At 50.7% G+C, this 143,857-nt stretch overlaps 3 protein-coding genes across 3 annotated transcripts in view; all 3 read right to left on the bottom strand.

The window, feature by feature from the left end:
• Positions 1–16,349, bottom strand: part of gatad2b (GATA zinc finger domain containing 2B) — a 111,511-nt gene extending 95,162 nt beyond the window's left edge. Inside the window, exon 1 of the mRNA XM_078535572.1 lies at positions 16,278–16,349. The gene's annotated coding sequence lies outside the window, so the exon portion shown is untranslated. The remainder of the gene's footprint in view (positions 1–16,277) is intronic.
• Positions 1–16,806, bottom strand: part of LOC144673997 (uncharacterized) — a 131,907-nt gene extending 115,101 nt beyond the window's left edge. The window contains exons 1-2 of the mRNA XM_078535568.1: positions 16,714–16,806; positions 9,525–10,282 (exon numbers count right to left, since the gene is read on the bottom strand). Of these exons, the coding sequence (XP_078391694.1) occupies positions 9,525–10,282; positions 16,714–16,806 (851 nt within the window). The remainder of the gene's footprint in view (positions 1–9,524; positions 10,283–16,713) is intronic.
• A 30,595-nt stretch (positions 16,807–47,401) lies between these two features.
• LOC144674000 (ras GTPase-activating-like protein IQGAP1) lies at positions 47,402–143,419 on the bottom strand (the record flags this gene model as incomplete). The annotated part of the gene is made up of 33 exons (XM_078535574.1): positions 47,402–47,828; positions 49,478–49,586; positions 56,760–56,885; positions 58,225–58,391; positions 61,059–61,271; positions 61,888–61,975; positions 66,693–66,840; positions 69,581–69,683; positions 71,643–71,775; positions 75,563–75,795; positions 76,296–76,380; positions 84,333–84,473; positions 89,304–89,528; positions 90,826–90,989; positions 92,429–92,581; positions 97,713–97,921; positions 98,801–98,870; positions 105,752–105,823; positions 108,243–108,326; positions 113,333–113,503; positions 114,550–114,692; positions 119,004–119,171; positions 119,819–119,909; positions 120,024–120,187; positions 120,825–120,949; positions 123,759–123,919; positions 127,575–127,738; positions 129,620–129,707; positions 134,263–134,426; positions 135,835–135,922; positions 136,842–137,029; positions 141,641–141,754; positions 143,352–143,419. Coding segments are annotated over 33 exons (4,534 nt in total), but the record flags the coding sequence as incomplete, so codon positions are not given.
• Positions 143,420–143,857: the final 438 nt, after the last annotated feature.

Raw genomic sequence — 143,857 nt, 5'->3', positions numbered from 1 at the left:
GAGCACCGCACTGTCGGAGGGTCAGCACTGAGGGAGCACCGCACTGTCGGAGGGTCAGTACTGAGGGAGTGCCGCACTGTCGGAGGGTCAGTACTGAGGGCATGCCGCAATGTCAGAGGTTCAGTACTGAGGGAGCACCGCACTGTCGGAGGGTCAGTGCTGAGGGAGAGCCACACTGTCGGAGGGTCAGTACTGAGGGAGTGCCGTACTGTCGGAGGGTCAGTACTGAGGGCATGCCGCACTGTCAGAGGGTCAGTACTGAGGGAGCGCCACACTGTCGAAGGGTCAGTACTGAGGGAGCGCCGCACTGTCGGAGGGTCAGTACTGAGGGAGCGCCGCACTGTCGGAGGGTCAGTACTGAGGGAGCGCCACACTGTCGGAGGGTCAGTACTGAGGGAGCGCCGCACTGTCGGAGGGTCAGTACTGAGGGAGTGCCGCACTGTCGGAGGGTCAGTACTGAGGGAGTGCCGCACTGTCAGGAGGATTAGTACTGAGGGAGCGCAGCACTGTCGGAGGGTCAGTACTGAGGGTGTGCCGCACTGTTGGAGGGTCAGTGCAGAGGGAGCACCGCACTGTCGGAGGGACAGTACTGAGGGAGCACCGCACTGTCGGAGGGTCAGCACTGAGGGAGCACCGCACTGTCGGAGGGTCAGTACTGAGGGAGTGCCGCACTGTCGGAGGGTCAGTACTGAGGGCATGCCGCAATGTCAGAGGTTCAGTACTGAGGGAGCACCGCACTGTCGGAGGGTCAGTGCTGAGGGAGAGCCACACTGTCGGAGGGTCAGTACTGAGGGAGTGCCGTACTGTCGGAGGGTCAGTACTGAGGATGTGCCGCACTGTCGGAGGGTCAGTACTGAGGGTGTACCGCACTGTCAGAGGGTCAGTAGTGAGGGAGTGCTGCACTGTCGGAGGGTCAGTACTGAGGGTGTGCCACACTGTCGGAGGGTCAGTACTGAGGGTGTACCACACTGTCGGAGGGTCAGTACTGAGGGTGTACCGCACTGTCGGAGGGTCAGTACTGAGGGTGTGCCGCACTGTCGGAGGGTCAGTACTGAGGGAGCGCGGCACTGTCGGAGGGTCAGTACGGAGGGAGTGCCGCACTGTCGGACGGTCAGTACTGAGGGAGCGCCGCACTGTCGGAGGGTCAGTACTGAGGGAGTGCCGCACTGTCGGAGGGTCAGTAGTGAGGGAGCGCCGCACTGTCGGAGGGTCAGTACTGAGGGTGTGCCGCACTGTTTGAGGGTCAGTACTGAGGGAGTGCCGCACTGTCGGAGGGTCAGTACTGAGGGAGTGCCGCACTGTTGGAGGGTCAGTACTGAGGGAGTGCCGCACTGTCGGAGGGTCAGTACTGAGGGAGTGCCGCACTGTTGGAGGGTCAGTACTGAGGGAGCGCCGCACTGTCGGAGGGTCAGTACTGAGGGAGCGCCGCACTGTCGGAGGGTCAGTACTGAGGGAGTGCCGCACTGTTGGAGGGTCAGTACTGAGGGAGTGCTGGACTGTCGGAGGGTCAGTACTGAGGGAGTGCTGGACTGTCAGATGAGTTAAGCTGAGACCCTGTCTGCCCTCTCGGATGGATACAAACGTTTCCACATTCACCACAGGAAGAGTGGGAGTGTTGGCCGGTGGAGTGGGGGGAAGGGTGAGGAGAGTTCTCCTCGGTATCCTGGGGGTCAATATTTATCCCTCAACTAACATCTTGTACAGATGATAGTGAAATATTTCATTTGTGGGATCTTTTTGTGCCCAGTTTGGACACTGTGTTACTCACTTGACAGCAGTTATTACACTTCAAGAAAAATGCCTTGATCAAATGTAAAGAAGGCACAAAGACTTGCATTTATATATCACCTTTCTCAACCCAAGCCCTGATGCTTTGGGACATTCTGAGGTTGTGAAAGGAGCTTTATAAATTCAAACCCTTTCATTTCTTCCTGGTCAAGAGCATTGGACAACAACCGAGAATGTGCACGCCAGGTAATTTTCAAATCGCTAGCAAAGGGCACTGTAGATTCCTCAGTTTCTGTTCTGGCAATACCTCCATTTGTCATCCACTGTTTTCAAATCCCTCCCTATCTCTGTAACCTCCTCCAGCCCCTACAACCCTCTCTATCTCTGTAACCTCCTCCAGCCCCTACAACCCTCCCTATCTCTGTAACCTCCTCCAGTCCCTACACCCCTCCCTATCTCTGTAACCTCCTCCAGCCCCTACACCCCTCCCTATCTCTGTAACCTCCTCTAGCTCCTAAAACCCTCCGAGATCTCTGCGCTCCTCCAATTCCGGCCCCTTGAGCATCCCCCGATTCCCATCGCTCCACCATTGGCGGCCGTGCCTTCAGCTGCCTGGGGGCCCTGAGCTCTGGAAGTGCCTCCCTAAACCTCTCGCTCCCCCCCCTCCTTTAAGATGCTCCTTAAAACAACCCCTTTCCTGTCGTAAAAGCTCCTTGGGCGGCTTGATGTCAAATTCTGTTTGACTTATGCTCCCCTGATGCTCCCTGGGTGGTTTTACCCCACGAAGGTGCTACATGAATGCAGGCTTGCTGTTGAAACTAGCACGTTCCAGGTTACACATGAGTGAGTGGCCCGACTGGGTTCTGGAGCCTGACGGTGTGAGGTGGGGAGAGCTGAATGAACACACACAGCTGCTGCTAACTCATCCCTGGGGAGGTGTACCTCCCTCAACGACAATCCAGCCTCCTCACACTCGGGCTCACCAATTCCCCTCAGCCAGATGAGGTCACAACAAGCCATCAACATCGAAAATAAACAGCGCACAAAAATGCTAATTATAACATTCGGCGGCTGTTTTTCAACAAGGTTCTCATGGTGACACCTTTTAGTCAAGTAACACGTCTGGTGGTGTGATATGTGCGAACCAGGAGATCCCAAGTTGAGTTCATCATCCTGGGTTAAGACCAATTCCAACCAGGCAATGAGGGGCAAAACCAGGCAAAGAATGGTCAATGCAAGATCATAAGAGGAGGAGGCCATTCAGCCCCTCGAGCCTGCTCCACTCAATAGGATCATGGCTGATCAGATGGTGGCCTTAACTCCACTTTCCTCCCTGTCCCCTCCATAACCCTTGACCCCTTCATTGATTAAAAACCTGTCTAACTCAGCCTCAAATGTATTCAATGATGGAGCATTCACAACCCACTGGGATAGAGAATTCCAAAGATTCACAACCCACTGGGATAGAGAATTCCAAAGATTCACAACCCACTGGGATAAAGTTCCAAAGATTCACAACCCACTGGGGTAGAGAATTCCAAAGATTCACAACCCACTGGGGTAGAGAATTCCAAAGATTCACAACCCACTGGGATAGAGAATTCCAAAGATTCACAACCCACTGGGGTAGAGAATTCCAAAGATTCACAACCCACTGGGATAGAGAATTCCAAAGATTCACAACCCACTGGGATAGAGAATTCCAAAGATTCACCACCTACTGGGATAGAGAATTCCAAAGATTCACAACCCACTGGGATAGAGAATTCCAAAGATTCACAACCCACTGGGGTAGAGAATTCCAAAGATTCACAACCCTCTGGGATAGAGAATTCCAAAGATTCACAACCCGCTGGGGCAGAGAATTCCAAAGATTCACAACCCACTGGGATAGAGAATTCCAAAGACTCACAACCCGCTGGGATAGAGAATTCCAAAGACTCACAACCCGCTGGGATAGAGAATTCCAAAGACTCACAACCCACTGGGGTAGAGAATTCCAAAGATTCACAACCCACTGGGATAGAGAATTCCAAAGATTCACAACCCGCTGGGATAGAGAATTCCAAAGATTCACAACCCACTGGGGTAGAGAATTCCAAAGATTCACAACCCACTGGGGTAGAGAATTCCAAAGATTCACAACCCACTGGGGTAGAGAATTCCAAAGATTCACAACCCTCTGGGATAGAGAATTCCAAAGATTCACAACCCACTGGGGTAGAGAATTCCAAAGACTCTCAACCCGCTGGGATAGAGAATTCCAAAGATTCAAAACCCACTGGGGTAGAGAATTCCAAAGATTCACAACCCACTGGGGTAGAGAATTCCAAAGATTCACAACCCGCTGGGATAGAGAATTCCAAAGATTCACTACCCGCTGGGGCAGAGAATTCCAAAGATTCACAACCCACTGGGATAGAGAATTCCAAAGACTCACAACCCACTGGGATAGAGAATTCCAAAGACTCACAACCCACTGGGATAGAGAATTCCAAAGACTCACAACCCACTGGGATAGAGAATTCCAAAGATTCACAACCCACTGGGATAGAGAATTCCAAAGATTCACAACCCGCTGGGATAGAGAATTCCAAAGACTCACAACCCACTGGGGTAGAGAATTCCAAAGACTCACAACCCACTGGGTTAGAGAATTCCAAAGATTCACAACCCACTGGGATAGAGAATTCCAAAGATTCACAACCCACTGGGGTAGAGAATTCCAAAGACTCACAACCCGCTGGGATAGAGAATTCCAAAGACTCACAAGCCTTTAAGGGGAGACATTTCTCCCCATCTCAGAAATTGATTTGAGGACGCACAGGGTTGGAGAGGCACTGCTGTCATTCTCCTCACCTCAGGTAAGATACACTTACCTGAGAGGGAGTGCGACTGAGGTCCGCTATACTGCATCCGGGGACGAGGGGATGGTCTTCGGCGGAGGGATTGAGTAAGACTGGGCCTTTATTCCCGGGAGTTTAGAAGAATGAGAGGTGATCTCATTGGAAAAATAAAGGGGTTTGACAGCGTAGATGCTGAGAGGCAGAGTTCCACCACCACCCCCGGTTGGGAACACAGGGGTCACAGCCTCAGGATAAGCAGATGGTCATTTAGGGCTGAGGTGAGGAGAAATTTCTTCACTCAGAGGATAGCACCTCTTTAGAATTCTCTACCCCGGAGAGTTGTGGGTGCTCCATTGTTCAGTAGATTCAAGACTGAGGTTGAGAGATTTTTGGACACTGAGGGAATTATGGGATGGGGCAGGAAATAGAGTTGAGGTAAAGGGCTGAATGGCCTCCTTCTGTGCTGTAACTGTTCTATGATTCTATCAGCCACATTCGCAGTGATGGTCAGGCTCAATGGGCCAAATGGTCTTCCCCAGCTCCTATTTCTCAAATCCTGCTTGATGATCAATCCAAAAGCAAATGCACACTCCACCAGACACTCACTGAACCAGGTGTCAGCCAAGGTTCAGTGTGGAGCACTCTCGCCACACTGGGCCCCACAGCCTAGGCTGACACTCCCAGCGCTGGTACTGAGGGTTGGCACTGAGGAAGCGCCGCACTATCGGGGGGTCGGCACTGAGGGTGTGCCGCACTGTCAGGGGGTCGGCACTGAGGGAGTGCCGCACTGTCGGAGGGTCAGTGCTGAGGGAGCGCCGCACTGTCGGAGGGTCAGTACTGAGGGAGTGCCGCACTGTCAGGGGGTCAGTACTGAGGGAGCGTCGCACTGTCGGAGGGTCAGTGCTGAGGGATCGCCGCACTGTCGGAGGGTCAGTACTGAGGGAGTGCCGCACTGTCGGAGGGTCAGTACTGAGGAAGCGCCGCACTGACGGAGGGTCAATACTGAGGGAACGCCGCACTGTCGGAGGGTCAGTGCTGAGGGAGCGCCGCACTGTCGGAGGGACAGTACTGAGGGAGCGCCGCATTGTCGGAGGGTCAGTACTGAGGGAGTGCCGCACTGTCGGAGGGTCAGGCCTGAGGGAGCGCCGCACTGTCGGAGGGTCAGGCCTGAGGGAGCGCCGCACTGTCGGAGGGTCAGGCCTGAGGGAGCGCCGCACTGTCGGAGCGCTGGACTGTCGGAGGGTCAGTGCTGAGGGAGTGCCGCACTGTCGGAGGGTCAGTACTGAGGGAGTGCCGCACTGTCAGGGGGTCAGTACTGAGGGAGTGCCGCACTGTCAGAGGGTCAGTACTGAGGGAGCACCACAGTGTCGGAGGGTCAGTACTGGGGGAGCGCCGCACTGTCGGAGGGTCAGTACTGAGGGAGTGCCGCACTGACGGAGGGTCAATACTGAGGGAACGCCGCACTGTCGGAGGGTCAGTGCTGAGGGAGCGCCGCACTGTCGGAGGGACAGTACTGAGGGAGCGCCGCATTGTCGGAGGGTCAGTACTGAGGGAGTGCCGCACTGTCGGAGGGTCAGGCCTGAGGGAGCGCCGCACTGTCGGAGGGTCAGGCCTGAGGGAGCGCCGCACTGTCGGAGGGTCAGGCCTGAGGGAGCGCCGCACTGTCGGAGCGCTGGACTGTCGGAGGGTCAGTGCTGAGGGAGTGCCGCACTGTCGGAGGGTCAGTACTGAGGGAGTGCCGCACTGTCAGGGGGTCAGTACTGAGGGAGTGCCGCACTGTCAGAGGGTCAGTACTGAGGGAGCACCACAGTGTCGGAGGGTCAGTACTGAGGGAGCGCCGCACTGTCGGAGGGTCAGTACTGAGGGAGTGCCGCACTGTCGGAGGGTCAGTACTGAGGGAGCGCCGCATTGTCAGAGGGTCAGTACTGAGGGAGCGCCGCACTGTCGGAGGGTCAGTACTGAGGGAGTGCCACACTGTCAGAGGGTCAGTACTGAGGGAGTGCCGCACTGTCGGAGGGTCGGTACCGAGGGAATGCCGCACTGTCGGAGGGTCAGTACCGAGGGAACGCCGCACTGTCGGAGGGTCAGTACTGAGGGAGTGCCGCACTGTCGGAGGGTCAGGCCTGAGGGAGCGCCGCACTGTCGGAGGGTCAGGCCTGAGGGAGCGCCGCACTGTCGGAGGGTCAGGCCTGAGGGAGCGCCGCACTGTCGGAGCGCTGCACTGTCGGAGGGTCAGTGCTGAGGGAGTGCCGCACTGTCGGAGGGTCAGTACTGAGGGAGTGCCGCACAGTCGGAGGGTCAGTACTGAGGGAGTGCCGCACTGTCAGGGGGTCAGTGCTGAGGGAGTGCCGCACTGTCAGAGGGTCAGTACTGAGGGAGCGCCACAGTGTCGGAGGGTCAGTACTGAGGGAGCGCCGCACTGTCGGAGGGTCAGTACTGAAGGAGTGTCGCACTGTCGGAGGGTCAGTACTGAGGGAGCGCCGCACTGTCGGAGGGTCAGTACTGAGGGAGTGCCGCACTGTCGGAGGGTCAGTACTGAGGGAGCGTCGCACTGTCGGAGGTTCAGTACTGAGGGAGTGCCGCACTGTCGGAGGGTCAGTACTGAGGGAGCGCCGCACTGTCGGAGGGTCAGTACTGAGGGAGCACCGCACTGTCGGAGGGTCAGTACTGAAGGAGCGCCGCACTGTCGGAGGGTCAGTACTGAGGGAGTGCTGCACTGTCAGGGGGTCAGGGCTGAGGGAGTGCCGCACTGTCGGAGGGTCAGTACTGAGGGAGCGCCGCACTATCAGGGGGTCAGTGCTGAGGGAGTGCCGCACTGTCAGAGGGTCAGTACTGAGGGAGCGCCGCACTGTCGGAGGGTCAGTACTGAGGGAGCGCCACAGTGTCGGAGGGTCAGTACTGAGGGAGCACCGCACTGTCGGAGGGTCAGTACTGAAGGAGTGCCGCACTGTCGGAGGGTCAGTACTGAGGGAGTGCCGCACTGTTGGAGGGTCAGTACTGAGGCAGCGCCGCACTGTCGGAGGGTCAGTACTGAGGGAGCGCCGCACTGTCGGAGGGTCAGTACTGAGGCAGCGCCGCACTGTCGGAGGGTCAGTACTGAGGGAGCGCTGCACTGTCGGAGGGTCAGTACTGAGGGAGCGCCGCACTGTCGGAGGTTCAGTACTGAGGGAGCGCCGCACTGTCGGAGGGTCAGTACTGAGGGAGTGCCACACTGTCGGAGGGTCAGTACTGAGGGAGCGCCGCACTGTCAGGGGATACGTTGTTCAGTGGGAGATGTTAAACCATGGGTGGATGTCAAAGATCAGACAAAGGAGGCTGCCACCCGGGTCAGATCTCACACAGGGCAGGGGCAGGGAAGGGTGGGGTTAGAGACTGCATCTTGAAAAGCACTTGCAGCAACCACCATCCTCTTTAATTAATATCCTCCAGCATTGTAATTATCAAATTTCCAACCGATTCAATGCTTCACAGATCTGCCCAGCCTGCTGCAACATGCAACATGGGTGCAAATTCACCCAGGACAGTAAGGCAAAAAAAAAACAGCTTTGTCAGATGAATCTCACACACTGTAAAAAAAACACAGGAAAATTTACTGCCCCCCTCCCATCCCATCACCCTCCCCTTGCCCCCGGATACTGTCGGTGCTTCCCGCGAGTCTAGGCCATGAGGGGGTGAGGGGGGCCACCCAAACCAGCTCAGGGGTCTTCCTAGGTGGCACCAGTCAAGGAGAGCACCCTCAGCCACCGCTTTCAATGCGCATAGCTTGGCCGCAGCTTCTGGAACGTACCAGCCCCTTCCTCTCGGCAAGACTACGTTCGCGTGCCAAAGGGGTGCCGGGCAGCGAAGGGCACAACGCCCGTCGGCGGCCTGTCCCCATTCTGGCAGGGGATACCTCACAGGCAAGAGGACAAAGAATCCCCGATTCATAACTAAAGGGCAACAGTCATAGAGGGGGTCATAGAGAAGGCCTTAAAACATCAGCTCCCATAAGACCATGAGACACAGGAGCAGAAATTAGGCCATTCGGCCCATCAAGTCTGCTCCGCCATTCAATCATGGCTGATAAGTTTCTCAACCCCATTCTCCCCGTAACCTTTGATCCCCTTACCAATCAAGAACCTATCTATCTCGGTCTTTAATACACTCAATGACCTGCCCTCCACAGCCTTCTGTGGCAATGAATTCCATAGATTCACCACTCTCTCTGGCTAAAGAAGTTTCTCCTTACAAAATTGTGAGGGGTATAGACAGAGTAAATGCGAGTAGGCTCTTTCCACTTAGATTAGGAGAGATAAACACGAGAGGACATGGCTTTAGGGTGAAAGGGGAAAGGTTTAGGGGGAACATTAGGGGGAACTTCTTCACTCAGAGAGCGGTGAGAGTGTGGAACGAGCTACCATCTGACGTGGTAAATGTGGGCTCACTCTTAAGTTTTAAGAATAAATTGGATAGATACAAGGATGGGAGAGGTCTGGAGGGTTATGGACTAGGTGCAGGTCAATGGGACTAGCGGAATAATACTTCTGCACAGACTAGAAGGGCCAAATGGCCTGTTTTCTGTGCTGTAGTGTTCTATGGTTCCTCATCTTTGTTCTAAAAGGTCTTCCCTTTACTCTGAGGCTGTGCCCTCGGGTCCTAGTCTCTCCTATTAATGGAAACATCTTCCCCACGTCCACTCTATCCCCACATTCGCTGAAACAGTCCCGCTTTCAAAAACCAAAGATAAATCTCACAATGAACAAGATCTACAAATTGGTAAAACATAGAGCACAGAAACAGGCCATTCGGCCCCTCTGCTCCGTGCTGGTGTTTCTGCCCCACACAAGCCTCCTCCCACCCCCCTCTCCTTCTCACCCCCATCGACGTATCCTTCTATTCCTCTCTCCCTCCTGTGTTTATCCAGCTTCACCCCCCGCCCTTCAATCCATCTCTGTGATTCACCTCGACCACTCCCCGTGGGAGCGAGTCCCACATTCTCCCCGCTCCCCGCGGGAGCGAGTCCCACATTCTCCCCGCTCCCCGCGGGAGCGAGTCCCACATTCTCCCCGCTCCCCGCGGGAGCGAGTCCCACATTCTCCCCGCTCCCCGCGGGAGCGAGTCCCACATTCTCCCCGCTCCCCGCGGGAGCGAGTCCCACATTCTCCCCGCTCCCCGCGGGAGCGAGTCCCACATTCTCCCCGCTCCCCGCGGGAGCGAGTCCCACATTCTCCCCGCTCCCCGCGGGAGCGAGTCCCACATTCTCCCCGCTCCCCGCGGGAGCGAGTCCCACATTCTCCCCGCTCCCCGCGGGAGCGAGTCCCACATTCTCCCCGCTCCCCGCGGGAGCGAGTCCCACATTCTCCCCGCTCCCCGCGGGAGCGAGTCCCACATTCTCCCCGCTCCCCGCGGGAGCGAGTCCCACATTCTCCCCGCTCCCCGCGGGAGCGAGTCCCACATTCTCCCCGCTCCCCGCGGGAGCGAGTCCCACATTCTCCCCGCTCCCCGCGGGAGCGAGTCCCACATTCTCCCCGCTCCCCGCGGGAGCGAGTCCCACATTCTCCCCGCTCCCCGCGGGAGCGAGTCCCACATTCTCCCCGCTCCCCGCGGGAGCGAGTCCCACATTCTCCCCGCTCCCCGCGGGAGCGAGTCCCACATTCTCCCCGCTCCCCGCGGGAGCGAGTCCCACACTCTCCCCGCTCCCCGTGGGAGCGAGTCCCACATTCTCCCCACTCCCCGTGGGAGCGAGTCCCACATTCTCCATGCTCCCCGTGGGAGCGAGTCCCACATTCTCCCCGCTCTCTGGGTGAAGAAATTTCCCTTGAATTCCCCATCGGATTTATTCCTGACTATCCGAGGTCCTGGTCTCCTGCCTCAAGATAGGAACAGGTGGAGGCCATTTAGCCCCTTGGGCCTGTTCTATCATTCAGTGAGACCATGGCTGATCTGTGACCTAACTCCATCCACCCGCCTTCATCCTGGATCCCTTAATACCCTTTGGATAACAAAAATCTCTCAATCTCAGATTTCAAACGCAGCATCAATTATCATTTGTGGAAGAGAATTCGAAACCTCAACATGAGTTTCTCCTCAATTTCCCGACTGGATTTGTGCGTGACTATCTCACATCGACAGCCCCCAGTTCCGGTCTCTCCCCGCTTCCTCTCTATGCCGACCCTATCAAGCCTCTTGTGCAATCTCCAGGTAACTCCTAGCCTTCTCTTTTCTAGAGAAGAGAGCCCAGTTTGTTTCATATTCCCTCTCGGTTCCGGTGTCATTCTTGGGAATCTCTTTTTTTTTTATAAAACATATACGACAAAGGGCAGAGGCCATTCGGCCCCTCGAGCCTGCTCCGCCATTCAGTAAGATCGTGGCTGATCTCCTCGTGTTTCGATTTCCGCATTCCCATCCTTCCAGCTGAAGAAGGGCCATACGCACTCGAAACGTTAACTCGGTTTCTCTCTCCACAGGTGCTGCCAGAGCTGCTGAGTATTTCCAGCATTTTCTGGTTTTGTTTCAGATTTCCAGCATCCACGGTATTTTGCTTTTATCCTTACTTTTACGTTCAATTCCTCTCGTATTAAAGGATAGCGTTCCATTAGCCTTCTTAACTACCTGCTGTACCTGCATACTAACTTTTTGTGACTCCTGTACTAGGACACCCAGATCCCTCTGCACCTCAGAGTTCAGCAGCTGTTCTCCATTTCAGTCATACTCTGCTTTTTTATTCTTCCTGCCAAAGTGAACAACTTCACATTTTCCCACATTAAACTCCATCTGCCAGATGTTTTCCCCACTCACTCAACCTATCTATATCTGTCTGCTACCTCATGTCTTCTTCACAACATGCTTTCCTACCTGTCTTTGTGTCATCTGCAAATTTAGCCACCATGTCTTCACTCCCCTCATCTAAGCCATTGATATAAGTTGTTAAAAAGTTGAGGCCCCAGCACAGACCCCTGCGGGACTCCATTCATCCCATCCTGCCAATCCGAAAAATGCCCATTTAGTCATAGTCATCGAGGGCTACAGCACAGAAAAAGGCCCTTCGGCCCATCGAGTCTGTGCCGGTCAAACAAGTACCTAACTATTCTAATCCCATTTCCCAGCACTAGGCCCATAGCCTTGTATGCCATGGGCATCGCAAGTGCACATCTAAATACTTCTTAAATATTATGAGGGTTTCTGCCTCTACCACCCTTTCAGGGAATGAGTTCCAGATTCCCACCACCCTCTGGGTGAAAAAATTCTTCCCCACATCCCCTCTAAACCTCCTGCCCCTTACCTTAAATCTATGCCCCCTGGTTATTGATCCCTCCACTAAGGTGAAAAGTTCCTTCCTGTCTACCCTATCTATGCTCCTCATAATTTTATACACCTCAATCACCCCCTCAATCTCCACTGCTCCAGGGAAAATAACCCCAGTCTATCCAATCTCTCCTCATAACTAAAACTCTCCAGTCCAGGCAACATCCTGGTAAATCTCCTCTGCTCTCTCTCTAGTGCAATCACATCCTTCCTATAATGTGGATTCCAGAACTGCACACAATACTCTAGCTGTGTCCTAACCAGCGTTTTATACAGTTCCAGCATAACCTCCCTGCTCTTATATTCTATGCCTCGGCTAATGAAGGCAAGTATCCCATATGCCTTCTTAACCACCTTATCTACCTGTCCCGCTACCTTAAGGGACCGGTGGACATGCACATCAAGGTCCCTCTGATCCTCAGTACTTCCCAGGGTCCTACCATTCATCGTGTATTCCCATGCCTTGTTTGTCCTGCCCAAATGCATCACCTCACACTTATCCAGATTAAATTCCATTTGCCACTGATCAGCCCATCTGACCAGCCCGTCTATATCCTCCTGTAATCTAAGGCTATCCTCCTCACTATTTACTACCCTACCAATTTTCATGTCATCCGCGAACTTACTGATCAACCCTCCTACATTCAAGTCTAAATCGTTTATATATACCGCAAACAGCAAGGGACCCAACACCGATCCCTGTGGAACCCCACTGGACACAGGCATCCAGTCGCAAAATGACCCCTCGACCATTACCCTCTGCTTCCTACCACTCAGCCAATTTGCCAAATTTATGTATACTCTCTGTTTCCTGCCAGCCAGCCAATCCTCTATCCACTCTAATACGTTACCCCCTACAACACGAGCTTTTGTTTTCCACAATAACCTTATCAAATGCCTTCTGGAAATCCAAGTGCAGCACGTCTACAGGTTCCCCTTTATCCACAGCGCAGATTACTCCTTCAAATAACTGCAATAAATTGGTTAAACATGATTTCCCTTTCACAAATTCATACTGACTCTTCCCGGTTACCTTGAGTTTCTCTAAAGTGCCCAGATATGACCTCCTTAATGATCGAATCTAACACCTTTCCCATGACAGACGTCAAGCTAAGTGGTGTATGGTTTCCTGTTTTCTGCCTCCTTGAATAGGGGGGCTATATTTGCTACTTTCCAGTATGATGGAACTTTTTCACAATCTAGGGAACTTTAAAAAATTAACACATCTACTACCTGATTAGCCACCTCTTTTAAGACCCAGGTTCTTCTACATGATGAGGAGATATTTGGTGAATTACACAAGAGAAAATTAAAACTAACTGCAATAGTCAAAGCCACACACGAGTTAAATAATCAGAGACAATATTAATTATCCGTTTACTTAAAAAAAATAATTGTTCATAAGCTGAAGATTAATGTTTAGCGTTGATGTTACCAACCACCATTACAACTTTTAGAAACTGACTGTGCTCCAGTTACAGACTAAGATCATTCATATTTGCCACGAATTCATTTTAAGCATTGCCATAAATACTCAATATTCAGAAAAAAAATAATGCCAACATTTTAAAAGCAGAGATATATTATTATTGGCATGCAATATTTATATTGATAATCTTATTGATGTTTATTTTTAAATATTTCATTAATATCAAACTGGAGATTTTAAATATCTAATAGGTGAAACAGTCAAAGATAAATATACTGCAAATTTTAAAAAATCTAACATTTAGACATTAATTATAGCATACTTGAAAATAATCCATAATACATTAATTTTGAATATTGTTTAAATTTTTATATTTCATATAATTTAAAATTTAACTAATTTAAGATTTGCTGAAAATTCAACTTGTAATTTCATATCAAATACTTGCAACTGAAAATTTAACTAATTTTTGATTAAATATTCAAGTGATTTTTATTATCAAATATTTGCAATATTGAAAATTTAACTAATATTTAGTAAAACACTGAAAATTCAAATGATTGTCAACAGCAAACAATTCAAAGTCTAACTAATTTTTACTAAAACATATTGAAAATTCAAGTGATTTTCAGTGTCAAATATGATCAACATTGAAAAAAATTGCAGTTTTTAATAATATTCCAAAAATTCAATACTGTGGTTTTCCAATTCTATACTCTAGAATCGCAGTATTGAAATTTTGAATATTGAATATAGAATCAGAAATCATAGTATTGAAATTTTGAATATTGAATATAGAATCAGAAATCACAGTCTTGAATTTTTGGAATATTGCGTTAAAATTTTCAACATTGATGTGCTTCTTGTCCAATCATCTCAATATTGAAAATTTAACTGCAATTGTTAATAATATTCCAAAAATGCAATACTGTGGTTTTCCGATTCTATATTCTAGAATCATAGTATTGAATTTTGGAATATTGAATATAGAATCAGGAATCACAGTCTTGATTTTTTGGAATATTGTGTTAAAAATTTTCAACATTGACGTGCTTCTCGTCCAATCATCTCAATATTGAAACTTTAACTGTAATTGTTAATAATATTCCAAAAATTTCATACTGTGGTTTTCCGATTCTATACTCTAGAATCACAATATTGAATTTTGGAATATTGAATCAGGAATCAGTCCTGAATTTTTGGAATATTGAATATAGAATGTGGAATCACAGTCTTGAATTTTCAGAATATTGAATACAGAATCCGGAATCACAGTCTTGAATTTTTTTGGAATATTGAATATAGAATCTGGAATCAGTCTTGAATTTTTTGGAATATTGAATATAGAATCAGGAATCACAGTCTTGAATTTTCGGAATATTGAATTTGGAATCAGGAATCACAGCCTTGAATTTTTGGAATATTGTGTTAAAAATGTTCAACATTGACGTGCTTCTTGTCCAATCATCTCAATATCGAAACTTTAACTGTAATTGTTAATAATATTCCAAAAATTCCATACTGTGGTTTTCCAATTCCATATTCTAGAATCACAAAATTGAATTTTGGAATATTGAATATAGAATCAGGAATCACAGTCTTGAATTTTCGGAATATTGAATATAGAATCTGGAATCACAGTCTAGAATTTTTGGAATATAGAATCTGGAATCAGTCTTGAATTTTTTTGGAATATTGAATATAGAATCAGGAATCACAGACTAGAATTTTTGGAATATAGAATCTGGAATCAGTCTTGAATTTTTGTAATATTGAATATAGAATCAGGAATCACAGCATTGAATTTTGGAATATTCAGAATATAGAATCTGGAATCACAGTCTTGAATTTTTTTTGGAATATTGAATATAGAATCTGGAATCAGTCTTGAATTTTTTTGGAATATTGAATATAGAATCAGGAATCACAGCATTGAATTTTGGAATATTCAGAATATAGAATCTGGAATCACAGTCTTGAATTTTTGGAATATTGAATGTAGAATCTGGAATCACAGTCTTGAATTTTTGGAATATTGAATATAGAATCTGGAATCAGTCTTGAATTTTCAGAATATTGAATTTGGAATCAGGAATCACAGCATTGAATTTTGGAATATTCAGAATATAGAATCTGGAATCACAGTCTTGAATTTTTTTGGAATATTGAATATAGAATCAGGAATCACAGCATTGAATTTTGGAATATTCAGAATATAGAATCTGGAATCACAGTCTTGAATTTTTTTGGAATATTGAATGTAGAATCTGGAATCAGTCTTGAATTTTTTGGAATATTGAATATAGAATCAGGAATCACAGTCTTGAATTTTTGGAATATTGAATGTAGAATCTGGAATCACAGTCTTGAATTTTTGGAATATTGAATATAGAATCTGGAATCAGTCTTGAATTTTCGGAATATTGAATTTGGAATCAGGAATCACATTGAATTTTTTGGAATATTGTGTTAAAAATGTTCAACATTGAGGTGCATCCTGTCCAATCATCTCAATATTGAAAATTTAACTGTAAATGTTTTAATCAGGTAGTTATTGTGGGTTCAGTGCTGTAATTTGTCAATGTAAAATTATGAGCATTTCTGGTTTAATTTTCACGTTTTATCTGTAATTTTTTTTTGTGGTTGGTTTGCATTTATTTATGGGGTGTTTAGAGGTGATGGACGTTAATGCTGGTTTATGGAGGGGGGGTGGTTCTCAGGTGCCAGGCTCGACCCCCCCCCCCCCCCCCCCCCTTCTTCTCACCCGGGTCGCTCTGCTACTCGAGCCCGAGGCTTCGGGCCTGTCCGGGGGTTTAACCCCATCCCCATTTCTTTCCTCGCCTTCACCCCCACCTCCAACCCCCCCCCATCCCAGCCCGGGGGCCTCTGTCTGTCCCCCCACCCCCTCCTCCCAGCGGAGTCTCAGCCTCCCAGCTCCCGCCGGGAGGGGCAGGGAAGGTCCCCCTCCCTCCTTTACTCCTTCCACTCACCCGCCTTATCCTCCGCCTCCTCCTCCGCCGCCGCTGCCGCCGCTCCCCGGGCTCCGCCGCCCGTTTCCAACACAACCGGCGCCGCTCAGCCCCGCCCACCCAAACAACCGCGCCGATTGGCCCCGTCCCGCCCGGCACCAAAGCCTCCCCCCACCTCCGACCCCCTTAGCAGATCTCCATTGGTCCAACCCATCTGATTGACGGCCCCGGGGCCCAGTCAGCTCACGGGCCTCCTGGGGTTGAAAACCCGCCTCTCGCTCGATTCGACGGCAGCAGTGATTGACGTTGCTCGGGACCAATCGGCTCGTCACCTTCGCTTCGGGGCGGAATGGTTCCCGGATCAGTGATTGACGTACCTCTTACCCAATCAGCTAAAACGCCTTCGGCAACAAACCCCGCCTCTCAAGCCATTGGACAGCCATATCGATTGACGTACCGCATGACCAATCATCATCACATATTCCGAGGAGGGCCGGTCTCTCGCCTTATTGGCCTGCACGAATGATGGACGTGCCTGCTGTCCAATCATTTTAGAAATCTCCGGGGAAGAACCTCGCCTCTGAGAGGATTGGTCCGGCGGAACGATTGGCATACCTCCCGTCCAACCATCTTCATACGCTCCGGGGAGGGGGCGGGAGAAAACTCCGCTCTCTGATATTGGGCAATATTAGTGATTGACGTACCTGTCATCCAATCGGTTTAAGAGCTTGTGGGGCGGGGGGAAATTCCGGCTCGCATGATAGGCCCGTACCAATGATTGGCGTGCCTCTACGCCAATAGCATCACGGGTTCTGACACCGAACTCCCACTGAATGGGGCCGTCCGAGGTGATTGGCATCGTGCCAGCCCAATCAACCCACAGAGTGCTACCATCGCCTCTCCTGGTTGGAGAATGGCACCTGATTGGCAGGCGGAGCTCTGGCCTGATTGGTGGAGAGGGAAAAAAAGGGCCTTCTCCCTTTGTCCCCGCCCCCCCACCTTGAGCTTGGCGGGGAAATAGGAGGATGATTGACAGCTGGGAGTTCCTGCTCACTCTGGCGCTAGGCCTCAGGACAATGCCAAAAAATGAGGGCAAGAGGAATGAGCCCAAAAGAACTGAAATTTGAGTGATTTACCCCCATTCAAGTGTTACTCTCCATCTCTATCTTTATATTGGCAGCATCCTGCGCCCGGCCAATCGGCGGCGCCTTGACCGTTGTTATGTCGGCCATCTTGTTTTGACAGTGCCGCCCACTCCCTTGTCCTCACGCCCTGGCTAACTTTCTGTATCGTGGCGGGTCCACTGGGGTCCACCGATCCGTCACATCTCAGCTGCGCGGCTACCCGGACGGCGACCGTGTTTCGTGCGGAGGCAACGGCGGCTGAGCTCTGGTCGCTTCTGGCGGCGGGGGGGGGGGGGGGGGGTGTGGGGGGCGCGCTGAGGTCAACCGCGCCTCCAGTGGCTTCCCGGCCGGCGAGCTGGGTATTGCCGCTTCCTGACGGCCATGTGGAGAAACCTCCTCCTGAAAGGGACACCGCCGGCTGACCGCTGTCGGGAGCGCTTCCACTGGGACCGCAGGAACGCGAGGAATCGGAGTGGGAGTCGGCCACTCAGCCCCTCGATCCTGCTCTGCCATTCAACGGGACCGTGGCTGATCTGGGCTGTGGTCTCGACTCCGTCTTCCTGTCTGTCTCCCATAACCCTTGCCGATCGGAAATCTGTCTAACTCAGCCTTGAATATATTCAATGACCCAGCCTCCACTGCTCTCCGGGGAAGAGAATTCAACAGACGAATGACCCTCTGAGAGAACAAAATTTCTGCTCACCCCCGTCTTCAAAGGGAGACCCCTTAGTCTTAAACTGTGTCCCCACACAGGACCTCAAAAAAACACCCATGGACTCGTCTGAAGTCCCTTGGTCTTCTGCTGGACGCAAGCTACAGGCTGAGGAAAGCCCCGCCCTCTAGATGACGCACCTCCTGGTTGACCGCAACCATCACCAACCGCAACCTGGCAACTGACCCGAGGGGGGGGCGAAGTCCCAAGTTTCACCCTTCCAGGGAAAGTCTAGACAACCCTTACCCGCGTGAGGGCGGGCCAGGGAAGACGTGGCCACTTGCTCCAGACGTCGGACACCAGGAGCAGCTCAGATTGTGACTGCCGCCATCTAAGTCAGACCATTGCTCACGTACTGAACTCCTGGCCCAAGAGGTCCGTTCTTGGTGACATCACAGCCTTTCGCGCTGTGTCAGCTGAAGCCGTTGGTTGGATTGTCAGCCTCCACATCGATCTATAACTGCCCCCCCCGGCCATATCAATGAAAAAAGTGTTAGGTCCCCAATTCAGGTCGCTTAGGAACCCACAACCGTAGGCTTCCTGTAGCTCCTTCACTTCAATCCCTGGGGCAGAATATCGTGGGTAAAAGCCCCCACTGCAGAGACTCAGGCCCATAATCTAGGCTCACACACCGTGCCCCAGTGCCAGTACTGAGGGAATGCTGGACTGTCGGAGGTGCCGTCTTTCACGTGAGATGTTGGCCTCGGCTGGACGCCAAAGATCCTGTGTCCACTATGGAAGAAGAGCAGGTGAGGGAGTTCTCCCCAGTGTCCCGTTCAACATTTACCCCTCAACCCACCTCAGTAAAAACAGATGACCTGGGTCATTTACCTCATTGCTGTTCGTGGGAGCTTGCTGTGCGCGAATTGGCTGCCGCATTTCCGGCATTGACGACGGTGACTACACTTCAAAAAGTGGCCGTGACCGACTCTGGGATGTCCTGAGGTGGCGTAAGGCGCTAGAGAAATGCAGGTCGCAGAGTCATTACCGCACAGGAGGAGGCCATCCATTCAGCCCCCGTCCCCCTGCTCTCTCCCCATCGCCCCTGCGAGTTTACTTCCCTCAAGCACCCGCCCCAACTTCCTTTTAAAATCGTTTGTCGTCTCCACTTCCGCCCTCCCCCTTCGTGGGCAGCGAGTTCCAGGTCATCACCGCTCGCTGCGTAAAAAATTTCTTCCTCACATCCCACCACCCCCCCCCGCCCAAAACCTTAAATCTGTGCCCTCCCCCTCCCATCAGCCAATGGGAACAGCTTCTCTTTCTCTCCCTTATCCAAACCTGTCACCACCTTGTCCACCTCGATCAAATCCCCCCCTCGATCTCCTTCGCTCCAAAGGGGAACAATCCCAGCTTCTCCGACCGAACCCTGTCGCTAAAACCCCCCTCATCCCTGGACCCGTTCTGGTAAACCCCCCTCCGTGCCCTCTCATGGACCCTCCCTAAAGTGCGGTGACCGGAACTGGACGCTGTACCCTGCTCGGGGCCTAACCAGAGCTTTAGAAAGGTTCAGCATAACCTCCCTGCTTTTGTACTCGATGCCTCTATCGATGGAGTCCAAGTTGCACATGCCTTGCTCCTTTCTTCTCTCTCTAATCTCACTAACCCATGCCGGAGAGCCCAGAGGCAAATTGGCGAGGGGCTGACCACACCAAACTGCCTGCGGTTCCCCGGGGTATTTACCAAGTGTGGATGCTCGCTGACTAGAAATCGTTGCTTCCAACCAAACTCAGGGCCAGGGCCCTCGAGAGAGAGAGAGAAGTGACAAGACGCTTCTAACGCACAAAGGGTGCTAGAAGTGAAGGACTGTCTCACTAGGAAAGTTGGAGACACCGGCAGAACACTGATTCGGCCCTAGCTGGGCATCACACTTCAGGAAGGATGTGAAGGCATTGGAGAGAGTGCAGGAAAGATTCACGAGAACGGTCCCAGGGATGAGGAACTTCAGTTACATGGACAGATTGGAGAAGTTGGGACTGTTCTCCTCGGAGAAGAGGAGGCTGAGAGGGGATTCAATCGAGGTGTTCAAAATCACGAGGGGTCGAGGACAGAGTCGACGGGGAGAAACTGTTCCCATTGAGGGGAAGGATCGAGAAGCAGAGGGACCCAGATTTAAGGGGATTGGAGAAAGGAGCGATGGAGACACGAGGGGAAACTCTTTCACGCAGCGAGTAGTTAGGGTCTGGAACGCGCTGCCCAAGAGTGTGGGTGGAGGAGGCAGGTTCAATCGAGGCCTTCGATAGGGAATTGGAGAATTATCGGAAGAGGGAGAATGTGCAGGGTCACGGGGAGAAGGCGGGGGGGTGGAGGGGCACTAGGTGAGTTGCCCCTACAGAGAGCTAGAGCGGACCTGATGGGCTGAATGGCCTCCTTTTGCGCTGCAACGATTCTGTGATTGTAAAATCTCACCTGGAACCAGGGGCCCTCTGTGTGCAATGAGTTGAAACCCGGTCTAAGATTGGAATCTGTGATCCCACACAGGCCTGAGATCACTCTGGAGGTAGATTGGTACAGGAAGCAGAATTCTCGAATATTTTGTGTTACTTTCAGCTCCTCTTCCCTAAACCCTGCACAAAAGGAAGGGACTGGCCACAATCCCTGCTCTGGGACCTAGAATTATAGATTCCTGCAGCATAGGAGGGGACCATTCGGCCCATCCTGCTTGTGCTGTCTCTTTGAAAGATCTATCCAATTAGTCCCACACCCCTCCCACCCCCCTGCTCTTTCCCCCCCCTTACCCCTTCAAAATTTTCCCCTTCAAGTATTTATCCAATTCCCCCACCTTTTGAAAGTTCCTATTGAATCTGCTTCCACCGCCCTTTCAGGCAGCGCCTTCCAGATCACAACAACTCGCTGTGTAAATAAAAAACAAATTCTCCTCATCTCCCCCTCTGGTTCTTTCCCCGATTCTCTTCAATCTGTGTCCCCCTCTGGTTACCGACCCTCCTGCCCAGTGGAAACAGTTTCTCCTTATTTACTCTCTCCCGATCCCCCCTTCCTGATTTTGAACGCCTCGATTCAATCTCCCCCTTAACCTTCTCCGCACTAAGGAGAACAATCCCAGCTTCTCCAGCCTCTCCCACACGAACTGAAGTCCCTCATCCCTGGTCCCATTCGGGGTAAATCTCCCTCCGCACCCTCTCCCTTGACATGCTTCCTAAAGTGCGGAGGCCCGGAATGTTCTGACACCTAACTAACGATTTATTAAGGTTCACAACCAATAACAGCTATTCCATTTCGCTAGTCAAAATAATGACGATTCTTCCGAATAAATTATTTTTCACTTCCACAGCCACAGTTCAAAATGCTGGGAAACAATTTCAAAATAGCGACACATGAAATATTTCTGGGTCAGGTGCTGATTCCACGAAAACTATCCCAATCCAGAAATAAACTGTGCATGTTCAGCCTCCATGAATCCTTCACAAATCTCAGAATCCAGAACTACGAGATGTGCACCCTCGCATGGCTTGGTCTTGTGGGAGAGAGTGGGGCAATGGGACTAGTTTGGGGATTGATACAGGGCTATGGGGAGAGGGGATTAGTTTGGGATTGATAACAGGACTACGGGAAGAGAGTGGGGCAGATGGATTAGTTTGGGATTGATACAGGGCTATGGGGAGAGAGCGGAGCAGTGGGATTAGTTTGGGAATGACACAGGGCTATGGGCAGAGAGCGGGGCAGTAGGATTAGTTTGGGATAGACACAGGGCTATGGGGAAAGAGCGGGAGAGTGGGATTAGTCTGGGATGGATACAGGGCAGTGGGGAGAGAGCAGGGCAGTGTGATTAGTGTGGGATTGATACAGGGCTATGGGAAGGGACCGGGGCAGTGGGATTAGTCTGGGATGGAAACAGCGCTGTGGGGAGAGAGTGGGGCAGTGTGATTAGTTTGGGATTGACACAGGGCTACAGGGAGAGCGCGGGGCAATGGGATTAATTTTGGATTGATACAGGACTATGGGGAGAGAGTGGGGCAGTGGGAATAGTTTGGAATTGATACAGGGCTATGTGGGGAGAGCGGGGCAGTGGGATTAGTTTGGGGATTGATTCATGGCTATGGGGAGAGAGCGGGGCAGTGGGATGAGTTGGGATTGATACAGGGCTATGGGGAGAGAGCGGGGCAGTAGGATTAGTTTGGGATTGATAGAGGCCTATGGAGAGAGAGCGGGGCAGTGGGATTAGTTTGGGGATTGATACAGGGCTATGGGAGAGATCGGGGCAGTGGGATTAGTTTGAGTATTGACACAGGGCCAAGGGGAGAAAGCGGGGCACTGGGATTAGTTTGGGATTGATACAGGGCAATTGGGAGAGAGCGGGACATTGCGATTAGTGTGGGATTGATAAAGGGCTATGGGGAGAGTGTAGGGCAGTGGGATTAATCTGGGATGGATACAGGGCTGTGGGGAGAGAGTGGTGCAGTGTGATTAGTTTGGGATTGACACAGGGCTATGCGGAGAGCGCGGGGCAATGGGATTAATTTTGGGTTGATACAGGACTATGGGGAGAGAGCGGGACAGTGGGACGAGTTGGGATTGATACAGGCCTATGGGGAGAGAGCAGGGCAGTGGGATCAGTTTGGGATTGATACAGGGCAATGGGGAGAGAGCGGGGCACTGGGATTAGTTTGGGATTGATACAGGGCAATGGGGAGAGAGCAGGACATTGTGATTAGTGTGGGATTGATAAGGGCTATGGGATGAGTGTGGGGCAGTGGGATTAGTTTGGGATTGATACAGGGCAATGGGGAGAGAGCAGGACATTGTGATTAGTGTGGGATTGATAAAGGGCTATGGGATGAGTGTGGGGCAGTGGGATTAGTCTGGGATTGATACAGGGCTATGGGAAGGGAGCGGGGCAGTGGGATTAGTCTGGGATGGATACAGGGCTGTGGGGAGAGAGTGGTGCAGTGTTATTAGTTTGGGATTGACACAGGGCTATGCGGAGAGCGCGGGGCAATGGGATTAGTTTTGGATTGATACAGGGTTACGAGGAGAAAGCGGGGCAGTGGGATTAGTCTGGGATGGATACAGGGCTGTGGGGAGAGAGTGGGGCAGTGGGATTAGTTTGGGATTCAGACAGGGCAACGGGGAGAGAGTGAGGCAGTGGGATTAGTTTGGAATTGATTCAGGTCTATGGGTGGAGAGTGGTGCAGTGGGATTAGTTTGGGGATTGATACAGGGCTATGGCGTGAGAGCGGGGCAGTGGGATTAGTTTGGGATTAATACAGGGCTATGGGGAGAGAGCGGTGCAGTGGGATTAGTTTGGGATTGATTTAAGGGCTATGGGGAGAGAGCGGGGCAGTGGGAGTAGTTTGTGGATTGATACAGGGCTATGGGGAGAGAGCGTGGCAGTGGGATTAGTTTGAGTTTGATGCAGGGCTATGGGGGTTGAGAGGGACAGAGGGATTAGTTTGGGATTGAAACAGGGCTATGGGGAGAGAGCGGGGCAGTGGGAATAGTTTGGAATTGATACAGGGCTATGTGGGGAGAGCGGGGCAGTGGGATTAGTTGGGATTGATACAGGACTATGGGGAGAGAATGGGGCAGTGGGATTAGTTTGGGATTGATAGAGGCCTATGAGGAGAGCGCGGGGCAATGGGCTTAGTTTTGGATTGATACTAGGCTATGGGGAGAGAGCGGGGCAGCGGGATTAGTTTGGGTTTGATACAGGGCTATGGGGAAAGCGTGTGGCAGTAGGATTAGTTTGGGATTGATACAGGGCTATGGGGAAAGCGTGTGGCAGTAGGATTAGTTTGGGATTGATACAGGGCTATGGGGAGAGAGCGGTGCAGTGGGATTAGTTTGGGATTGACACAGGGCTATGGGGAGAGAGCGGGGCAGTTGGATTAGTTTGGGATTGATATAGGGCTATGGGGACAGAGCGGGTTAGCGGGATTAGTTTGGGGATTGATACAGGGCTATGGGGAGAGAGCGTGGCAGTGGGATTAGTTTGGGGATTGATACAGGGCTGTGGGGAGAGAGCGGGGCAGTGGGATTAGTTTGTGGATTGATACAGGGCTATGGGGAGAGAGCGGGGCAGTGGGATTCGTTCAGGGATTGATACAGTGCTATTGGGAGAGAGCGGAGCAGGGGGATTAGTTTGGGATTGATATAGGGCTATGGGGACAGAGCGGGTTAGCGGGATTAGTTTGGGGATTGATACAGGGCTATGGGGAGAGAGCGTGGCAGTGGGATTAGTTTGGGGATTGATACAGGGCTGTGGGGAGAGAGCGGGGCAGTGGGATTAGTTTGTGGATTGATACAGGGCTATGGGGAGAGAGCGGGGCAGTGGGATTCGTTCAGGGATTGATACAGTGCTATTGGGAGAGGGCGGAGCAGGGGGATTAGTTTGGGGATTGATACAGTGCTATTGGGAGAGAGCGGGTCAGGGGGATTAGTTTGGGGATTGATACAGTGCTATTGGGAGGGAGCGGGGCAGGGGGATTAGTTTGGGATTGATACAGGGCTATGGGGAGAGAGCAGGTCAGTGGGATTAGTGTGGGATTGATACCGGGCTATGGGGAGAGAGCGGGGCAGTGAGATTAGTTTGGGGATTGACACAGGGCCAAGGGGAGAAAGCGGGGCAGTGGGATTAGTTTGGGATTGAGGCAGGGCTATGGGAAGAGAGCGGGACATTGGGATTAGTCTGGGATGGATCCAGGGCTGTGGGGAGAGAGTTGGGCAGTATGATTAGTTTGGGATTGACACAGGGCTATGCGGATAGCGCGGGGCAATGGGATTAATTTTGGATTAATACAGGACTATGGGGAGAGAGTGAGGCAGTGGGATTGGTTTGAGTTTGATACAGGGCTGTGTGGAGATAGGGGGGCAGTGAGATTAGTTTGAGTTTGGTACAGTGCTCTGGGTGGTGAGCGGGGCAGTGAGATTAGTTTGGGATTGATACAGGGCTATGGGGAGAAAGCATGGCAGTGGGATTAGTTTGGGATTAACACAGGGCTAAGGGGAGAGAGCAGGGCAGTGTGATTAGTCTGGGATTGATACAGGTCTATGGGGTGAGAGCGGGGCAGTAGGATTAGTTTGGGATGGATACAGGGCTATGGGGAAAGAGCGGTGCAGTGGGATTAGTTTGGGATTGACACAGGGCTATGGGCAGAGAGTGGGGCTGTGGGATTCGTCTGGGATTTCTCCAGGGCTATGGGGTGAGAGCGGGAGAGTGGGATTAGTGTGGGATTGATACAGGGCTATGGGGAGAGAGCGGGGCAGTGGGCTGAGTTTGGGATAGATACAGGGCTATGGGGAAAGAGCGGGGCAGTGGGATTAGGTTGTGATTGATATAGGGCTATGTGGAGAGAGCAGGGCAGTGGGATTAGTGTGGGATTGATACAGGGCTATTGGGAGAAATCGGGGCAATGGGATTAGTTTGGGGATTGACACAGGGCTATGGGGAGAGAGCAGGGCACCGGGATTAGTCTGGGATTGGTACAGGGCTATGGGAAGAGAGCGGGGCAGTGGGATTAGTCTGGGATGGATACAGCGCTGTGAGGAGAGAGTGGGGCAGTATGATTAGTTTGGGATTGACACAGGGCTATGCGGAGAGCGCGGGGCAATGCTATTAGTTTTGGATTGATACAGGGCTATGGAGAGAGAGCGGGGCAGTGGGATTAGTTTGGGGATTGATACAGGGCTATGGAGAGAGAGCGGGACAGTGGGATTAGTTTGGGGATTGCTTCAGGGCTATGGGGAAAGCGTAGGGCAGTGGGATTAGTTTGAGGTTGATACAGGGCTAAATTGGTGAGCGGGTCAGTGAGATCAGTTTGTGATTAATACAGGGCTATGGGGAGAGAGCGGGGCAGTGGGATTAGTTTGGGGATTGATACAGGGCTATGGGGAGAGAGCGGGGCAGTGGGATTAGTTTGGGGATTGATACAGGGCTATGGGGAGAGAGTGGGGCAGTGGGATTCATTTGGGATTGATTCATGGCTCTGGGGAGAGAGCGGGGCAGTGGGATTATGTTGAGTTTGATACAGGGCTATGGGTGGAGAGCAGGGCAGTGAGATTAGTTTGGGATTGATACTGGGCTATGGGGAGAGAGTGGAGCAGTGGGATTAGTTTGGGATTGACACAGGGCTATGCGGAGAGCGTGGGGCAATGGGATTAGTTTTGGATTGATACAGGACTATAGGTAGAGAGTGGGGCAGGGGGATTAGTTTGGGGATTGATAAAGGGCTATGGGCACAAAGCGGGGCAGTGGGTTTAGTTTGAGTTTGATACAGGGCTATGGGGAGAGAGCGGGGCCGTGGGATCAGTTTGGGATTGATACAGGGCAATGGGGAGAGAGTGGGGCAGTGCGATTAGTCTGGGATCGATCCAAGGATATAGGGGTTGAGAGGGCCAGTGGGATTAGTTTGGGATTGATACACTGCTATTGAGCAGGGCAGTGGGATTAGTCTGGGATTGATACAGGCCCATGGGAACAGAGCGGGACAGTGGGATTAGTCTGGGATGATACAGGGCTATGGGGAGAGAGTGGGGCACTGTGACTAGTTTGGGACTGACACAGGGCAATGCGGAAAGCGCGGGGCAATGGATTTAGTTTTGGATAGATACAGGAGCATGGGAGAGAGTGCGGCAGTGTGATTAGCCTGGGATTGATACAGGGTTATGGGGAGAGTGTGGGGCAGTGGGATTACTTTGGGAATTGATACAGGACTATGGGGAGAGAGCGGGTCACTTGGAATAGTTTGGGATTGATAAAGGGCTATGAGTGGAGAGCAGGGCAGTGGGATTAGTTTGCGATTGATACAGGGCTCTGAGGAGAGAACGGGGCAGTGGGATAACTTTGGGGATTGATACAAGGCTGTGGGGAGAGTGCCGGGCAGTGGGATTCGTTTGGGACTTGTACAGTGCTCTGGGGAGTGAGCGGGTCAGTGGGATTAGTTTGAGTTTGATACAGGGCTATGGGTGGAGAGCAGGGCACTGAGATTAGTTTGGGATTGATACAGGGCTCAGGGGAGAGAACAGGAACGTGGGATAACTTTGGGGATTGATACAGGCCTGTGGGGAGAGAGCGGGACAATGGGATTAGTTTCAGTTTGATGCAGGGCTATGGGTGGAGAGCGAGGCAGTGAGATTAGTTTTATGGATTGATACAGGGATATGGGGATAGAGCGGGTCAGTGGGACGAGTTTGGGATTGATACAGGGCCAAGGGGAGAAAGCTTGGCAGTGAGATTAGTTTTATGGATTGATACAGGGCTATTGGGAGAGAGTGAGGCAGTGGGATTAGTCTGCGAATGATACAGTGCTATGGCGAGAGAGCGGGGCAGTGTGATTAATTTGGGATGGATACAGGGCTATGGGGAGAGAGCGGGGCAGTGGGATTCGTCTGGGATTGATACAGGGCTCTAGGGAGTGAGCGGGTCAGTGGGATTAGTTTGAGTTTGATACAGGGCTATGGGTGGAGAGGAGGGCACTGAGATTAGTTTGGGATTGATACAGGGCTCAGGGGAGAGAACGGGACCGTGGGATTACGTTGGGGATTGATACAGTGCTATGGGGAGAGAGCAGGGCTGTGGGATTAGTCTGGGATTGATACAGGACTATGGGGAGAGAGGGGCAGTGGGATTAGTTTGGACTTGTTTCAGGACTATGGAATGAAAGCGGCGCAGTGGGATTAGTTTGGGACTGATACAGGTCTATAGTGTGAAGGCAGGGCAGTGGGATTAGTTTGGGATTGATACAGGGCTATGGACAGAGAGCGGGGCTGTGGGATTAGTTTGGGATTGACACAGGGCTACGGGCAGAGAGTGGGGCAGTGGGATTTGTTTGGGATAGACTCAGGGCTACGGGGAGAGAGCGGGGCAGTGAGATTAGTTTGGGGATTGATAAAGGGCTATGGGGAGAGAGTGGGGCAGTGGGATTAGTTTGAGTTTGATACAGGGCTGTGGGACTAGTTTGGGGATGATACAGGGCTATGGGTGGAGAGCAGGGCAGTGAGATTCGTTTGCGATTTATACAGGGTCTGAGGAGTGAACAGTGGGATTACTTTGGGGATTTATACAGGGCTGTGGGGAGAGAGCGGGGCATTGGGATTAGTTTGGGATTGATACAGGGCTATGGGTGGAGAGCGATGCAGTGAGATTAGTTTGAGATTGATACAGGGCTATGGGTGGAGAGCAGGGCACTGAGATTAGTTTGGGATTGATACAGGGCTATGGGTGGAGAGCAGGGCACTGAGATTAGTTTGGGATTGATACAGGGTCTGAGGAGTGAACAGTGGGATTACTTTGGGGATTTATACAGGGCTGTGGTGAGAGAGCAGGGCAGTGGGATTAGTTTGGGATTGATACAGGGCTATGGGGAGAGAGTGGGGCAGTGAGATTAGTCTGGGATTGATACAGGGCCATGGGAAGAGAGCGGGGCAGTGGGATTAGTCTGGGATTGACACAGGGCTATGAGGAGAGCGCGGGGCAATGGAATTAGTTTTGGATTGATACAGGAGTATGGGAGAGAGTGCGGCAGTGGGATTAACCTGGGATTGATACAGGGCTTTGGGGAGAGCATGGGACAGTGGGATTACTTTGGGGATTGATACAGGACTATGGGGAGAGAGCGGTTCTGTTCGAATAGTTTGGGATTGATACAGGGCTATGGGGAGAGAGTGGGGCAGTGGGACTAGTTGGAGTTTGATACAGGGCTGTGGGATTAGTTTGGGGATTGATACAGGGCTCTGGGGAGGGAGCGGGGCAGTGTGATTAGTTTGAGTTTGATACAGGGCTATGGGTGGAGAGCGGTGCAGTGAGATTAGTTTGGGATTGATACAGGGCTCTGTGGAGAGACCGGGGCACTGGGATTAGTTTGGGATTGATACAGTGCTATGGGGAGAGAGTGGGGCAGTGGGATTAGTTTGGGATGGATACACAGGGCTATGGGGCGAGTGCAGGGCAGATGGATATAGTGGGATTGATACAGGGGTATGGGGAGAGAGCGGGGCAGTTCGATTCGTTAGAGATTGATGTAGAGCTATGGGAGAGAGCGGGTTAGCGTGATTAGTTTGAGTTTGATGCAGGGCTATGGGTGGAGAGCGAGGAAGTGGGATTAGTTTGGGGATTGATACAGGGCTACGGGGAGAGAGTGGTGCAGTGGGATTAATCTGGGATTGATACAGGCCCATTGGAAGAGAGCGGGGCAGTGGGATTAGTCTGGGATGGATACAGGGCTATGGGGAGAGAGTGGGGCACTGTGACTAGTTTGGGATTGACAAAGGGAAAAGCGGAGAGCGCGGGGCAATGGAATTAGTTTTGGATTGATACAGGAGTATGGGAGAGAGTGCGGCAGTGGGATTAGCCTGGGATTGATACAGGACTATGGGGAGAGCGTGGGGCAGTGGGATTACTTTGGGGATTGATACAGGACTATGGGGAGAGAGCGGGTCACTTGGAATAGTTTGGGATTGATAAAGGGCTATGAGTGGAGAACAGGGCAGTGGATTAGTTTGAGTTTGATACAGGGCTGTGGGATTAGTTTGGGGATGATACAGGGCTATGGGGAGTGAGCGGGTCAGTGGGATTAGTTTGATACAGGGCTATTGGGAGAGAGTGGGACATTGCCATTAGTGTGGGATTGATACAGTGCTATGGGAAGAGAGCGGGGCAGTGGGATTAGTCTGGGATGGATACAGGGCTATGGGGAGAGAGTGGGGCACTGTGACTACTTTGGGATTGACACAGGGCAATGCGGAGAGCGCGGGGGCAATGGAATTAGTTTTGGATTGTTACAGGACTATGCGAGAGAGTGGGGCAGTGGGATTAGCCTGGGATTGATACAGGGTTATGGGGAGAGCGTGGGGCAGTGGGATTACTTTGGGGATTGATACAGGAGTATGGGGAGAGAGCGGGTCAGTTGGAATAGTTTGGGATTGATACAGGGCTATGAGTAGAGAGCAGGGCAGTGGGATTAGTTTTGGGATTGAGAAAGGGCTTTGGGGAGTGGGGCAGTGGGATTAGTTTGAGTTTGATACAGGGCTATGGGGAGAGAGTGGGGCAGTGGGATTAGTTTGAGTTTGATTCAGGGCTATGGGTGGAGAGCAGGTCACTGAGATTAGTTTGCGATTGATACAGGGCTCTGAGGAGAGAACGGGGCAGTGGGATGTGGGATAACTTTGGGGATTGAGACAGGGCTGTGGGGAGAGAGTGGGGCAGTGGAATTAGTTTGGGATTGATACAGGGCTATGGGTGGAGAGCGGTGCAGTGAGATTAGTTTGGGATTGATACAGTGCTCAGGGGAGAGACCGGGGCACTGGGATTAGTTTGGGATGGATACAGTGATATGGGGATAGAGCAGGGCAGTGTGATTAGTTTGGGGATTGATAAAGGGCTATGACGAGAGAGTGGGGCAGTGGGATTAGTTTGAGTTTGATACAGGGCTATGGGGAGAGAGTGGGGCAGTGGGATTAGTTTGAGTTTGATACAGGGCTATGGGTGGAGAGCAGGTCACTGAGATTAGTTTGCGATTGATACAGGGCTCTGAGGAGAGAACGGGGCAGTGGGATAACTTTGGGGATTGAGACAGGGCTGTGGGGAGAGAGTGGGGCAGTGGGATTAGTTTGGGATTGATACAGGGCTATGGGTGGAGAGCAGGTCACTGAAATTAGTTTGCGATTGATACAGGGTTCTGAGGAGAGAACGGGGCAGTGGGATGTGGGATAACTTTGGGGATTGAGACAGGGCTGTGGGGAGAGAGTGGGGCAGTGGGATTAGTTTGGGATTGATACAGGGCTATGGGTGGAGAGCGGTGCAGTGAGATTAGTTTGGGATTGATACAGTGCTCAGGGGAGAGACCGGGGGACTGGGATTAGTTTGGGATTGATACAGTGATATGGGGATAGAGCAGGGCAGTGTGATTAGTTTGGGGATTGATAAAGGGCTATGACGAGAGAGTGGGGCAGTGGGATTAGTTTGAGTTTGATACAGGGCTAAGGGGAGAGAGCGGGGCAGTGGGATTAGTTTGAGTTTGATACAGGGCTATGGGTGGAGAGCGGTGCAGTGAGATTAGTTTGGGATTGATACAGTGCTCAGGGGAGAGACCGGGGCACTGGGATTAGTTTGGGATTGATACAGTGATATGAGGATAGAGCAGGGCAGTGTGATTAGTTTGGGGATTGATAAAGGGCTATGACGAGAGAGTGGGGCAGTGGGATTAGTTTGAGTTTGATACAGGGCTAAGGGGAGAGAGCGGGGCAGTGGGATTAGTTTGAGTTTGATACAGGGCTATGGGTGGAGAGCAGGGCACTGAGATTAGTTTGAGTTTGATACAGGGCTATGAGGAGAGAGCGGGGCAGTGAGATTAGTTTGGGATTGATACAGGGCTATGGGGAGAGCGCGGGGCAGTGGGATTCGTTTGGGATTTGCACAGGGCTCTGGGGAGTGAGCGGGTCAGTGGGATTAGTTTGAGTTTGATACAGGGCTATGGGGAGAGAGCGGGGCAGTGGGATTAGTTTGGGATTGATACAGTGCTCAGGGGAGAGACCGGGGCACTGGGATTAGTTTGGGATTGATACAGTGATATGGGGATAGAGCAGGGCAGTGTGATTAGTTTGGGGATTGATAAAGGGCTATGACGAGAGAGTGGGGCAGTGGGATTAGTTTGAGTTTGATACAGGGCTAAGGGGAGAGAGCGGGGCAGTGGGATTAGTTTGAGTTTGATACAGGGCTATGGGTGGAGAGCAGGGCACTGAGATTAGTTTGAGTTTGATACAGGGCTATGGGGAGAGAGCGGGGCAGTGAGATTAGTTTGGGATTGATACAGGGCTATGGGGAGAGCGCGGGGCAGTGGGATTCGTTTGGGATTTGCACAGGGCTCTGGGGAGTGAGTGGGTCAGTGGGATTAGTTTGAGTTTGATACAGGGCTATGGGGAGAGAGCGGGGCAGTGGGATTAGTCTGGGATTGATACAGGGCTATGGGGAGAGAGCGGGGCAGTGGGATTAGTTTTGTGATTGATACAGGGCTATGGGGAGAGTTCGGGGCAGTGAGATTAGTTTGGGGATTGACACAGGGCCAAGGGGAGAAAGCGGGGCAGTGGGATTAGTTTGAGATTGATACAGGGCTATTGGGAGAGAGCGGGACCGTGCGATTAGTGTGGAATTGATACAGGGCTATGGGGAGAGAGTGGCGCAGTGGGATTAGTCTGGGATTGATACAGGCCCATTGGAAGAGAGCGGGGCAGTGGGATTAGTCTGGGATGGATACAGGGCTATGGGGAGAGAGTGGGGCACTGTGACTAGTTTGGGATTGACAAAGGGAAAAGCGGAGAGCGCGGGGCAATGGAATTAGTTTTGGATTGATACAGGAGTATGGGAGAGAGTGCGGCAGTGGGATTAGCCTGGGATTGATACAGGGCTATGGGGAGAGCGTGGGGCAGTGGGATTACTTTGGGGATTGATACAGGGCTATGTGGAGAGAGCGGGTCACTTGGAATAGTTTGGGATTGATAAAGGGCTATGAGTGGAGAACAGGGCAGTAGGATTAGTTTGAGTTTGATACAGGGCTGTGGGATTAGTTTGGGGATGATACAGGGCTATGGGGAGTGAGCGGGTCAGTGGGATTAGTTTGATACAGGGCTATTGGGAGAGAGTGGGACATTGCCATTAGTGTGGGATTGATACAGTGCTATGGGAAGAGAGCAGGGCAGTGGGATTAGTCTGGGATGGATACAGGGCTATGGGGAGAGAGTGGGGCACTGTGACTACTTTGGGATTGACACAGGGCAATGCGGAGAGCGCGGGGGCAATGGAATTAGTTTTGGATTGTTACAGGACTATGCGAGAGAGTGGGGCAGTGGGATTAGCCTGGGATTGATACAGGGTTATGGGGAGAGCGTGGGGCAGTGGGATTACTTTGGGGATTGATACAGGAGTATGGGGAGAGAGCGGGTCAGTTGGAATAGTTTGGGATTGATACAGGGCTATGAGTGGAGAGCAGGGCAGTGGGATTAGTTTTGGGATTGAGAAAGGGCTTTGGGGAGTGGGGCAGTGGGATTAGTTTGAGTTTGATACAGGGCTATGGGGAGAGAGTGGGGCAGTGGGATTAGTTTGAGTTTGATTCAGGGCTATGGGTGGAGAGCAGGTCACTGAGATTAGTTTGCGATTGATACAGGGCTCTGAGGAGAGAACGGGGCAGTGGGATAACTTTGGGGATTGAGACAGGGCTGTGGGGAGAGAGTGGGGCAGTGGGATTAGTTTGGGATTGATACAGGGCTATGGGTGGAGAGCGGTGCAGTGAGATTAGTTTGGGATTGATACAGTGCTCAGGGGAGAGACCGGGGCACTGGGATTAGTTTGGGATTGATACAGTGATATGGGGATAGAGCAGGGCAGTGTGATTAGTTTGGGGATTGATAAAGGGCTATGACGAGAGAGTGGGGCAGTGGGATTAGTTTGAGTTTGATACAGGGCTAAGGGGAGAGAGCGGGGCAGTGGGATTAGTTTGAGTTTGATACAGGGCTATGGGTGGAGAGCAGGGCACTGAGATTAGTTTGAGTTTGATACAGGGCTATGGGGAGAGAGCGGGGCAGTGAGATTAGTTTGGGATTGATACAGGGCTATGGGGAGAGCGCGGGGCAGTGGGATTCGTTTGGGATTTGCACAGGGCTCTGGGGAGTGAGCGGGTCAGTGGGATTAGTTTGAGTTTGATACAGGGCTATGGGGAGAGAGCGGGGCAGTGGGATTAGTCTGGGATTGATACAGGGCTATGGGGAGAGAGCGGGGCAGTGGGATTAGTTTTGTGATTGATACAGGGCTATAGGGAGAGAGTGGGGCAGTGGGATTAGTTTGGGATTGATACAGGGCTATGAGAAGAGAGCGGGACAGTGGGATTAGTTTGGGATTGATACAGGGCTATGAGAAGAGAGCGGGACAGTGGGATTAGTTTGGGATTGATACAGGGCTGTGGGGAGCGATTGGTGCTCGGGGGATTAGTTTGGAATTGATTCAGGTCTATGGGGGGAGAGAGCGGGGCAGTGGGATTAGTTTGGGATTGATACAGGGCTATGGGGAGAGAGTGGGGCAGTGGGATTAGTTTGGGGATTGATACAGGGCTATGGGGAGAGAGTGGGGCAGTGGGATTAGTTTGGGATTGATACAGGGCTTTGGGGAGAGCGCGGGGCAGTGGGATTAGTTTGGGATTGACACAGGGCTATGGGGAGAGAGCGGGACAGTGGGATTAGTTTGGGGGTTGATACAGGGCTATGGGGAGAGAGCGGGACAGTGGGATTAGTTTGGGGTTGATACAGACATACGCTGATGTGACTCGTGTTAAATATTTGGCCAGGATTGCGGAGAGAAATCCCACCATTTCTCCGGTTCTTCCATGACTGGTCCTGGGATCTTTCACAACCTCCTGGTATCCTGAGCCTTCGTTAAAATGCACTCTCATAAAACAAACACGTTGCTCTTTGAAGCTGATAATTTGAAGTTTGTGGTGATGCCCAGTGGCTCTTCACTGCTCCCTCTCGCACCTTAAAATCTCTCTGAGGCAGCGTCTGACTGTCATGTCCATACACACTGGTTTTTAAAATGTAATTCCAATTTGTTCTTTGCTTACTTTCTGAGACTCATTAAGATGAAGGAGGTTGATGACGAGGTACCTCAACGGTAACACTCTCTCGTCTTGGAGTGAGGAGGTCGTGGGTTCGAGTCCCCACTCCCGAGATTTGACCCCATTATCCAGGCCGACATGCCCTGTGTGAGGATTGAGGGTGTACTACACTCTCGAAGGTGCCTTCTGTCAGACTAAATGCTAAACATAGGCCCTATCTGCCCTCTCAGGTGCATGGAAAACATCCCACGGACACTATGTGAAGAGGAGGGATGGGGGTCGGAGGGCTCAATTCTCCACGGTGATCTGGGGCACACTTTATCCCTCGATCAACATCACTAAACCAGTTAGATGTTCATTTTTATTTATTCTTTAATGGCTGGGCCCAGCATTCATTGCCCATCCCTAATTGCCCCCTTGAGAAGGTGGTGGGGGTGAGCTGCCTTCTTGAACCACTGCAGTCCCTGTGGTGTAGGTACACCCACTGTGCTGTTAGGGAGTGAGTTCCAGGATTTTAACCCAGCGACAATGAAGGATCGGCCGATATATTTCCAAGTCAGGATGGTGAGTGGCTTGGAGGGGACCTTCCAGGTGGTGGTGTTCCCATGTGTCTGCTGCCCTTGTCCTTCTAGATGGTAGTGGTCGTGGGTTTGGAAGGTGCTGTCTAAGGAGCCTTGGTGAGTTCCTGCAGTGCATCTTGTAGATGGTACACACACTGCTGCTACTGTGCGTTGGTGGTGGAGGGAGTGAATGTTTGTGGATGGGGTGCCAATCAAGCGGGGCTGCTTTGTACTGGACGGTGTCGAGCTTCTTGAGTGTTGTGGGAGCTGCACTCATTCAGGCATTTGGAGATTATTCCATCACACTCCTGACTTGTGCCCTGTAGATGGTGGACAGGCTTTGGGGAGTCAGGAGGTGAGTTACACTCCGCAAAATTCCCAGCCTCTGACCTGCTCTTGTAGCCACAGTATTTATATGGCTGGTCCAGTTCAGTTTCTGGTCAATGGTAACCCCCAGAATGTTGATAGTGGGGGATTCAACGATGGTAATGTCATTGAATGTCAAAGGGAGATTGTTGGATTCTCTGTTGTTGGAGATGGTCATTGCCTGGCACTTGTGTGGCACGAATGTTACTTGCCACTTGTCAGCCCAAGCCTGGATATTGTCCAGGTCTTGCTGCATTTGGACATGGACTGCTTCAGTATCTGAGGAGTCGTGAATGGTGCTGAACATTGTGCAATCATCAGCGAACATCCCCACTTCTGACCTTATGATGGAGGGAAGGTCATTGATGAAGTAGCTGAAGGTGGTTGGGCCGAGGACACTACCCTGAGGAACTCCTGCAGTGATGTCCTGGAGCTGAGATGACTGACCTCCAACAACCACAACCATCTTCCTTTGTGCTAGGTATGACTCCAACCAGCGGAGAGTTTTTCCCCGATTCCCATTGACTCCAGTTTTGCTCGGGCTCCTTGATGCCACACTCGGTCAAATGCTGCCTTGATGTCAAGGGCAGTCACTCTCACCTCACCTCGGGAGTTCAGCTCTTTTGTCCATGTTTGAACCAAGGCTGTAATGAGGTCAGGAGCTGAGTGGCCCTGGCAGAACCCAAACTGGGTGTGGTGAGCAGGTTATTGCTAAGCACGTGCTGCTTGATAGCACTGTTGATGACCCCTTCCATCATTTTACTGATGATCAAAAGTAGACTAACGGGATGGGTAATTGGCCTGGTTGGATTTGTCCTGCTTTGTGTATACATGGGTAATTTTCCACATAGCCGGGTAGATGCAAGTGTTGTAGCTGTACTGGAACAGCTTGGCTAGGGATGCAGCAAGTTCTGGAGCACAAGTCTTCAGTACTATTGCTGGAATATTGTCAGGGCCCAAAGCCTTTGCAGTATCCAGTGCCTTCAGCCATTTCTTGATATCACGTGGAGTGAATCAAATTGGCTGAAGACTGGCATCTGTGATGCTGGGGACCTCCGGAGGAGGCTGAGATGGATCATCCACTTGGCACTTCTGGCTGAAGATTGTAGCAAATGCTTCAGCCTTATATTTTGCACTGATGTGCTGGGCTCCTCCATCATTGAGGATGGGGATATTTGTGGAGCCTCCTCCTCCAGTGAGTTGTTTAATTGTCCACCACCATTCACGACTGGATGTGGCAGGACAGCAGAGTTTAGATCTGATCCATTGGCTGTGGGATTGCTTAGCTCCGCCTATCATTTGCTGCTTATGCTGTTTGACACACAAGTAATCCTGTGTTACAGCTTCACCAGGTTGACACCTCATTTTTAGGTATGCCTGGTGCTGCTCCTGGCATGCCCTCCTGCACTCTTCATTGAACCAGGGTTGATCCCCTGGCTTGATGGTAATGGTAGAGTGGGGGATTTGCATGGCCATGAGGTTACAGATTGCGTTCGAGTACAATTCTGCTGCTGATGGCCCACAGCGCCTCGTGGATGCCCAGTTTTGAATTGCGAGATCTGTTCGAAATCTATCCTATTTTTGGCATGGTGGTTGTGCCACACAACACGATATATATGCTGTCCCACCAAACACTCCAGGACAGGTACAGCCCGGGGTTAGATACAGAGTAAAGCTCCCTCATCACTGTCCCCACCAAACACTCCCAGGACAGGTACAGCACAGGGTTAGATACAGAGTAAAGCTCCCTCTACACTGTCCCCATCAAACACACCCAGGACAGGTACAGCACGGGGTTAGATACAGAGTAAAGCTCCCTCTACTCAGTCCCCATCAAACACTCCCAGGACAGGTACAGCACGGGGTTAGATACAGAGTAAATCTCCCTCTACACTGTCCCCATCAAACACTCCCAGGACAGGTACAGCACGGGGTTAGATACAGAGTAAATCTCCCTCTACACTGTCCCCATCAAACACTCCCAGGGCAGGTCCGATACAGGGTAATGCTCTGCCAGGTTTATAACAGTGGCCCCTTCCTCCTGTAGTTTTACTGGTCCTCATTCCAATGAAGTGAGGTGAGGAGGTAAACGTGAAATCGCTCGTCTTGGTCTGCCCACCTCAAGCCCCGATGTCTCTCTTACCTTTATTGAGTTGTCCAGTCGGCTTACCTCCCCCCGAGCGGTGAGAGCAGTCAGCAGAGAGGCTCACCGGATTCCCCCTGACGAACCCCAGCAAGACTCTAGCTGCCCTACCATCCCTGGCTGCTCTGAGCCTCTCGTGGAGGAGAGGAGCCAGTTCCTACAGAGGCTGGAGAACACCACCCCCACCCCACCCCGAACACCCAAATGCCTCAATTCTGGCACTGACTCCACAAACAGAGCAGCGAAGACAAAGCAAGCTGGTGATTGCTCGGAGCGACCGTTGCCATGGCGATGCAATCCCAGTGATCATCTCTTTTTAAATCTTCCTGAGTTGGGTTTCCACCTGAAGTGGGATATTTTCTTCCTCGCACACCCCACCCCCGATATTCTCACGGGGTTTCGGTGATGGATTCCTCTTCGTGCAGCCCCTGGGTGAGCCAACATGTTTGGCCACAATCTTTTCGCCGTTGTTTGCCAGCCTGGACCTTCCAACTGGACTCCATGAGTGCCCTCTGTCCGTGATTGGCAAAGGAGCCAGAGGCAGAGATAAGGACATATTCAGGGCATCACTAACAAACCTACCCGTTCAGGCTCCTTGCGAGGGTCCTGGTAACCCTCGCCCCGACTACACACTGCCCCGCACACCCCCTCACATCAATAAATCCCTCTCGGCAGCAACACATCAGAAAGATCTCAAATCGCTTATCAATTCCCTCCAAGCAGGTGCATATGGCGAAATCCAACTCCGATTCTCCGACCCCACACTCTGGGAAGAACGTCAAACTCTTCGAGTGGATGCAGAGGGATTTTTCGAATGTTACCTGGGACGTGGAGAGGCTGGAGAAGCTGGGATCGTTCTCCTTAGAGCGGAGAAGGTTAAGGGGGAGATTGAATCGAGGCGTTCAAAATCAGGAAGGGGGTTTGGACAGAGTAAATAAGGAGAAACTGTTTCCACTGGGCAGGAGGGTCGGTAACCAGAGGGGGACACAGATTGAAGAGAATCGGGGAAAAGAACCAGAGGGGGGAGATGAGGAGAATTTGTTTTTTATTTACACAGCGAGTTGTTGTGATCTGGAAGGCGCTGCCTGAAAGGGCGGCGGAAGCAGATTCAATAGGAACTTTCAAAAGGGGGGGAATCGGATAAATACTGGCCGGAATGTGGAGAGAGAGTGGAACTAGCTGGATTGTTCTTTGAAAGAGCCAGTGGAGACTCAGAGGGCTGAATGGCCTTCTCTTGACCTTTACTGGCCTACAATTTATGACCTGGTATCTTCTCGAAAGCTTGGATGCTGGGCGACACTTGGAACTCGCGGCTCACCCGTCGCACAGGTGCTCAGCACGCCGATCGATACCTGTGCAGTTCACCCCGAGGAAGGGGGCAGAACGAAGAGCCTGCGACAGGGGGGTGGGAAACAGAGGAAAGAGGAGAGAGTGGGGCAGGGAACTGCAGACGTTGGCGGACAGAAGGGCTTTGCTCTTTCTGAAAGCGGGCGGAGAGAGAGCATGGCTGAGAGAGGGTAACAGCACAAAGTGATGGAGTCAATGCTGCACAGGAGCAGGCCATTCAGCCCATGCTGGCTCTCTGTACAGCAATCCAGTCAGTCCCATTCCCCACCTCCCCATCGCCTCCCCCTGCTCTATGCCCGTCGGCCTGTGAGTTTATCTCCCGCAAGTGCCCATCTAATTTCCTTTTGAAATCATTCGTTGTCTCTGCTTCCACCCCCCTCGTGGGCAGAGTGTCCCAGGTCATTCCCACTCGCTGTGTAAAAAAGTTCTTCCTCACATCCCACCACCCCCCACCACAAAGCCTAAAGCTTTAAATCTGTGCCCCCACCGCCCCCAGCCTTTGTACCATCAGCCAATGGGAAGTGTTTTTTTAAATCTTATCTTTTGTTGACCTGGGACTTGTACACCTCTTATCAAATCTCCCCTCAATCCCCTTTGCTGCAAGGGGAGCAAAGCCCAGCTTCTCCAACCCAAACCTCATCGATAAAATCCCCCTCATCCCTGGAACTGTTCTGGTAAATCTCCACGCCCGCCCAAGGACCCCCCACATCCTCCCTGAAGTGGCGGTGGCTCATTGTGGCCCAGCCAGAGCACTGTAAAGGTTCAGCGGGGGGAAACTCTCCTCCTTTCGTCCTCTATCGATGAAGCAGCTGAATAAGTAAGTAGATGAGAAGGTGCACGCCAGCCGACAGGAAGGAGATCATCTTAGAGACGAAGGCGGGGAAGCAATGGGAGTGTCCGCCGATGAGGATGTGGGTTGAAGCTTCTGAGGAGTTAAGACAGGGAGATGGTAACTCAGAGACCCTTGAGGGCTCCAGTTAGAGATGGGACGGAAGCATTGGATAAAAGCGGCGACTGTGCTTTGCATTCATTGTGTGGTCTGGTCGCTGAGGCAATTTTATGATTCTTAGGCTGGCATTCTCAAGTTGAGGAGGCTTGTACTCACCGCCTTCATTAAGCTCAAATCCTCCCAGGAACAAGGAAAGATGGGTTTCCCCATTGTGTGTGTGTGTGTGTGGCCAACCAATAACTCTGTCAGCCAACCCATTGCTCTGTTTGGTAAACACAAACTTAAAAACACTCGCGTGAGATGCAGCCCTTTTGATTCAGTGCCCCTGGTCATTCTTATTATCAGTTCGATTGACACACCCAGTGTTTAGGATTAAGTTGTGCCCTCAGGTACGGTGCAATTAAATAGTATGTTAGGTTTGCTGTGAATTTGCTACCCCTCACCTGGTTTTTTTTATTGACAGACCCCCCGGAATGTTCCTTGCCTCTGGAAGACGGTGAAACACAAGTAGGCCATTCAGCCCCCCGAGCCTGTTCTGTCACTGCCGCTCTGTATCTTAACTCCATCTACCTGCCTTGCTTCCGTAACCCTTAATCCCCTTACCTGAGGTAATTACAAAAATGAGATGGATAGATATTGTCAAAGAAATTCAATATTTAATATGGGGGTGGGAGATAATAGAAAAAGTCCTGCAAATGCTATGTAGGCCAGAAACCACCCCACCCCCACCCCCAACATTTCTATCGCGCCTTTCATGATCTCAGGATGTGTCCCAAAACACTTCACAAGCAGTGAAGTGCCTTTATTGAAGTGTGGTCACTGTTGTGATGTAGGAAATGCAGCAGCCGATTTGTGCACAGCAAGCTCCCACAAACAGCGGGGTAGTAAGTGTTGAGGGGCATGTATTGGCTCAAGGACAGCAGTGAGAACTCCCCCTGCTCTTTTTCCAACAGTGGCGGTGGGATCGTTAAGTCCAACTGAGAGGGCAGACCGGGGTCGGGGGGGGGGGGCCTCGGTTTAACGTCTCCGTCGGAGAGACGACACCTCCGGCAGTGCTGCACTCTATCAGCACTGGCACTGGGAGTGTCAGCCTGGCTCATAGGCTCGCGTTTCTGGAGTGGTGACTTGAACCCACAGCTTCCTGACCCAGAGATGAGTGAGCGGCCCACTGAGCCGTACAGTCAGGACAAAGTGGGGGCCCAGAGCTGAAAATATAGCTCGCCTGTCCTCTTCCCAGCTGCTGAGCATTTTCCTGGAGGTGTTCAACTCCCACCACGTTTTACAATCTCACCGCCCTTTCTCCCCATAGCCCTGCAAATGTTTCCCCTTCAAGTATTTGTCCGATTCCCCCCCTTTTGAAAGTCCCTATTGAATCTGCTTCCACCGCCCTTTCAGGCAGCGCCTTCCAGATCACAACAACTCGCCGTGTAAATAAAAAACAAATTCTCCTCATCTCCCCCTCTGGTTCTTTTCCCGATTCTCTTCGATCCATGTCCCTCTTTCGAGAAGGGAACCTGACACTGCTATCCTGTCTGGGCCAACGGGTAACTCTTGTTCCACATGACGAGGGTTGACTCTCTTTCGTGTCTGATGTGCAAGTGATTAGTTAAGAAAGTCCATCACCTTCTTGGGGAATTAGGGACAGGCAGCAAATGGCCAAATTGACTGAAGAATGAATCTTGGTCGCGATGCTCTGCAATATTCCTCTGGCAAAGGGTGCAGCTGTGCACATGAGGGGAAAAAAAAAGGCCCAAGGTGCGACTAAAACAAAATCTCCTCCTGCGCAGGCACGATCAGAACCCACTTACAGGAGCTCGGGTTTGTCAAAACGCTGCTGTGGTTTTTTCCCCCCCCCACCCCTCCCAAATCTCCTCGCCTGACAGCATTGAGACTTTGTGGGTATGAGATAACGTCAGGCTATTCAGCTGCACAGGCATCACAGCTCATCCCAATCCCATCCATCCTGAGGTGTGAGCACCACTGGCTAGGCCAGCATTTATTGTCCATCCCTAATTGCCCCTTGAGAAGGTGGTGGTGAGCTGCCTTCTTGAACCACTGTGGTGTCGGTAAACCCACCGTGCTGTTAGGGAGGGAGTTCCAGGATTTGGACCCAGCGACAGTGCAGGAACGGCCGATATATTTCCAAGTCAGGATGGTGAGTGACTTGGAGGGGAACTTCCAGGTGGTGGTGTTCCCATGTGCCTGCTGCCCTTGTCCTTCTAGATGGTAATGGTCGTGGGTTTGGAAGGTGCTGTCTAAAGAGCCTTGGTGAGTTCCTGCAGTGCATCTTGTAGATGGTACACACACTGCTGCTAGTGTGTCGGTGGTGGAGGGAGTGAATGTTTGTGGATGGGGTGCCAATCAAGCGAGGCTGCTTTGTCCTGGATGGTGTCGAGCTTCTTGAGTGTTGTGGGAGCTGCACTCATCCAGGCAAGTGGGGAGTATTCCATCACACTCCTGACTTGTGCCTTGTAGATGGTGGACAGGCTTTGGGGAGTCCAGAAGTGATTTACTTGCCGAAGAATTCCTGGCCTCTGACCTGCTCTTGTAGCCACAGTATTTATATGGCTGGTCCAGTTCAGTTTCTGGTCAATGGCAACCCCCAGGATGTTGATAGTGGGGGAATTCAGTGATAGTAATGCCATTGAACATCAAGGGGAGATGGATAGGTTCTGTCTTGTTGGAGATGGTCATGGAAATGGCGCAAATGTTTCTTGCCACACACACAGGTACTGACTGCTTGAACATCTGAGGAGTTCCACATTCTCAACAATTTCTGGTGAAAGGTATTTCTCCCGCATTCTTCATTCGTGACTATCTACGGCCCCTAATTTTGGACTCCCAACAAGTGGAAACACCTTCTCTACGTCTATCCTTGTTTTGAAGCAGATGGAATTGTAAGGAAAGCTTTTGGAAAACATACTTAAGGGGACAGGATTGAGCACAAACAAATACAAACAGTAGATTGCGAAAGGTTGGCCTGCAGCGGGCACAGGAGTTCCTCATCGGGGCCGAAGCAGTGTTGATGAATCACTCAGGGTGACCGCTCTTCACCCAGCTCCATGCCCTCTGGCACCAGCTTCCTACCCTTGTGAGCACCAAGGGCCCCAGGAAGTTATTACAAACAGCCAGACCAAGGAGAGCCTCACTACGAGTGTCAGATACGAGAGACAATTCAGGAAACAATTTAAATACTTTATTTGGAAAGCAAATGAAAAAAGAAAGTCAGGATTCGATTTGTTTTTGGCATGATACATTGTTGTAAACGAGGCCCCTCAGGCTGCAGAGCGTCCTTTGATTACAAGCTGCTGATCTACCAGGTTTATGCCAGGGAACCAGTAAACCCCTCGCTCCCACCTCCAAGACCTTCACCTATGGACCTAGACACCATGCGTTTGGCAGCCTGCTAATCACCCACGAGTGAAGTCACAGCTGACAGCATCCAAGAGATGAGCAGATTGGTTACACCCAAGCTGTTCCTGTGACCTCTTGCTCATGCAGTGACTGATCCCAGTGTTAAAGCAAGCAGAGCGCAGGCCTGCACTGACTCAGTCAGGGCTCGATTTTAACCCAAGTGCCCGAGGGGCAAGGAGAGAAACCGGGCAAGACCCGGGGAATTTGCCGAGGCTGTGTCGACCGGCTCCAGAGAACATAGCCCCTCAAGCGCCAGTACGTCAACACTGCTGTTTTTCCTATCCTCCGACACTCCTTCCCCCATTCTCTGGGGGGGAGGGGGGGGGGACCAGTCCACAGGCACTGATGTACTTACCCAGGTGGGCGGGATTCACAGCTGCACCCAGACGGTGAACACGAGCAGGGCATTGAGAGAATGTACATCACAGCTCTCGCTGGGCGCTATGGAGCACCACATTCTGCCAGCTGTACCCACCACCCCACCCCACCCCACCCCCCATGGCCTCTGCTGGTCTGTTTTGTAGCCGTTCCCTCTGCATTTTGTACTGAGGCTGTGCACTTTCCCTGTAAGGAATTGAGGCTAAACTCCTCTCTTCTGCAATTGGGTTTATGGGATGTAAACAACAATCGACAGGGAGAGAGGCTATTGGGGCACCAGGGCTGCTGTACAATCTTCAGTGATTTACCCAGTCACCATGGCAACCGATCTTTCGATTCTCTAACCAGAAAGCAATGATGATTTACAGAAGACACACGTTTCCTTATCCCCCCACCCCCGCCAACTGAGGCAAAAGCACGGACTTCAGAACATTCTCCTCCAGCAGGACTCCGCCTTGCATACACCTCACTCCTCCCCCTTGCAGTTACTCGCCTCCTCCCCCATCTCTCGGGTGGACTCACGGTGCTGCTTTCTCACCCTGATATTCTGGGTGCAATTCGACGTAGCTGAGAGTCAGATCACACCAGGCGTGCCCTCTCTAGAAAGCAGCAGTGGACAGCAATCTCCAGCAGGGGCCTCAACTCTTGCCCACCTGCCTCAGCTGCAAAGCGCGCGTGAAGAACCCAGGGTCAGCTATTTCCACACAGGACCAGAGAGGAAATCTCCCTCCTCTCTACAGTCTACATCAACAACTACACTATCAAACACTCCCAGGACAGGTACAGCACGGGGTTAGATACAGAGTAAAGCTCCCTCTACACTGTCCCCATCAAACACTCCCAGGACAGGTACAGCACGGGGTTAGATACAGAGTAAAGCTCCCTCTACACTGTCCCCATCAAACACTCCCAGGACAGGTACAGCATGGGGTTAGATACAGAGTAAAGCTCCCTCTACACTGTCCCCATCAAACACTCCCAGGACAGGTACAGCACGGGGTTAGATACAGAGTAAAGCTCCCTCTACACTGTCGCCATCAAACACTCCCAGGACAGGTACAGCATGGGGTTAGATACAGAGTAAAGCTCCCTCTACACTGTCCCCATCAAACACTCCCAGGACAGGTACAGCACGGGGTTAGATACAGAGTAAAGCTCCCTCTACACTGTCCCCATCAAACACTCCCAGGACAGGTACAGCACGGGGTCAGATACAGAATATTTGTGTCCTAGTTTCAAGAAATACTGTGGAGACAGAAGGTTTCTGTTTTTCACACCTGCCGTCCTCTTGGCTTCTCAGAGTGAGACTGAATGTGTTGAAACTGGTGTTAACAGATGGATAATTCCGCACCAAAACTCCGGTCCACCAGTTGAGAGGCTCAGTGTGAGCCTTCACGGCAGCAACAGGGGAGATTCTCATCCTGATGATGTGGTTTGGATTGCATCTCACATCCCAGGTACGCACGAACCAACTCGCACTCCCCCTTTCCCCCCGCCCGCCCCCCCCAACCTCACTCACCACCCAATCAGCAGGCTGCCTTCATTGCTCGGGAGCCTCTGGTTGACTGACAGCCATTCAGGTAGCTCGTCTGAAAGCTGCGAAGCGAGGCTTGTAATCCAAATGCACTCTGCAGCCCCTCAGTGCCTGCGTGTGGAAATTAGACTGCAGCACACAGGCAGTGGGCAAGACAGGCTCAGAAACAGAAAAGGAGGTAAGATGAGGATCACAGAGAAATATTTACAGGAGTGCAGTGTTTCCAGCAAGTGTCTAGACGACGGAGAATTCAGTCACACTGAAACCGTTTTGATTTCTGTACCGTTTTTAAAAAAAAAATCATTTCTTTGTCTCTGCAATTTGTTTCTCGTGCAGTGATTGGCAGCAAGTTATCTGGCTGTAGGGGTGCATCGCTACCAGTCACCTACACAAGGGCAGTGCCCAACGGTGGGCACTGTCTAAAGACCCGAGATTGCTCCTCCTGACTGATGATATAAAGACGAGTCCCTGGCTCATTCTCTCCCACTCCGCGTCTCAGGACAACGCTCACACTCCAGTTGGTTTCCTGTCGAAGCTCGGCAAGAGTCGCTCTGGAATCGGGTCCCCTGGTCTCACTCTGTCGGCTGGTGCCTATGCCCAGCCGAGCTACGGGGAGATGGTTGCCTATTATTATCATCAGATTGCCCCCGAGAGGGTGGCTCTGACAATCCGCCTGCCCTGGCTCTCGGACGGACGCTGTGTTTGGCGAGCGACGGCAGAGACGAGCTCGTTCCTGACAGTCCGCCTGACACCAGGAGCCCTCTGCCTTTCACTAGCACCGACGACAAAAGGGGGAAAAACGCAGGAACGGGTCAGGCAGCATCTGCTAGTGAAAGACACTAGAACGTTTCAGGCCCAGCAGAGCAGCGACATTCATCAGAATAAAGACCCTGCCCCCAACTTTGGCCCCACTTTGTGAACTTGGTGCTTAAGAACTAAGCCATTAAATGTAGTGTTTATCTTACTTGAAATTTGGTATCACTGGCCTGGACCGTAAGCTCTGCATCTGTTCTGGGATCCTGCAAACAGCACTTGTTTAAAATTTTGGGATATTTTAAATCGCTGGCATTAACTCAATCACTGCTGCAACTTTCTGCACAGCAGCAATTTACTGCCCCTTAGCACTGAGCTTTCCCCAGGGTCTGTGGGACCTCCTGTGTCAGGCGGCAGGTGTAGAAGCTTACAGGGGGGGAGTCACAATAATCTCTTGCCCTCCTCGTTAAAGAGATCGAGGGAGCTCCCTGTGAAATAGAGAGGCTCGATACAAGGGCCCTTACATAATAAACCAGGTTCTGTGGGGAATGACCTGCCATGTGCAAGGTGTTGAGCCACTGACTTCAAAAAACACTTTGCTGGGCACAAGGTCCTTTGGAAGGGGCGGGGGGGGGAAATCGGTTAAACAGAGATAGACGGCAAAAAAAATAATTAAAAATCGACGCAATTTACTCTTTAAAAATAAAACTCTCATTTAAAACTTAGGACTGCTGGTGAGGGTCTGGGGACAGCTGCCCTGGGGTGTCACACCCAGGCTCACTGAGGTTTGATTACACATCGCAAAGGAAGATCGCTGTAGTGTTTCCAGGAGAGCGGCTGGGGGTGTGGAGGGGGGGGGGGGAAACTCTCCGAATTCTGGCCACACAGAGGCAGGTACCACGGAGTATCAAGATGACAGCTAAAGTTCTTGACCACAGGCCGCCGCTATCAACAGCTCCGGGCGTTCTGGCTAGGATTCGTCCGCAAACAGGTTTTTTTTTTAAAAAACCCAGCAAACGAGAAACAAGTGCAAATGGAACAGAGCTGCCTGGGCTGGATTACCATAGCTCAGGGGGTCTGGGAGCCATCTTTCACTCTGCAAACCTCCCCCCCCACCCCCCCGCAAGCCCAGTTTAGATAGACCCCAGGAGAAGCCCGGAGTACAGACTGGGAGGCCCTCGCCTGGGGTGGAGGAGGGGGGGGACAGGGAGTCCCTGGTCCTGCGCAGGCGCTCTCTGTCGGAGCCCTTGCCCACACCAGACCCCGCGGCCTCACGGAGATGTCCCCGGGTAACTCCACGCAGTCCACTGGGCACCGAATGACCAGATCCAACACGGAACCTTCTGTAAAAGAGCCTGATTATGGGGAAATTAAGTGTCAGCGAGGAGTGAGATTCCTAAGTAATCCAGTCTCAGGGTTGATCTGAAGCATAAAACGTATATAAATAAATGCACTCACACACTTGCCGCAGGTACTCTACTCTACTACCTCTTCGTGTCGGTGGCTGATTGTGTCTGCACAGCAGAAGCACAAGTTTCAAACTTGCAAGGAAAAAGCAGCATTCCACTATGGCCGGGGTGGGGGACACAGAGAGAGAGAGAGAGAGAGAGAGAGGGATCCTTCCTCTGTCATTTCTTGAAGAACTTTTTGTTGAGCAGGAAGATCAGGAGATTGACATTGACCTTGGCTTTGTCGAACATTTTCATCACAGCCACACCTTCGTACTGCAACTGGAGTAGATCCTGCCAGGGACGAAGAGAAGAGAAATCCCACATCGACGTTACTTGCATTTACACAGGGGGTGGGGGGTGGTTTAAACACAGTGAAACATCCTGAGGCTCTTCACGGGAGCAAGTTAGCAAACAAAATTCAGCACGGGGCGGGGAGGGGGGGGGGGGGGGGAGAAATTAGGACAGGTGACCCGAAGCTCGGTCAAAGAGGTCGGTTTTAAGGAGAGGAGCGCGCGAGACGGAGAGGTTTAGGGAGGGAATTCCAGAGCTCAGGGCCCCCAGGCAGCCGAAGGCATGGCCGCCAGTGGTGGAGCGATGGGAATCGGGAAAGGGGAGCCACAGAGGTAGCACTGCAAAAAAGTCAAAGTACACCAAGTCCTTTCTCCTTCCCTAATGTCCCTTGAGGGAGGGAAATCTGCTGTCCTTACCCAGTCTGGCCTACACGTGACTCCAGACCCACAGCCACGTGGCTGAGTCTTTTACATGCCCTCCGAAATGGCCGAGCGAGACGCTCGGTTGTAACAAACCGCGACCAAGAATCTTGACAGCCTCCTGCTCGATGGGTCAGTGCACCAGCCGCTGTGAACCAGGACCGAAAGGTCCCAGAAATCGGTCTCGGACTTGCCCCGAGGTGGCTGGTGGCCATTAGCAGCAACGGGGCAGCCCTGGACCAGGGAGTCAAAGACAAGGCAAAGAAAGGTCAGCTCGTGTTCCAGCCCCTGACCAACCATCCATCCATCCATCCAGTGATTTCTGCTGGAAATGTGTTTGGACACCGGTAACAGGAGGAGGTTCAACTGTGATGCTATCCCCAGTCAAACAGCCAGCCGAAAAGCCTTAGTTAGACCACACCTGGAGAACTCTGGGCACCATACCTAAGGAAGGATATATTGGCCTTTGTGGGAAGTGCAGGTCAGATTTTCAGGAATCATCCTGGACTTGAAGAGTTCGACCACAAGGAGAGGTTACACAAACTAGGGTTGTATTCCCTGGAAGTTAGACGGTTAAGCAGGTGAGATCTGATCAAAGTTTCCAGGATATTAGTGGGGACTGACAGGGTGTAGAGAGAGAGAGAGAGAGAGAAAAACTATTTCTGCTGGTCGAGGAGTCTAGGGCAGCAAGTTAAAAAATTCGAGCCAGGTCTTTCAGGAGTGAAATTAGTAAACATTTGCACACACGAGGGGTGGGAGAAGTTTGGAACTCTCTTCCGCAAACACCAAGTGGTGCTGGATCAGTTAATTTTAAATCTGAGATTGATAGGTTTTTGTTATCCAAAGGTATTAAGGGATAAGGGGCAAAGGTGGGTGGATGGAGTTAGGGGCCACAGGTCAGCCCTGGTCTCACTGAATGATGGATCAAGCTCGTGGGCCTGAGCAGCCTCCTCTCCCGTTCCTACATTGCCCAGAATCGCACAGCGCCGCTTGCTGACAGCAGGCGAGGGCACGCGATGAGACGTGCCAGGCCTCGGACACACTGAGTGCTGGAGCACAGTGCAGACAGAGTCTCGCGTTAAGTGGGCTCCAGCAGTAAGTTCACCTGTCACAACGCAGACCCTCAGGTCGATTCCACCCCCCCCGCCCCAAGTTTTCTCCCCTGGTACTCCCCTGGCCTCCCGCTTGCGAAACGTCCGCTGGGTGAACGCAGTGGGGTACAGATCTCACCTGGTACCGCAGCTGGAACTTTTCCATGTCCACGCCCATGAACCTGGCCTTCACGTCAAAGGCTCCCGCTTCCTCACTCTGCACGATGTCAAAAATCACATTCCTAAATCTGCAACGAGACAGGAGTCAAAACTGGCATCAGAAGGTCACATCAGCAGCCAACAGAGCAAGCTTGGTGCGCCCGGTTTATACAGCACAGACGATACACTCAGTCTCGCCAGACGATCAGATTCACGTCCAAATTCCAGACAGGGAAGTAACAACAACAACTTGTATTTATAGAGCACCTATAATGTCCCAAGATGCTTCACCAGGTGCAAACAAAAACTAATGAGGTGGCATTAGGGACAGGTAACCAAAAGCTCAGTGAAAGAGGTCGGTTTTAAGGAGAGAGCAAGAGAGAGAGAGAGAGAGTGCGAGAAAGAGAAGAGCGCGGGAGAGGAGAGATGGACAGGTTTAGAGAGGGAATTCCAGAGCTCAGGGCCCCCAGGCAGCTGAAGGCACGGCCGCCAATAGTGGAGCGATGGGAATCGGGGGATGCTCGAGAGGCCGGAACTGGAGGAGCGCAGAGATCTCGGAGGAGGCCATAGAGCTAGAGAAGCTCAAGGTTACAGAGGAATTTGTAAACAAAGATGAGAATTTTAAAATGGACACTTTGCTTAAATTGGAAGATGTTAGCATTCTCTAAGTGTCCACACCAGCTTCTCCACAAATGACTGAGTATAGTAATGTGGAAGAATAATTTTTAAATTTTCATTATTGTTTATTAAACTCACACTGATCTTACCCCTCCCTATCTCTGTAACCTCCTCCAGCCCCTACACCCCTCCCTATCTCTGTAACCTCCTCCAGCCCCTACACCCCTCCCTATCTCTGTAACCTCCTCCAGCCCCTATACCCCTCCCTATCTCTGTAACCTCCTCCAGCCCCTACACCCCCTCCCTATCTCTGTAACCTCCTCCAGCCCCTACACCCCTCCCTATCTCTGTAACCTCCTCCAGCCCCTACACCCCTCCCTATCTCTGTAACCTCCTCCAGCCCCTACACCCCTCCCTATATCTGTAACCTCCTCCAGCCCTACACCCCTCCCTATCTCTGTAACCTCCTCCAGCCCCTACGACCCTCCCTTTCTCTGTAACCTCCTCCAGCCCCTACAGCCCTCCCCATCTCTGTAACCTCCTCCAGCCCCCCACAACCCTCCGAGATCTCTGCGCTCATCCAATTCTGGCCTCTCGAACATCCCCCGATTCCCATCGCTCCACCATTGGCGGCCGTGCCTTCAGCTGCCTGGGGGCCCTGAGCTCTGGAATTCCCTCCCTAAACCTCTCCGCCCTCTCTCTCTCCCCTCCTTTAAGAAGCCTTTTGAAACAAACCTCTTGACCAAGTGGCAGATTTCGATGAGAAAAGGAGTGTCAAATGCAGCATTAACACCGGCATGGCTGGGAATTGGTCTGTTGCTGTGCCTTAGCCTGTGTAACGATGTCCTAGCATCTCCTAACGTGGTTCGGGGTTGAATTTTGTCTGACAATGCTCCTGTGAAGAACCTTGGGATATTTCACATAAATACAAGTTGTTGCTATTGTGAGGGTTTCCAAAGGAATAATAACCCAGCCATTAACATGACGCTACGCATTCCCACTGGTCTAAACGTGCTCAGTTTCAACTTTGACCCAGTTGATTGGAAGAAATTAAGAGGCCCAGGGGCTGTTACAAACTGTGTATCGAAAGGTCCCTTTACAGCACAGCATATTTCTGAACTCACGTGAGGTACCAATGACCCATTTAAGTTCAGCAACAACATGTCTCCATTAAAGAACAGACAGTGACCAATTGGCACAAACACACCAAGCCCAACACAGGTACTGGTAGAAAACCTGTACCGGGAGGTCTCTGAAACTGGTAGCACAGCAGGGCACAGACTCAGGGGAGAGAAGGTAGAGGGACAGGGCACAGACTAGGGGAGAGCAGGTAGAGGGACAGGGCACAGACTCAGGGAGGGAGAAGGTAGAGGGACAGGGCACAGACTCAGGGAGGGAGCAGGTAGAGGGACAGGGCACAGACTCAGGGGAGAGCAGGTAGAGGGACAGGGCATAGACTCAGAGGAGAGCAGGTAGAGGGACAGGGCACAGACTCAGGGGAGAGCAGGTAGAGGGACAGGGCACAGACTCAGGGGAGAGCAGGTAGAGGGACAGGGCACAGACTCAGGGGAGAGCAGGTAGAGGGACAGGGCACAGACTCAGGGGAGAGCAGGTAGAGGGACAGGGCACAGACTCAGGGGAGAGCAGGTAGAGGGACAGGGCATAGACTCAGGGGAGAGCAGGTAGAGGGACAGGGCACAGACTCAGGGAGGGAGCAGGTAGAGGGACAGGGCACAGACTCAGGGAGGGAGCAGGTAGAGGGACAGGGCAAAGACTCAGGGAGGGAGCAGGTAGAGGGACAGGGCACAGACTCAGGGGAGAGCAGGTAGAGGGACAGGGCACAGACTCAGGGAAGAGCAGGTAGAGGGACAGGGCACAGACTCAGGGGAGAGCAGGTAGAGGGACAGGGCACAGACTCAGGGAGGGAGCAGGTAGAGGACAGGGCACAGACTCAGGGAGGGAGCAGGTAGAGGGACAGGGCACAGACTCAGGGAGGGAGCAGGTAGAGGGACAGGGCACAGACTCAGGGGAGAGCAGGTAGAGGGACAGGGCACAGGCTCGGGGAGGGAGCAGGTAGAGGGACAGGGCACAGGCTCGGGGAGGGAGCAGGTAGAGGGACAGGGCATAGACTCAGGGAGGGAGCAGGTAGAGGGACAGGGCACAGACTCAGGGAGGGAGCAGGTAGAGGGACAGGGCACAGACTCAGGGGAGAGCAGGTAGAGGGACAGGGCACAGACTCAGGGGAGAGCAGGTAGAGGGACAGGGCACAGGCTCAGGGGAGAGCAGGTAGAGGGACAGGGCACAGACTCAGGGAGGGAGCAGGTAGAGGGATAGGGAACACGCTCAGGGGAGAGCAGGTAGAGGGACAGGGCATAGACTCAGAGGAGAGCAGGTAGAGGGACAGGGCACAGACTCAGGGGAGAGCAGGTAGAGGGACAGGGCACAGACTCAGGGGAGAGCAGGTAGAGGGACAGGGCACAGACTCAGGGGAGAGCAGGTAGAGGGACAGGGCACAGACTCAGGGGAGAGCAGGTAGAGGGACAGGGAACACGCTCAGGGAGGGAGCAGGTAGAGGGACAGGGAACACGCTCAGGGGAGAGCAGGTAGAGGGACAGGGCACAGACTCAGGGGAGAGCAGGTAGAGGGACAGGGCACAGACTCAGGGGAGAGCAGGTAGAGGGACAGGGCACAGACTCAGGGGAGAGCAGGTAGAGGGACAGGGAACACGCTCAGGGAGGGAGCAGGTAGAGGGACAGGGAACACGCTCAGGGGAGAGCAGGTAGAGGGACAGGGCATAGACTCAGGGAGGGAGCAGGTAGAGGGACAGGGCACAGACTCAGGGGAGAGCAGGTAGAGGGACAGGGAACACGCTCAGGGGAGAGCAGGTAGAGGGACAGGGAACACGCTCAGGGAGGGAGCAGGTAGAGGGACAGGGAACACGCTCAGGGGAGAGCAGGTAGAGGGACAGGGCATAGACTCAGGGAGGGAGCAGGTAGAGGGACAGGGCACAGACTCAGGGGAGAGCAGGTAGAGGGACAGGGAACACGCTCAGGGGAGAGCAGGTAGAGGGACAGGGAACACGCTCAGGGAGGGAGCAGGTAGAGGGACAGGGAACACGCTCAGGGGAGAGCAGGTAGAGGGACAGGGAACACGCTCAGGGGAGAGCAGGTAGAGGGACAGGGAACACGCTCAGGGAGGGAGCAGGTAGAGGGACAGGGAACACGCTCAGGGGAGAGCAGGTAGAGGGACAGGGCATAGACTCAGGGAGGGAGCAGGTAGAGGGACAGGGCACAGACTCAGGGGAGAGCAGGTAGAGGGACAGGGCACAGACTCAGGGGAGAGCAGGTAGAGGGACAGGGCACAGACTCAGGGGAGAGCAGGTAGAGGGACAGGGCACAGACTCAGGGGAGAGCAGGTAGAGGGACAAGGAACACGCTCAGGGGAGAGCAGGTAGAGGGACAGGGCACAGACTCAGGGAGGGAGCAGGTAGAGGGACAGGGCACAGACTCAGGGGAGAGCAGGTAGAGGGACAGGGCACAGACTCAGGGGAGAGCAGGTAGAGGGACAGGGCACAGACTCAGGGGAGAGCAGGTAGAGGGACAGGGCACAGACTCAGGGGAGAGCAGGTAGAGGGACAGGGCACAGACTCAGGGGAGAGCAGGTAGAGGGACAGGGCACAGACTCAGGGGAGAGCAGGTAGAGGGACAGGGCACAGACTCAGGGAGGGAGCAGGTAGAGGGACAGGGCACAGACTCAGGGAGGGAGCAGGTAGAGGGACAGGGCACAGACTCAGGGAGGGAGCAGGTAGAGGGACAGGGCACAGACTCAGGGGAGAGCAGGTAGAGGGACAGGGCACAGGCTCAGGGAGGGAGCAGGTAGAGGGACAGGGCACAGACTCAGGGAGGGAGCAGGTAGAGGGACAGGGAACACGCTCAGGGGAGAGCAGGTAGAGGGACAGGGAACACGCTCAGGGAGGGAGCAGGTAGAGGGACAGGGAACACGCTCAGGGGAGAGCAGGTAGAGGGACAGGGCACAGACTCAGGGGAGAGCAGGTAGAGGGACAGGGCACAGACTCAGGGGAGAGCAGGTAGAGGGACAGGGCACAGACTCAGGGGAGAGCAGGTAGAGGGACAGGGAACACGCTCAGGGAGGGAGCAGGTAGAGGGACAGGGAACACGCTCAGGGGAGAGCAGGTAGAGGGACAGGGCATAGACTCAGGGAGGGAGCAGGTAGAGGGACAGGGCACAGACTCAGGGGAGAGCAGGTAGAGGGACAGGGAACACGCTCAGGGGAGAGCAGGTAGAGGGACAGGGAACACGCTCAGGGAGGGAGCAGGTAGAGGGACAGGGAACACGCTCAGGGGAGAGCAGGTAGAGGGACAGGGCATAGACTCAGGGAGGGAGCAGGTAGAGGGACAGGGCACAGACTCAGGGGAGAGCAGGTAGAGGGACAGGGAACACGCTCAGGGGAGAGCAGGTAGAGGGACAGGGAACACGCTCAGGGAGGGAGCAGGTAGAGGGACAGGGAACACGCTCAGGGGAGAGCAGGTAGAGGGACAGGGAACACGCTCAGGGGAGAGCAGGTAGAGGGACAGGGAACACGCTCAGGGAGGGAGCAGGTAGAGGGACAGGGAACACGCTCAGGGGAGAGCAGGTAGAGGGACAGGGCATAGACTCAGGGAGGGAGCAGGTAGAGGGACAGGGCACAGACTCAGGGGAGAGCAGGTAGAGGGACAGGGCACAGACTCAGGGGAGAGCAGGTAGAGGGACAGGGCACAGACTCAGGGAGAGCAGGTAGAGGGACAGGGCACAGACTCAGGGGAGAGCAGGTAGAGGGACAGGGCACAGACTCAGGGGAGAGCAGGTAGAGGGACAAGGAACACGCTCAGGGGAGAGCAGGTAGAGGGACAGGGAACACGCTCAGGGGAGAGCAGGTAGAGGGACAGGGCACAGACTCAGGGAGGGAGCAGGTAGAGGGACAGGGCACAGACTCAGGGAGGGAGCAGGTAGAGGGACAGGGCACAGACTCAGGGGAGAGCAGGTAGAGGGACAGGGCACAGACTCAGGGGAGAGCAGGTAGAGGGACAGGGCACAGACTCAGGGGAGAGCAGGTAGAGGGACAGGGCACAGACTCAGGGGAGAGCAGGTAGAGGGACAGGGCACAGACTCAGGGGAGAGCAGGTAGAGGTTTAGGTAGGTTTCCTTTCACAGGACAAGGTGCAACAGCTGAAACCATTCAGCGAGAAAGGAGGTTGATATACGACTTTGGGTCGATTTAGCAACTAGGTACGGCAACAAGATTATTCGAGAAGGGTGAGACCAATGCATCTGAAGGAACAGCGTTCATTTAATAGGTTTGTTCAAGGTGAAATCTGAACTGCTTTCTGTTGGCAAAGCTCGAATTACCATGTGATTTGACACTGGAGTATATTGGATTCAGTTCAAGGGTGGATCACGTGGTGAGAAGTCAGACACACGCCAGCATTTGCCAACCAAGGTGAAGCAATAATCAAGTTTGCATTTCTATTGCACCAGTCACAGCCTCAGGAGGTGTCAAGACGCTTTACAGCCAATGAAGTACTTTTTAAGCGTGGACACTGCTGAGCCCCTATCCATCGGAGTTTGGAAGAACGAGAGGTGATCTTATTGAAACATATAAGATCCCGAGGGGACTCGACAGAGTCTGGAAAGAATGTTTCCTCTTGTGGGAGAGGCTAGAACTAGAGGACACAGATTAAAAATAAGGGATCTTCCATTTAAGGCGGCGATGAGGAGAAGTTTTTTTTTGTCTCAGGGGGTGGTGGGTCTGTGGAACCCTCTCCCCCCCCGGAGAGCAGCGGGGGCTGGGTCGGGCAGGGGGAGATGGGATTCTTGACCAACAAGGGAGACAAAAGGTTATCGGGGGCGGGCGGGAACGCGGAGTGGAGGCCGCCATCAGACCAGCCACGGATTGCGAGCAGGCCCGAAGGGGCAGAACGGCCTCCTCCCGCTCCTCATTCGCGTGCTGGGAATGTCGGGAAAGGGCAGCCGATGCGCTGGCACGAACAGCGATCGGATAATGACCCGAGCCGTCTGTCTGTCTGTGTGCAGCGCTGACCCCACAACCTTATGGCTCAAGCGGTGAGAGTGCGCGACCCACTGAGACGCATGACCACACAACGCAAATCCACAATATACTCATTTATCTTTCTTGTGGGGGGTGGGGAGAGGGAGTAATCTCTACCTATAGATCACATTGTAGCATGAGGAGCCAACTAGAGTCGAGGTTCACCATGGATCCGGATTTAAGACGGAATACCCACCGCTATAAACGGCTGTACAGGTTTAAACACCGGTTTCTGCACTGCCGAGACCCATTAGCGCCACCGACTGACGTGTCTCAGTTGACCTCGGTCTCTGACCTGTACTCAGATATACACAGGGTGTGGAAGAACGCCGCCTCTTTCTAACCCACCGGCCTCTCTGGGATCGCACTGTGTCAGGCCGCCTCAGAGAGAAGCGACTGATCACACCCCCGCCCTGTGTCTCCACGATACCCTGTCTCCAAAGTTCACGCTCTGCTCCTTCGCCACTTACAGGCACTGGAAGGGATTTTTTTTTTTAAAAAGTGATATAAGTTTTTTTTTTAAAATCGGTCTGACTTACTGGCTGACGGGCAGGTCCTCGATGTCCAGCAGCACCCCCTTCTCCTGCAGTCGAGCGGCGGTGTAGTTCAGGGACGGGACTTTGCTATTCTTCCCCTTCCCCTCTGCCGGCTTCTTCCCGGGGCCCCTGCCAAGGTCACAAGAGGGTTATTCACAGACTGACGGCCACAGCCAGTGCCACCAGCCTGGACTGGGCAGGCACAAACGCTTCCCCCTCCTGCCCCCCACCCACCCCGAGAGGAGGCTGACTCGATAATCAAGGACGAGGGGGCGGTTCAAAGTGGGCGATCTCTGCACCGGGTCTCGGAAACCTTTCCATCGCTGGGCCGAAGGCGGCGTTTAGGGGCGTCGGGAACGCCCCCTTCGCGGTTTAGCGGGTTAATCGCCCGGTGTTGCAAGACAGAGAGGCCAATCGCCGTGACCCAGATGCGATCAGGGAGATGGTGTGTCGCCCCAGCTAGCCGACCTGAGCCAGGATGGCAATCGGGGCACTGAGTGGAGGGGGGGAGAAGCGAGCGCCAGACTCGGACCCCACAGCCTGCCCTGGCTGGCAAGTGTTGTGCCAGGATAGATAGATATGTTCTTGATTGGTAAGGGGGATCAAAGGTTACGGGGAGAAGGCGGGAGAATGGGGTTGAGAAACTTATCAGCCATGATTGAATGGCGGAGCAGACTCGATGGGCCGAATGGCCTAATTTCTGCTCCTATGTCTTATGGGACTGGATGAGGCCTCGGTTGCGACGCTGGGCACAGCCGAGGGTCTGCGGTTAAGGCTTAAAGGGCAACAGGATCATTACTAGCAGCGCCAGGCCTGTGAAAATAAAGATCTGAAACGGCTGGTCGAGTCCGGAACTGCCTGATCCAAAGGCGCAGTGACATTCTTCAGACCCTCGCTGGGACAGTTTTGGAGGCCGAGGGCAGAGGTTGGGGGGAGAATTCAAATGACAAGAGACTGGAAGCTCAGGGTCATGCTTATGGACTGAATGAAGGTGTTCACCAAACCAATGTTTTAGTATATCGAATTTCTGCTCCAGTCGCAGACTCCAATAGACGGAGATCAGCGGCACAGCGCAGAGCCAGACACCTTCCCCTCCACTGCGCTTGCTTCAAACCCATTACAGCGCTAATATTCCCCAGTTCCGAGAAAGGGTCACAGAGCTGAAACGCTAACTCTGTTTCCCTCTCCACAGGCGCGGCCTGGCCTGCTGAGCGCTTCCAGCTTTTATTGCAGATTTCCAGCCTTTGACCTTTTGTATTAGCTTTGAACTTTGACATTAGGCCTCCCCACCTTGCCCCACACCCCTGCCCCCCATCACCACCTCATTGTTGACCTGCTGCGCACTGCCAGCACTTTGCCAGCTGTGACTGGAGGGCCTGGGCTCCGGCTACGAACAAACACCGGATGACACTGTTGGGGTGCCACGTTGTCACGTTAAACCCTGCCACGTGAGCAGCCAGATACCTACTGTCCCCTGGTTGCCAGGCTGTCCAGGCAGGTCTTGATGTACTGGTTGTAGTAGTCGATCTGCTCCTCGTAAAAGGCCGTCTTGGAGTTCATTCTGTGCAGCGTCTCTTTCAGCTTGGTCAGCTCGGCCTTGCGCTGCTGCCTGTACCGCCGGTGATTCTGGATGTCCTGTGGTGAACGGAGACACCGGAGGGTGAGGCAGAGATCTCGCCTGCCCTCCCCCAGAGTTACACAGAACGCGTCACACAGAAACCCGGCCAGGGGGCAGGAGGAGACCACACGGCCCGGTGAGCCTGCTCCGCCATTCCATATGACCATCGCCGACCGCGGGCCTCAGCTCCATTTTCCTGCCAACTCCCCCACATCCCTTAATTCCCCGAGACACCAAAAACCTGTCCGTCTCACCCTTCAAATATATTCAACGATGGAGCAACACCACCACCCTCTGGGGTAGAGAATTCCAAAGATTCATAATACATTTCAACCTCATCTCAGTCTCAAACGGTCAGCCCCTTACCCTGAGGCTGCGCCAGGGAAGGAACCTCTCGGTCTCTCTTCCCTTCAGAATCTTATATGTTTCAATGAGGTCACCCCTCATTCTTCTAAACACCTGAGAACACAGGCCATCCAGATCAGCCAGTCTGTGCTGGCGCGAATGCTCCGCTTGAGGGGGGATGGAAGAATGCTCAACTATCAGCGTTAGAGCAAAGTTGACGTTTCGAGTCCTCATGACCCTTCGAAGGGTCACGAGGACTCGAACCGTCAACTTTGCTCTTCTCCGCCGATGCTGCCAGACCCCCTGAGTTTTTCCAGGTATTTCTGTTTCTGTTTTGGATTTCCAGCACCCGCAGTTTTTTGTTTTTATATCAGCGTTGGACCTTTGCTGCTCCACCGGCTAGCGCGTTGCACAAGGGGCCACTGTTCACGCGCTAGACAGTGGAGTGGGTATTCGACTGCGGGGGGCATCATGACAGCCTTTGCTCGGTGCCCACAAACATTTCCCCGCTGGGCTTAGTTGAGACCCTGCAAACGGCTGATGTCCCCCTCCTTAGCACAGGGGCAAATGCAGCCCCTATTAATGCCACCCAGCTACACGGCATCTTGTTTATCCAGACACTGTGGACCGTGAATGTTTGTCAGAAAATGTACTTCAATAAAATATACGGCCATACAGCTCCTCAAATTCTGTCCTTTGCTCCTGTAGCTTACAAGTTTGGCAAGGAGGCTTCAGTCAAACACATCTTACATTCAAATATGCTTCACATTTGCTAACGGCTGCAAGGAGCTGTGTTTTAGAGCACTGGAATGCTGGTTTTATGATCTATTGATTGCTACCACAGAGCCGCACTGAAGGGAGGGCAGATATCTCCCCAGGGGAGAAGGGAGCCGAACAAATTAGTCCATGATTCACATTAACGGTTAGCAAGTTACAGTCCTCAAGAGCTTTTGCGCTCTAAGGGGAGTGTAGTCCTGGGAAAGGGAAGAGTTTCCATCACTTGTCGCCAGCATATCCAACATCAAACGCTCCCAGGACAGGTACAGCACGGGGTTAGATACAGAGTAAAGCTCCCTCTACACTGTCCCCATCAAACACTCCCAGGACAGGTACAGCACGGGGTTAGATACAGAGTAAAGCTCCCTCTACACTGTCCCCATCAAACACTCCCAGGACAGGTACAGCACGGGATTAGATACAGTGTAAAGCTCCCTCTACACTGTCCCCATCAAACACTCCCAGGACAGGTACAGCACGGAGTTAGATACAGAGTAAAGATCCCTCTACACTGTCCCCATCAAACATTCCCAGGACAGGTACAGCACGGGGTTAGATACAGAGTAAAGCTCCCTCTACACTGTCCCCATCAAACACTCCCAGGACAGGTACAGCACGGGGTTAGATACAGGGTAAAGCTCCCTCTACACTGACCCCATCAAACACTCCCAGGACAGGTACAGCACGGGGTTAGATACAGAGTAAAGCTCCCTCTACACCGTCCCCATCAAACACTCCCAGGACAGGTACAGCACGGGGTTAGATACAGAGTAAATCTCCCTCTACACTGACCCCATCAAACACTCCCAGGACAGGTACAGCACGGGGTTAGATACAGAGTAAAGCTCCCTCTACACCGCCCCCATCAAACACTCCCAGGACAGGTACAGCACGGGGTTAGATACAGAGTAAAGCTCCCTCTACACTGTCCACATCAAACACTCCCAGGGCAGGTACAGCACGGGGTTAGATACAGAGTAAAGCTCCCTCTACACTGTCCACATCAAACACTCCCAGGGCAGGTACAGCACGGGGTTAGATACAGAGTAAAGCTCCCTCTACACTGTCCCCATCAAACACTCCCAGGACAGGTACAGCACGGGGTTAGATACAGAGTAAAGCTCCCTCTACACTGTCTCAGCTTTTTGTTTGTGCACTGGCTTCAGAAAAATCATACACTTGTTTAATGAAACACTAACTCGCACAGAGAAAATCCCTCTCCAATCATCCCTATCACTTAGCACCAAACTGACAGGCACATTAGCTGGGATACACTCGAATGTGTTATATGTCTATTTGATGCATGAATTCTTTGGGCTATGACGGCCTACGGGCTGTTTGATTATGGTCAGTTTTGTCTCTGTGGAACACCCTTTAGCGGGCGAAATGTCACTGGACCCAGGTAAACTCACTTTGAGTTTACACAGTCAGACAAGAGGTACTCCTGGTTCTATCAAGCTGAACAGTCCCACGGGTGACAGGACAGCAACACTGACCCGTTCCCTCACCCAGCCCAAGGCCTCAGCAACTGTGCTGAGGATAGGTTTCCCCCGTTCTCTCACCCTGGCTATCTCATTGACCAATTGTTGGTAATCGTTGGCTGCACGGACGAGGCCGACGGCCTCCAGCTTCCTGAGGCTCCGGACGATTTTCCTCTTCTTCTCCTCGATCGACAGGCTGCTGTCGAGGACCAGGGACTGGTTCCGCTTCAGCTTCTCTGGAGTGCGCGCGTCACGCAGTGCTCGCTTCTGAACGAGGCGGCGGTGGTCTGCCACCTAGACCACAGGGGAAAAGCAGACAAACAGGTAAACTCTGTCCAGAGTGAAGACACTGACTCCAAGCGCACACACCGCCTGACCAGTCTGTGATGGGGAACAAGCACATCGGAGCAAACAGAGCTTCGCACAGCCATTTCCCTTCTGGCTGGCTTGTCAACCTTGGGGTGACACAGTGAGCCGATCTCTTTACCGGCGGACTCAATAACTGGGAAGCAGCCTGCTGAGGGCATCAACACCGCTCTATTCCAGTTACCCTTTTTGCCACTTTGCCCGGGAACAGTATTGACATTTATACGGGGTGGGTTGGGGGGAAGATCGCAGGAGGCTGCCCTTAGCTGTTGGCAACACGGGATAGCAGCTAGAAGCAGGAAACCCCTAGCCAATTCGTCCCCTCTCCAACCCGATTGTGGGGGTTTGGGGCGCACTGAGGCCAATACCTCTCACCGAACTCCACTGGCTCAACACATTGAACCCCAATTGTCCTCGGCACGTCAGGCCATGTAGGTGCCCACTGAGGCATTCAGGATCTGCTCCAAAGCTTCCTTCACCCCCCCTCCCCCTCTTCCTTCCTCTCCTTCCTTCACCCCCTCCCCCCCAACCTGCTGGACCTTACCTGATCCTTTGAGGCTGACGTCTGTAATATTTCGACCAACGAGTCTCCAGTTTGCGCTCTGATTACGTCGACGATTAACTGCTTGGTGCTAAAATGACAGAAGCAGGTTGATAAAACATGAATCCTTCCCATTCGTTTTAAACGCTTTATTTATTTTGAGTAGAAGCTGGCAGAGCCCAAGGATAGGAAGAGAGATTTGCAGCCTCGAAAAAATAATGTTCAAACCGTCCGATGTTTTCTATTACAATCAGGGAGGTTAATCCAAACCTTAATAAAAATTGGTTTGGCCCCAGCTGGAGTACTGTGTCTGATTCCGGGACCCCCGCACTTTGGGAAGGATGTCGAGGGCCTCAGAGAGGGTGCGGAGGGAGATTTACCCTGAATGGGACCAGGGATGAAGGGACTTCAGTTCATGTGGAGAGGCTGGAGAAGCTGGGATTGTTCTCCTTAGAGCGGAGAAGGTCAAGGGGGAGATTGAATCGAGGCGTTCAAAATCAGGAAGGGCGTTTGGGACAGAGTAAATAAGGAGAAACTGTTTCCACTGGGCAGGAGGGTCGGTAACCAGAGGGGACACAGATTGAAGAGAATCGGGGAAAGAACCAGAGGGGGAGATGAGGAGAATTTGTTTTTTATTTACACAGCGAGTTGTTGTGATCTGGAAGGCGCTGCCTGAAAGGGCGGTGGAAGCAGATTCAATAGGAACTTTCAAAAGGGGGGGTGGAATCGGATAAATACTCGAAGGGGAAAGATTTGCAGGGATACAGGGGGGGGGAAAAGAGCAGGTCGGGGGAGAGGGGTGGAAGAGTAGGGCTAATTGGTGACCTCTTTCAAAGAGCCAGCACAGCCACGATGGACCAAATGGCCTCCCTCAATGCTGTAGGATTCTGCAAGGTTTCTGAAACACTGATCGTGACCTACCTCACTTATTATTAGACAACATAAATACACTGAGTCCCTGCACTCTGGCACATACATGCCTCTTGTACTAAATCTCCGAAATCTGGATCACAGTGCAAGAACCAATCCCAAGTGTCTGCAAGATCGGCGTGAGGTATGCAAAGGGCAACTGTCTTTTCAATTCTTCCCTCATCTCTCTGCTGGTGGATGTGGCTAGACCCTGTTGCTTTAGCTAAACATGGTTAGGAAATAGAGACAGCTCCAAGTAAGTCATTTTTGTATTTGTGGGTGTTAGGAATGAGTGTTAGCTTTAAAGTTTAAGTTTGATTTGTATTTCTGTATTTGAGAGTCAAGAAAAGGTCAAGTTGAGCTTTAGTTTCACTTTAAAAAGGTGCCTGCATTTCTAATGAGAGTTTTATGAGATTAAAGCAAACACAAGAGTAGAAAAAAAAACTGTGCTATTGCCTAGCAACAGGGGTCCAGAGAGGCAGGCCCCACCCACACAAAACTAAAGAGGGAGCAGTTTGAGCTCAGTTGGGAGCCTCTGCCAGGCAGAAGCAACCTAGAAGGGACAAATAGCCAGTCCCATACCAAAGCTGGTTGAAAGTAGCTGCCAGAGAGAGACTGGAGCAAAGGGACAGACAGCAAGTTCCAAGCTAAAGAAGAAAGCCCCCAAATCCAGTGGAGTGGAACAGGAGAAAGTCCCAAGAAGACCTTCTAGTCAAAGGAAGGACAGGAACCTGGTAAAGGTCTTGTTAAGTGAAGTTAAAAGTGAGGAGCAGGGGAAGGCTCCAAGCTTCAAATTTAAAGAGGCAAAAGCCGTAGGAAGCAGATTCAAAGCAATAAAGACTCAGAAGATCCAGTTAGACAACTGAAGGTCTGTAACTCTTTGCTATGGGCACATGAAGAAATGTTGTACTGTTGACGGCTGAGTCGGAGAGAGTGAGAGTGTGTGTGGAAGGAAGTTTGAATGCACGTGGTGATCCAGGGTGGGGAGGATCACCAGAGGGAGAGTTCAAAACCCTGGAGTTGGACCCTTGCAGAATGTGTCTGAGAGAAAGCGTCAGCTTGGGAGAAGATTCCAAAGCGAGTTCTTGGGGAGTGGAAATTGGAAACCCTCATGTGAAAGACAGAGTTCAGTGAATATTGTGAGCAATTTTGGACCCCATATCTCAGGAAGGATGTGCTGGGCCCTGGAGAGGGTCCAGAGGAGGTTCACAAGAATGATCCCAGGAATGAAAGGCTTAACATATGAGGAACGTTTGAGGTCTCTGGGTCTATACTCGATGGGGTTTAGAAGGATGAGGGGGGATCTGATTGAAATTTACAGAATACTGAAAGGCCTGGATAGAGTGGACGTGGGGAAGATGTTTCCATTAGTAGGAGAGACTAGGACCCCAGGGCACAGCCTCAGAGTAAAGGGAAGACCTTTTAGAATAGAGATGAGGAGAAACTTCTTTAGCCAGAGAGTGGTGAATCTATGGAATTCATTGCCACAGAAGGCTGTGGAGGCCAGGTCATTGAGTGTATTTAAGACCGAGATAGATAGGTTCTTGATTGGTAAGGGGATCAAAGGTTAGGGGGAGAAGGCGGGAGAATGGGGTTGAGAAACTTATCAGCCATGATTGAATGGCGGAGATGACCCGATGGGCCGAATGGCCTAATTTCAGCTCCTATGTCTTACGGTCTAGACCGGTTGGCTTACAGTGTAACAAGCGAATGGGGAGAGTTGAGGAGAGATCCATAGCATCTGTTTGGGGTGGCATCTGTCACTTGGTTTCAGAGTGTGATGTGTCTGACTACAGGTCGCCGATTGTTTTACACGGGCTGTGTACTTACTGTGAACATTAGAGTATAAGATAGCTTTTGTAACTTGTGTTATCCTTACAAATCTGTAAATATCTGTAAAGGTATAGTTGTGGGTGAAGTAGTATTGTAATATAGTTAATCTTTTCTTGTTAAATAAACATTATATTCTTTTGTTAAAAGTTCATTAGCTGACTCCAATGACTCTGTTTACATGTGTGGAGAGCAGCTACTGAACAAACAAATAAAAGCTAGGGTCCATCAAGCTGGGTTCCACTCTTGGATCAGGATTGCCCAGTGGTAACTTCAGCAGGGATCATAACAATTAAGCCTTGGAGGAGGATGGTGCAGGTTCCATAGAATGACATTGGGGCTCAAAGGGTTAAATTATAAGAAGGGGCTTGTACCAGCTTGAGTTTAGAACATTAGGGGTGAACTAACTGAGGTATTTAAGGTCAACATAAAAGATCTGATGGGGTCGACAGGGAGAAACTGTTTCTGGTCAGGATTGGGGGGGTGAGGGGCAGAGTCCAGGACAAGGGGGCAGAATCTTAAAATTGGAGCCAGGCCCATTCAGGGGTGATGTCAGGAAGCACTTCACACACACACAGGGGAGCGGGAATCTGGAACTCTCTCCCCTGCCACCACCCCCCCAGCAAAAAAAATGTCGAGGCCATTATTTGAATATTTCAAAACAGAGATTGACAGATTTTTGTTGGGCCAAGGGGGCTTAAGGGATATGTAACTAAGGTGGGTACATGGAGATACAATACAGACTGGCCAACTGAGTAACAGAACAGGCTCAAGGAGCTGAACTGTCATCTCCTATTCCTGTGAACTGCTTTGATTACGAGGACCCACTGCGTATCGGGACAAGTGTTTCACTAAGGAGTCTGCATTACGCCCCGTACACAACATGCAGAATAGACTCCGGTCAGAGATAATGGAAGCCGGAACAATGGAACCACTTAACTAATTGTTTGGTGGTGTGGAGGGGAAGGGGAAGGGGAGAGTGAGGCGAACTGCAAGCCACAGCGATGGGGGGGGCAGGGGCCTGCTACAGGTTACTGGACGGATGAGCAAGTGCCTTCCCTCGTACATAGTTACTTCCAGAGGTTCAGCCACAGCACAAGCGAAGATCTCCCCCTGCGATGCAATTAATTCCTAAAACCACAGCCGAGACGTGGCAACCAGGCCATCGTGTGGCTGCGTTAGACACTGGAGCTATTGTCAAAGGGTTTGGTTTTGGGTTGCTTCAGGCCTCTTCTCTGCGCGTCAAAACGTCTGGTTCGATTCCCCCCCCCCACCCCGATCACTGCATTTCACCAACCCTGCAAATCTCCGCGCTGGTAATAACGGCCCAATGTCTCTGGCCATCACAGATTCCAGTGCACAGCGGCAACCCAGTCACTGCAGGCCCCGGTGAGATTCTGTACGAAACACAGCTTGCAGCCGAGGCTGCTCCTTAAAAGGAATGATTGTCAGCACTCATAAGTGAGCACTGAAAAAAACAAATAGAATAATACAGCACAGAAGGCCATTCAGCCCATCGTGCCTGTGCTCACTGAAAGAGCTATCCAATGAGTCCCATTCCCTCCAGCCCTTTCTCCCATTCAAGTATATATCCAACTCCTTGTGGGAAGTTACCACTGAATCTGAGTTCAGGCAGTGTGCTCGAAATCAGATCAGAATCCCTCCTGAAACAAAAATGCTCCTCGCTTCACTTCTGGCTCTTTTGACAATTACCTCATCTGGTAAATGTTCAGGGAGGTCTCGTGGCGCAGCGGTGGTAGTGTCCCTACCTCTGGGCCAGGGGCTCTGGGTTCCAGTGCCACCTCAGGGCTTGACGGCCATGGAAGGTGCGTTCAATAGCTTGGTCAAACAGTTTGATTACCAGCCTGTAAATCTTTCCAATACTCCTGTTGGCAGGTGGTAAGAGCGAGAGAGTTTCCTGGTCGGCCATACAGCAGAAGGCAATGGCAAACCGCTGCATAATTACAATGCCAATCCCAACAGAAGTCCATGGTCGCCAACACCTTATAGGGCGTGGGTACCTGGACGGGGAGGAGGTGGTAAATGTTCACCTGCTACGGCCTACGTACCTGAGCAGCAAACCTCTGGCATCGTTCACCCCATCACCGTCCTTACAAATGTCAAATTTGTTGGTGAGGGTCAGTGAAACCTCCATCTTGTTGAGCTGGGTCAGGGCTTGGTCAGCACGGGGGTCGTTTGCATTGACAGAACCTTCACCTGTGGAAACGGAAGCGATGGAGAATTAGTGAGGGAGTTGCCAGGATTCATATGCAGCATCTCAGCTTCAGTACAAGCAGGACAGAATGAGAATCGCATGTCAACTACTCCCTAACCTCCTCACTGAATTCCCAGCACAGGAACAGGCCATTTGGCCCCTCTGTTCCGTGCTGGTGTATCTGCTCCACATGAGCCTCCTCCCACCTCCCCCACCCCCCCCCGTCTTCATCTCGCCCCACTAACACATCCTCCTATTTCTTTCTCCCTCATGTTTATCTCGCTTCTCCCTTAAATGCATCGCTGCCATTCGCCTCGGGAGCGAGTTCCACATCCCCCCTGATCTGCCTAAGATAAAAGCAAAATGCTGCGGGAAGCTGGAAATCTGAAACCAAAGCATAAAATCCTGGAGAAACTCAGCAGGTCTGGGAGCACCCGTGGAGAGAGAAAAACAGAGTTAACGTTTCGGGTCTGTATGACTCTTCTCCAAAGCTCTGAAGAAGTCATAACAGACTCGAAACGTTAACTCTGTGTGTTTCTCTCTCCACAGATGCTGCCAGACCTGCTGAGTTTTCTCCAGCATTTTCTGTTCTGTGTCCTCCTGATGTGCCACTGGCGGCAGGATCGAGAACCAGGGGCTGCAAGATTTAAAAGGCGATTGGCAGAAGAACCAAAAGCAACATGAGGAAAGAAAACTTTATTTAGCGAGCGGAATGCATTGTCTGAAAAGGGTGACGGAGACAGATTCAATTGCGCCTTTCGAAAGGAAATTGGTAAGCGCCTGGATTGAAAACAAATTTTAGGGCTAAGGGGAAAGTGCAGTGGAGGGGGGGGGGGGGGGGGGGGGGCGGGTGGTGCATGGGACTAACAAATCTGCTTTTGCAGCGAGCTGTCACAGGCCCGATGGGCTGAATGGCCTGCGTCTGTGCTGTAACCACTTTATGATTCTATTCTATTTATAAGTTACTACTTTACAGTTTGAGGCCCCTAGCTTCTCCCACAAGTGGAAATGTTCCTGCACTTACCCTATCAAACCCTTCTATCATTTTAAAGGCTTGTCTCAGGTCACCCCTCAGCTTTTCTCCTTTATAAAGAGAAGGGCCCCAAGCCTGTTCAGTCTTTCCTGGAAGGTCGCAGCCTGCAGCTGCCTGGACCCTCAGCTCTGGAATTCTTTCCCGAAACCCCTCGGCCTCTCTCCCTTCGCCTTTAAAATGCTCCTTAAAACCAAGCTCCCTGGCCAAACTTTCGTCTCGTCCACCTTCAGTCGCTGTGTGTCAAGCCTTGCTTGATAATGCCCCTGCGAGGTGGCCTGGGATGCTTTACTATGTCAAAGGCGATATATATAAATGTGGGTTGTTGATGGTAATGTCACTGGACTAGCAATCCGGGCACCACACAAACTGCAGCGGTTCAAGAGATGGTCCACCACCACCTCCCTCAAGGGCAACGAGGGATGGGCAATACACGTCAGCCGGAGAATGAACTCTCTCTTCCCCAAGGTGGCTTCAGGCTATTTAAAACACAAGAGGCGTCACCACCCATCCTGACCCTGCCCTCATCCATCAAAGAGCCACGGATGTGACATCCCCGGCAGAGGGTACTCGACAGGGATCAGGAGCAGGAGACACTGATGGAGGCTGACCGCATCAGCTCAAATTAAGTGAACAGCAGAGCCCAAGCACACAGCCTGGCGTGTGGGCTTGTACATGGGGCTTAGGGCCACATCAGGTGAGTATGTAGAAAGAAAGAGGGGCATTACATTGATATAGCGCCTTTCACAATCTCAAGAGTTTTGCAGCCAATGAAATGCAGTCACTCTATCATTTTTATATATTTTTTCTTTTCCCACCTATTTCTATTTTTAAATGTATTTCCATTCATTGTTTTATCTCCAACTTTTAGCCCATTTTGACCCCTTCCTCCCACCCCACCCCCACTAGGGCCATCTGCCACTTGCTCGTCCTGCTTTCTACCCTTAATGTCATCGTTAGCACATTCCATAGCTAATATCACCACCGTCAACACCCCTTTGTCCTTTTGTCTATGACATCTTTGGCAATCTCTTCTTTGCCTCCACCTATCACTGGCCCTCTATCCAGCTCTACCTGTCCCACCCCACTTCAACCAGCTTATATTTCACCACATTGCTATTTTTCTTTAGTTCTGGTGAAGAGTCATACGGACTCGAAACGTTAACTGTGTTCCTCTCCGCAGATGCTGTCAGACCTGCTGAGTTTTTCCAGCTATTTTTGTTTTTGTTTCAGATTTCCAGCATCCGCAGTATTTTGCTTTTATATATAAACGTAGTCACTGCTGTATTGCAGGAAACGCGGCAGACGCTTGGCAGACAGCGGGTTCCAACAAACTTCAATGTGATAACGGCCAGACAATATTCAGTAACATTGGTTGGGGGATAAAAATTACTCCACCAGCCACCACCCCCTTCTTTCAACAGGATGACGGGGCAGACGGGGTGGGGGGGGGGGGGGGGGGGGAGGTGGGGGCTTGGTTCAAGACCTCACCTGAAAGACAGCACCTCTGACAGTTCAGCACTCCTTCGGCACTGGGAGTGTCAGCCTGGATTGAGGGCTCAAGTCCCTGGACGACCCCCTGACTCAGAAGGCAAGACAGCAACACACTGAGCCAAAAGGGAAAACTCGCTTCAATCACTCCTTGCTTCTCAGCATCCCCTAGGGCGCACGGATTCAGCAGCACAAAAACACAGAAACAAAGAACCACTTGCCTAGTAGTGATTCGACTGTGGGTACGTCGCCAAGATCCTTCAGCAGTTCATGAAGAGGGTCAGTGTGCTCGGAAGTGAGGGAATCCTGGTGCTGGAGCAGCAACTGGGAAAACACAAACAAGGTTAACACTTCACAGACGCTGCCAAACATGGTCAGTTGTGACATCTCAAAAGGAAAATCTGTAATCGTGGGGAACAGGCCATAAATAATGTCAGGCAGTGGCAGTGGAGGCTGCGGCTGCTGCTGGGAGGTTGGTTAGGAGCATTGAGCAGTGTAGAGTGGGGGGGGAGCTTTGTGCTGCTTCCTGGATCAGAATCGAGAGAGGAGGGAAACCCATAGTCATAGAGGCAGGTGGGGTTTTGAACAGGAGGTCTTTGGGAGAATTTGGGTCCCGGGGTTGGAAGCTAAAACGCCCGCCAGGCTTTGTAGTTAGTAACGTCTAGAGATTAAAAAGGTGAAGCGGCCCACCAAATGCTTTAATATTTCCCCCCCCCCGCCGTGTTTCGAGGAGAGATGCGAGGTCGGGCTGACGATTGTGAAATAAGGCAGCTGAACCACTGAATCGGCCCTCGATCTCACCAAGTACTTCTCAGTCCACCTGTGAATTGATGGGTTAATAAGTGCGCTCGGCAGCATGTGAAAGACCCGGCGCCCAGCTCAGATCACAGGGAGGTCCCTGTTGTCACGCCACGGCTTAAACCATTATACCATTTGACATTGGGTAGTCTGGGCACGTTGGTGAACACAAGGCGTTAGTAAGAACAGGAGGAGACGACGATTCAACCATTCGAGCCTGCTGTTCTATAAGATCGTGGTTGATTTGTGTGGTATTTACCCGTTTTTACCTCTTATCCACACAAATCTATCCATCTCAGTCTCGAAAATTTCAACTGATCTCCCAGCACCCACAGCCTTTTTGAGGGAGAGAGAGTGTTCCAGATTCCCACTCCCCTGTGTGTGTGTGAAGAAGTGCTTCCCTGACATCACCCCTGAACGGGCCTGGCTCCAATTTTAAGGTTCTGCCTCCCCTTGTTCAGGATTTCCCCAACTGGGGAAATCATTTCAACAACCTTAATGACCAAGGTTCTGTAGAAACGAAGCATCGATTCCCACATCCCTCAAGGTAAAGGCTAGATGTTTCAGTGATCTGCGCACTGGGATCCCTAAACTCTCGACACCTCTACGCTCGCGATTAAGAAAATATTGTGTCTCTCAAGATCCGTATGACCTGACGCTCCCCACACTGAACTCCATCTGTCATAGTTCTCCCGACTCACTTAATCCAAGTTCCCTTTTGTAACAAACCGCCTCCATTTATACAACTCACTGTGCCTCCTAAAGAACAGAATCCTCGGGATATCACGTCCTGCCAGGTGGAGAACGTTCCCTCCATCCCCCACTGCCTCCTACCTCCCAACTATCCCAAGGTTCCCTCCAATTCCGTGGGCTTGTGTTTTTGGCTAATAATCATGCGCCGCCTTGCCAACTGTGTCGTGGACGTCCACGTAAACAGCAGACACTCCCTTTACCCACTGGGCCGGTGACCTCCTCATTCGTCAGATATGGCCTAACCTTCACAGACTCTGGTCAGCTTTCACTAGTCCCAAGCGCTCAGTCGCTCGGTCCCTCTAATGCTCGATTCCAACAGCCTCCCGACAATTAATTCTAAACTGACAGGTCCCAGCTTCTCCCTCCCTTTTTATAAAACGGAGTGACAATTACAATCCTCCAACCCAAAGGCCCAATTCTTGAATCTGGAGCGGTTTGAGAAATTGCTCGGATCTTTTGCCGTACTGCCCTGGTATCACTGCAGCCAAGAGGCACAACCCGAGACTCGTCCCAGTCCTCAAACAGTTTTTAAAAAAAGGGTACACGCGTGACAAACGGACACTTGGACAAGTGCTACTAGTGTCTGTGGAACGTACTCGCCACGTCAGTGCCCTCGCAACAAGGGAGAAACCCAGCATTCCAAACCCTCGAACGCTATTTCACGGCTATCGCTCCGGGCAACACGCGGCTTCCCAGGGAGGGAGAGGGGGGCAACCATATCCGTCCACTTACCCTGTGAGTGTTAATCAGCTCACCGACGGTTATATAGATGACCGGCTTGTTGAGGCTGACCATTTCCGAATACTCATCCACGTTAAACCATTCCTCGGGTTCAGGAACGTTGCAGGCCGAACGGAAAAATTCCCTGGAATTTTTAAAAAAACAAACACACCGGCACATCAGAAAACATTCATTTAAAATACTTTAGTCGCGACAGATTCTCTTCCCGGGCCCTCCTCCCACCAGCGCGTACACACGCACACAGGAGCCCACAACAGCGTAAAGCAGCAGCAGCAGAGAATCTCTCTGAAAAAGGGGCGCTGCCAAGGATCACGTCAGCTTGTTACACCATTTCCCAAACCGAATGCCTCTCAAGCGTGGCTCACTGGTAGCAGCGCGGTTTAGAGTCAATATGCAGCTTGCCCGACAGGTCACAGAGCTAAAGGGGCCACCAGGGCGTGGCACTGAGCCATTTGGACCCGGGAGTCTCGAGCTCAATGCCCGGTCTGTGTTTGCTGATCTCAGGGGGAACAGCAACGTGAGGGCCACGGATGGTCTCGGGTGTTGTGGGTGTAAGCGTGAGGAGGTCGACATGAGCTGGAATATATAAAACTCAGCCAGGAACGGGAAGCAGAGGACGTTCCCCATTATCCCCGCTGTCTCCTTACCGTCCAGAGGATATTTGTGGAAGGAGCGTGCCTCTAGGTGACGAGCAAGGGCAAGATTCCGCTTAGGAGTGAACTCCCCCAGCCCGCTGCTGAAACGTTTGCTGACGCTTTCCAAGTAAATACTATCCTCCACTTGCTGTCTTGTCGTGTGTGAAGGATGGGCGAGGGGGTGAGGTACTGAATTAGTGGTCAGCGCCCGTGGAACAGACAAGAATGGGGCAGGTTCGGAGAGAAAGAGGCAGAAAAAAAAGCCTTCATTCGGACGACGGAGTTTTCACGCCGTGTTTAAAAGGTGGTGGACTGTTCCCGTTCCCTCCTAAAAAGTGCTGCCCTCAAATTGGTCCCGGGGCACTTGCCACGCTTCAGTGCTTCTACTCTTCACATAGCATCTGGACAAGAAGTGCAGCCTAACACTTATCACAGATGCTGGCTTCACCTGCCATCCACACAAGGCACCTTCCAGTCTTGGAATCAGGAGAAGCCTAGTCGGCCCATCCTGCCTGTGCTAGCTCTTTGAAGGGGCTGTCCCAATCAATCAATTCCGTGGGGCAGCGCTTTTGCCCAAAAGCCCTGTGAATTAGTTCTCCTCAAGCCCGAGTCTGGTTGCCTTTTGAAAGTTCCTGCAGAATCTGCTTCCATCGCCATTTTAAACAAACATTTCCCCTGCAGCCCTTTTTTCCAATTATTTTAAATCTATGACCTCTGGTTCCTGTCTTCAGCTGGCAAAGAGGAAACAAGTTTCTTCCCCACCTGCTCCACCCAAATCCCCTTCCTGATTCTGAACACCCTCGATTAAACCTCCCCCTTAACCTTCTCTGCTCTAGGGAGAATAAGCCCAGCTTCTCTCTCCACATGCACTGAAGTCCCTGGTCCCATTGGGGGTAAATCTCCCTCCGCACCCTCTCCAAGGCCCGTGACATCCTTCCTAAAGTGCGGGGCCTGGAGTTGGACACGGTGCTGCAGCTGGGGCCTAACCAGTGTTCTGTAAAGATTGAACGCGAGTTCCTTTTTTCTGTACTCAGTGTCCCACCCACTGCTTATAAAGCAATGTATTCCATAATGCTTTCTTCACTGCCTTTTCAAGTGCCTTCAAGGTTTGTGAACAGGTAACCCCCCCAGATTTCTCTACTCTTAAACCCCCCCGCCCCATCACTGGGTAAGAATCAGGACCATGCTTAGTGCCTCCCTCCCTAACCCGGATATTTTTTTTTAAAAAAAGGACTTGCATTTCTATAGCGCCTTTCACCGCCTCAAGGAGTCCCCAAAACGCTTTGCAGCCCATGAAGTGCTTTTTGAAGTGTGGTCGCTGCTGTAATGTAGGAAACGTGGAATGTAGTCAATCTGCGCACAGCAAGATCCCACAAACAGCAATGGGATAATGACCAGATTATCTGTTTTTTTTTAAAATGTATATTGGTTGAGGATTAAATATTGGGCCACCGGGGAAAAACTCCAACCCACACCCCCCACCCCTCTTCAAAACAATACCAAGGAATCTTTAGCACTCGCCGGAGAGGAAAGATAGGAGAACTCCTGTTTAATCGTCTCATCCGGAAGATGGCACCTCTGACAGCGCGGCGCTCCCTCGGTGCTGCACTGGGGAAATCAGCTTTGATTTTTGTGCTCGAGCCCTGGGATGGATCTTGAACCCGGTGGGGGGGTGCCTAGTGACCCAGGGGCGGGAGTGCTACCGACTAAGCAGAGGTTTATGCGGGTACAAGGGCTGTCTGCAGCCACGTCACCGGCAGCAGCAAACCCAAGATCAAAACGGGACCTCCTGGAACCAAATGAGTCAGTTACCCAAAAGATTAATGAGCTTAGCCTGATCGCCGACATCCCCTTTCGCCAAGCAGCAGACTGTGCCTCGAGAGGTGCTGAATCTCCGTTACGACGGTCTGTCCCTGCAGTAATATCTGACATCCTACGGTGCGGAGAAAGACGAGACTTTCCCTTTTTTAAGCTACGGTCACCAGTATCAAAGGGCCAGGCATAAAAAGTAAGCAAGCACCATTTTTCACTTTTCAGAGACTGGGTCTGTCAGGTGCAGACACCCAGTCCGGCAAACCGATGGAACCCCATCCCCACGTCAGCAGAAACGAGGCGGGATAGAAGCATCCAGGAGGGGATTTTGCACTTGCGTGAAGTAAGGAAAAGGCTTCCCGGCAAAAGGCTTAACAATTGAATCACTCGAGGGGTGGACTGGGTTAGGTCTGGACTAAACCGGAAAGCCTCGAGTCTGATCTTTGGTGCCAAGGTAGCCAGATTCCCAAAAGGCTCGCAAAATGGAGGTTCATTTCGAGAGAGAGAGGTTTTATAACCTCTCAGTTGATAAAAATATTCATTCCCTCAATCAGCTTCAATAAAGCAGGTTCTCTGGGCACGGTCACATTGCTGGTCTGTGGGATCTTGCTGTGCATAAACTGGGTGGCATCTTTCCCCGCACTAAGACATTGACTACGCTTTGAAAAGTGCTTCACTGGCTGTAAAGCTCTTTGAGATGTGCTGAAATTGTAGTGGAATGGAACTGATTGGATTGCTCCTTCATAGAGCTAGCAAAGGCACGCTGGGCCGAACGGCCTCCTCCTGTGCTGTAAGAGTCTGCTCAGAGATTCGGGATTGAAACGTCATGAACACCACCAACCGACGTTGTACCTGCCCTTGAGTAATTCAGAGGCCAGGACATATAAGGCTGCACCCTGCATTTACACAGCCTATACCTGTCCTGGAAGGCTATTAAGACAGTGTAGAGGGAGCTTTATTCTGTATCTAACCCCGTGCTGTACCTGTCCTGGGAGTGTTTGATGGGGACAGTGTAGAGGGAGCTTTACTCTGTATCTAACTCCGTGCTGTACCTGTCCTGGGAGTGTTTGATGGGGACAGTGTAGAGGGAGCTTTACTCTGTATCTAACCCCGTGCTGTACCTGTCCTGGGAGTGTTTGATGGGGACAGTGTAGAGGGAGCTTTACTCTGTATCTAACCCCGTGCTGTACCTGTCCTGGGAGTGTTTGATGGGGACAGTGTAGAGGGAGCTTTACTCTGTATCTAACCCCGTGCTGTACCTGTCCTGGGAGTGTTTGATGGGGACAGTGTAGAGGGAGCTTTACTCTGTATCTAACTCATGCTGTAGCCGACCCTGGGATTGTATGCTCCGACCACTGAATGTCGCAGAGCGGTGGGGGGGGGGGGGAACCTATTCGCGCTGCGGGGAGAGGGGTTCCAGGAAAATCCTTCACTGAAATAAGGGTGCGATGTAGTGGCTGAGACCTGAATCTCTGCTGGGACTGGAACAGGTAGTCGTTCATGGTACGGAGCTGACCGGTTTCCCCTTCAAAGGCCTTGCTGGTGGCGGCGTGCTGCAGCAGCTTCGCGATGGAGCCCAGGTTGCGGCGGTGGTCCATGTGCAGCCCCCCTCCTGCTGTCACGTCAATGATATCGAAGCCATCCGGAGCCACGATCGCCGGGTTCATGTAGCGATAGTACAGCAGGTTCCCAACAACCTGTAGCAAAGGGAGGGAAATAATTAGCGCCTGTTACCCAATGACCGGCACCATTCGTTGAACCATGTGGGCACGTTGCAAGGTTTTTTTTTCTTCATTTAAAACCCTACGCTGCCATCTTCATAAACACGCTCATCGGTGGGTGTCCCTGGGGTCCTGTTAGCTCCGAAACCCTGTGATACTGAGGCCAACTGCAGGAAGCTCCCCCATCGTCAACCCCTCCCCATCTACCACCCCACCCCAGGCAACAGCGCAGGCCCGTCATCTTCTGGTTTGCATGGCTCAGTGTTAAACCTGCGTTTTCACCAATTCAGCCAGCTCATTTACTAGCCCCCCACCCAGCTACCTCCTGTGGGATCATTCCTGTTGTGGGGGGGGGGAGGCAGGCAGTCTTCCCCATTCTGCCTTGGAATGGGTGACCAGGAGCTGCGAGAGTGCGTCTCATGAGGCAAGCTGGAGAGTGACAGAGATTCCGAGCAGAGCCACCGGTTCTCTCTTACCTTGAACAGTTCATCTTCGGTGGCGTCGGGGAACTTTCCACGCAGTGAGCTTTTCAAAACTTTGGCAGTGTATCTCATCCCATACCTGTCCACGTAACAAGACGGTCGATATTAGATTTAACACAGAAGCCTGCAGCGCAGGAGAAAGCCATTCGGCCCATCGCGCCTGTGCCAGCTCTTTTAAGAGTGCTATCCCATTAGTCCCACTGCTACCCCCTGCTCTCTTCCCCCATAATCCCTGCAAATGTTTCCCCCCTTCAAGTATTTATCCAATTCCACCCCCCTTTTTAAAGTTCCTATTGAATCTGCTCCCGCCGCCCTTTCAGGCAGCGCCTTCCAGATCACAACAACTCGCTGTGTAAATATAAACAAATTGCTTTCATTCCCCCCATTCTGGTTCTTTTGTAGACATAGAATGTGAAGTAGAGAAAGGCCCTCATTTCCTTCGTCTCCCCACCCTCTGCCAACAAACATATTGACTCTCTTACCAGTCGTAGCATTTCAGTGTTTGATACCTCTTCTTACACAGCCACTCACTCAGTGAGCCCTGGTGGTCAGTGCCAGCAGCCTACTTGCTTGAACTAAGCCTGACGCTGTCCTCAGAGCAGGAGGTGGTAAATTGGTTTTGTTTGTGTAACCAAAGAGCACTGCAGCTCGCTTGAGCCAAGGAACTCAGCAGAGCCGGGGGAGGGGGGCCTCCTCTCCTTACCAGCTGCGGCAGGTATCTATTCCCCACCCAACAACATTACTGAAGAAAGATTATCACATGCGAGAGATTGCCTGCCACGTTTCCTACACGGTGAGCGCACTTCGCAAAATACGTCACTGGCTGTAAAGCAATTACCGGGCATATGGGGGAAACTGGAGTCTTGTGTGGTCAGGTACTTGATGGGTCCAGTGGGTAGCGCTCTCACCTCCGAGTCGGTGGGTTCAAGACCCACTCCGGATACCCCGGGACCTCTACCGTCTAGAAGGGCAAGGGCAGCAGATGCACAAGAGCACCACCGCCTGCAGGTTCCCCTCCAACACCCTGACTTGGAACTACACTGCTGCTCCTTCGCTGTCACGGGGTCAAAATCCCGGAGCCTCCTGCCTAACAGCGCTGTGGGAGCACCGTCACCACCGGGACCGCAAGGTGGCTCACCACCACTTTCTCAAGGGCAACAAATGCTGGTCTTGCCAATGAGGCCCACATCTCACGAAAGACTTTTTAAAAAAACTTCAGTCTAATTCAGACTGACGCTCTCCAGTGTAAGCACGGGGGGGGGAGAGTGCTGCACTGTCGAAGGTGCTGTCATTCAGATGATACGTTGAACTGGCCTCATGGGTGGACGTAAAAGATCCCACGGCTGCTACCGGAACAAGTGCGGGGAGTCCTCCTTGGTGCCCTGCCTCATCCCTCAACCAATGACATTAAAAAGCAGTCGATCTGATCATTATCATGCGGTTCGGGGAGTTTGCTGCGCACAAATTGGTTGCCATGTCTCTAATATTACAGCAGTGATTACACTTCAAGTGAAGTATTTCCTTGGCTGTAAAGCACTTCTGGGCATCCTGTAATTGTGAAAGGCGTCAGAGAAATGCAGGTTTTATTTTTTAGGTCAGATCATACGAACATACGAATTAGGAGCAGGAGAAGGCCATTCGGCCCCTTGAGCCTGCTCCGCCATTCAATAAGATCATGGCTGATCTGACTGTGACCTCGACTCCACTTTCCAACCACTCCTGATAACCTTTCACCCCTTTGTTAGTCAGGATTCTCAGCCTGAAAAATAGTCAGTGACCCAGCCTCCACTGCTCTCTGGGGAAGAGAGCTCCAAAGACCCTCTGAGAAAAAAAAATTCTCATCTCCGTCTTAAACGGGGGGATCCCTTATTTTTAAACTGTGTCCCCCAGTTCTAGTCTCTCCCATAAGAGGAAACACCCTCTCAGCATCCAACCTGTCAAGTCTCCTCAGGATCTTATGTCTCATTAAGGTCACCTCTCATTCTTCTAAACTCCAATGGATCCAGGCCCAGCCTGCCAAACCTTGCCTCATAAGATAACCTCCTCGTCCCTGGAATCAGCCGAGTGAACCTTCTCTGAACTGCTAATGCATTTATATCCTTTCTTAAATAAGGTGACCAAAACAGTACACAATACTCCAGATGTGGCCTCACCAAGACCCTGTACAACTGCAGTAAAACTTCCCCACTTTTATACTCCATTCTCCCTGCAATAAACGCTAATATTCCATTCACCTCCCTAATCACTAGCTGCATCTGTATACTAACTTCCCCTAATTCATGTCCCAGGACACCCAGGTCCCTCTGCGCCTCAGACTTCTGCAATCTCTCTCCAATAATATGCTGCTTTTCTATTCTTCCTGACAAGTGGACAAGTTCACATTTTCCCACATTAAACTCCATCTGCCAAATTTTTTTGGCCACTCACTTAACCGATCTATGTCCCTTTGCAGACTCCTTATGTCCTCTTCACACTTTCCGACCTATCTTTGTGTCATCAGCGAATTTAGCAACCATTCGGCCCCTTCATCCAGGTCATTGATATATAAATTGTAAATAGTTGAGGCCCCAGCACTGATCCCGCTGCACTCCACTCATCACATCTTGCCAATCCGAAAATGACTCATTTATGCCTACTTTCTGTTCCCTGTTACCTCCTAAACCACGAGCTCTTATTTTGTGCAGTAACCTTTGTTGTGGCACCTTGCCAAATGCCTTCTGAAAATCTAAGTGCAGCCCATCCACAGGTTACCCTTTATGCATGTTGCTTATTTACTTCCTCAAAGAAGTCCAATCAATTAGCCAAACATGGCTTCCCTTTCACAAAGCAATGTTGACTCTGCCTGATTGCATTGAGCTTGTCTAAGTGCCCTGCTATAACCTCCTTAACAATAGATTCCAGCATTTTCCCTGTGACAGATGTTAGACTAACTAGTTTCCTGCTTTCGGTCTTCCTCCTTTCTTGAATAGAGTCACGTTCGCTATTTTCCAAACTGATGGGACCGTTGCAGAATCTAGGGAATTTTGGAAAAGTGAAACCAATGTACCCACTAGTTTAGCAGCCACTTCTTTTAGACTCTAGGATGAAGAGGCCTGGGGACATGTCAGCTTTTAGTTCTAATAATTTTCTCAGTACCCTTTTGCCCTGGTGGTTGTAATTGTTTTCAGTTCCTCCCTCCATTTCACCTCCTGATTCACAATTATTTCTGGGATGTTATTTGTATCCTCTACAGTGAAGACAGACGCAAAATATTGAACCTTGGAAAAGTTGCGGCACAGAAAGAGGCCATTCAGCCCATCGTGTCTGCGCCGGCTGAGAAACAAAACTAACCGTCCATTCTAATCCCACCTTCCAGCGCCCGGTCCCGTAGCCCTGCAGGTTACAGCGCCCGGTCCCGTAGCCCTGCAGGTTACAGCGCCCGGTCCCATAGCCCTGCAGGTTACAGCACCCGGTCCCATAGCCCTGCAGGTTACAGCACCCGGTCCCGTAGCCCTGCAGGTTCCAGCACCCGGTCCCGTAGCCCTGCAGGTTACAGCACCAGGTCCCGTAGCCCTGCAGGTTACAGCACCCGGTCCCATAGCCCTGCAGGTTACAGCACCCGGTCCCGTAGCCCTGCAGGTTACAGCGCCCGGTCCCGTAGCCCTGCAGGTTACAGCGCCCGGTCCCGTAGCCCTGCAGGTTACAGCGCCCGGTCCCGTAGCCCTGCAGGTTACAGCACCCGGTCCCGTAGCCCTGCAGGTTACAGCACCCGGTCCCGTAGCCCTGCAGGTTACAGCAACCGGTCCCGTGGCCCTGCAGGTTACAGCACCCGGTCCCATAGCCCTGCGGGTTACAGCACTTCAGATGCAGATTCAGGTACCTTTTAAATGAGTTGAGGGTTTCTGCCTCAACCACCAACTTAGGCAGTGAAGTCCAGACGCCCACCACCCTCTGGGTGAAAAAGTTTTTCCAAATAACCCCTCTAATCCTTCTACCAATCACCTTAAATCTGTGCCCCCTGGTAAGTGACCTCTCCGCTAGGAGAAGCAAGTCTTTCCTGTCAACTCTATCTAGGCCCCTCATAATTTTGTACGCCTCAATCCAGTCACTCCACAGCCTCCTCTGTTCTAAGGAAAACAACCCCAGCCTATCCAATCTTTCTTCATAGCTGCAATTTTCAAGCCCTGGCAACATTCTTGTAAATCTCCTCTGTACCCTCACCAGGGCAATGATGTCCTTCCTGGAATGTGGTGACCAGAACTGGACACAAAATTCCAGCTCTGGCCTAACCAGCGTTTTATACAGTTCCGGCATTTACATCCCTGCTTTTATATTCAATACCTCATCCAATAAAGGAAAGCGTTCTCCTTTACCACCTTATCTACCTGTCCTGCCTCCTTTATGGACCTGTGGACACGCACTCCAAGGCCTCTCACTTCCTCAACCCCTCTCAATATCCTCCCGTTTATTGAGTATTCCCTTGCTCTGTTTTCCCTCCCAAAATGCATCATCTTACCCTTCTCCGGATTGAATTGCAGCTGCCACTTTTCCGCCCACTCAGCCAAACCATTGATATCATTCTAAAGACAACAACTATCCCTCTTCACTATCAATTACGCAGCCAATTTTTGTGTCATCTGCAAATTTGCCAATCATGCCTCCCACATTTAAGTCCAAAGCATTAATATATACAACAACCAGCAAGGGCCCCAACACTGAGCCCTGTGGAACACCACTGGAAACCGCTTTCCATTCGCAAAAACATCCATCGACCATTACCCTTTGTTTCCTGTCACTGAGCCAATTTTGGATCCACCTTCCCCTGTATCCCATGGGATCTCACTTTCCTGACCAGCCTGCCATGCGGGAAATACCTCACCGAAATCCATATAGACAACATCCACCACACTACCCTCATCAATCCTCCTTATTTCCTCAAAAAACTCTATTCAGTTAATAAGACACAACTTTCCCTTAACAAAACCATGCTGACTTTCCCTGATCAATACATGCCTAAGTGACAGCTAATCCCGTCTCTCAGAATCGATTCTAATAATTTGCCCACCACTGAAGTCAGACTGACCAGCCTATAATTATTTGGCCTATCCCTCGCACCATTTTTAAACAACGGTACAGCGTTTGCAGACCTCCAATCCTCTGGTACTTCGCCCGTATCCAGTGAAGATTGAAAAATGATCCTCGGGTCATCCGCTATTTCTTCCCTGGCTTCCTTTAACAGCCTGGGATACAATCCACCCGGCCCTGGTGATTTATTCACCTTCAAGGATGCCAGTCCCTCCAGTACTTCCTCTCTCATGCTTACTGTATCTCATATTTTACATTCCTCATAAACTAGAATGTCTGCATCACCCCTCTCTTTTATGAAGACAGAGACAAAGCACTCATTGAGAATCCTGCCCATATCTTCAGCATTCAACGCACAAGTTACCATGTACATCCCTGACAGGCACTACCCCTTTCCTCAGTTATCCTCTTGCTCTTAATGTACTAAATATTAATAAACATCTTTGGGTTTTCCTTGATTTTACCTGCCAATATATTTTCATATCCTCTCTTTGCTTTTCTGTTTCCCATTTTTACTTCACCTCTGTACCCTCTACACTCATCTAGGCTTTCTACAGTATCAAGTCTTCTGTGACCGTCATAAGCTTTCCATTTCTGCTTTATCCTACCCTGAATGCTTCTAGATAACCAGTGGCCTCTGGGTTTGGCAGGACCACCCTTTTTCTTTGCGGGGACATGTCCACACTGTGACCGTAGAATCGTGGCTTTTGAATGCCTCCCACCTGACCTTTCACTGATTTCCTTTCACGTAGCAGTAACCAGTCCACTTTCACCAGCTCACCTCTCAGCTTTGCAAAACTTGTCTCTCCCCCAATTTAGAACTTTTACCCCTGTTCCATTTTTTTTGTCCTTTTCCATAATGATGCTAAATCTAACTGTATTACGGTCACTATGTCCAAAACGGACCCCACTTCTGCTTCATTCACTTGCCCAGTTTCATTTCCTATGACTAAATCACCCCCCGCCCCCCTCTCGTTCGGCTTGTTACCTGCTGGCTGAAAAAGTTCTCTTGAATACAGTTCAAGAATTCTGAGCCCTTCACGCTGCTCTTAACCCAATTGATATTCGGGTAGTTGAAGTCCCCAACCATTACTGCCCTATCGTTTTTGCACTCAGAAATGTGTCTACATATTTGCTTTTCCATTTCCCTCGCTATTCAGGGTCTATAGTACACTCTGCGTAATAGGGCTGCCCCCATTTTTTTTATATATTTCTGAGCTCAACTCATACGGCCTCATTTGATGTTTCATTTCGTACATCTTCTCTCTCCTCACAGCTGTAATTGATCCTTTAACCAATGATGCTACACCCCCACCTTTTTTTATCCCCCTCCCTATCCTGCCTGAAAACCCTATGTCCAGGGATGTTGAGCTGCCAGTTTTGCCCCTATTTAAGCCGTGTTTCCATTCTGGCGATGATATCGTGCTGCCGTGTGTCTGTCTGTGCCCTCAGCTCATCAGCTTTATTTACTATGCTCCTTGCATTTAAATATATACCTCTTAACACTGTCAATTTCCTGTGCTGTACACTTTTTAACCTTTATTTCTTCTGTTCTTCAGTCACTCGTTAATTTTCCATCTCCCGCTCCCTGTTCTGCATTTGTCCTATCTGAATCTTCCCTCAGGCTCCCACCACTCCCCCTCCACCCTAGTTTAAGCCCTCCCCAACAACACTTGCAAATCTCCCTGCACAAACATTTGTCCTGGTTCAGATGTAGACCATCCGCTTGTGCAGATCCCACCTTCCCCAGAACCGGTCCCAATGCCCCAGAAATCTGAAGCCCTCCCTCCTGCACCATCTCTCCAGCCACGCGTTTATCTGGTGTATTCTCCTATTTCTATACTCACTAGCACGTGGCCTTGGGAGTAATCTGGAAGTTACCACCTTTGAGGTCCTGCTCGCTAATCTCTTTTCCTAACCCCCTAAATTCAGCCTGCAGGACCTCATCCCTATTTCTACCAGATGGTTGATACCAACGTGGGCCACAACCTCCAGCTGCTCACCCTCCCCTCGAAGGATGTCCTGCAGCTGCACCACGACATCCTTGACCCTGGCACCAGGGTGGCAACACACTATCCTGGAGTCACGTTTACTGCCGCAGAAACACCCATCTAATCCCCTTACTATCGAATCCCCTATCGCTCTTGCTCTTCCACTCCTCTTCCTCGCCTCCTTTGCAGTTGAGCTACCCGTGGTGCCACAGGCTTGGCTGTGGCTGCACTCCTCTGAGGAACTATCATCCTCAACATTATCCAAAATGGAAAACCGATTGGCAAGCAAGACAGACTCAGGGGACTCCTGCACTCCCTGCCTGGTTTTCTTTAGAGTGCCCGGAGGTCACCCATTCTCTCTCTCTCTCTCTGCTTACACGTTCCTAACCTGCGGTGTGACCACTTCCCTAAACGCGCTGTCCATGTGGTTCTCAGCCTAGCGGATGCACCACAGTGATTCCAGCTGCCGCTCGAGTCCCGACACCCAGCGCTCAAGCTTCTGCAGCCAGTGACACTTCCTGCAGATGTACTCGTCTAGAACTCATGGTGCGTCCATGACTTCCCATATACCACATGATGCACATTCTAATTGCCGAGCTGCCCTGCCACACCTTAACTTTACAACCTAGCTATAAATAGAATAACTTACCAGCTACTCACCAATGAGGATGTATATTCCACTTGGCTGAGCTGTCCTGCCATACCGTATCTGTTCAGTTTGTCCGCCATTTCCTTATTTTCCATTATTAATTCCCCAGACTCTCTCTAGAAGCCCAACGCTCACTTTACTCATTCTTTTCCTTTTTAAATACCTGCAGAAACTCTTACTATCTGCTTTTATATTTCTAGCTAGCTTTCTCTATTGGAGTTATTGTAAGCAGCAGGGAAGCACTAAACTCTGCCCAGCAAATCCCACAACCCCAAAGTTGAGGCTACGGCGAATAAATTTGGGGGGGGAACTTTACAGAGCACATACGGTATCTTGTCCACGGAGCACACGATGGCATTGAGGAATTTGTCGGTGGCAGCCCGGAGATTGCGAATGGATATGTCGAGTCTCCGCTGGACCTCATGGTGGGTCAGGGCTTGCTCTGGAGTCACTTCATACGGCAGGTTACTGAAGGGAAGAAAACACTCTTGTTAGTTTTCACTCAGCTCGCATTTCCAAAAAAAAAAAAACGACCCAATTTACAGGACTCTCAACACTGGAGGCATTCAAAGTTAGAAAAAGTATTGGAGTTCATGACACCCAGGCATTACAGACCACAAACATATTCTCGTTCTCAAATGTCTACTAAGTTTTGAGCTCATTTGCACAAAAGAAAGGCGGTAAAGTTGGCCACACTTTGAAATAGCACAGCTCTGCACAGGCTTTCACCGGTCCAAGACCAGTAGTTATATACAGTTAAGGAGGACCTTTTGGCCATCCCAAACATAAGGAAGAAGTATGGTCCACACACCTTGTCACAGCACCAGCTCTTTAATTAGCTCCCCGCTCCCCCGATGACTATCCTCCTACCGCAGTACAGACTGAAGCTTATAGGGACATAGGACTTAGGAACGGGAGTAGGCTATTCAGCCCTTCGAGCCTGCTCCACCATTCAATAAGATCGTGGCTGATCTGGTTGTGGTCTCAGCTCCACTTTGCCATCTGCCCCCTCCCCCCATAACCCTCGACTCCCTGGTCGATCAAAAATCTGTCTAACTCTGCCTTTAATAAACTCAATGACCCAGCCTCCATTGCTTTCTGGGGGGAGAGAATTCCACATACTAACGACCCTCTGAAAGAAAGAAATTCTCCTCATCTCCGTCTTAAACGGTAGACCTCTTGTTCTGGTACTAATCTCCCCCCAACAAGAGGAAACATCCTCCCTGTATCCACCCTATCAAGTCAGGATCTTGCATGTTTCAATAAGATCACCTCTCATTCTTCTAAACTCCTATGGGCCAGGCCCAAACTATTCAACCTTTCTTCATAAGGTAAGCCCCTCATCCCAGGAATGAGTTGAGTGAACCTTCTCTGAACTGCTTCTAATGCAACTATATCGTTCTTCAAACAAGGAAGCCAAAACTGTACACAGTATTCCAGGTGTGGTCTCACCAACATCCTGTACAGCTGCAGTAAAATTTCCCTACTGTTAGGGGAAAATTAAAAATGCTAAATAAGAACACTAAGAATTTACTGAAGAACACTTAAGATCGCCAAGCAGCCATGGATGCTAAACCTATTGACAGCTGAGGGTAAGCAGATGGACATTGCACACAAAGGAGCTTTGAGTTTTGTGTGATTTACACAGTTTCAAGAGATGAGAACCATTCAAGTGGTGCAATGGTGCATTGAAGCCTTGAGAGCTGGACTGGAGATAACACATAACATAAAGTTAGACTAGGTGTACCCCTCTCTCAGATAGGGACGGGGCAGATGGTTTAGCTTAGATATGGGAGGATATACAAAGACGAGAGAGGGCTTTGATGAAACACAAACAGTTCTGAGTTATGAGAATCAAGGTCTTTGCATACGTGTTTTAATTTTGATTGGATAATATAATTATGCCTACACCCTTTAGAATAATTGGTTAGCAGAATCACATGTTTATGTACTCAACAGGATCGTTTTAACATGGTACCTGTGGTTCGGTTACCGATTGGATATATTCAAATGTATTGTGATAAGGAAAAGTACAAAAGTAGTGAAATGTAATCAATCAGGGAGCTGCTGGGCCTTCCTTCTCAGGAAGGATTGCGGCTCCCTTGCATATGCTTGAATAAAACCGGTAAAAGAAGCCTGAGTCTCTGTGGTCGCTGTGTAAATGGGGGATTGTAATTTCACCTCTTCCACTGGCCTACGTGGTAGTTGCTGGATAGGAGGAAATACCCTCTTCACTACTTTTATAACCCATTCCCCTTGCAATAAATGCCGACATTCCATTTTTGAGGCCGGTTAACCTGTCGGCACCTGCAAGGATGATGGGTGACCGTTTACAACGTAAAACATCCTATTTAAAAGGAAACAGAACACTAAGCCAGGGGAGAAGATTCAGGAGGCATGATTGCAAGACTTGACCAGAAAGTTGGATTTTAAAATATGTTTTTTTTTTAAAAAAAAGGAATTGGACAGAGATAGAACCGGCAAGACGGAGACGTTCAAATCTTTGGAATCGGCATCCGAGACCAGGAAGGGTGTCAGCCCTGCTCAAGTCCATGGCAATTACCTGGTAAAGGATCTATCACACACATCAGTGATGATGATAATGAATAGGAGGCCAGAACGTGGATTAAGCATATAAAAGCGCAATACTGCGGATGCTCGAAATCCGAAATGAAAACAGAAAATGCTGGAAAAACGCAGCAGGTCTGGCAGCATCTGTGGAGGGAGAAACAGAGTTGACGTCTGGTGTCCGCACGACTCTTATTCAGAGCTAAAAAGAGAAGTAGAAACGTGGTGGATTTTATACTGTTGAAGAGGGGGTGGAGCAAAACAACCCAGATCTTTCTGTCGCTTGCCGTTTTAACACACTTGCTTCTCATGCCCGTCCTTGGCCTGCTGAAATGTTCCAGAGGAGCCCAACGCAAAGTGGGGGAACGGTACCTCATCTTCCAATTAGGCACTTTACAGCCCTACGACTTAACATTGAGTTCAACAACTTTAGGCCATGAACTCTCTCCTCCATCTTTACCCCAAATTTTATTTATATTTAAACTTTTTTTTCATCCGTTTTCCCCAGTCACCCCCCCCCCCCCCAACGGGGGCCGCCTGTCACTTGTTTCTATGTTGTGCTTTCACTGAGCGCTGACCCTTGCTCTCCTACGAACATATTCTGTTATCTTACCTTTATGCCGCCATCAGCACCTTCTTTGGTCTTTAACACCACCATTAACATTCCCTTTGTCCTGTGTCCGTGGCATCTTTGTCAAACTCTGCTGAGCTCCCACCTACCCCTGACCTGCTCCACTCCCTCTTAAACAGCGTAAAATCCATCGCATTTCTACCTCTCTACAACTCTGAAAAAGAGCCATAAGTACTCGAAATGTTAACTCTGTTTCTCTCTCCGCAGATGCTGTTGGGTTTTACCAGCTTTTTCTGCTTTTATATTGGGTTAAGCATATTTAACCACTGTTTTCAAGATTAAGTACTTACACAAAGTGTAGTTCTACAAGCGTCATGTTTAAAAAGAGAAACAAAGCAAATGTATTTTTTTTATTCTTTCACAGGATGTGGGCGTTGCTGGCTGGGCCCAGCATTTATTGCCCATCCCTAATTGCCCCCTTGAGAAGGTGGTGGGTGAGCTGCCTTCTTGAGCCGCTGCAGTCCCTGTGGTGTAGGTACACCCACAGCGCTGTTAGGGAAGGAGTTCCAGGATTTTGACCCAGCGACAGTGAAGGAACAGCCGATATATTTCCAAGTCAGGATGGTGAGTGGCTTGGAGGGAAACTTCAAGATGTGGTGTTCCCATGTGTCTGCTGCCCTTGTCCTTCTAGATGGTAGAGGTCGTGGGTTTGGAAGGTGCTGTTGAAGGAGCCTTTGTGAGTTGCTGCAGTGCATCTTGCAGATGGTACACACACTGCTGCTACTGTGCGTCGGTGGTGGAGGGAGTGAATGTTTATTGTGGTGAATGGGGTACCAAGCAAGCGGGGCTGCTTTGTTCTGGGTGGTGTTGAGCTGCTCGAGTGCTGTTGGACCTGCACTCATCCAGGCTAGTGGAGAGTATTCCACCACACTCCTGATTTATGTCTTGTAGATGGACAGGCTTTGGGGAGTCAGAGGGCGAATTAATCGCCTCAGAATTCCCAGCCTCTGACCTGCTCTTGTAGCCACAGTGTTTATATGGCTCGTCCAGTTCAGTTTCTGGTCAACGGTAACCCCCCAGGATGTTGATAGCGGGGGATGAAGCAATGCCATTGAATGTCAGGTGCATGTAGCACAGGACAGATCGGGAAGCGGCTGCGCCAATTCTCAGTTGGGTCAGAATTGGATGGCCTCACCCAAAGGGTGGCTACGTAAGGCTACAGTTTTTCCCAACACCCCCAACTGCTACCCGAAGCCTCCTGCTCACGTGTGGATGTCATCCGAGAGCTTCGGAGGCCGTTCCAGTTCACAGCCAAACAGCACATCGACGCTCTGGGAAGAATGGGCACTTGTGCAAAGTACCACAGGGAGACTGGAGCCCGTGAGCTCCAGCGAGAGCAGGAACCTTCAGGGAGGGAGAGCCAGGAACAAAACATTCGAGTTATTGACTGTTATTTCTTCTGAGGTCAGGCTGAAACATCCGACGCAATCGGGAAACGCGAGTCAAGTCCGGCACAGAATTCCAAATCACAGGCCGAAAGCTACATTTGCAGAATAAAGCCGGCCAGATTTAAAACCAGGCACATCATCAATCCTGCCTCCCTCCCCAGTTTTAACTAGTTTCCGAATCACTTGCCAAATATAAGCTCGACCTGAAGCCGTGCGACTATAAAGAGCTGCGGTTCAGTCCAGCGAATTAAAACACCTGATGGCTGCGGGCACCGATTCGACACGCCCCCCTAGGTCTGAACAGGACGGAGCAGTCACACGCACCAGCGCAGCGGTAGGTGTACAGCCACTGACAGGGGATTAAACGTTACACAATGATTTTCTGTCGGGAGTGGGCTTTTGAGGTGTAGTAATATGCACCAAATACCTTGGGTGTCCCAGCGATGGGCATTTGTACAAGAATTTGAGACGGTTTTTGTCTCACGAGGGTTGGGGGGGGATGATCCAGGGATGATCCGGTCTTTGCCAAATGCACACAAAGGGGGGCACCGGACAAAACTAGGCAATGGCAATGCCTGCTGATTTATGGCCACCCAAGGGGCAGGAGATTATTTCTCTTTTGTCAGCTGGGGAACAGGGATGGGGCCTCCCGGGCGCGGAAGGCGATTTTAAAGGTTGCCCCCCCACCCCGCCCCATTCCGAACTTCTTACCTCCTCTGCCCGGTTTGAGTCTCCATCTGGTTTATCCAGCTCTTGTAGATGTCGACGGGGTCGGTTTTGATGCTCAGAGACTTATCCTGCAGGATCTCCTTGACGACGGGCCCCAGGATCTCGCGCAGGGCGTTCTGCCCCCGGACGTTGCGATAAAAGCTCACCACCAGCTTGGTCACAGTGGGGTTGCCAGTGATGATGTCACGGACTTGGTCAACCTTTGATCTGTAGGGTAAAAGAAGACAAGAGACCCATTGCAGCTAGTTGCACTAACCTGGGGAGGGTGGGGGAGAGCCTCCCAGTAACACCTCACCACCCCTGCAGCGGAAAGCAAATGGAAAATTTGCCCATTGATTATGCCGGTGCAGATAATAACCGCGCCAATCAGCCTCAGCCGCATCCTGCTCATTTCAACTTGCATTCAAACAAACCCCTTTAACACACAAACATACCACAGGAAAGTAATCAGACACAATTTGACATGAGCCACATAAGGAAACGCCAGGACATGCGGCCGAAATCCTGGCCAGAGGGATAGGTTTTGAGGGGTATTTTGAAAGGGGAGAGAGCTGCGGAGAGGTTTAGCGGGGGGTGGTGGGGGAATACCAGAGCTTAAGGCCTAGGCAGAAGAAAACAGGACTGCCTAAGCCAGGACAAAGGGAACTGGGAGCTGCGCACGAGGCCAGAATTAGAGGGGCGCAGGAATCTCAGGAGAGTTGTATCCCTGCAGATTTAGGCTGGGTAGCCAGAAGCACACTCCCTCTGCACTTTACCAGCCAGCTCTGGCTTAGCAATCCCCTCTGCACCTAGTGCGATAGCTTCCCTTTCCCAGCCATTTCAGGGGCCATTAGAAAACGAGCATTTGAGCTCAGGGGTACACAGGGTTAGGTGGGAACAGACAACTATAGAAAAGAAAATCACGAAACCTTCCTCATTTTAACGCACGTGTCTTGTTAGGTCGGGACCCACCATTATGAGGCACTTGGCATAATTAAACCTGCTTGCAGTGCATATCCGACACTCGACGCCTTCCCTAAACACACACAATTAACATGGGGCTCTCACTCGTGACAACAGAGCACAAAGCGCAGTAGCTGCTACAGAAGGTACGGAATTGCTAACGATTTAGTGTATAAAGGCATGGCACTGCTCAGGACAAGACTGATGCACACAGACCAGGATGTCCGAGCTTCAGTCTTGGGTCCGTACTTGTTTGCTGACCAAGGCTGTGGTTGCATGGGAGAACGATGTTAACCTCCCTCCTCAGCCCGGGAATATTTGGATAGGGGTCCCAACGCCTGCCCGCTGTCCAGCGGCTCCTACGTGGGCATTGGCTCAGGGCAGGACCCAAGCTTGCATGCGATGCCTGTGCAGCCAAATGGCCTGTTTGTCTGACATCACACGTCAATAATGCCCAGTCGGGTGAGGCAATTGCAGGTTACTGCCACCTGAGAAACCAGACCCCAACGAGACTCTGCAGTTATCAACAAGCTGATGACGCCCCGTCACCACGATGACATACTCAATCTCCTCTTGGAGAGCAGTGATGAACAGGCGGAGGAGCAGGTAGCCCTCTCTCTGGTTGGCTGCGTAGTTGTAGAGAGAAAATATCACAGAGTCCATAAACTTGGTCGATCTGTTCTGGGGCATCTGGAAAATCAGTTTCGCCAGGTAGACGGGCTTTGTCTGTTGGGAGAGAGAGAGAGAGATACAGGTCAAAAACCGCTGAGGGATGAGCCCTGCAAGGCCCAGCACATCTTCAGCCAGTCTGAAACACCACAAAAATACAACGGATCCCAAAAATACAATCTGAACTGAGGTAACTTGAACTTTACAGTCTTTCCTCAGGTTTAACTTTTTGACAATAATTAATTCACTAAACACACATTCGGATTTTGTGTAATTGAGCCCATGGCTTCGATGAACGCCCACCGCTAATTCCAGTTCAAACACAATTTCCAACTTCGAAATACTCCCCAGCAACAGAAGCACCTCAAAAGAAGTTTTTTACGGGGAAGGGTGGCAGAAGCGAGCAATGGAGGGTTTGAGTGATGCTTTTGAAGTAGAGCACTCTGGTGCAGTCTCTCTGGTGTATTTCAGATAACAGGATGTGGTTTCCACAAGACACGTTACCAACTTCAGCCTTGGGGACTGCAGCGGTTCAAGAAAGCAGCTGCTCACCACCACCACCACCTTCTCAGGGGGCAACAAGGGATGGGAAATAAATGCTGGCCCAGCCAACGAAGCCCACATCCCATGAATGAATTAAAAAAAATAAATCAGATCATAGTTGATCTGTATCGTACCTTCATCGAACCACCTTGGTCCATATCCCCTAGTTCAATTAACCCAACAAAAATCCGTCAAATTCAGTGCCCTCCATCCTCGACAGCTTTTTTGGGGGGGGGGATGGGAAAGAGTTCCAGATTTCCACCCCCCTTTCTGTGAAGGAGTGCTTCCTGACATCACTCCTGAACGGCCTGGCTCTCAGGTTAATCATCTTGTTCTGGACTCTTCCCCACCCCACCCCCCTACACCAGAGGAAACAGTTTCTCCCTATCAAATCCTTGAATCATCTTATAAACCCCTCAATCTTCTACGCTCGAGGGAACACAAGCCTCGTGTGGGCGATCTGCCCGCGGAATTTAACCCTTAGGGTTAAATTCATCATTCTCATGAATCGGCGCTGCACCCCCTCCAAGGCCAATACAGGACCATAGAAAAGTTACGGTGCAGAAAGAGGCCATTCAGCCCATCGTGTCTGCGCCAACCCAAAAGAGAAAAAAGAAACCAGCCGCTCATTTTAATCCCATTTTCCAGCCCTTGGTCCGTAGCCTTGCAGGTTAATATAATACATCCCCTGACATGCAGCACCCAGAACTGAACGCAGTTGTTGCAGGCAGAATGTGACCAAGGGTCTACAGAACTGTGATATAATCTCCTCCTTCCCACTTTATATTCCATTCCCCAGAGATTACAGGGAGCACTGGCAGGTTCCCCCCCGCACCACGTTTGTGCATCAACTAGAGGCCCTGGTGAACCTCCGCCCCGAGTCAAACAATGGATAGTACAGGAAAGCGAAGGCGGGTCAGAGGCAAGGTATTGTCACTGCCGAACCCAGTTACCTGCAGGAGGTAGAAGAGATGTTGATACGCCTCGAGTTTCTCCCGCTTCTCTCTGCTGAGAGCCTTTAGCCCCTTCTGCTTGTCGATCACCATCAGGTCCGACAGCTGTCCCTTGTTCTTCTTGGTGAGTTTCTTGCAGTGGGAAACCACTTCCTACAGAACAAAATCAACATCGGCCTGGGTTCTTTCACGGAGACACAACTATACCTGCTGCACTCGCCCAGTGAAGTCACCCTCCACTCACGTGTCAATGAGGAAACGTTGAATCACAGCAACAACACCTTTGGCCAAAAGCAGGTCCTTTTTATTCATGATTTATAGTGCTGCAGGTCCTTTGTCATCTCTTCCTCCTCCAACAATACTGACCATAAGACATCGGAGCAGAAATTAGGCCATTCGGCCCATCGAGTCTGCTCCGCCATTCAATCATGGCTGATAAGTTTCTCAACCCCATTCTCCCGCCTTCTCCCCGTAACCTTTGATCCCCTTACCAATCAAGAACCTATCTATCTATCTCGGTCTGCTCCAAGCTCTCATTGCAATCACATAGATCATTCCACTCTCCAGTTCTTCAATTCTATCATACATTCCGACTCGAATTTCATTTCACTCACACAGTTAGCAGCTTCCTTATCAAGCATTACTGCTGCTCCCCATTCCTTCCCTCCTCCTGAAAATATCATTCTCATTTCATCGCTCATGATGTCCGGTGGATGCTGAGAGGGCGGCTCTCCTTGTGGGGGAGTCTAGAGCTAGGGGATACGGTTTTAAAATTAGGGGGGGGCTTCCATTTAAGATTGAGCTAAAGAGAATTTTTTTCTCTCAGAGGGTCGTTGGTCTTTGGGATTCCCTCCCACAGCGAGCAGTGGAGACTGGGTCATTGAATATATTCAAGGGTGAGTTAGGCAGACTTTTGATCGACAATGGTTATAGGGGGCAGACAGGAAAGTGGAGTTGAGGCCAAAGACAGACCAGCCATGATCTTATCGAATGGCGGAGAAGGTTCGAGGGGCCGAATGACCTACTTCCGCTCCTAATTCTTGTTTTCGCCTGTCCACCATACTTCACATAACCTTAGGATGTTTAATTTCCCCACCCCCCACCTTCCATTTCTTGCCTTGGGTTCTCTAGATTTCTTCGCCTGTTCAATGCTCATCCATCCCACGCTCCTGTTCTGCCAAGCTGGTACGTATGAGGATTTCAATGGACGGCAGCTTGGGAGGTCTCACTCCCTCCCATACTGAGCGCGACAGCACCTGTCCTTCGACAGGGGCTCCCGCCGACATCGATTTGCGCTGGTGCCATCCTGAGCCAGCTTATTGACTGTTTTCGGCGTTGGTTCTCCCAAGGCCTTCCACTGTGGTGCTGGTTTAGTCACCGGCAACTTGACCATCGTGGCCGGTGGCACTGGGCTACAAAGGCACCAGTATCGGACCTCGCTTAGCTGCTCAGGTGGCTGTTAAGGGGGATTGGAACAGGGCTGTTGGAGAAGGAAGAGATGACAGAGAAGCAGGACCATGTGGACTTGGTAAAAGAAACGAGCAATGCCCCAAACTGGTAGATTTTGGCAGAAGAACAGGGTTCATGATAACAAACACATGGTTTAGTCATCATAAAAGATGTTAATATACATGGGAAACGTTTGGCGACGCAGGAATATTTCAACTGTGCTATATAATGGTGAGGCAAAGATACAGAAATGGTGTTAACGCAAAGGCTCGGTGGGGGGGGAGATCCGGTGCAGACTTGGATCATAATCTCATGGAAATGGAAAAGCACTCCGACTGAAGAAGATCTAAGGTGGAACACATAGAAAACAGTGGAACTTAGAGAGGCTGAAAAAAAGTAAATGAAGGATTTATAAATGAAGCACTAGCTGGAAAAGATAAAATACCACCAACGCAAATGAGCAATGCAAACAGATTAAAGAATCTGTCAAGGGAGGAGGGGGGAAACAGCCTAGGTTTTTTTTTTAAAAAGAGAGAAAGGAATCAGGAAACCAAGGTTCACGGCTGCGATGTTGTAAACAATGGAAGACGGGGAAAATGGAAGAATATCAATACTGGAGGTGACAACTGAAACACAGACACTTGAATAATGGAGTTAAGAGGAGAAACAGAAAAGGCAGAAGAGCGATGGTTAGAAGAGCAGTGCGATATGCTCGAAGAATTGGATCAACCCGGAAGGGTAGATCTTATGTATGCAAAAGCAAAGGAGACCAGTGGCACTCAGTATAAAGGACTGAAAACACTGCCAACAGAGATAAGGTGCTTTATTAACTAACCCTGATGAAATAAGATGATGAAAGGAGCATATTGAAGAGCTATATGCAAAAAAATGAAAAACTTGAAATGATTGAGCTAGAAGAGAATGACATTGACATCGATTTCATTAAACCAAAAATATTAGGCAGTGAGATAAGAGCAGTAATAAACAATTTAAAAACTGGAAAAGTGACTGGAATAGATTAAATATCTACAAAGTCGATTAAAAACACGGGGAAGAGCTTAACATCAATATCTACTTAGCTGTGCAAAAGGTGTTTACTTATCAGGACAACAGCCAGAGGACATCATGCAGACAATAGTGACCACGCTGAGGAAGGAGTCAAAGGCAGTGCCGATGTTCCGATTTTCGTACAATTAGCCCGAGCGTTCATGCATTGAAGGTTGTGTTGAGAGTTATAACAAAGGCAATGGGTGGGAAGGTGCAGAACTCCATCAGAGGTGACCAATTTGGATCCCAGGGAGGAAGAGGGACAACGGAAGGAATCAGCATTATAGGATCAATTAATGAGTGAACGCAGTTCAGAATTTGGACAGGAACCATGTGTTTGCTTTGTAGATTTTGAAGAAACATTCTACCGGGTTGACTAGATTAGTATCTTGACAGTGCTGAAAGTCATTGGGATAGACTGGAGAGATAGTCGACTCATAAGAAATCTGTACATGGGACAAATAGCAACAGTGAGAGTGGCCAACGGGGAGTCAGAACCACGCTTAAATGGAAGCGGAGTTTGACAAGGGTGTTGCTTATCACCAGTCAAAGAGGACTGGTGGTAAACAATGCCCATGCAGGCGCAACGATTAAAGAAGAGTTTGAAGACACAGAATCTGGTGTTAAGATTTGTGGGGGGAAAGCGCGCACAGATATCAATTAAATTTGTAAATGACAAAGTAACAAGCACAGTAGATGGATTACAAGAACTAAGTAGACAGACGAGTAACAGCAGGCATGGACTTTGGAATGAACGTGAACATGGGCAAAAATCAAAGTGATGCACATCTCAAAATCGCCAAGAAATATTCACACGTTCATAGAAGGAAGAGAAATAGAACAGGCACAGGGATTCGAGCATTCAGGAAGCATAAGGGAAGGTGTGACAAAGCAATAAGAACCAGGATAGCAATGGGAAAGGCTGCATTTAGTGAGAAGTGACATTGGCTAAGCGGGAAACTGAATAAACAACTCAAAAGCCACGTGTAAAGGTGTTTGATTTGGAGTGTTGTTTTGTACAGATGCGAGAAGCGGGCCTGACAGAAAGAGGAGGCCAACTTGCTGAAGAGCTTAGAAACGTGGGTTTGGGGGGGGAGAATGGAAAGGGTCAGCTGGACAGAAAAAGTAACAAACGATGAAATACCGAGGAGAGCGAATGAGTGAAAGACATTTGGTGAATGTAATCGGACGGAGCGGACAGAGTCCTGGATAGGTCACATCTCAAGAGGAAATGGACTTGTAAGGAGACGTTGTGGAGGGAAGATTTTCAGGGAGGAGAGGAAGAGGAAGGAAGAGATAATCGATGCTGGATGGCTCGAAAATTGAAGGGAGACGCTGAAGAACGAAAAGGCTGGCATAGGATACAGAGACGTGGAGAAGACTGAGCCAAGGAGCTGACTTCAGGCAGAGCACACATGACGACGATGAGAGCCCTTTATTTCTATTGACAGCAAACCTGCATTTCTATAGCACCTTTAACATAGTAAAACATTCCAAGGGAGGTACTGGGGACGAGTGACCAAAGACTCGGGCAAAGAGGTCGATCTTAAGGGGCGTCTTAAAGACGACAACAGGGGCGCGGAGAGGTTTAGGATGGGGAATTGCAGAGCTTAGGGCCCAGGCAGCTACCCCCAGCTCAGAATTAAACACCAATCTTCACACGCCCCAGCTTAACTTCATACAATACTTTCCTGTAAATTAGCGCATTTATCTAACACTGGGTGGGGGAGGAGGCAAGTCTTTGACAGGATGGACACAGTCACTGAAACAAGGCTTCATTTTTACGCCAGTGAGAACAGGCACGGGGGTGATGTCAGTGGAAGTGGCACCATCAAGACCGCACCTTGGGTCACGAGCGCCGTCAACGGGAGCCTCGATGCACATGAGGTAAAATATCACTGGCCGAGCGGCAACTGGAAGTAGCCGCGCTGCGCCGCCATGGCGAAATGAGCCAAAGAGGATCCTCCGCCCGTTCTTGGACAGGCTACAAAATTCACCTGGATATCTTGGCGACGGAAAACATCCACTCCGAGGCCTAAGGAACAAAGGGGCCAGCTACGATACCGGTCTGAGACACGGAACTCAGGAAATTTAGAATCGATCCCGCAACAGAGGAGGTGCAAAAAATAGATTTACAAGGATGATACTAGAACTAAGGTTATAATTATCAGGAAAGGTCGAAGGGGCTGGGGACCTTTTCTCTAGAAAAGAGAAGGCTGAGATGTGATCTGGTAGAGGTCTTTAAAATTATAAGGGGGTTTGACAGGGTAGCTATGGAGGCGTTCCCGCTTATAGACTGTGTGTAGGACCTGTACTCTTACAACAACTTGTATTTATAGAACACCTTTAATGCAGTAAACCCAAATATAGGTGCCATAAATATAACAGTCACTAATAAATCCAATGGAGGATTCAAGAGAAACTTCTTTACCCAGAGAGCGAGGAGATTGTGGGACTCGCTCCCACAGGGAGTGGTCGAGTTGAATCGCAGAGATGCATTGAAGGGGGGGAAGCTGGATAAACACATGAGGGAGAAAGGAATAGAAGGAATATGTTGATGGGGCGAGATGGAGAAGGGGTAGGAGGAGGCTCATCTGGAGCAGTAACACCAGCACGGAGCGGTTGGGCCAAAGGGTCTGTTTATGCGCAGCACGTTCTTGGTAACACAAAACTGAGCGATCCCGTTGAAACTTCCAGACACTGCATTTAACGTGGAGATGCAGAGTCCCACAACTGGAGGAGTTTAAACCGATGCTTTCCTGGCTCAAAAGGCCAGGTGGCCCCTCACCTGCAGGGTGATCCTGTTCTTCACCAGCAGCCCTATCTTGATGTCCATGACGTTGAGGTCCTGCTCCAGGTGTTGACTGGAACGGATGTGCTGCACCACTTCCTCGCGTAGTTGCATCAGTTCCCACTCCTCACGGAAGTCGTGGTCGCTGCGTTCCAAGAGGTGAGCAAACTTTCGCACCACACTCAGCGGAGGGTTCTTGGCATGGACTGAGGAACACAAGTTTTCCTTATTAAATTCTTCTCCAACAGTTTACAGGACCAAGCAGCAGACAACCTGGGGGTGAAACCGGGACTCAGCAGGGACACAACATGGCCCCGATGCCTCGGTCACCAGTCGTGCTCGCTGCCTGATATTCAGCCCCGTCAGCTTTAATTGTACTGAATATTAGGCCTGACTTATAAAGTCAGCGACTGCCAATTGCACAGTTTAGCATCTCTGCCCATGTCCAAATTTACCCCATGTAGACTTCCTTTTATATAGTACCCACTGGTGCTGCAGAAACGCCTCAGCGCTTTGAGTATAACCATTCTTCTGACTCATGTGGGCAAACGCAGAAACTGCTTTGTACACAGCAAGATCCAAAAACAACAATTATCATTGGACAAAGGAGAACTGTTGGCCGGAAGGATAGGGAGGAAACTCAGTTGTTTCCAATCCCGTCATGGGGTCCCCAGTGCCCACCTACCAGGGCAAGGAGGGCAGGGCCTTGGTTGAATGTCTCACCTGAAACACAGCATACCCTCAGCGGCACATCGGAATGATGCATTAGGGCACCTACTCAATCCCTGGTGTGGGTAACAAACCCACACCTTTCTGACTGGAGGCGAGAGCTCTACCAACCCTACAAAGCAGGCAACGATTATGGACTCCCTGAAGGTCAGGTTGTTACTGCTTCCAGCTGTTAGAGCTCTTGGAGAAATTGGAAGCAAGATGAATTCGGAAACCCGAATGGCATCCTTGCATTTTGAGCCTTTATTAGAGCCTGTCAACCAGCTGGCAATGGTTACAGAAAGGAAACCGCTGCAGACTTCAAAGAAACGTAGGTAATCTACACAACACGGTTGGGTTTAATTAAAATTACTCACCCAACAGCTTATAGTCTCCTCTGGCCTTGTTTGCTCTGACAAATGCCTGGATCTTTACCACTGCAGCAGTCTACAGGATTGCAAGAAAATAAGTTATTAAACTTTCCAGAGAACCACATCACTGGGGTTTCAGTCCAGTGGACATCGGTTGTCGCCATATTCGGAGTGGGTCAACTCCCTAATGGGAGCTGGTGAATGATCGAGAGTCCACACCTTACAGTCTTGTACAACAATACCTTCAGTAGAGGAATGAAGATAGAACAGCATAACAACACCCAAACAAATATTTATGCAGCCTGATTCATTAGACAAAGGAGGTGAATCAGGCTGTGCACTGAGGAGGAATCTTATGAAAATATTCTAGCCTACAAGGATTCTGGCGGGTAAAGGATAAGAGGAGGATAAGGGTATGTGCATATCAGAGCTCTTGTGACTCTTGTATAAGACCCATTGTTGAATACACAGCCCCCTGGAATGCAGGACTTCCTAAAGAGCTCAAACAAGTGTTCAGAAACAAGCACTGACACTGATCATCTGAACATACATACGAATTAGAAGGAGTGGGCCATTCGGCCCCTCGAGCCTACTCCACCAATTGATAAGGTCATGGCTGAGTTGACTGTGGCCTCTATTTCCTGTCTACTCCCGGTAACCCTTTGACTCCCATGCCAGTCAAGAATACATCTAACTCAGCCTTAGACGTATTCAGATGACCCCAGCCTCAACTGCTCTCTGGGGAAAGAGAGTGTTCCACAGACTAACGACTCAGAGAAGAAATTACTCCTCACCTCGGTCTTCAATGGGAGACCCCTTAGCTTGAAACAGTGCCCCTTGGTCCCAATCTCTCCCATGAGGGGAAAACATCTTTTCAGCATCCACCCTGTCAAGATCCTAGGCTCCCTTGCTGAAAGGCGGAGAAAGATTTGTCTGGACTTTACCAGAAATCTCTTGAAGCCCATCTCCCATTGCCACCATTTCTCGTCACAACCACACAAAAAGCAAACGTGTGATCGAATTAAGGAGAAAAGACACCATTCCAAAAATCGGATATAGAACGGGTAGACTTTAAGGAAGCCTGATGCCCTACTTCACTAAATTTAGAGACAGTGTGTAAATGACTGAAAACTCAATGAACTTAACCTAGAAAGGTGTGAACTGTGGACATTAATTTACCGAATAGAACTGAAAGGTTTACTTCACTCTTCGTTTTATATTAAAGAGACCTGCATTTTTCAATGTATTTGTATTCTGAAATAATCATTGTGTAATCCTTTTTATTAATTTATACTTCTGTTATATACTTATTGTTCAGAGGGTGCACTGCTTCATTACAGGTTATTGGAGCTCGACGTCTACCTGATTAGCGACGGACACAATTGCCCGGATATACGCCTGTGAAGGTCAAGGCGTTTTATGATTGCTCAAGGCTCTATTTCACTTCAAGTTGCTGTTGCCATCATTCCAAACAAGGATTGTGCTCGGATAACACGCTTGGAGTGGCCCCTCACACCTGTCGTGGCCCGGCGTCAAATCTTGTCTGATTACATTTCCGTGAAGTGCCCTTAGGGCAGGTTACCACTAAGTTTCTGTGGTAAAGTGCTGGTGGGGGTCCACGTGTGTCCCTGATGTTGAACGTGGTATGGTTAAGTTCAGGCACTGGATTAAGGGTGAAGCTCGCAACACAACACGGTAACGTGTCGGTTGAAGCGCGATTTTCCTCTGTAAGGGGCGGGTTTTGTTATCTTGCACTCCCAGATGAAAGCCGAGCCCGTTGGGAGCACAGATACGGGAAAGGGTTGCAACAGGGTGGCCCTGAGCAGTGCCGCTGTGCGCGTGGCTCCCTGCCAGGAGTGCAGCCTCAACCCTCTGGGAGCCTGGGTAACCAATACATGACAACAATGCTATCAAACATTTCAAAATATACCGAACAGGGTGGAAACCCCCCCCAAATAAACTATCCCGGTCTAATACTTCAGGGCAGTCTGAAGGTCAAGGACACAATAAATCTCCTTCAGTAGGAAACCCACCCTCAGGAGCATTGTTGAACAAAGAGCTGGACTTCCTGTCCTAAATACTGTCCATCCACCCGATTAACCTTGTGCGCAAAACCTACCCATCCTCACCAGAAAAACAAAACGCTACGGATGCTGGAAAATCTGAGGTAACAGCAGAAGACGCTGGGAACACTCGGCAGCGCTAGTGCAGAAAGGAAGAACTAACGTTTCAGGTCTGTAACTGGGAAAAGCTAGAAACGGAATAGGGTTGGAACAAGTGAGAGGGCGGAGGATGGGAAAAAGGACAAAAGGGAAGGTCTGTGATAGGGTGGAGGGCAGGAGAGGTTAAATGACAAAGGGGGGTCATGGTACAAAGGGAGTGGCAATGGGATGAGTAAAGGAAGAAAAAAAAAAGTGTCTGGAGGGGGTGCGAATGGCAGTATCTTGAATAGTCCGAAAATAGAAGAGAAACAAGAAGGAGAAACAAATCGACAAAGAAAAAACGAAACAGAATGGGGGCAGAGGTTACGATATTAAAAATTGTTGAACTCAGTCTCGAGTCCAGCAGCACCCTGTCGAAAGATGAGTTGTTTTTTTGAGTTTATGTCATTGGAACACCACAGTGAGCCAAGGTCAGAAAGGTCAAGAGTGAGTGAGAGCAAAGTGGTGCATTAAGTTGACAGGAGACCAGAAGCTCAGGGTTAGGCTTGAGGACTGAGCAAAGCGGTCACCCAGTCTGTGTTTGGTCTCCTCAGTGTGGAGTGGAAACCACACTGTGAGCAGCGAATATCGTATAGTAAATTGAAAGGAGTTCAAGTCACTTGGTGTTTTACCTGGAAGCAGTTGGGCCTCAGGTGTTGAGGAGAGAGGAAGTAAAAGGGCAGGATTTGCATCTCCTGTGCATGCGCGGAAAGGTGCCACACGAAAGGGAATGGGTGTTGGCGTTGACTGAGAAGTGAAAGAGGGTGTCGAAGAGGAGAGCATCCCTTCGGAAAGCTGAAAGGGAAGGGCAGGGGAAGGTGTGTTTGGTGGTGGCCATCACACCGGAGGTGACGGAAACGGTGGAGAGTGATCCGTTGAATAGGGAGGCTGGAGGGTGAAGACGTGACAGCCCATATCGTGGTTCTGGGAGAGAGGGGAAGGGGTGGGGGGCAAAGGTGCGTGAAATAGAATGGACATGGTCAATGACCCTGTCAACCACAAGTGGGGCTGGGTTGGAGGGGAGGTAAAAGATACAGAAGGTTGCATTATCTGAACAGATGCAATGGAGACGTGGAAACAAAGGGGATGGAATAGAGTCCTTGAGGAAGCAGAGTGGAAGGAACTGTAGTCAAGGGGCGGGATTTTCAGCACCCGTCATCTGTCGTGATCTTCTGGTCCTGACACAAGTCAATGGACTTCTGGCTGGGGCACCACATCACCCGAGGCAGGTCCCACCCGCAACGGGGCCAGAAAATCCCGGCCAAGGCCTTCCAGAAACTCTGCCGCTCAAATTCCGGAGATTTCATTTCACCTTGCCCCAGGATTTAAAGCACAGCCCATCGCCCAACAACAGAAACCGGTCTACCTCCCTCCCCTGATACAGGTAGATTGCTCTGCAAAGTTAAACATCCCGAAGGAATATGGCATTTTCTTTTTAAATTAAAAAAAAACCTACTTCAAGTTTGTGGCTTCCTATGTAATTAAACAAATAAATGAATGAATCCCACAATCTCACGTTCTTAAATTCCAGTTCCAGTCTGTGGAATCACTTTGCTTAATCTGCTTTCATCATTTAAACCTGGTCACACACCTGAGGCAAGTTAAGCTAAAAAAAAAAGCTATGGATGAACAATACTATACGGTCCTTCGGTGTCAGCCACGGGTCAGTAGCAACATCAGGAGGTCAGTAGTGAAGAGGTCGCACGTTCAAGTCCTCACTACAGAGCCAAAATCCAGGCCAATACTCCCAGTGCACACAGAGGGAGTGCTGCACTGTTGGAGGTGCCATCTTTCGAGCAAGAAGTTCAAGCAAGGCTTCATCTATCTTCTGAGATGGGTGTGAAAGATTCCACGGCACCAACGGGGGGGGGAAGAGCAGCGCCCCAACCCTGGCCTCCTGGCCAATATACATACTTCAGCCAGCATCGCTAAAACAGATGGTCGCACTGCTGTTTGTGGGAGCTTGCTGTGCGCAAACTGGCTGCCGCTTTCCTACCTTACCATCCATGGCTGCCCTCGAAATCTGCACTTTATTGGCTGTGAAGCCTGTGGTCGCGAAAGGCGCCGCAGAGATGCGAATACTTCCTTTCTTGTATCTGCAGCGTCAGCAACAAAGGTGGCCAAAGCAAAAGGGCTTCTCGTGCAGTCTTCATGGGGCCAAGGCTGGCAATGCCTTGCTCAATGCTCTTGAAGGTGGTAGGGTTCTTGAAGCAGTTGTTTTAAAATTGAGAAGTCATTGCAGAGGTTTGCTAACAAAGATTACATGCCTATAGTTCCTTCCAACATCTCAGGGCTTTCCAGCGAGGCTTATAGTTAGCAATGTACTTTTAAAAAGCCTGAATGGAGTACAATGGCCCAGAGAACTTCACAGGAGCGTTATCAAACAAAGTTTGACACCAAGCCACGTTCTAGACCCAACCAGAGAGCAGGCGATTCTACACCTGGTGATGTGCAGTGGGACAGGGTTAATTAATGACCTCATAGTGAAGGAGCCTCTAGGTAGCAGTGATCATAACATGGTTGAATTTTGCACTCATTTTAAAGGATGGGAAGAGGGAGTCTAAAACTAGTGTTTTAAACTTAATTAAAGGCAATCACAAGGGTATGAAGACAGAGTGAACTAAAGTGAACTGGGAAATTAGGTCAAAGTAGAGATGCAGCAGCAGATGTTTAAGGAGATATTTCATAACTCTCAGCAAAGACACATTCCAGTGAGGAAGAAAGGCTCGAGGAGAAGGATGCACCATCTGTGGCTAACTAAGGAAGTTAAAGATAGGGTCAAATTGAAAGAAAAAGCATACAATTCTGCGAAAATTAGAGGGAGGTCAGAAGATTAGGCAGAATTTACAAAACCAGCAAAGAATGACAAAAAAAATAGGACGGAGAAATTAGAGAATAAGAGAAAGCTAGTTAGAAATATAAAAACAGGTGGCAAGGGTTTCTACAAGCATTTAAAAAGTAACTAAAGTGAGCGATGGGCCTCTAGCGAATGAGAACGGGGAATTAATAATGGGAAATAAGGAAATGGCCGAAGCATTGAACAGATATTTCGCATCTATCCTCACTATGGAAGACACAAACAACGTCCCAGAAATAATGGTAAATCAAGAGGTGAAAGGGAGGGGTGAACTTAAAACAATTACAATCACCGGAGGGAAAAGTACTGAGAAAACTATTGGGGCTAAAGTCTGACAAGTCCCCAGGACCCGATGGCATCCTAGGGTCTTAAAAGAAATGACTGCAGAGAGAGTAGGTGCATTGGTTGTAATCTTCCAAAATCCCCTAGATTCTGTAAAGTTCCAATCAGGTTTTTTTTAATTCATCCACAGGATGAGGGCGTCGCTGGCTGGGCCAGCAGTTATAGCCGATGCAAGTATTCTATTCAAGATAGGAGGGAGACAAAAAGCAGGAAACTACAGGCAGAAAATGCTAGAATCTATTATTAAGGAAGTTAAAGCAGAGCATTTAGAAAGTCTTAATGCAATCAGGCAGAGTCCACATGGTTTTGTGAAAGGGAAATCGTGCTTGATTAATTTATTAGAGTCCTTTGAGTAAGTAACAAGGTGGTTAAAAAGGAACCTGTAGATTAAGTGATATACTTGGATTTCCAGGAGGCATTAGATAAGGTGCCATATCAAAGGTCACTACACAAGATAAGAGCTCATGGTATAGGGGTTAACATATTAGCATGGATAGGGGATTGGTTAGGATAGGGTGGATAAGCATATATGAGATCCTGAGAAGGCTTGACAGGGTGAATACAGAGGATATTTTTCCCCTTGTGGGAGAGACTAGAACTAGGGGGCCCAGTTTAAAAATAAGGGGACTACCATTGAAGACAGAGATCAGAGGGTCATTAGACTGCCTCTCCCACAGACAGCAGTGGAGACTGGGTCATTGAATATAGTTAAAGGCTAAGTTAGACAAATTTTTAATCGACAAGGTGGGGGGGGGGTCAAGGGTTATGGGGAATAGACAGGAAAGTAGAGTTAAGACCACAATCAGATCAGCCATGATCTTATTGAATGGCGGAGCAGGCTCGAGGGGCCCTACTCCTACTCCCAATTCATATGCATGCTTGTGTGTTAAATAGATATTAGGGCAGTTGATATTGGTCAAAGAGGCCAGTTTTAAGGAGTGTCCTAAAGGCGGAGAGAGAGGCAGAGAGGTTAACAAAAGGCATTTCAGAGCTGAGGGCCCAAGCAGCTGAAGGCACGGCCGTCAGCGGTGCAGGGATCAAAATACGTGCCGGACAAGGGACCAGAATTGACAAGAACTCTTGGAAGTTTGTAGGACTGGAGGAGGTAACAGAGATAGGGAGGGGCAAGCACCATAGAGGGATTGAAAACAAGGACAGGATTTTAAATTTGATGCGATAATGGACCGACAGCTAACGTAGGTCAGCGAGCACAAGGGGTGGTGGGCGAACGGGCCATGTAGTAAGTCAGGGCCCGGGCAGCTGGGCTTGGGAGGAGCTGAAGTGTCCAGAGGGGTGAAGGTGGGAGGCCGGCAATGAAGGCATTAGAGCAAAATTGAATAAGAATACACAGCTCACAGAAGCAGGCAATCAGAGCCTGAAGGAGAAAAATAAATGAAATGTTCCAGATACGACCCTTCATCAGAATTGCTGTGGTCACATTTCCAACATTCAACGTCTCTCTCTCTCTCTCTCTCTCTGTGTCTCCACTAAATTAAAAGCTGCCTGGCCCTTTAAGCAGAGGTACTGCCAATACATGTGTTATTCAGTCAAGCTTACGTTGTTCTTGAAGTGCCGCAGTCTGGCCCTGTATCTCCTCCGTGCCTGCCACATTCTCACCCAGGACTGAATCTAGAAAACAATTTTTTTTTAAAGTTTAAACATTAAAGACAACAGCGAACAACAAGAAATCAAACGAAACCTGGCTGACTGGGTAAGCAACGTCCAGGAGCAGCAGTGTAGGCCGTGACATCCGAATTAACTCCCCAGGATAAATAATACGCTCGCTTGTATTTTCGCGCCATCTGACAGCGCCACCCAAACATCCAACGCAAACGGGGAAAACGCTCCCCGGGGTCAAACTTCAGCAGGATGGTGACAGCGGAGGAGGAGGAGGCCACTCAGCCCGTTCTATCCGTGCCAGCCCTCTGCAAGAGCAATTCAGGTATGCCCCACTCGCTCGCCTTTCCCCAGTAGCCCTGCAATTGTTTTGTTTTCACACGAGTAACCTCTTCTTTGCTTAAAAAGGCTTTCTCCTTAAATAAAAAAAGGTGCGTTTTAGAAGTTGAGCCAACCTTTCCCCCCCCCCCCCTCAACGACTGTTCTGAGTAGGGGCTTCCCTTTATGCCATTTCTGAAGGCTTACGTGCCACTCAGGCCCAGTCTAGTTGTGCTCATCATAAATGAACAACCAAATGGTGCAGAATAGCTGGACGGGGGTGGGGGGGTAACAGACTCACTCCGCTTTGCTCCTTCTTAAAACCAGCGAGTTATACCGGCCTTTTACTGGCGTTGTCAGGTCACACGTGCTGTCAACTCTTACAGCATCCTAAATATATGGCCAACGAAAAAGACGCCTCAGATTCACCCAGGCCACATTAAATATGCAAACCCCAAAGATTAACTGCCTTAACATCTGTCTAACGCACAAGCATGCATATGAATTGGTAGCAGTAGGCCATTTGGCCCCTCGAGCCTGCTCCGCCATGCAATGGCGGATCTGATTGTGGTCTTAACTCTACTTTCCTGTCTGCCCCCTATAACCCTTGACACTTGACCCCCCCCCCCCGCCAAAACCCTTGCTGATTAAAAATTTGTCTAACTCATCCATTTCTACGGGCTGGAATCTACGATTGGTGACATTGAAGACAGGACTTAAGGAAGTCAGCATTGAAAGGCTTAGCTTTCAGGAATCACATGAGCAGAACCTGGGAGAAGCTCCCCCAGTCTTCCCTCAACCGAGGGGAATCAGCTGGCTTCTCCACGGAACACCGCAGCCAGGAAGACCATGTCCTCACTGCTCTTCCGGTCATGCCTGTGGATTGCTCTTACACCCCAGCGGCGTCTCATGGAAGCGGTTTTACAGACCAACTGCCCGCGCCAACCTCAGAAACATAAGAAATCGGAGGAGTCTCTAGAGGCTGCGATACCATTCAGTGAGAACACGGCCTCTCCTTTACCTCACCTGCCTCATTTCCCACCCCCATCTCCCATCGGTCTTCAGGGAGGGGGGGGAAACAGATTAATCCTGCAAGCGATCGTGGCTCAAAGTGCTCGTCACGCTATCTCTATATGTGAACGACCTTCCTACCTCTGCTTAGATTCCACCCGAAATCAAATCTCCTCGCCCCGTTTCTGACTCCGCCTCTCATTCCCCCCTTCCAGGGCCAGGGGACCTCCGCATCCCTCATTCCCCCCCCGTCTATAGGACCCAGCGTGAGGTCACCAAACCAGTACATCTCGCTTTGCGTCACTCCCCCTGCTCGTCAGCCTTTGAGCCACGGCTCTCCAGCTGAGTTTCCCCGGCACGTATTTCTCAAGTCACCGCTCGAGGCACTGCGCCCGAGGGCCTGCTCGAAATGCACGGGCTGTTTGACAAACGCAATTCAAGGCTTTCGTTGCTCTGTTAACGCAATCCCAGTTAAAAAGTGATTTGAAAATGGTACCAATCTCAGCATGCTCATTTACACAAAGGCATGTGTGCAGTACGGTTAATGCCTCATAACACACACAAAGCTCACTGGAAAGGGTATGTTCACAGGCACATGTGCTACGCTCACCATTCTCAGTCTACTCTGAAGGAAGCGAAGTCTTAAGCTTTGTTTTTTCTTTTAAAAAAACCCCATTCGCCAGCTCTCCCTCCTCTCCCTGCAGGCACCAATCCACACTGGGGTGTGGTTCCACAGGCAGTGCTCACGTTCCTGTACCATCTCCTACGAGCATATTCCAACCGGTGCCAGCAGATCAGGGCCGCTGCAGGGCCTGCCTCACAGATGAGCCCCAATCCCCTCAAGACCTCCACGCCCACCCAGTTTCCAGAGGGGATTAACCAGACAGCGTGCAGGAACCAGGTCCCACCTCTACCCCGGCTCTTCCCAACCCGGCAACAGCAACACCTACTGGTTCTGACCTGGTCTGTGGGATTCAACTGGATAAAAGTATAACAAGCCACTGAAGGGTCTTTAAATAGTTATTGTGCTCCTTATACCAGACGTCTTTCATTATAATTAATATTACATGACACGAGGAGACCAGAGCTAAGTGGTCAGTACCTTAATTACAGCATCTGTGTTGTCTCGAAAGTGATATAGCCTCTTCTGGTAATCTCTCCGCTGTCTGTAACCTCTCCAGTGTGTCTGAAACACAAAGTATAGCTAGATATCTTTTCCTTCACAGTCACCATCCATCACAAAGCATGATATGTAAGATGGTTCAGTTTTAACTTTTGAAATCTTAAAATCTAGCAGGAAGAGGAAAGATATAAATACATCACTGGCAAGGGACTTGTTTATTGCCCGTGAATTACAGGAACATGTCAACGCACTGATGCATAGCTGCTGCTGCAACGCTATGTGTCTTAAGGGACAGGCTGTTATTACAGAGTGGTCTTTTAACACAAAGAGACAAGCGTACTTTTGCTGCTTCAGTACTTGCTCCAGGAAGCTTATAAGATGATAGAGTACAGAAGGAGACCTCCTGGGGTTTACCATGCTACTCCAGGGGTTATCATCGACTATTGAAATTGAACTGGACCAGCTATATAATTACTGCGGTTACAAGGGCAGGTCAGAGGCTGGGAATCCTGTGGTGAGTAACTCACCCCACCGACTCCCCAAAGCCTGTCCACCATCTACAAGGCGCAAGTCAGGAGTGTGATGGAATACTCCCTGCTTGACTGGATGAGTGCGGCTCCCACAACACTCAAGAAGCTCGACACCATCCAGGACAAAGCAGCCCCGCTTGATTGGCACCTCGTTCACAAACATCCACTCCCTCCACCACCGACGTACAGTGGCAGCAGTGTGTATACCATCTACAAGATGCACTGCAGGAATTCACCAAGGCTCCCTCCAGACCCGTGTGAGCTCTACCACCTAGGACAAGGACAGCAGACACATGGGACCATGATTGTTTCTGCAAGTTCCCCTCCAAACCACACATCATCCCAACTTGGAACTATATCGCCATTCCTTCACTGTCGCCGGGTCAAAATCCTCAAAGTCCCTACCTAACAGCACTGTGAGGATGCCTTCACCACACGGACCACAACAGTTTAAAACAAAGGTCCACTACCACCTTCTGAAGGGTCAACGAGGGATGGGTAATAAACGCTGGCCCTGCCAGTAATGCTGACATGCAATGAATAATTTCTGCCTGAATTTGTTCACAGGGCAACCAGAAGAGGCCATTCCCATTGGAAGGTCTCTGGAAGAGCTAATTCCACCTCAAACCAGACAGTCAAATGGCCTCTACGAGTAAGGGGTCCAATCAGGTGACAATTTGTGATATGTACAATGTGTCAGGAAGATATAAGAAGTTTCATAACATTATTGGAATTTATTGTAGCGTAAATGTGTGGCTGAGTGAGTGAGTGAGGGGGGGAGAGAAAGAGAGAGAGAGATAGAGACTTAATTGAATTAAAGGCAGCTGGTTTGAAGGCTTTGACGTAACAGAAGACAAGCTAGGTTTGAAATGTTAAGTAGGTAAACATAAATGTAAATGGAACATTTGTATTTTTAAATAAACCAGGCTACATTTGATTTCAAAGGAGGGGTGAAATGTTTCACCTAGCCTTAAGTTAAGAAACAGTGTGTTTATTTTTCCCAAAGATTACAGGTAAAATTGGTACTATGAGAGATTTTTATTAATGGAGAGGTAAAGTCCAAACACAGTGAAACAATGGGAATTTCCATTCAAAGAGGAAAATATGCATAAAGGAGAAAAGGCCGTAAGGGTAGGCATTCTAAGATCTAAAACAAGCATGAAAAAGCCTCCAGCGTCTTTGCCTCAAGCTGCTGTCTACAAAGAACTGAAGTTAAGAAAACTCACTTTGAATTAGATTGTTCAGGGTATCATGTTTCTTTGCCTGGGTCTTTTAAAATCTGTGTCTCTTACTGTTGCCTCAACGAAAGTTTAACTGGGAGTTAGATTAACTGGGGGTTTAGAAGTTATCATAGTAGTAATTTGAAGATCTATGTGTGTACTAAAAATCTTTTCTTCTATTAATAAAGGTTTAATTTAGTTTGGTAAGAAACCTATAAGACTCAGTGGTCTTATTACTACTGAATTCAAGGCAGTTATCTGAATTGCAGTCGTGGCAATTGTTTCAAGCTCCCTTTTGGGATTTGAGCAACTCAGCATTTACCATCGGTCATGCCATAACAAATGGATTAGCCAGCAAACACATCAGTTTGTGCCGGATTCAAATCCAGGTGTGTGTGTCAAACCACTTCACCATCAACATCACACTACTATTTTTATACCTTCTGCTGCCTTGGTATTCGCCATGGCTCAGTGGGTGACACACCCGCCTTGGAATGTGGGTTCAAGCTCCACTCCAGAGACCCAAGTCACAAAATCTAGACCGACACTCCCAGCGGCAGCACAGAGTGCTGCACCATTGGAAGTTTCACCTGTAAGGAAAGGGTTAACAACTGGCAACAAGATCAGAGCAGTGTTTGTTCTGTGGAAACCCGATGGGTGCAATACTTACTAATTACATCAATGCTTGTGAATTGCAATGATGCTGCTGAATTGAATAGAACAATTTGAATTGAATAGAACTGTTAATCACAGCAGCAAAAACAAAAATAGCAGGAAAAACTCAGCAGGTCTGACAGCATGCGCGGAGAGGAATACAGTTAACGTTTCGAGTCTGAGTCGAGTTTCAGATTTCCAGCATCCGCAGTATTTTGCTTTTATGTTAATGTTAATCACAGCAAACTGGTTGAAATCAGTGGAGGCTTTATCACAGCCGGACGAGGAGAAGTCCTTATATGGCTAAGACAATGGAAGGCAACTTGGGAATAACTCTAGCCAACCAACAACCAATCACGCACACAACTAACCAATCCGCTGCCAGTAGACGATTGTGCACGAGCTCTTCCACCAACTATTCTGTATGTAAACCCCTGAAAAGCCCCACACAACAGCGCTCAAGAAAGAAAACGGAAGAAGATACATATTGACGGGGAGCCCTCAGAGAACTGCTTTGAAGAAGAGTAGGAGTTCCTCCCAGGGTCCTGACCAATATTTAATCTCAAACTCAAATCAACACCACTAAAGTAGTTACCTCACTGTTGTTTGTGGTAGCTTGATGTGCACAAATTGACTGTCACGTTTCCGGCATGGAAGCAAATGAAGAGAAACATTCAAAAGAAAAGCGGACAAACACTTGGAAGGGAAAAATTTACAAGGGTGTGGGAAAGGAACAGGGAGTGGGATTAATTGGATAGCTCCTCTAAAGATCTGGCACCGACACTGTAGACCAAGCGGCCTCTTTCTGTGCTGTTGGGTACAACAGTGACGATGCTTCTAAAGAACTTCGTGAGTTGTAAAGCGTTTTGGAGCATTGTGAAAGTGTTTCTTTCTCCCTAGCCTGTCCGATTCTCCATCACCCCACCGTATATCACAGTGCAGTTCGATGGGAGTGCTCTGTCCTTTTGTGAACCTCAATGCGGTGTGCAGACTGCTGAAACTTAAGGACCAATCACTGTCCAGCCAGATCCTACTCTCCAAGCTTACGATTAGGATAATGATTGCAAAAGGTGGCTCACCCTTTGCCCCCCTCAAGTCAGGAATGCTGGGACCAACACCAAGCGCTCCCATCAAGCTGTTACGGCTAAAAATACAACCATTTCAGGTCATAGCACCTCCACCCAATAGATCAGTCGCAGTCCTGTGACTCATACACAATGCATTGCTTGGAGACAAGACTGAACAACGCTCTGCAGGCAAACGTGGCTGCCACGTTCTGCACAGCAAGATCCCACACACAGAAACGAGGTGAACTTCTTCTGATTATTTGGACTGGTGTAAGCTCGAGGGAAGCAATGTCGGCCAGTGAGCCAAGTAGTGCCACAGGCAACAAAAACTGGCGGGTCACTCAAAAAAAGTGTACCTCTGACCACCCAGCAGCCCTTCAGCACTGCACTAGAGAGTCAGCCTCAGTGTCTTTACAGTGCAGGAGGAGGCCATTCGGCCCATCAAGTCTGCACCGGCTCTCTGAAAGAGCATTCCACCTAGTCCCACTCCCCTGCCTTATCCCTGTAACCTTGCACATTCTCTCTTTTCAGGTAGCAATCCCATTCCCTTTTGAATACCTCGATCAAACCTGCCTCCACCACCCTTTCAGGAAGTTTGTTCCAGACTCCGACCACCTTCTGGGGGGGAAAAAAACTTTTCCTCACATCACATCTATTCATTTTGCCAATCATTTGCCCTCTAGTTCTTGATGTTCTCTCGCGTGGGAAAAGTTTTTCACTATTTATCCTGTCCATACCCCTCAGGATCTTGAATACCTCTATCAAGTCTCCTCCCAGCCGCCTTATCTCCAGGGGAAAAAAAAAACAGTCCCAACCTCACCAATCCATCCTCATAGCTACAGTTCTTCATCCCGGGAATCATTCTTGTGAATTTCCTCTGTACTCTCTCCAACGCCTTCACATCCTTCCTCAAGTATGGCGCCCAGAACTGGACGCAGTACTCCAGATGAGGCCAACTAGCGTCTTATATAAGTTCAACATGACCTCCTTACTCTTGTACCCTATTAATAAAGCCTAAGATGCGAAATGCTTTATTAACTGCTCTCTCGACATGCCCTGCCATCTTCAATGACCTATGTACATATACACCGAAGTCCCTCGGTTCCTGCACCTCCTTTAGAGGCTCTCCCTTTATTTTATACTGCCTCTCCATGTTTGTCCTGCCAAAATGAATCACCTCACACTTCTCTGCATGTATTGTGCTTGATCTGCCACTTGTCTGTCCAATCCACCGACATGCCTATGTCCTTTTGAAGGCTAGATTACAGGGCTCAATCTCCTGACGTGAGCTTCAAGCCCACGACTTTCCAACCCACAGACGAGAGTGCTCTTGCAAACGACACCCACCCGTGATAAAGCAAAGCCTGCAGGTCTATTATCCATGTGGGAATAGGGTTGTATTTTCACATTCGTTTCCATTTAACACTGGTCCTCCTGGGCCCCGACAGTGAATCAGTGCAGACAGAGAGATCCAAAAAAGAACTCACGGTGCACGGCTGACCCACGGTTACCCCACGGCGATCAGCTTACTCTGCAGAGACTGGCAATCCAATCTGGTGGGGTGGGGGGGGGGGAAGGAAAAACCGGGCGCACTGTACCTGGATCTTAACGATGGCTGGCAGTTGTTTCCGGAGGAAGTGTTTGCGAGCGCACAGATCCATTCGGACAAGATAGCCCCTCATGTGGGCCTGAAGCCTTGTGATCATGCCCTCGTTGGTCTTCCAGAGTCTCTCTCGATTGTAAACAGCTGTCACTCCGGTAACAGTGGCCTGAAAGCGGGGTGGGGAAATAAAAGGTATCAGCGGTCAGTGCCTGCAGCATGCACAAGATCTCTGGCCCGCTCCATTCTCCTGGTGCCACTGCCACTAAGAGGCTCGGATACTTTTCTAGACCCATCGGAACAGGAGGAGGTCATTCAGCCCCTGGAGCCTATTCCATCATATGATCTGATCTGCATCTTCAATTCATCTACCCTTAATCCCCTTACCCATCAAAAATCTAGCAATCAATCAATCTCAGATTTGAAATTTTTTAACTGAACACCAGCCGCAACAGCTTTTTTTGGAGGAGAGGGTTCCTGATTCCCGCTCCCCTGTGTGTGTGTGTGAAGTGCTTCCCGACATCTCCCCTGAACGGGCCTGGCTCCCATTTTAAGCTTCTGCCCCCTTGTTCTGGGCTCCCCACCCCCACCAGAGGAAACAGTTTCTCTCTATCGACCCCATCGAATCCTTTAATCATCTTAAACCCCCCTCGATCCGATCACCCCTTAATCTTCCACACTCGAGGGAATACAGGCCGAGTCTGTGTGAGACCTGTCCTCGGAATTTAACCCTTTCAGCCCAGGGATCGTCCTGGTGAATCTGCGCTGCCCTCACCCGCTCCGAGGGCCGATATATCCTTCCTGAGGTGCGGGGGCCCAGAACTGAACCCGGTTACTCCCGATGGAATCGAACTCGAGCTCTGTACAGCAGTAACATCACTTCCACCCCCTCCTTTGTATCCCAGTCCCCTCGGGATAAAGGCCGATGTTCCATCAGTCGTTGTGGTTATTTTTTTGTATCCGTCCGGCAGCTTCCAGCGATTCCTCTACTCGAATCCCTAAATCTCCCTGCTCCTGCCCAGCTTCTCCCCATTGAGCAAACGTTCGGTATGATCTTTCCGACGTTCCAGAGTGGATGGCCCCACACTTCCCCAGACTGAACCCCAGTGGCCACAGTTCCCCCCCCACCACCCACCCGACTTGCTTAATCCCGTCATTTACTCATTCTGGTAAATCCGGTGGAAACCAAGCCGGCAAGGGTGACAGTGCCATTACCTGGATCTCGTCCTTGCTGAGCTGCGTGGAGCTCTGCACAAACCCCCCGGGGCGCTCCCAGCTTCCCTCTAGCGTCTCCAGGTTGAAGTAGTACACCGACCCGTCCTTCAGCTTGTGTTTCACCCAAACGCTCCGGTTGTCTCCTAAGGAACGAGGAGCAGTAAGAAAGCGGTTTTGTCTTTCCCTCCAGGTGTTAAAAAGAGTCTTGCAAGCACAGGAGGTGGTCCTTCAGCCCGATCATGCCGTGCCGGCTCTCCGAAAGAGCTACCTGATTAGTCTCACCACCCCACCCCCCGCCGTCGCTCTTTCCATGGATGTACTTGGTCACGATTCTCCAAAATTCCCTAGATTCTAGGACGGTTGCAACAGATCGGAAGTTAACAAATGGGATTCTGCTATTCCAGAAAGGAGGGAGAGAGGGAGAAAGACAGAAGGGAAAACAGGGCCAGTAAGCCAGACAGCAGTCGTCCGGAAAATGCTGGAATCTATCGTTACGCGAGTCTTAACAACGCGCTTGGAAAATCGTAGTACGGTCAGGTAAAGTTAGCATTGTTCTACGAAAGAGAAATCGTGTTTGACAAATTTATGAGGGATTTTTGAGGCAGGAGCCAGCAGGGCAGATAAAGGGAAGACGGTGGTGTAATGGGTAATGCCACTGGACTAGTAATCCAGGCTAATTCTAAGTATGTTTTCAAGGAGGGGTTAGATATAGCTCTTGGGGCGAAAGGGATCGAAGGATTATGGGGAGAAGGCGGGAGCAGGCTATCGAGTTGGATGATCAGCCAATGATCATGAGGAATGGCAGAGCAGGCTGGAAGGGCCGAATGGCCTCCTCCTGCTCCTAGTTTCTAATGTTCTGCGGACACGGGTTCAAATCCCACCCCAGCAGCTGGTGGAATTTAAATCTGATTAATAAATCTGGAATATAAAGCGAGTCTCAGTGACGGTGACCATGACGACCATCATCGATTGTCGTAAAAACCCCCATCTGGTTCACTAATGCCCCTTTAGGGAGGGAAATCTGCCGTCCTTACCCGGTCTGGCCTACATGTGACTCCAGATCCACAGCAATGTGGTTGACTTTCAACTGCAAGCTACTCAATTCAAGGGCAATTAGGGATGGGCAACAAATGTTGGCCTTGCCAGTGATGCCCACATCCCCCTGGAAGAATAACTTTAAGAAAGGGAAACCAGTAGATGCAGTACACCTGGATTTCCAGAAGGCTTTCAATAAGGTGCCACACAAAAGGTTAATAGGCAAGATAAGGGTTCGCTGAGTCAGGGATAACTTATTAGCATGGATAGAGGATTAGTTAACAGACAGGAAGCAAAGAGTAGGCATAAATGGGTAATTTTCAAGTTGGCAGGCTGCAACTAATGGAGTGCCGCAAGGATCAGTGCTGGAGCTTCAGCCCTTTTACAATCTATATTAACGACTGAGACAAAGAGGCAGAGTAATGTATCTAAGTTTGCTGACAACACACAGCGAGGGAGAAAAGTAAGCTGTGAGGAGGACACAAGGAGGCTGCAAAGAGATACGGACAGGTCAAGTGAGTGGGCAACAAGCTGGCAGAGGAAGTATAACGTGGGGAAGAGAGAGATTATTCACTTTGGTAGTGAGAATAGGAAAGCAGAATATTTTTTTAAAAATGCGGAATGTGCAACTGTTGACGTTCGGGGAGGGGGGACTTGGGTTGACTCGCACAAGAAACAGAAAGTTAGCATGCAGGTAAAGCAAGCAATTAGGAAGGCAAAAGGCATGTTGGCCTTTATTGAAAGGGGACTGGAGCACAGGGATAAAGAAGTCTTGCTACAACTGCACACAGCTTTGGTGGGGCCACATCTGGAATAGTGTGCGCAGTTTTGGTCTCCATATTTAAGGAAGGGTATACTTGCATTGGAGGCGGTACAGCAAAGGTGCTGTAGGTTGGATCCTAGGGTGAGGGGGTTGTCCTAGGATGGGAGGCTGAGTAAATTAGGTCTATTTTCCTCAGGAGTTTAGAAGAATGAGAGGTGATCTCACTGAAACATACAAGATCGTGAAGGGGCTTGGCAGGGTAGTGACAGAGGCAGGCTGGGGAATCTAGAACAGGGAGGCGCTGTCTCAGGATAAGAGGCCGATCATTTAGGGCTGAGTTGAGGGGAAATATCTTCACTTAAGAGTTGTGAATCTTTGGAATTGTCTATCCCAGAGGGCTGTGGATGCTCCATCGTTGACTATATTTAAGGCTGGGATAGATTTCTTGTCCCTCAGGGAATTGAGGATATGGGGAGTGGGCGGGAAAGCGGGGTTGTGGCAGATGATCAGCCATGATCATATTAAAAGTTGGGAGGGGGGCTCAACAAGGCAGGCTTGACAAATCATGGTCTACTCCTGTTCCTATTTCTTTTTCTTACGTCCCCTATATCCCTGCAAATTCTTCCCCTTCAAGTATTTATCCAATTCCCCTTTTGAAAGTTCCTATTGCATCTGCTTCCACCGCCCTTTCAGGCAACGCTTTCCAGGTCACAGCAACTCGCTGTGTAAAAATTCTCCTCATCTCTCCCTCTGGTTCTTTTCCCCGATTCTCTTCAATCTGTGTCCCTCTGTTTACCGACCCTCCTGCCCAGTGGAAACAGTGTCTCCTGAGAATTACTCCATCAAATGTTCCTCAAAATGTTAAGCTTCCCTGCTGCAGAGATAACTGAAGTCCCTCATCCCTAGCTTAATTCTGGTGAACCTCTGCACTCTCTTCAAGGCCTGGACATCCTTCCTAAAGTGTGGTGCCAAGGATTGGACGTAATTGGGGCCTAACCAAAGATCCATAAAAAGGTTTGGTGTAATATCCTTGTTTTTGTACCCTATCCTTCTATTTATAAAAGTGAAGGATCCTGTATGCTTTTATGAAAAATTGCCTTATCAACAGTATCCTTCAAAAGGCGTGTGTATGTGAACCACCAAGTCTCTGTTCTCTCTTTTTTTAAAATTAGTTTTATGGGACGTGGGCATCACTGGCTAGGTCAGCATTTATTGCCCGTCCCTAACTGCCCTTGCTCAGTGGGCAGTTTAAGAGTCAACCACATGGCTGTGGGGTCTGGAGTCACGTGTAGGCCAGACCGGGTAAGGACGGCAGATTTCCCTCAAGGGGCATCAGCGAACCAGATGGGGTTTTTACAAAAAAATCAGCAACGGTTCCGTGGTCATCGCCAAACATTTTTAATTCCGGATTTCTTTTATTGAATTCAAATTTCCACCACCTGCCGTGGCGGGATTTGAACCCCCGGGTCCCCAGAGCATTACCCCTCTGGGTCTCTGGATCACTAGTCCAGCGACAATACCACTACGCCACCACCTCCCCCCGCCAGATTTGTGAAACCGTACCAATATTAAAAGGGGTGAATTAATGGAGATAATTGATTTTCACATATATCCCCACCAATATGTTACTTCGTGTCCCTGCCTGACCCTCTAGTAAGTTATTCAAATTTTTACTCACAGCACACGGGGCTGAATTCTTCGGTCGGCGAGCAGGGGCGGGGCCCACTCGCCTACAGGTAAAAATGGCGGGCAGGCACCGCACGGCGTTTAGATTTTCAGTTCAGCGGGTGCGCAGCTTGAGTCAGCTGCGTGCCACCCACCCAATCTGTCAAAGGCCTATTAAGGCCATTTAAAAATTAATCAACTCAATTAAAAGAGCTGCCCGCCCAACCTTAAGGTTGGCGGGGGGCAGGCGAATGGCCCAGGCGGCCTACGCGTGTTTCATGGAACCTCATCCACGGGCGGGATGAGGTTTCACGAAGTGTTTTAAAAATCGAGTAAACGTTTTTATGTTAATTCTTCGACACGTCCCAGCTCGTGTGACAGTGTCGCATGAGGGGGGACACGTTTTAAAAGTTTCTTTCTCCTTTATTTAAATTTACACACGTCAAACCAATCTGTCTCGGAGATTTCTGCGCTCTTCCATGCGCATGCACGAAATAGCGCAGAAAACGACTCAGGGATTCCCCCACCCTCTCTCCCTCCCCCCACCACCGGTCCGCACGGGGAGCGCTCAGCCTTAATTGGCCCCGCCCACGTAAAATGGCGGCGCGGACCCGATCGGGTTCGCACCCGCCCCCGCCCGCACAACTCCCCCAACCGGGGGGATAATGAGAGCTGGTGCCAATGGAGGGTTCTGATCCACAGGGGTGGGGGCATCATAGCTGGATCTCGAGTCCCGTTTGTACCAAATGGCCACTGGGATCTCCGATTGGGTGGCGGCTGGGGGTGGGGGGGGGGGGGGGGGGAGAGAACGACGACAGCCCAGGCTGATTTGGCATATTTAGCCCAAGGAGCACAGTCGGGCTTGCTTGCTCTGTCTGTTCAGCATCGCTCCACGAGGTAGAGGTCATAATAACCTCGCGTGCGTGTGCGTGCTTGCATTCTTTTTTAGACGCAGTAACAGCGTTTCCTCACCTCCGAGGCGGTGGCTTACCTGTCTCCACTTTAACTCGCACCAACGCGGCCAGCTCAGACTGGTAGTCAGAGGCACATTCCGGAACGACTCCGCACAGAGCCACCCCTGGCGAGCGCAGGACGCGCAGCGTTTGGGATGCTATGCCCTCCTTGATTGCCTGGTTGATGGCTGCTATCCCCAGGGACACTGAAAACAAAGCGAAGACAGGGCAGAGATGGCTTACAATCTGGTGTAAAGTGAGCAGTTGCTTGAAGCTACAAGTTGAAGCAGTCAAGTTCTGTCTGCTCTCTTTCTCTCTCTCTCTCTCTCTCACACAGAAACGCATAGATCCAAATATAGAACACTTCCACGGGGAATACTACAATAAAGTAAGATTTATGTTTTTATCATGTCTCTTAAAATTCAGGGTGCCCCAGAGCGCTTCAGAGCCAATGATTTTGAAGTGTAGCTACTGTTGTAACACAGAAAAGCTTCCACCAACAGCAACGAGACAATAACCAGCTAATCTGTCCTGGCAATGTTAGTCGAGGGGTAAATATTGGCCCAGGACACTGGGGAGAGAGCTCTGCTTTCCATAGCGGCTGTGGGGACTTGAGGGCAGATGGGGGGGCCTTGGTCTAATATCTCACCTGACCAGACAGCACCTCCAAAAGTGCAGCACTCCCCCTCCACCCCTTAGTAATGTTGACCTGGATCACAAAGTCAAGGTTAAACCCCCCCAATCTTCTGACTCAGAGGTGAGAATGCTACCACGAAGCCATTTTACAGACACCGCACGAACGCATTGACTGGATGGAGCCCACCTGCATTCAGCCCATAACAGAATGACTCACTTTTCCTGGCAATCCGACCGTCCTGGTTGGATTTGTAAATCCCATCCTGAATCTCCTCTAACCAGAGAACCGCTGCCTCATCCCGCGTGACCTGGGGATGGGAAATATAAACAAAAAAGCCTCCACTGTCAACCGATCCTCAGGATTGGGAACAGGGTGGGTGTGGGGAGGGGGGGTTACAGACCGTTAAGCAGTCGCCTCGTACCTTAGCTTTGTGCCGCTTTGCCGCCGCCAGCACGTCGTGGTAACGCTTCGCCGCCGGGAAGTCCAAGTCGGCTAGCTCGGCGGAGGGCATGAGGAGAGCCGCTATCGTTCTCTCAGGGTCACTGCGTTCCAGTGCTTCGTTTATCAAACCAATCGCAAGGATTTCTGCACAAACAACACACCGACGAGTCAGAGGCGTCAAAAGTCATGGAGGGGCCGGCTGCAGTCGGCCTGGAGAAGGTCCTTCCCCCTTGAGGTGAAGCCAAAAAAAACCGATGGGTCGTCAATAGAAGATAGTCGTCAATAAACGTAGAGGAACGTCTCTACCCAGGCACGCAGAATGTGGAACTCGCTACCACAGGGAGTGCCTGAGGCAAATGGCAGAGACGCACTCAAGGGGAAGTAGTAGTTCTGGAGGAGTCGTATTGGACTAGAAACGTTAACTCCGTTTCTCAGTCCGCAGATGCTGCCAGGCCTGCTGAGCTTTTCCAGCACTTTCTGCTCCATTGCATTTAAGGAGAAGCTGGATAAACACAGGAGGAAGAAAAGAATAGAGGGGCGAGATGAAGAGGGTGGGAGGAGGCTCATGGAGCCTAAAAACCAATACTAGGCCCATTGGGCCAAATAGGCCAGTTTCTGTGTTATTACATTACACGTAAAGACTTTCAGGAGGGTTGAAGAAAGCATTTAAAAAAGGTAATCCCCAACCCCAACTCTCCAAGTGCGTTTATCAGGTACCGCACTGTGGGCCCCAGACTGAAAGGTTTTTTTTAACCGCAGCTCGAGAATTGTCGGCACTCACTGTCGTGCTCCTTTTCCACAGCAGAGTTCACGTCGTGCACACACATCTGCAGATGGTTCCAGGACAGCGTGGCCTCCCCGTTCCTGCGGGCCTGTTGCTTCAGTCTCGTCAGCTCGGCGAAGTACCTGTCAAACAAGATGCCGCTTGAGGCGTCACAAATCCAAGCAAGTCCATAGGGCGGGGGAAGGCCAGCTGGGTCCACCAAGCCCGTGCCCCACACTCATGGTGGCCAGAAACACGGTGACTACGCGTCCTCCCGTCCACGCCGAATGGCTCAGGCTGACAGCAGGCGAGCTACGACAGGCCTCAGCATCTGTGGGGACGCGGCCAGGTTCTAAGTGAGGCTCCCACTATTTATTGAGCACTGACTCCTTGTTAGGAAGTCAAAGCGATTGTGCTCCAAGTGACATGCCACCTACAGTCACATACCTTGGTCAACCAGAGGGTGGCTGGTGCCCAATGGAGGTGGGGGAAAAAAAAAACGAAGGATTTAAATACAATGGTGCCCATTGCAATGAATTTCCAGCACGGAGACAAGCCATTCAGCCCCTCTGCTCCGTGCTGGTGTTTCTGCCCCACACGAGCCTCCTCCCACCCTTCTTTGCCTCACCCCTATCAACATATCCTTCTATTCCTCTCTCCCTCATTCTTTTGTCCAGCTTCCCCACTTCAATCCATCTCTGTGATTCACCTTGGCCACTCCCCGCGGGAGCGGGTCCCACATTCTCCCCGCGGGAGCGGGTCCCACATTCTCCCCGCTCCCCGCGGGAGCGGGTCCCACATTCTCCCCGCTCCCCGCGGGAGCGGGTCCCACATTCTCCCCGCTCCCCGCGGGAGCGGGTCCCACATTCTCCCCGCTCCCCGCGGGAGCGGGTCCCACATTCTCCCCGCTCCCCGCGGGAGCGGGTCCCACATTCTCCCCGCTCCCCGCGGGAGCGGGTCCCACATTCTCCCCGCTCCCCGCGGGAGCGGGTCCCACATTCTCCCCGCTCCCCGCGGGAGCGGGTCCCACATTCTCCCCGCTCCCCGCGGGAGCGGGTCCCACATTCTCCCCGCTCCCCGCGGGAGCGGGTCCCACATTCTCCCCGCTCCCCGCGGGAGCGGGTCCCACATTCTCCCCGCTCCCCGCGGGAGCGGGTCCCACATTCTCCCCGCTCCCCGCGGGAGCGGGTCCCACATTCTCCCCGCTCCCCGCGGGAGCGGGTCCCACATTCTCCCCGCTCCCCGCGGGAGCGGGTCCCACATTCTCCCCGCGGGAGCGGGTCCCACATTCTCCCCGCTCCCCGCGGGAGCGGGTCCCACATTCTCCCCGCTCCCCGCGGGAGCGGGTCCCACATTCTCCCCGCTCCCCGCGGGAGCGGGTCCCACATTCTCCCCGCGGGAGCGGGTCCCACATTCTCCCCGCGGGAGCGGGTCCCACATTCTCCCCGCGGGAGCGGGTCCCACATTCTCCCCGCGGGAGCGAGTCCCACATTCTCCCCGCTCCCCGCGGGAGCGAGTCCCACATTCTCCCCGCTCCCCGCGGGAGCGGGTCCCACATTCTCCCCGCTCCCCGCGGGAGCGGGTCCCACATTCTCCCCGCTCCCCGCGGGAGCGGGTCCCACATTCTCCCCGCGGGAGCGGGTCCCACATTCTCCCCGCTCCCCGCGGGAGCGGGTCCCACATTCTCCCCGCTCCCCGCGGGAGCGGGTCCCACATTCTCCCCGCTCCCCGCGGGAGCGGGTCCCACATTCTCCCCGCGGGAGCGGGTCCCACATTCTCCCCGCGGGAGCGGGTCCCACATTCTCCCCGCGGGAGCGGGTCCCACATTCTCCCCGCGGGAGCGGGTCCCACATTCTCCCCGCGGGAGCGGGTCCCACATTCTCCCCGCAGGAGCGAGTCCCACATTCTCCCCGCTCCCCGCGGGAGCGAGTCCCACATTCTCCCCGCTCCCCGCGGGAGCGAGTCCCACATTCTCCCCGCTCCCCGCGGGAGCGAGTCCCACATTCTCCCCGCTCCCCGCGGGAGCGAGTCCCACATTCTCCCCGCTCCCCGCGGGAGCGAGTCCCACATTCTCCCTGCTCCCCGCGGGAGCGAGTCCCACATTCTCCCCGCTCCCCGCGGGAGCGAGTCCCACATTCTCCCCGCTCCCCGCGGGAGCGAGTCCCACATTCTCCCCGCTCCCCGCGGGAGCGAGTCCCACATTCTCCCCGCTCCCCGCGGGAGCGAGTCCCACATTCTCCCCGCTCCCCGCGGGAGCGAGTCCCACATTCTCCCCGCTCCCCGCGGGAGCGAGTCCCACATTCTCCCCGCTCCCCGCGGGAGCGAGTCCCACATTCTCCCCGCGGGAGCGAGTCCCACATTCTCCCCGCTCCCCGCGGGAGCGAGTCCCACATTCTCCCTACTCTCTGGGTGAAGAAGTTTCTCCTGAATTCCCCATTGGATTTATTAGTGACTGTCTTATATCGATGGCCCCCTAGAACAAAGAAAAGTGCAGCACAGGAACAGGCCTTTCGGCCCTCCAAGCCTGCGCCGATCATATTGCCCGTCAACTAAAACACTTTGCACTTCTGGGTTCCGTATCCCTCTATTCCCATCCTATTCATGTATTTGTCAAGCTGCCTCTTAAACACCACTATCGTACCTGCTTCCACCACCTCCTCTGGCAGCGAATTCCAGACACTCACTACCCTCTGCGTAAAAAACTTGCCCCGCTCATCTCCTCTACAGTTTTCTCCTCTCACCTTAAATCTATGTCCCCTAGTAATCGACCCAACTAGTTCTGGAAACATCTTTTCTCCGCCTTGCCTGCACACTATTTTAAAGACATCTATCGAGGTGCCCTCGGCTGTGCAATCTTGAAAAAGGTCCCCAGGCTGCGCAATCTTGAATGTTCAAACCGAATGGATCCCGGGGTACAAACGTCTCCCTCCAGTGGGCAGGTGTTGTGCTTACCGCTGTGCACAGCAATCCTGCACATCAGTCAGGCCTGTGGACGCACTGATCAGGTTCCTCCAGAAGGCGCTGTAATCCCCAGCTTCCAGGGCTCGGTCTATCAGAGCCACAGCCGAGAGCATCTCCACAGCGATGTACAGCTCCTCTTGGGTCAGCCCACCCTACACAAAGGAAACAGAGCACCTTAATCACAGAATCAAACCACACAGGAAGTCATTCGGCCCATCATGCCTGTACTGGCTCTTTGAAGGAGCTATCTGCTTAGTTCCCCCTACTTCTCCTCCTCCCTCTCCAAAAGCCTTGCCATTGCTAACCTTGCCTTTTCAAGTATATATAATTCCCAATTGGAAGCTACTATTGGGTCTGTTTTCAGCAGCCTTTCAGGTATTGCGTCAGAGATCACAACAATTCACAGGGCAAATAAGGAGAATCCGTTTTTACACTATCAAAATCCTTTTGCGATTTTGAAAGCCTCGATTAAATCTCTCTTAACCATCTCGGATCTGCAATCCCAGCTTCTCCGGTCTCTCCACAGTAACTGAAGTACCCATTCCTGGAACTGTTCTGTAAATCTCCAAGGTCTCAAATGTCCTTCCTAATGCAGGTTGCAATATGGTTACCTTTGCTTTGATGGACTATCAACAAAATCCCAGAACTGGGCACCATACTCCAGCTGAGGTCTAGCCAGCGATTTAAAGGTTTAAAAGGAGCACTATATGCAGGTTCCCACTCGGCCAAGTCACAGGGTGCAGCCAAATAGCCATCGGTGTTAAAAGTCACGCCTGGGACTGAAGTTTGCACTGGGACTCACTGGTGGGATGGACCGTTTCCTGGGTAAGGGTTAGAGGCAGGGAGACTGCTCCCGATCACTGCTCAGTGAGCTCTGCTAGAAAACGTATACGTGCAATGTGCATAAAACAGGATGCAGCCTGGCCGAGTCAAACAGTCTGCCGAAAACTGCCATCAAAGAACCTGGGTGAGACCACACTCTGAATGCTGTGCTCACTTCTGCTCTCCACACTATAAAGGAGGATACTGAAGCATGCAAAAAAAGAGCAGGAGTGCAGTGATATTCAGCAGGTCAGGCAGCATCTGTGGAGAGAAACGGAGTTAGGGTTTCAGGTCAATGGCCTGCCTGAGCTGCTGAGTATTTCCAGCATTTTTTGTTTTTAGTTCAGATTTCCAGTATCCCCTGCTTTCGTTTTACAGCAGTGTTACCTGAACTGAGGGGGATGTAACTCTCAGGAAGGATTGAGCAGCCTGGGGTTAGACCATAAGACATAGGAGCAGAAATTAGGCCATTCGGCCCATCGGGTCTGCTCCGCCATTCAATCATGGCTGATAAGTTTCTCAACCCCATTCTCCCGCCTTCTCCCGTAACCTTTGATCCCCTTACCAATCAAGAACCTATCTATCTTGGTCTTAAATACACTCAATGACCTGGCCTCCACAGCCTTCTGTGGCAATGAATTCCATAGATTCACCACTCTCTGGCTAAAGAAGTTTCTCCTCATCTCTGTTGTAAAAGGTCTTCGCTTTACTCTGAGGCTGTGCCCTCGGGTCCCAGTCTCTCCTACTAATGGAAACATCTTCCCCACGTCCGCTCTATCCAGGCCTTTCAGTATTCTGTAAGTTTCAATCAGATCCCCCCTCATCCTTCTAAACTCCATCGAGTATAGACCCAGAGTCCTCAAACGTTCCTCATATGTTAAGCCTTTCATTCCTGGGATCATTCTCCTTCTCCTCTTTGGGAAGCGAGGACTAAGAGGAGACCCAATAAGAGGTCTTTAAAATGATGCAGGAGTTGGCAGCATTGATGTGGGGAAATCCTTGCCACTTGAGGAAAGTCCAGAACAAAGGGGAGGATAGCATCAACAGCAGCTGAAAAGAGATCAAGAGGGGGTTCCCTACACAGGCTGGTGAGAACATGGAACCCTGCGCCAGGTGGAATGGTTGAAGCAGATGGCATTGCCACGTTAAAGGGGAGGCTTAACGCATACACGAGGGAGGAAAGAAGAGCGGTGGCGTGGGACCAGGCTGAAAAGGAGGCAATTAGAGTGGGAGACCAGCATCTGTAAACACCAACACAGACCAAAGGGCCTGTTATCTGTACTGTGGGTCTGAGGCAGAAACACTTCCAAAGATTAGGAAAGGAGAAAATCGATGAGAATTTTTCTATTATAACCCTGCGGGTCAGAGAATGAGCTTTCTTCTTGATTTGCCCTCAGTGTGTGGACGGCACTGGCAAGGGCACACTTGTTGCCCACCCTCGGCTGACCTGAGCAGGTGGTAGTGGGCCTTTTCTTTGTGAACCGCTACAGTTCCTGTGGCGAAGGTGGTTCGGTAGGAAATCTGGGATTCTGAACAATAAAGGATCCCATGGCACTATTAGAAGAGCGGGGTTTGCCAGGGTGGGTGGGGGTTGGGGCAGGGGGGAGGGGGCGCTGTGATGAGGAGAACAGAGGGAGGAGTTCTCCCCTGTGTCCTGGGCCATTATCGATCCCTCAACCAACATCACCCCCCAGACAAATCAATGATCTGGCTTTTATCGCATTACTGTTTGTGGGGTCTTGCTGTGTGCAAATTGGTCGCCATTCTCCCTACTATCCTCCAATAAAAGTACTTCATTGGCTGTAAAGCTTTGTGTAGTCCTGAAGTTGTAAAAGGCTCTATAGAAATGCAAAAGTTTCTGTCTCTAAGAACGAAAAAAATGTTAAAACCGCACACTGATAAAACACTGCTAGCCTTCTACTCAGCAGAGGTATCAACCAAACAGTGCAAGTAGCAGGCGACAACACAGTTCACCTCCCACCCACACAGCATAGAAGTGTTGACCACAAAACAAAGAGTGGTAAACCCATTTCCTCCACTCCAGGAACCACAGTGTTGAGACTTCAATTGTGTTGAGCAGGTCATGCATTGCAAAAAAAAAACTACCCATTGAACTCTGGTTCCTATAGTGCTCGCTGCCTCTCTAAATGAAAGGAATGCTCTCTCTGTCTCTCTCTCTCCTGCCAGCACACAGTGACAGCAGCGTGTATCATCTACAAGATACACAGCAGCGGCTTGCCAACACTACTTCAATAGCACCTTCCAATTAGCCCCAATCTCCCCCACCAACCCCTCAACCACCACCCAGCTCTTTTCCCCGTAGCCCTGCAATTATTTCCCCTTCAAACATTTATCCAGTTCTCCTTCTGAAAGTTCCTATTGAATCTGCTTCCACCGCCCTTTCAGGCAGCGCCTTCCAGATCACAACAACTCGCTGTGTAAATAAAAAACAAATTCTCCTCATCTCCCCCTCTGGTTCTTTCCCCCGATTCTCTTCAATCTGTGTCCCCTATGGTTACCGACCCTCCTGCCCAGTGGAAACAGTTTCTCCTTATTTACTCTGACCAAACCCCCTTCCTGATTTTGAACGCCTCGATTCAATCTCCCCCTTAACCTGCTCTGCTCTAAGGAGAACAATCCCAGCTTCTCCAGTCTCTCCATACGAACTGAAGTTCCTCATCCCTGGTCCCATTCGGGGCAAATCTCCCTCCGCACCCTCTCCGAGGCCCTTGACATCCTTCTTAAAGTGCAGTGCCCAGAATTAGACACAATACTCCAGCTGATGTCTAAGCAGTGATTTTACTACCTCACTTTTGCATTCCTGAAAAAGTCAGGAAATTGGAGGGAAAGTTAAAACATTAAAAGGAAATTTTAAGCCAAGAATGTATCTGAGTTTAAGACTCACAAGTAGGGTTGCTGCTTAATCCCAGTTCAGTGATAACCGGGAACTGGTGATGGCCAGGCTGCAAGGCTGCAGTCACTCACCTGCGGTTTCTGCTGCTGCAGGGCAGCGAGCTCCCTCTGGTAAAGCCCAGCGGCAAACGGGTAGGCGTCTGGAAGCTTGGCGCTGGAGTGCATCAGTTCCTTCACCGTCTCGCTGGGGACGCCCTTGCGCACGGCCTCGTTGATCCGTGAGACAGCCTGCATCACTACAACACAGACAGGTTAAACAGCTGGACCGGTACATCAGGGCGGAGAGGGACGAGATCGTGTCTCAGCCCAGTGTAGGGTCGATGAGAGAAAAGGCCAAAGAAACTGGGGGTGGTTTACTCTTTTAACACAGGGTCATTGCTCTCTCCGTGGGGACGGTTTTATTTACTGAGGGACAAGAGTTAAAAATTAGCAATTTAAAGATTCAGAAGGGTTACGAGAGGGAGCAGCCTGTAGTTGACACCCAGGTGATAATGATCAGGGGCAGGAACCCTGATCTGGTTCTCCCTCCACAGTACAGGGGCGCTCAGGCACAGTGCAGCACAGGCCAGATTACAACCCAAAATTTCCCTGGTGCATTGGGTCAGTTGTTCACTGACTGACCTGGCGAACCGTATGTTCCTTTAGAGGTGCATCCCTTTCAAAAAAAGTGACAGGTTTTCACCCAAACTACATCTGAACAGCCGGCATCAGGGCATCACTGCCAAGGTCGGGTGAGATGTTAAACAGAAGCCCCACCTGGCCTCTCGGGTAGAGTAATAAATCTGACGGCCCACCCACCAGGAGAGCAGGGGAGTTCTCCCGACCCTCCCAAATGCTTATCTCTCAACCGACAGAGATTATCTGCTCGTTAATGGATTACCCCGTTCATGGGAGTTTGCTGTGCGCAAATTGGTTGCAACAGTGACGGCGTTCCAAAAATACTTTTAAATGTCTGTAAAGCGCATTGGGGTGTCCCGGAGCTGGGAAAGGAACTGCAATAAACGCGAGCCTGTCCTTCTTGGTAAAGCAGTTTGACTTTGCCCAGCACAGTGGCAACAGATGACTTAGCCTGCGCTTGAAAAGGGGGGGAAATAAATTCAAAACTAACCCCGCAGAAACAACGCTTCAGCGAGCGAATGGTTAATCAATGGGACAGGCTCCCGGGGAGGAGACGGTGAGAAGCAGCGAGTATTGATTCAAATATGAATTAGATAAGATTCCTTTCAGCAAGTAACATCTTGGGATCGAATCTACGAGTCACTTGAGACATGATTGTCTGTAACGTGCTCTGGGAAAAACAAACAGGTGACTTTGGACCTGTGGTTCTCGAAGTTCCCCACCACTAGGAGATTTTCCTTCAGCCTCACATCTAGGCCCCGCTGCACATTAGCCGGCAAAGGCTGACTTCAATGATTAAAAGAAAGAACTTGCGTTTGTACGTCCTCAGGACGTCCCAAAGTACTTCACAGCCAAGGGAGTATTTTACATTTCAAGTGTAGTCACTGCTGCAATGTAGGAAACGCGGCAGACAATCTACGCACAGCAAGAACCCAGGAGCAACACTGGCATAAATTGTCGTTTGATGGTGCAGAACTTGAGTGTTGGCGAAAAGACTCATGCTGTCAAAAGTTTTCCGTCTTGCACTCAACAGGGCAATTTGGCAAGAATGCCAAATGTTAAGGGAACGACGATTTGTACTTCATGAGAAGAGTGCGCCGATTGGTTGGCAATGATTGGTAGAGGCATTATCATGGCAAATGCGCCAGTTAATTGATGACTGACGGTTAACTGCCAACGAGATGAATGGCCATATCTGGTTGAGGGATAAATCTTGGTCCCAGAACCACGGGGAGAACTCCACTGCTCTTCTTTCACATCCAGCTGAGAGCGCAGGCGGGACCTCAGTTTAAAGTCTCATCTGAAAGATGGCATCAAAGGACAGTGCGACACTCCCTCAGCATTACACTCCTGGATCTTTGTGCCCAAGTCTCCAGTGTGGAGCTTGAGACTACCAACCTTGTGACTCAGAGCCTAGAGAGTGCGCTAGCAACTGAGTCATGGCTGACATTGTGGTCAAAGACTCCAGGTGAACTGGAAACACCAATGTTCCTACTCACTGCACAGATGTACGTTGGCGCTTTCATTGGCTGCATCAACGGCAGCCTGCAGTTCCTCCTTCTCTAGCGGGTCCATCATCCCCAACTCCTGAGGACAAAACAGCAACGTAAATCATTAGCGCACCGATAGGAGGGATGGCTTTTTAGTTTTAAAAAAGAGAAGACTGGAGAACAAGAATGAGACGATGCAGCAAAAGAACCCCGGCAAGCACATCAGCAAGAGTTGAATTTGCAACCATTATAATTTTAACAGAACAGACCCCTCTCCTCTACTGGATGAACTGAATCTTCCCTGGGGCCTTGATCCTAGCTCGGAGGAGGCAGTACTACCAGTTGAGGCAAACTGATGCATACTATATTGCACTGAATGTGGGGGAAACATCACACTAGAAAGATTCAGCAGAGGAGGAGGCCATTCTGCCCATCATGCCTGTGACAGCTCTTTGAAAGAGCTATCTAATTATTCCCACCTCCCCTGCCCTTTCCCCCATAGCCCTGCAAAATTTTCCCCTTCAAGTATTTATCCAATTCCCCCACCTTTTGAAAGTTCCTATTGAATCTGCTTCCGCCGCCCTTTCAGGCAGCGCCTTCCAGATCACAACAACTGGCTGCGTAAAACAATTATTTTTTGATGCCACCTCTTGGTTGGTTTTTAAAACCAATCACCTTAAATTTGTGGTCACCCCCCCCCCCGGTTACCCAGTCCTCCCGCCTGTGCAAACAGTTACTCTTCATCTACTCTTATCAAAACCCATCAAGGTTTTCAACTACTCTGTCAAATCTCCTCTTAGCGGTCTCAGTTTCTCTGGTATCTCCGTGTAACTGAAGCTGCAGGTCCTAGTACCATGCTGGTAAATCTCATCTGCACCCTCTCCAAGGCCTTGACATCCTTCATGGGGTACAGCACCCACAATTGGAGACAATGCCCTAGCTGATGCTTAACCAGTGATATATATAACACTGCGTCTCCTGCCAATGCAAGATGGCCAACGATACCCAACTGCACATGCACACTGGTCTGCGCATGCGCAGAAATCCAATGACATCACGTCTGTCGGGCCGACAGAGCAACGTTAACAGGGATCCAGACCTGACATCAGGTTCAGAGAATTTAATCCCCTGCACGGACACAAAACCCCCTCCCCTTGCCTGGGAAAACTGCGCCCGGGGGTCTGGGACGTACATCGGGCAGGGAGGACCCCAGCACAGCTGGAGGGAAAAGCGCCGGTGGGGAGTGGGGGGCAGATCGAGGTTCAGTCGGTGATGGGGAGTTCACGGGGAAGGGGTTCACGATCCTAATTTTACACAAGAAGTTGTTACAAACCGGCAGGAGTTACAACTCAAAAGACAGTCAAAAAGATACCCACGCCTCCTGGGTTTCTGCCCCATGTTCCTGAACCTCACCCAGAGAAAAACACTCGAACTGCGCATGGGTAACAAACGCAGCCTAAGTATAATTTCCTTGCTTTTGTAATATCTGGAGATCTGAATAAAAACAGAAAGTGCTGGAAAACCCTCGGCAGGTCTGGCAGCATCTGTGGAGGTAGAAACAGAGTTAACGTTTCAAGTCCAATATGGCTTCTCCAGAACTTGCTTTTGTGCACTATTTATAAACCCTACCATCCCTCGTGCTTTAAAAAACAACCTTCTCAACTTGCCCTGCCACATTCAAAAACCGGTGTGTGTGTGTAAACCCCTAGGTCCCTCTGGTCCTTCTTCCCCTTTAAAATTGTAACACTCCATTCACAATGCCGCTCTTCATTCTTTAACCTCACATTTCTGGGTGTCAAACTTCACCTGCCCATTTCACCAGCCCTCCTGAAACGTGTCACTATCCTGTTCACCATTTGCTGCATTGTCGAGTTTCATCTGCAAACGCTGAAATTATGCCTCGTGTCCCCGAGTCCAGGTCACCAACGTACATCAGAGGGAGCAGTGGGCCCAATGCTGATCTTTGGGGAACACCACTGCATACTTCCTGTCCAGGGTGGGAAAAGAACCATTCACCATTACTCCTGACATTCTGTCCCTTAGCTAATTTCACATCCACACTGTCACTGCCCTTTAAATCCCATTAGCTTCAATTTTACTAACAAATCGATTATCAAAGGCCTATTGGAAGCCCATACGCACCTCAACTGCACTACCCTCACCTCCCATCCATATACACAGCATCAACTGCACTACCCTCACCTCCCATCCATGTACACATCAACTGCACTACCCTCACCTCCCATCCATATACACAACATCAACTGCACTACCCTGACCTCCCATCCATATACACAACATCAAATGCACTACCCTCACCTCCCATCCATATACACAACATCAACTGCACTACCCTGACCTCCCATCCATATACACAACATCAACTGCACTACCCTCACCTCCCGTCCATATACACATCAACTGCACTACCCTCACCTCCCATCCATATACACATCAACTGCACTACCCTCACCTCCCATCCATATACACATCAACTGCACTACCCTCACCTCCCATCCATATACACAACATCAACTGGACTACCCTCGCCTTCCATCCTCCCTCCCTCCCCCAGACTCAAATGAGCTGGTCAAACACGATTTTCCTTTAAACAAATCAGTGCTGGCTTTCATTTTTTTTTAAAAAGGCAGATTTTTAACAAGCGCCAATTCATTATTCTCTCTTAAACCACCACCCCGCCATCCCAGCACCAGTGTTAGGCTGGCTGACATGTAATTGCAGGGTTTACCCCACTCCGCTTTGTGAACAAGGATGCAATATGTTGAATCTTTGGCACCACGCCCTGATCCAAGGAGGATTGGATGACGGTGGCCACAGCCTCTGGAATTTCCACCCTTACTTCCCCTCAGCAAACTAGGGTCCAACCCACCTGACTGGGTGGCTTTCCCCACTTTCAGCGCTGCCAAGCTTTTAAGTACCTCCTCTTTAATTTCATCCTAACCATTTCTCTACTCCCTCCTCCTGGACTATGACAATGGGACCCTCCCCTTCTCTAGGGAAGAAGGATGTCTGGTGTTCATTTATCTCCACAGCCAGGCCCTCGGCCTCCATTCGTAGTAGCAGTACCTTTTCCAAACACTGTGGTAGCATTATCCAGCAGAAAAGCCAAGGAAAGGCAAGAAGCAGCACGAGGAAAATAATCAGATTTTACAAGTACATCAATGAAGAAAAGGAACCGCTAAAAGTATGGTGAGGAACAAAATGGCGTTCTGACCTTGTTAGCTTATTACAATGAACATAACAAGAAATCAATCTAAACACGGTCAAGTTAAACTAAAATCCAGTACCCAGCCTTATTTGCACCCCCAAGGAAAAAGACTGTCAACTTGTCGCTGACAACCAAAGAATGCAAAAGGTATTTAATAAGAACTAGGGTCGGTCTTTAGTGAAGAGGCGGATTTTGGTGATGAGCTGAATCGTGAAGTGACGGAGAATGAGATGAGCGATATCACAACAGATAAAAAAGGAATTTGCTTTTCAAGGCAAGTCAGTCAAGCTGAAGTCAGGCAAAGGGCCGGACCTGATGGGAATAGAGGTACTTGGGGGAAATTGCCGACAGCCTGAAGACTGAACGTCGGATGAGTGTAAACATACGCCAGAGGACCGGAGAGTCCAGTATCAAACCGGTATTCAAAACAGGGAGGCAGCTACTTACAGGCCTGTTAACTTAGTAATGGCTATGGTAAGAAAAAATGGCAGGCTTGACGAAAGGGTGAAATGATAAAATATCTAAATAAAGAGAACACAGTAGGGAGCAGGGACATCAACATGGACAATAATCTTTAGTTGGGATTGATCTCTTTGAAGCAGAGAAAGTAATCTAATCAAGGTACAAGATTATGAAGAGTTTTGACAGAAGAGATGGGGAGAAACTGGCGGGGGCCAACAGTTTGAAGATAATCAGCAAAGAAACCAAAGGTGGAGACAAGGAGAATCTATTTTTAACATAGAGAACCACGTGAAAAGGCAGTGGAAGCAGATTCAATAGTAACTTTTAAAAGAGGGAATCACCTTGCAGGGTTGTGGGGAAAGAATGGGCGGAGGGGGGGGGTAGGGAGCTGGGTGGTGGGGCCAATTGGATAACTCTTTCGAAGGGCTGGCAACGGTACAATGGGCCAAATAGCCTTACTCTGTGCTGTAGTATTCCATAGACTTAACTCATTTTATCAGCAAACCCAAGCTTTCGTTGTTCCTGTGACTCACCAGCTCTACTCCTGGCCTGCAGGATGCACAGAGCTGATTTAGGACGCATGATATTAGCAGCACAGCGCTGAACAACCAGCACCTTACAGAGAGAGTGGCACAGGGTAGGGGTGAGAGAGGCGAGGAGAATGCTGACAGGAGGCTTGTACACCAAGATTAAAAACCTCCAGGATGGGTAAATGTGATCAGACCATTCGCTCGAGCAGAGAATAAGTGTCAGCATGCGCCGAAGGGTCTGTTTTTGTGTTCTAATGTCTAAGCATTTGTGTCAGTCCAGACAAGGCTTAATGAGTACCAAAGGAAAAACAAGTACTTCGTCCCACTGTTCAAATGTACCAAACATATTTGAGAAAAATATTTTAATACACATACACACACACACAACTATTACTGCACAAGGTAGGTAAGTAAAATACAGCATCTAATACCAGGGATTTCTGCTCTCGGTCGATGATGAGCTGCTCCATATACCATTCTGTGTTCTCCCGGTTAACCTCGCGAAGGCCTAAAGCCTCGCTCTGCAATGCGGAGTACAGAGCCTGCGAGTCTCTCTTCTCCAACGCCTCATCAACATACTCCAGGGCAGCGTGCACTGACAGGCAGAAAGACAGGCGTTACAGGGTAAGTGCAGCAGCAGCAGTGAGTCCGATGAAGCACAAAGTCAGTTCGCGAGGGCAGAGTTAGGGTTTTGTGTTTTGAAGCTAATTTTAATTAAGCGAAAAGGTGGATGGGGTCTTATATGACTGTATTTTGGAACAAGGGAGAGAGGAACTTGTCCTAATGTAACAAGTAAAAATAGCCATGGGATCTACCAAAGCCCATGAAGTGCAATTTGAAGTGTAGTCACTTAGAAACACGGCAGCAAATTTGTGCACAGAAAGATCTCACAAACAACAATGTGATAATGACCAGATAATCTACTTTTGGCATTGGCCAGGACAGGAGTGGTTGTGCAAACGGGGGTAAGTGAAGAGGCTGAGAATGCTGCTGTGAGTAACTCACCTCCCGACTCCCCAAAGCCTGTCCACCATCTACAAGGCACAAGTCAGGAGTGGGATGGAATACTCCCCACTTGCCTGGATGAGTGCAGCTCCCGCAACACTCAAGAAGCTCGACACCATCCAGGACAAAGCAGCCCACTCGATTGGCACCCCATCCACAAACATTCACTCCCTCCCCCACCGACGCACATTAGCAGCAGCAGTAAGCTGGAAACTAGGGATGGGCAATAAATGCTGGCCTAGCCAGCGATGCCAACATCCTATAAACGAATAAAATTTTTTAAAAAGCATTGCTGTAGGTCTGGAGTCACATGTAGGCCAGACCGGGTAAGGACAGCAGATTTCCTTCCCTGAAGGACTTAGAGAACCAGATGGATTTTTATGACAATCGATGATGGTCGTCATGGTCACCGTCACTGAGACTCGCTTTATATTCCAGATTTATTAATCGAATTTAAATCCCACCAGCCGCCCGGGGGGGTGGGATTTGAACCCCTGTCCCCAGAACATTAGCCTGCGCCTCTGTGACACGCCCAGTGACATTAGCGCTACTCCACCATATCTCCTCAAACTGTCCGTTCCCAGCGCTACAAATAAAAAACCCAGTCACAAATCTATTGAGAAAACTGTTAAACCGACACACTCGGGGACCCATTCTTGAAGTGGGGGGAGCGGGGGGGTAGGGGCTGTCAGAGGTCGGACTACCTGCACGCAGCACCGATTCTCTGATTGGTACGCCATTTGACCTGGACCCCCTTGGGAGTGTCGAGTCTACCCTGGCCTCTCAAATCCCTCAATTATTTCCCCAGGCAAATACCGATCCAGAATCCAAGGCCGGGGTCCCCCCTGATCTCGCGGGTTTCCAGCCTGGTGAGTAGGGTTAAAATTATCCCCCCCCCCGTTATTTCAAGCGAATTGCTTTTCCAAGTGACAGCAGGCTCAGCCCCAGCCGAGAAGGCACCATGGTAGGAAAGGTGGCCTTCTGTACTCCCTCCTTACCATTGACTTTGTTAATGTTGCCCTGAATTTCAACTTGAGTCAAGAGTTCCTCGTACACGTCCTTCCCCTCGGAGAGCTCTGGCTTGCACTGCAGGACAGAAACAGCCGAATCACAACCTGACCTCAGGCAAACACAGATTGCAGACTCACACGGCACAGTGATGAACAAAATGCACCAAAGAAACATACCTCAGGGAGCAAAAGGAGGGGGAAAAGGCAGCAAGGAAGGGCAGACGAAAGCGATAATGACTTGTCTAACTCATCGTGCATTAGCATTGTGCTGCACCCTACAGCGTGTCATACAATTCATCTCGTTTGCAACTGTTTTACAGACAAATACAGCAGCCAATCTACAGTGGTATCAGCCTGCTGAGTTGAACGAGTCTGGTTTCAGGTGGGAATTTTGGCTCGAGTTTCTTCTCCTTCTCCTCCTCCTACGTAATACTTTAAGATCGCTTACATCCACCAGTTTAGCCAGCACCTCTGACAATATGGTGCTCCTTCAGTGCTACACTAGAACGGCAGGCTGGATTAGGGAGTCTGGAACCACAACCTCAAGGGCAAAGAGGGAAGGCGTGCAGCTTTCCGATCCAATGGCACGGGCGCTTCTCACTGAGCCGAGCTGTACTTTATTGAACGCGTCGGTTCAACACCGAAAGCACGGGCCGTTGAGGATGGGAGGAGGGGTCTAGCCGGCTCGGGTTTTGTCAGCTTATCCGAGCCACTGACCCACACAGTTACTCGTCTCACGATGGAGCCAAGGGGGAGGTGCGTCGGCCAAATCAGAAACGATTCCTGGGGGACAGGCTGCTCACTCTATCCTGCAGCTGCCAGTGACAGGGCTCACAGGACCGGCACGAGGGGAGGTGAAGGGGAGGAAGTCTCCTGCCTTCCCTCTCAGCTGGAGGGCGGAGTGCGAAGGCCTGAGGGGCAACAGAAGGGAGCAAAGAGAAGTACCCGGCTGGACGCAAGAGAAGGTTGGCAGGGGCTCGTCGAGGATTTCTCACCACATCCGCTCGGTTCCGGGCACTGGCGGCCTTCTCACTCTTGGCTTGGTACAGCACCTCCTGGTAGACCAGAGCAAGGCCGTTGACGAGGTTCACCAGCATGGCGTTTGGATTGTGCAGGGCCAGCATTGTCTGCTCCGCAAGCCCTCGCTCGATAGCTTCGTTAATGGCGATCACCGCAGCATGCACTGTGAGCAAAGAGATGAAACGCAAGCAGGATCAATCTTAACCAGGATAAACCCAACAGGCACAGGCCAGCTGACTGAACTGGCTGGATCAGTTTGGAGAAACACTCAAGGCAGGGGTCACCTCCTTCCCCCATCCACAAGGCCAGGTCAGTACCATGCAGGGCAAAACTGAACCACACAGGCCGGAGGATTTTGTAATCTCGGTGTCGAGGGGGCGGTTGTTCAGTTAGTTAACATCAGTCACCATTAGCTGCAGCATTCACTTCCACTACGTAGGAGTATTGGAAACATCCTTGATCCCCAACCAACAACAACTTACGTTTAAATAGCACCTTTAACATTCCAAAGGTGCTTCACAGGAGCATTAATCAGACAAAACCTGACATCATGCTACACAGAGATATTAGGGACAGTTGACCAAAAGCTTGTTCAAAGAGGTCGGGTTTAAGGAGAGTCTCAAAGTGGGGGTGGGGGGGAGAAAGAGAGAGGGCGAAAGAGCACACGAGAGAGCGAGAGCGAGAGAACGAGAGAGAGATAACACAAGAGAGAGAGAAAGAATGAACGAGAGAGAGAGAGAGAGATAACACGAGAGCGAGAGAAAGAATAAACGAGAGAGAGCGAGAGAGAGAACACGAGAGCGAGAGAGAGAATAACGAGAGAGAGCGAGAGAGAGAACGAGAGCGAGAGAGAGAACGAGAGCGAGAGAGAGAACGAGAGCGAGAGAGAGAACGAGAGCGAGAGAGAGAACGAGAGCGAGAGAGAGAACGAGAGCGAGAGAGAGAACGAGAGCGAGAGAGAGAACGAGAGCGAGAGAGAGAACGAGAGCGAGAGAGAGAACGAGAGCGAGAGAGAGAACGAGAGCGAGAGAGAGAACGAGAGCGAGAGAGAGAACGAGAGCGAGAGAGAGAACGAGAGCGAGAGAGAGAACGAGAGCGAGAGAGAGAGAGAACGAGAGAGAACGAGAGCGAGAGAGAACGAGAGCGAGAGAACGAGAGAGAGAACGAGAGCGAGAGAGAACGAGAGAGAGAACGAGAGCGAGAGAGAACGAGAGAGAGAACGAGAGCGAGAACGAGAGCGAGAACGAGAGAGAGAACGAGAGAGAGAACGAGAGAGAGAACGAGAGAGAGAACGAGAACGAGAGCGAGAGAGAGAACGAGAGCGAGAGAGAGAGAGAACGAGAGCGAGAGAGAACGAGAGAGAGAGAGAACGAGAGAGAGAGAGAGAACGAGAGAGAGAGAGAGAGAGAGAACGAGAGAGAGAGAGAGAGAGAGAGAACGAGAGAGAGAGAGAGAGAACGAGAGAGAGAGAGAGAGAACGAGAGAACGAGAGAGAGAGAGAGAGAACACGAGAGAGAGAGAACACGAGAGAGAGAGAGAGAACACGAGAGAGAGAGAGAGAACACGAGAGAGAGAGAGAGAGAACACGAGAGAGAGAGAGAGAGAACACGAGAGAGAGAGAGAGAGAACACGAGAGAGAGAGAGAGAACACGAGAGAGAGAGAGAGAACACGAGAGAGAGAGAGAGAACACGAGAGAGAGAGAGAGAGAGAGAGAGAGAGAACGAGAGAGAGAGAGAGAGAACGAGAGAGAGAGAGAGAGAACGAGAGAGAGAGATAGAGAACGAGAGAGAGAGAGAGAGAGAACGAGAGAGAGAGAGAGAACGAGAGAGAGAACGAGAACGAGAACGAGAGAGAGAACGAGAGCGAGAGAGAGAACGAGAGCGAGAGAGAGAACGAGAGCGAGAGAGAGAACGAGAGCGAGAGAGAGAACGAGAGCGAGAGAGAGAGAGAACGAGAGCGAGAGAGAGAGAGAACGAGAGCGAGAGAGAGAGAGAACGAGAGCGAGAGAGAGAACGCGAGAGAGAGAGAACGCGAGAGAGAGAGAGAGAACGAGAGAGAGAGAGAACGAGAGAGAGAGAGAACGAGAGAGAGAGAGAGAGAGAACGAGAGAGAGAGAGAGAACACGAGAGAGAGAGAGAGAGAACACGAGAGAGAGAGAGAGAGAACACGAGAGAGAGAGAGAGAGAGAGAGAACGAGAGAGAGAGAGAACGAGAGAGAGAGAGAGAACGAGAGAGAGAGAGAGAGAGAACGAGAGAGAGAGAGAGAGAGAACGAGAGAGAGAGAGAGAGAGAGAACGAGAGAGAGAGAGAGAACGAGAGAGAGAGAGAGAACGAGAGAGAGAGAGAACGAGAGAGAGAGAGAACGAGAGAGAGAGAGAACGAGAGAGAGAGAGAACGAGAGAGAGAGAGAGAGAGAGAGAACGAGAGAGAGAACGAGAGAGAGAGAGAGAGAACGAGAGAGAGAGAGAGAACGAGAGAGAGAGAGAACACGAGAGAGAGAGAGAGAACACGAGAGAGAGAGAGAGAGAACGAGAGAGAGAGAGAGAGAGAGAGAGAACGAGAGAGAGAGAGAGAACGAGAGAGAGAGAGAGAACGAGAGAGAGAGAGAGAACACGAGAGAGAGAGAGAGAACACGAGAGAGAGAGAGAGAGAACACGAGAGAGAGAGAGAGAGAACACGAGAGAGAGAGAGAGAGAGAGAGAGAACGAGAGAGAGAGAGAGAACGAGAGAGAGAGAGAAAACGAGAGAGAGAGAGAGAACGAGAGAGAGAGAGAGAGAGAGAACGAGAGAGAGAACGAGAGAGAGAGAGAGAACGAGAGAGAGAGAACGAGAGAGAGAACGAGAGAGAGAGAGAACGAGAGAGAGAACGAGAGAGAGAGAGAACGAGAGAGAGAGAGAACGAGAGAGAGAGAGAACGAGAGAGAAGAGAACGAGAGAGAGATATGTTCAGGGAGGGAACTCCAGAGCTAAGGAGTCCCAGGCAGCTGGAGGCACCAATGGTGGAGTGATGGAAATTGTTGGGGTGGCAAGGGGCAGGTGCGGGGGTATCTAAAAAGGCCAGGAATGGAGAAGTACAGAGATCTCGGAGGGTCAAGGCAATGGAGTGGGGAGGAGGTCGCGGGGGAACCTGGAATACAAGAACGCGAATTTTAAACCTGAGGGACAGCGATGTCGGTGGAAATCTGTGCACACGTGGGCGGGTTCAGCTGTGAACAAACCCGCCCCTTCCTGGATCAAGCTCCCTGATGCACCCCCAACAGGAATCCAGACCTTCACCGGAGAAAGGGGGGAAAACACTGAAGCCAGCCGGATGATGGGCTCCCAAGTAAACAGTACAAGTACTGCTGCGCTAGCTGAGATCAATGAGAATCCATCTATTATAAACAAGCTTTAGGCAATTAGTCTCACAAAGCAGGTGAAAGTGGTTCCGGTCATTTGCAACAACCCACTGTGGAAAATAAATGTCAGGCTCCAAGATCGATGGCTGCTGCCTGGTTAGAATCCGATTACAGCCTATCAGCCGCGCTCAGGCCTGGCCGAATTTTACCGAGTGGCAACAATTTTGGTCAATTATAAACTTAAAAGCCGAGAACGCGTTCTCTTAAGGCTGTTTCAGTGCAGGGCCCTGCAGCGCAAAGTGCTGCCGTTTCTCCCCTTGGAGAGCGAGCGGGCTCTTTAACGCCGCTCTCTGCGCCACAATCGGACAGCAGCACGCAGCGGCTTTCGCCTGGCAGCGGCGGTCCGTGCAGTGCCGGGAACCGGAGTCCGGATCGGCCGGGTTTCCAGCGTCGGTACCGCTCCGCGCCGTAACATTGCTGCGCAAAACCAGCCTTCGGGAAAGCGAACCCGCGGGGGTTCAGCAGGCCGGTCACGGCTGCGCCTTGGGGCAGTGAGGAGGACATGAAAATTTACACTGGCCAGTGTGTAGCTTTTCACCACCAGTAGATGCCACCGGTGTGCTTTGTAAAAGAGCCAACTTGCAACACGCACTGTGACAGGAAATTAGCACAGCAAGGCTGACCTACGTCAAATACAGAGGTTACAACACAAACAGGGCATTCGACCCAGGCAGTCCACAGTGCTGGTGACTTCACTGTACATGTAATAATCAGAGTATGGGTCTATGATAGTCTATGATACACCAAACCCACACCCTCTACCACCCACAACACTCCAGAAGCTCGACATCCAGGACAAAGCAGCCCCGCTTGATCGGCACCCCATCCACAAACATTCACTCCCTCCACCACCGACGCACAGTAGCAGCAGTGTGTGTACCATCTACAAGATGCACTGCAGCAACTCACCAAGGCTCCTTAGACAGCACCTTCCAAACCCACGACCGCTACCATCTAGAAGGACAAGGGCAGCAGACACATGGGGAACACCCACCACCTGGAAGTTCCCCTCCGAGCCACTCACCATCCTGACTTGGAAATATATCGGCCGATCCTTCACTGTCGCTGGGTCCAAATCCTGGAACTCCCTCCCTAACAGCACGGTGGGTGTACCTACACCACAGGGACTGCAGCGGCTCAAGAAGGCAGCTCACCCACCACCTTCTCAAGGGGGCAATTAGGGATGGGCAATAAAAGTCAACCTTGCTAGCAATCTAGAGAATTAATTTAAATATATAATCTGGTATGGAAAGTGAAGTAGAACGGACTGTGCAGAGTATTCCTCGTGACCTGCCTTCCTCTTTAAAGCTTTGGAAGGCTCATAGTTTATGTCTGTATCCTCAGTGCACAAATCTGGCCGATGTTCAAATCTTACCTGCTGCTTCATCGACCGAGAGCTCATTGGCCAGGATTCCACCAATCTTACTAAACGAGGGCATCTGGATCCCATATTTCTCCAGCTCAGTTTTCATGTTATTTATCTCTTCCTCTGTAAGGACAGACGCCATCAGAACCAAGCAAACCCATTAGAATTTGAATGCGGCCCCAACAACAGGTCAAGAAGCTTAGCACCCCATCCAGGATAAAAGCAGCCCGCTCGATCGGCACGCGTCCACCCCCCCTTAAACATACACTCCCTCCCCCTCCGATGCACAGTGCCAGCAGTGTGCTCAACCTACAGGTTGCATGGCAAAGCAAGCCTGCCAAGGCTTCTTTGGCAGTAACTTCCCAAACCTGCAACCTTCACCACCTAAGCAAGGGCAGGGGGGGGGGGGGGGCGGCATAGAAGGGGGTATGGGAAAACCATCCGAATCACAGAATCTCACAGAGCAGAAGAGGCCCTTCGGCCCATCGAGTCTGCACCGACACGTGAGAAACACCTGACCTACCTACCTAATCCCATTGACCAGCACTTGGCCCATAGCCTTGAATGTTATGAGGTGCCAAGTGCACATCCAGGTACTTTTTAAAGGGTGTGAGGCAACCCGCCTCCACCACCCTCCCAGGCAGTGCATTCCAGACCCTCACCACCCTCTGGGTAAAAACGTTTTTCCTCACATCCCCCCTAAACCTCCTGCCCCTCACCCTGAACTTGTGTCCTCTGGTGACTGACCCTTCAACTAAGGGGAACAGCTGCTCCCTATCCACCCTGTCCATGCCCCTCAATCTTGTACACCTCGATCAGGTTGCCCCCTCAGTCTTCTCTGCTCCAACGAAAACAACCCAAGTCTATCCAACCTCTCTTCATAACTTAAATGTTGCATCCCAGGCAACATCCTGGTGAATCTCCTCTGCACCCCCTCCAGTGCATCACCTTCCGAGTCCTCCTCTAAACTGCATACATCAACCTCACTTGGAGATATAATTGGCCTGTTCTTCATCATCGCTGGGTCAAAATCCTGGAACTCCCTCCCCAGCAGCGCGGTGGGTATAACTACGCCACACGGACTACAGCTGTTCAAAAAAAAAAGGGGGAAATCTTCTCGAGGGCCAATTCGGAGTGGGCAGTAAATTCCAGCCTTGCACATATTCCAAGAATGAATTTTTTAAAAAATGCAGTTAGTCTCAGCGCCCGGGTTAGGGGGCGGAGTAAGAATCGGCCAAGGCTCCTGGCTGCCCACTGTTCATGCACTCCTGCTGATACTGGTCGAGGAAGATGCTGGTCTTCTGATGCCTACCTCCCAGTCGCTGATCAGTTATCCTCTGAGCAAGGTGCCCAGAAGACAGCGGCCAACACCTGTGGGTCCTGGACTCAAAAATCGAAAGCCGGAAAGAACCTGCAATTGAACAGCTCCCACCCGGAGACTCCCGTCGGGGCTTCCCAAAGGGCCTCACGGGGCAACGAGGTGCATTCAAAGCGCACTGGCTGCTGTAGCGCAGGAAACACAGCAGCCAATTTGTGCGCAGCAAACTCCAACCAACAGCGATGGGACAGATACGTTCGCTTTGACGCTGCTCATTAGGGCGACCAGTTGTCCAGAAACAAAAAGAAAAAAAAAAGCCACATTCCACCTCCAACCGCCCACCGCTCCCGGGTCAGACAGGGTAAACGCCAGGTGACAGAGAACACCCCCACCCCACCTTACCTGTAAAATTCACCTTGCCGTACAGGTCCTGTATCTGCGGAGCTAGACCCAGTTTGAACAAGTAGAGGCTGCAAAAGGGACAAAAAAATGGAAAATTCAGGTTCCGACGGGAGCACGAAGGGAAGGTTTTTGCTCGTTTTCTCTCGAGGCAAAGCGCGAGTTTCTGGAACCTGCTTACGCGATCGAGAAGGGGGCGGCTGGTGGATCAGCGGAAGGAGGAAATCAGACACAGTAACTAATCTTTACATCAATTTATTTATTTCTTTTAAGAAGTACTCTATTGGTGCAAACCCAGGTCTGAAATGCTGCTACTGGGGAACCGCCTCTGCTGACTGTAATCCCCAAAGCGTTTTCCGAACTTGTTTCTGAAATATCCAAGGCTTTGCTTATTGAAGTAGACTTTGTGGTTTTAAAGAGACCCAGTTGCGGCGAAGCAGAACACACTGCACGGCACTTGTGATAATTTCATTAATCATACACTGGGGAGAGGATGAATCTGAAGACCG

The sequence above is a fragment of the Cetorhinus maximus genome, unplaced genomic scaffold (genome assembly GCF_964194155.1).
Source record: "Cetorhinus maximus unplaced genomic scaffold, sCetMax3.hap1.1 HAP1_SCAFFOLD_531, whole genome shotgun sequence".
In the NCBI taxonomy this organism is placed as follows: Eukaryota; Metazoa; Chordata; class Chondrichthyes; order Lamniformes; family Cetorhinidae; genus Cetorhinus; species Cetorhinus maximus.
Note: the sequence above shows the minus strand (reverse complement) of the source record. Positions and strands in the feature narration are given on the sequence as shown.